Source organism: Erythrolamprus reginae, chromosome 1 (assembly GCF_031021105.1).
Source record: "Erythrolamprus reginae isolate rEryReg1 chromosome 1, rEryReg1.hap1, whole genome shotgun sequence".
NCBI lineage: Eukaryota > Metazoa > Chordata > Lepidosauria > Squamata > Dipsadidae > Erythrolamprus > Erythrolamprus reginae.
In genome coordinates this window covers 357,109,324-357,253,502 of record NC_091950.1, presented here as the reverse complement: position 1 = coordinate 357,253,502, position 144,179 = coordinate 357,109,324, and the positions used below count along the sequence as shown (strand labels likewise).

General features: G+C 41.0%; 1 protein-coding gene across 1 annotated transcript; it reads left to right on the top strand.

Moving 5' to 3' along the window:
- The first annotated feature begins 31,716 nt into the window (after positions 1–31,716).
- LOC139153650 (calpain-14-like) lies at positions 31,717–92,776 on the top strand. Its single transcript, XM_070727909.1, has 21 exons — positions 31,717–31,965; positions 41,657–41,723; positions 42,581–42,702; positions 43,210–43,346; positions 43,459–43,633; positions 45,255–45,320; positions 46,613–46,698; positions 48,820–48,894; positions 50,257–50,420; positions 57,018–57,181; positions 58,247–58,255; positions 64,648–64,850; positions 67,169–67,205; positions 70,197–70,253; positions 72,454–72,520; positions 78,019–78,083; positions 79,569–79,637; positions 82,966–83,044; positions 87,634–87,750; positions 89,842–89,897; positions 91,750–92,776. The coding sequence occupies exons 1-21, from the start codon at positions 31,717–31,719 to the stop codon at positions 91,774–91,776; spliced, it is 2,091 nt and encodes a 696-aa protein (XP_070584010.1). The 3' UTR covers positions 91,777–92,776.
- The last annotated feature ends 51,403 nt before the right edge of the window (positions 92,777–144,179 follow it).

Here is a 144,179-nt window from a genome sequence, read left to right as displayed (position 1 = left end):
CAGAATGCAGCTGGGCGAGCCATCATAGGTGTTCCTAAATACACCCATGTAACTCTTTCACTCCACGAGCGGCATTGGCTTCCGATTGGTCTCCGAATGCAATTCAAGGTGTTGGTTATTACTTCCAAGCCCTACATGGTTTAGGATCAGATTACTTACAGGACCGTCTTCTGCTTCACACATCCCAGCAACCAATCAGAGCCCACAGAGTTGGCCTTCTCCAGGTCCCATCAGCCAAACAATGTTGGCTGGTGGGGCCACGGGGAAGATCCTTCTCTGTGGAAGCCCCGGTCCTTCGGAACCAAACCCCTCCAGAAATTTGCACCGCCCTCCCCTTTATGGCGTTCCGAAAGGCCCTAAAAACACAGCTTTGCCTGGGGCTGTTGAGCATTATATTCTGCTCCAGCCAGTAGCACTAAATGAATTATGTATGAATGTTTTATTATTTTATTTTATTTTATTAGAGTTGAAAGGGACCTTGCAGGTCATCAAGTCCAACCCCCTGTGTAAGCAGGAAATCCTACAGTACCCCTACCAAATTACAGCCAATCTCCTCTTGAAAATGTCCAAAGTTGGGGAGTTCACAACTTCTGCTGGCAGGCCGTTCCATTGGTTGATCGCTCTGACCGTCAGGAAGTTATTCCTTATTTTTGGGTTGAATCTCTCCTTGGTCAGTTTCGAACCATTAAAAATTAGGGTTTTGAACTTGCAGAGCTGGGGTGGTGAGCAGGTAGAGTGCTGTACTGCAGGCCACTGAAGCTGACTGTAGATCTGTAGGTCAGTGGTTCAAATCTCATCACTGGCTCAAGGTTGACTCAGCCTTCCATCCTTCCCAGGTGGGTAAAATGAGGACCCGGATTGTGGGGGCAATATGCTGGCTCTGTTAAAAAAGTGCTATTGCTAACATGTTGTAAGCCGCCCTGAGTCTAAGGAGAAGGGCGGCATAAAAATCGAATAAATAAATAAATAATAAATAAATAAATAAATTTTTATTATTGTATTTTCTATTGCTGTAAACCGCCCTGAGTCCACTTAAAGAAGGGCGGCCTATAAATTTGAATGAATGAACGAACGAACGAATGAACAAATGAATAAACAAACAAACAAACAAGCAAATAAACTTAGGTAGCAGACCACCAAGGAATCTAAGGGCTATAGGCTAGATTGAAAAGTCAGAAAGCATCCCAGAAGGGAAAGATAATGGCAAATTGAAAGAGAATATTTGTAGCTCAGGATTGAACTGTGGGGTTCTTGGCTCACTTTCTTGCAGACCTTTCATTATCCAGCTAGATCATATCATCAGTCTGGAGAACACCAAGGACTCCGACTAAAAGCAAATTGGTTCTATAATATTGTTACGAAAACTGTATAGTTGTGTTCATGGGGTCACCAGAAACTGAAATTGATTTGGAGAATTCTTCACGTCTTACTAAGGAGGAATAATTTATAACAATTTCTTTATATATGGCAGATACGCGTATGTAAAGGAGAGCACAAGGTTGCTGTTGGAGAAAAGAAATTTATTAATTTATCAATTTATCAATTTATCAATTTATCAATTTGTCAATTTGTCAATTTGTCAATTTGTCAATTTGTCAATTTGTCAATTTGTCAATTTGTCAATTTGTCAATTTGTCAATTTGTCAATTTGTCAATTTGTCTATTTGTCTATTTATTGATTTATTGATTTATTGATTTATTGATTTATTGATTTATTGATTTATTGATTTATTAATTTATTAATTTATTAATTTATTAATTTATTAATTTATTAATTTATTAATTTATTAATTTATTAATTTATTTAATCAAGTACATATTGGTAGTATGCAAAGATATAACAATGTTTATATACATGATACTGTAAGAGAGAAACATTAGGAGAGGGGACGGTAGGCACGTTTACCTCTTAGGCATCGGGTGAATGCAAAGAGGGAGTCTATGTATTCTATCCCGAGCTCTTAAATGTGATGTGGGATAAAAATATAAGGCAAAAGCAGCTTAATTACTCCCACCACAACACTAATAAACCTAAAAAGGAAAGAGGTGAAAAGGAAATGAGTTAGACTGGTAAGTAAATAAGAAGTAGCTCAGCTATTGTTAGTTAGAGTGACTCAAGTGACTGTATATCTCACTCTGCCTCTCTGCCACTGAAAGGAGCCAGTTGCCTTCCACAGAAGGAGCTATTGTACTGGGGGGGAAAAGAATCAACTGTTGATAGACTCAGATTTTATGTATACTGCTCAAAAAAATAAAGGAAACACTCAAATAACACACCCTAGAACTGAATGAATGCAATATTCTCATTGAATACTTTGTTCTGTACAAAGTTGAATATGCACAACAGCATGTGAAATTGATTGTGAATCAGTTTCTGCATTCTGTTTCTGATTCTATAAACTGCTTAGAGAGGGCTGTAAAGCACTGTGAAACGGTATATAAATCTAAGTGCTATTGCTATTATTTTTTTTAATAAATAACTCAAGTCATTGAACATAATTCTTTCTCTTCCCATTTTCCCCACAACAGCCCTATGAGGTGGATTGATCTGAGACAGAAAGACTGATCATCCAGCCAGTTTTCACGACTAAGATAAGATTACAATGCACGGTCTCCTCGTTTGAAATCAAGTGCCTTAACCACTATATCAAACTAATTCTCAGTGTGTTGTATCAATCAATGTTGTCTTCTCTAGTATTTTTATTGCCTTCTCTAGTACTTTTATTGACATCCTGACTGAATTGACAAGGATTTCAGGATATGGTTTATACGAGATATCAGAGATATGAGAAGGGATATGGGAAGAAGTGGTCATTTGTTGCATTTTAAACAAACCTGATATGTTATAAATTTGTTTATACTTCTTGTGATGAAGGGAAAAAATACCTTCTTTAGATATTTCTTTTTTTTTACCCCTCTTTCCTATATTCTTATTTTTCTTTTCTTTCCTTATCTTTTTAAAAAGTTTGTGTTAAGTTTTATTGTTTAAATGTAATTTTTAATAAAATTACTATTTTTTAAAAAGAAAGTTTCAAACAACAGCCTGTTCAGCAAGTAGTTAAAGCAGCCCATGACTCACTTAACCAGACGGAATATTAAAAAAATGATCTGGTTCTGTCACTATTTTAAAAATGCAACAGCATATTGGTTTCCCAGCATATGACTCCTCCACCGGTAGTGACTACATATGCTTCACACAATGCTTTCTTCAAAAATATATTTCCTTATCTCTCTGTTTTTTCCACTCTCACAAGTTGATTTATTTTATTTCCCTAAGATTATATGCTAAACCTCTTCGGTTTTCCCCGAGAAGGTGAAGCGGTCCAGGCATTTGTAGCCATATTACCATTTCAGCAGATTAAGTTGTCAGTTTTCTTCTGTTTCCAAATAGTTCATAGAATACAGGATTTTCCCCAAGCTCTTATTCAGAGCCAAACTGGAAGAACATTTGTTGTCCTTGCCCCTGTATTTTTTTTAAAAAAAGAATTAGCCAATGCTGGGAAGTGAATAGCGTGATCTGACTATTATGGGTTCTTCTCAGGAGGGAGTCGTCATTCCCGCCGCTCCCAGTGTGCTGCACGCGCAGCTTCGTGTCTCTGGCGTGTGCACATGGGCATCTGACGGAGAGGGACGGCATACAAATCTAATAAATAATATTAATATTAATATTAATATTATTAATTCTTATTCTTATTCTTATTCTTATTATTTTTGCTTCTGCGCATGCGCAGGAAGCAAGATCTCATGAGGAATGCGCATGTCCGTGAGATTTCAGTGGTTTTTTTGCTTCTGCCCATGCGTAGAAATCTCACAAGAGGACACACAGGCGCACACAGGAGATGCGAAGCTGCACGCACCGCTCCAGTTTTACTACCGGTGCAGCGTCCTTATCCATACCAGTAGGAACCCAATACTGGTTCTTCCAGTTCCTGCTTCTATCCAATCTGCCCTGGAATAATTATGAGGCAACAACCATGTACTTCTGCTCAAGTTTATTTTATTTATTTATTTCGTCCAATACAAAATACATATTGAAGAGAATAGACATGTACTATTATACATAAAGAAAAGGAGAGAAGAAAAGATATAAAAATAGATGAGAAGATATATGAAAGGAAGAAAATATATATTATATATGAGATAAAGGAGAGACAATTGGGCAGGGGACGAAAGGCACACTAGTGCACTTATGTACGCCCCTTACTGACCTCTTAGGAACCTGGAGAGGTCAATCATGGATAGTCTAAGGGAGTAATCTTGGGGGTTAGGGGTTGACAATACTGAGTCCGGTAATGATTTCCATGCTTCGACAACTCAGTTGCTAAAGTCAAGTCTACGGAGAGGGGCGGCATACAAATCTAATAAACAAACAAACAAACAAATAAATATGTTTTTTACAGTCAAGTTTGGAGCGATTAATATTAAGTTTGAATCTGTTGCATGCTCTTGTGTTGTTGCCGTTGAAACTGAAGTAGTCATTGACAGGCAGGATGTTGGAGCCTATGATCTTGTGGCCAATACTTAAATCGTGTTTTAGGCGTCGTAGTTCTAAGCTTTCAAGATCCAGGATTGTTAGTCTATTTTCGTAGGGTATTCTGTTTCGAGAGGAGGAGTGAAGGGCTCTTCTGGATGGGGGAAGGTCTTGTTGCACGAGCAGTATCCTTATCAATATTTAACCCCACTCATGTTTTTCAACATCTAACAAAAGAAACTTCTACCGCATGAATCCCAGCGTCCGGTTAGGTCCGACAGAGTCGGCCTTCTCCAGGTCCCGTCAACTAGACAATGTCACTTGGCGGGATCTAGGGGAAGATCCTTCTCTGTGGGACCTCTGGAATCAGCTCCCTCCGGAGATTCGTGCTGCCCCAGCCCTCCTTGACTTTTGTAAAAACTTGAAAACTTACTTATATCACCAGGCTTGGAATCATTAGATTCTAGGCTCTGCCCACTGAATGCTTAGTATGGTTCGTAATTGAGTGAATTATTTTTGATATTTAATTAATTGGATCCAATTGTATTTTGTACACTGTTTTATTGTTGACATTTTGTGAGCCGCCCCGAGTCAACGGAGTGGGGCGGCATACAAATCCAATAAAAAAACAAACAAACAAACAAACAAACAAACAAACACATATGTACAATCCAGATCGAGCTTACACACACACACACACACACACACACACACAATGAGAAATAATTTACATTCAAATAAAAGTTAAAATGGCTAATGTAAAGATTGTGAGTCTTAAACATATGTTCATGCCCCTCCTTCAAGTCCTCCATAGAGATGTTTAAATTTTTAACTCAGTTTCAGGATGCGTACTTGGCTGTTCCCAGGTCAAAAACACATTGCCTAATATGTGTGCAGACAAGTATGAGCAAACATTGGCAGAAAGGATGGCTCATCCCTCAGCAAACTGGTGCTATTGTTTCAGCCAGCAGATAGAATATCTCTCTGCCACCCTTGAAATTACCTAACTTGCTAAACCAGGTTTCAAAAGAGGTTTCTGAATAGACCTTTTCCTTATTCTACGAACAATAATTGGAAGACCTCTACAGTTATATAAGACTTTCCATCTATAGAGGGATCATCTTGGCTTCATGGTGTTTTTACTCTGCTGTTTATAATTTGAAGCAGTAACTGCTGTTTACAGGAGTTTAGCCAGGTTTATATCCTACTATCTCAAGGACCGCCTTCTGCTGCACGAATCCCAGCGACCAGTTAGGTCCCACAGAGTGGGCCTTCTCCGGGTCCTGTCAACAAAACAAAACAATGTCGTTTGGCGGGGCCCAGGGGAAGAGCCTTCTCTGTGGCGGCCCCAGCCCTATGGAACCAACTCCCCCCGGAGATTAGAATTTTCCCCACCCTCCTCGCCTTCCGTAAGCTCCTTAAAACTCACCTCTGCCATCAGGCATGGGGGAACTGAGATATTCTTTCCCCCTAGGCCTTTACAATGGTATGTTTGTTTGTTTGTATGTATGTTTGGTTTTACAATAAGGGTTTTTTAGTTGTTTCAGTATTGGATTTACATGCTGTTTTTATTATTGTTGTTAGCCGCCCCGAGTCTATGGAGAGGGGCAGCATAAAAATCCAATAAATAAGTAAGTAAGTAAGTAAGTAAGTAAGTAAGTAAGTAAGTAAGTACCGTATTTTTCGCTCCATAAGACGCAGTTTTTTTCCTCCCAAAGTAGGATGAAAAATCAGCCACGTCTTATGGAGCGAAGATGCAGGCAGGGAGGGGGGGGGAGGCGCTGGAGCAGAGGGGGGGGGCGGCGATATACTCATCTGGAGACCGCCGCCTCTGTCGCCGCCTCTCCTCTTCCCAACCCCGAAGAGAGCCGCGCTTTTCAGCCTCCGGAAGTGCTGGGCTGGGGGACGCCTCCACCCCGCAGGTTTAGGAGGCGGAGCGGCACCGGAGGAGCGTTGGCGGTTCCGAGCCTTTGGGAAGGCTATGGGAATCGCTTCAAGAGGCGTGGAGGTCTCAGCCAGTCGCTCGCAGCCGGCCGCCGCCTGTGCGATTCCCGAGCCTTTGGGAAGGCTATGGGAATCGCTTCAGGAGGCGGGGAGGTCTCAGCCAGTCGCTCGCAGCCGGCCGCCGCCTGTGCAAAGTTTGGCTGCGAACTCGGCTGGCTAGCTGCTGCCTGGCCCCCTCCCTCCCCGAAGAGGGTCTCCCTTTGCACCACCAGCGGCGCTTCCCCCGCCAGCCAGCCAAGCCCCGCGCCCGCCGGAGCTGGCTCTTCGCTCTCCCCCCGCCGCCCGCCGCGTTTTCAGGAGGTGGGGAGGGTCGGGCGGCCGGCCAAGGCCAGGAGGGACGCCGCTGCCCCCCTTCCCTCTCTCCGCCCGCCGCTGCGCCTCCTGCTGAGCCCCCTCGGCCCCGCGCAGCGCCTGTCAGAGGAAGCTGCCCTGTCCCGGCCAGGATCCGGGGGCGAGGTCGTCGGGGTTTGAGGGGCCCTAAACCGCCCACAGCAGAAAAACAGAAAAAATAAGGGAGAAAGAAAGAGAGAGAAAGGAAGAGGAGAGAGAGAAAGGGGGAGAGAGAAAGAGGGAGAGATAGAGAAGGAGAGAGAGAAAGAGAGATACAAAGAGAGTGAGTGAGAGAAGGAGAGATAAGAGAGAGAAAGAAAGAGGGACAGAGAGAAAGAAAGAGAGGGACAGAGAGAAAGAAAGAGAGGGACAGAGAGAAAGAAAGAGGGACAGAGAGAAAGAAAGAGAGGGACAGAGAGAAAGAAAGAGAGGGACAGAGAGAAAGAAAGAGGGACAGAGAGAAAGAAAGAGAGGGACAGAGAGAAAGAAAGAGAGGGACAGAGAGAAAGAAAGAGAGGGACAGAGAGAAAGAAAGAGGGACAGAGAGAAAGAAAGAGAGGGACAGAGAAAGGGAGAGAGAGAAAGAGAAAGAAAGGTAGAGAGAAAGAGGGAGAGTTAGAAAGAAAGAGAGAGGGGGGCTTGTTTGTATATTTTCCCAATTCCCCTAGGGCAGTGTTATTGTAATAAATATTTTAGCCTACTTTTTGGCTCAAAATATTTTTTTCTTCTATTTTCCTCCTCTAAAAACTAGGTGCGTCTTATCAGCAGGTGCGTCTTATAGAGCGAAAAATACGGTAAGTAAGTAAGTAAGTAAGTAAGTAAGTAAGTAAGTAAATAAATAAATACTGCCGTGATGACAAACCTATGGTACGCATGCCATGGATAGCACATGGAACCATATTGGAGGGCACATAAGGCACTAGCCAGCTGATTTTCAGCCTTGGGGAAGGCCGTTTCACTCTCCGGAAGCTTCAGGGAAGCTTCCCTGAAGCCCCGGAGTCCCCAAAACTGCCCAATGGGTAAACTGGAAGTTTGGAAAAACTGACTTCTGGTTTCTTCGTTGTGCTGTTTTATACACTCCGGAGGCTTCAGGGTACCTTCCTGAAACCCCAGAGTGTGAAAAGCAGCCCAATGGATAAACCAGAATTTTGAAAAAGAGACTTTCCGTTTGCCTTATGTGCTATTTTTTTGCACTCTGTGTCTTCAAGAAGCTTCTCTGAAGGCTCCAGAGTGCAAAAAACAGCTCAACGTGCAAACTGGAAGTCTATTTTTCTGAACTTCTGGTTTGCCCATTTGGCCGCTTTTTCACCATCCCAGACTTTAGTGATGCCTGTGTGCATGTGCGGGGATAGAAGGGGCTTGGGTACATGTGCAGGGGCAGTGTGGGAGGTTCGCACACATGGGATGTGAGAATGGGTGTGGGCTAGCTGAATTAAATTCCAGATGAAAGAGAAATATTACGTAAGATTTTAGATTGTGCTGAAATGAATAGGCTTACTTTAAAACTTAAAGATAAAGAGGAGTGTGATTACTATAAGATTTGGGGAAAGTTTTATGAATGGTTGGAAACTAAAAATAATTGAGAAGTATTTTTTTTAAAATTACCTTTGAAGAAATACATGATGATTTAATTTTAATCTATTAAAGACCCAGATGATGAAATAAGGATTGGTGGCAGCATTGGATAACAAGTTAACACAGAGATGAAAGGATTAAATTAGATATTGAGTTAAGATGTTAAGATGTTTATGTTTTATTATAAATAGAAAAAGGGAATATAAGGAACTAGATTTCATAATATTGTTATCTGTAGATGAAATATATCTCATGTGTAGTTAATTTTAATTAACTTAGCAAAGAAGAGGATAAAAAATACATATTGAAAATATTATTAGTGTTTTTTTCTTTCTGAATGTTTAACGTATGAAAGAAATATCATTAATTATTATTTTAAGCATTGATTCTGTGTTTTTTATTGCTCATGTTGTTTTATTGTATTTTGGAAGAAAAATAAAGAAGAAATTTATAAACCCCCCAAAAAAGAGAATGGGTGTGGACACATGGGCACATGCCAGCGTACACCCCCCCTCTTGGCACACAAACCAAAAAGTTTTGCCATTACTGTTCTACTGTCTTTATGCCTTTATATATGCATAGAAGTAATACCAGAATCAATTGCTCCTTAGTCCTATTGGTAATACAGCCAAAGGAGACTTAACTTGGATTGTGGAAAAGTTAAGTTTTACATCTAGTGGGAACACATTGCATAACATAATATGGAATGGGAGAAGAGGTATACAGTGTTCCCTCGATTTTCGCGGGGGATGCGTTCCGCCCGCGAAAGTCGAATTTCCGCGAAGTAGAGATGCGGAAGTAAATACACTATTTTTGGCTATGAACAGTATCCCAAGCCTTCCCTTAACACTTTAGACCCCTAAATTGCAATTTCCCATTCCCTTAGCAACCATTTAGATTATTACTCACCATGTTTATTTATTAAAGTTTATTTTAAAAAATGTTTTTTAAAGGCAGACGAAAGTTTGGCAATGACATATGACGTCACCGGGTGGGAAAAACCATGGTATAGGGGAAAAAACCGTGAAGTATTTTTTTAATTAATATTTTTGAAAAACCGTGGTATAGATGTTCCGCGAAGTTCGAACCCGCGAAAATTGAGGGAACACTGTATATCTAAAATAGACTGCAAAAATGAATAAATGAATTCTCATGCACCAGGCAAGCATATTTCATCCTTGCTCAACTGACTTCTTTTCAATTTCAAAATATTTAGGAATATTGAAATGTCAGTTTCTGATCCATGTTTTCTATAATTTAATCTGTACTGTAGAAGTTCAGTAATGTTTGATTTTGAGATAGCGAACATTTCTTACTTACTCATATCATCGTATTCTATATTTCTCAAGCTTAAACTGTAAGTTATCAACTTTTCAGTCTATCAGGTATTCATTCACATTTTTCTTACTTCTCTCCTATCAGGTCTCACGTGTGCCTAATCATAACCCAAGTAGTGCCTTGCCAGCATTTATTTTCTTTCTTATTGTGAGTGACACAAGTCAAAGTCATCTTTACAATGCTGGCGTTAAAGTAATTTTCTCTACCTTATTTCTGACATCATCAAAGAGCAGACTCTAGACGAGTGTTTCTCAATCTTGGCTGGGGAATTCTAGGGACTGAAGAGCACATTTTAATGGTGCTATGGTCAAGAAACAGTGCTCTAGATGAACTCTATCAAGCTTTGTCATTTGTTACTTTGGAAGGAAGTCAGGTGATTGGCAATGACCAGGAACAAAACTGGGGAAAGCAAATTTCATGCCAGTATAATTTTCTGCCAATTCAAAGATATGTGGACACCAATAACACTTTGTAGTGGGGAAATGCCTTCAATCAATATGTCCAGAGTTGTAAATAAGAAATATGGTTGAATACTCTAGTGACTTTCAATTGTTTTTTTCCCAGCACATCTGCAGGGAGGCAGAACCGACTAGGTGGTTCCGCCTGAGACGCCTAATGGATCCAGAGGGCTTTCAGAGGGTGCTTGGAGTTTTACCGGATTCACTCATACACAGTTCAGCAGAGTCCCTTGCTGTGGCTTGGAATACGGCTGTGATGGATGCTATAGACCAGATTGCGCCACTGCGACCTCTCTGTGGCAGCAGACCTCGGAGAGCTCCGTGGTTTACTGAGGAACTTTGGGTGTTGAAGTGCCAGAAGAGACGTTTAGAGAAGTGCTGGAGAAAAAGTAAATCTGAATCTGATCGGACACTTTTAAGGAAGAAAGGCACCATTATAAAGTTGGCATATAGATAATAATAATAATAATAATAATAATAATAATAATAATAATAATAATATGAAGAAGAAGAATAGGAATAGGAATAGGAATAAGAATAATTTATTAGATTTGTATGCCGCCCCTTTCCGAGCACTCGGAGCGGCTCATAACAACAATACAACATGTACAAATCTAATGTTAAAAGCAATTTAAAATCCTTATTATAAAAAAGAAAAACAATCACACAACCTAACAGACCATACATAAAACCATAGTAGCTAGGGGTATATTAATTTCCCCATGCCTGGTGACATAGGTGGGTCTTCAGGAGCTTTCAAAAGGCAAGGAGGGTGGGGGCAGTTCTAATCTCTGGGGGGGTGTTGATTCATCCTCAGGTAATAGCTACAGATTAGAACAGGAACTGCACCACTAAATACTCCACCACAATACTACAATCTCTGAGGGGTGTTGATTCATCCTCACATAATAGCCACAAATTAGAACAGGAACTCCACCACTAAATACTACAGTTGTTAAATGAACCATACATGATTGCCGCTTACAATTCTACTTCTTCATTCTCCATTAACTCTATTTGTTGCAAGCTATTTGGGAATGGCATTCTTGCGACCATGGAATACTGTGACAGTTATAAATATGAAGATTAGTCGAAAACTGATTAAAAAATAATCTTACTATATCTTGTACCGAACAGGTATAGTACCAAACCCTATTTCTACTAGTATTTCTATTTCTACTAGTTTTTCCTCATCATTCCTATCATCCTTTTCTTCCCACTTAGGACTGTATGACTGTAACTTGTTTCTTGTATCCTAAGATTTTTATTATATTGATTGTTTCTTCATTGCTTATTTGACCTGTATGACAATCATTAAGTGTTGTACCACATGATTCTTGACAAATGTATCTTTTTCTTTTATGTACGCTGAGAGCATCTGCACCAAGACAAATTCCTTGTGTGTCCAATCACGCTTGGCCAATAAAAATTCTATTCTATGCTATTCTATTCTATTCTATTCTATTCTATTCTATTCTATTATTCTGATGGGTCTCTAAACAATACAGTCTATATGAGAGAATTACCTGTACTTGTTGCCAAATATATAGGGATGTGATTTGAGGCATGGTCTGGGTTATGGGCTGCTATGGGTACTACAAGCCATACAGTCTTTGGCCCACGGATTGTCTATCCCTGTTCCTGTGTCATCTGGATGCAGCCAGCACACTGGAGCCAAACTGGAAATGGACAACCATCTCTTTTCTCAGGCCTTCCAGGGTCCTAATAATGAGTTAAAAGTAGGTGAAAAGATTCATGACTGAGTGATGCTGTGAATGTTGTAAATGTTGACTACAAAGTTATTTTTTTCAGCACCCTTCTAACTTTGAATGGTTGCAAAGCAGGTCCACTTATATGCTCAAAATGAGATAAGCAAAGAAATAGTACCTATATCCTGAGATGGAAGGGAAAGCATAGGAATATTTTAGCTATAACACTAAATCAGTGATGGTGAACCTATGGCACGGGTGCCACAGGTGGCACACAGAGCCTTATCTGCTGGCACGCAAGCAGCTCCAACATGCATGTGTGTGCCAGCCAGCTGATTTTTGGTTCACACAGAAGCTCTAGGAAGGCATTTTTGGCTTTCAGAGAGTCTCCAGGGGGCATAGGGGGAATGCGTTTTTACCTTCCCCTAGCTTCAGGGAAGCCTTTGGAGCTTGAGAAGGGCGAAACACAAGCCTACTGGGACCACCAGGCAATTTCCGACCTCCAGAGGGCCTCCGGGGGGGGGGGGCAGAGGAAGCTGTTTTTGCCCTCCCCAGGCATTGAATTATGTGTGTGGGCACTCACAAAGGCACAATAGCATACACACACACTTTTTCATCACCTGAGGAAAAAAAGGTTCACCATCACTGCACTAAATGAAATCCAATTGGCCAATTCAAGAGCCATATAATTGGAGATAACAATTTATTTCATGCAACATAAAAGTTATCACAACTTTCTTGGAAGTATTACTGTACTCATACTTAGGGCTGGGTCTATTTGAGGCCCAGGTCATTCTTTCTGTAAAAGCCCTGGATTATTTAATTTAAAGCTACTTGCATGGTTCGCTGGTTGAGCAGTGACTCACTAGTCAGATAATATTTGCACATAATGGATCAGCTCCTTTTTTGGAATCAATGAAGGAAACACATGATCAGTTAGGTTTCCTCTGTAATTCCAGAAAAACACGCAATTGCACTGAGAAAAAAAAATGTAATAGTATGGATTTAACAGTAAATGAAATATAGAACATGCCTCAAAAGAATGTTTTGCTTATCAATTATTGTTTGCTTATATAATACCCATCAAATTAATGATCTACTTGTTCTCCAGCTGGATAATTCTGCATTGCCATAATTTATTTCCAACTAAGGGCAAGAAATATCATCTAACATTCTGAAATATATTCAATATGCATTAAAAAGCCAGAAAATATTTGAAAAATTAAACTACATAAGATGTATAATCAAATTTTTATAAGCGTCCATTGCCTTTAGCCTGATAAAGGATGCTTTTTAAAGCATAAGTTTTGTTTTATTAATAAATTGGAAAAATAAAATAGAAATTATCTATGCTAGTTAGAACCACACATGCTTAAATAAAGACGAATCCTTTTCAGTATATGTTATATAACTACTGTATTTTGATATGCATAATTGAGAATCATTATGCTGAACAAAAGCAAATGAATGCACTTAGTTAAGAAATTCATCTTGATTAGTAGAGTGTGCAAACTGACTCAAAAGTAAACCATTTATTTATTTTACTCAAAATAACTCCTAGAATAACTTGAACATTAGAAGAAAACAATGCCCTCCTTAAAGTTTACAATCCAAAAAGCACAACACAAAAGAAAAAGGAGTTGGACAGGAGGACAAACAGATAGATAACAAAATCACGGAACTTTGTTTTGTGGATAATAACTGCGGCGAGATTGTTTGTATGGATAAAAATGAAAAGATTCCGTGCTACCACAATTGAGGAATGGTTGTTCAAGATGATAGAGCTCAGGGGGGTTACATTGATTTTATTGATAGCAGAAAACATAATATCGGTATTTTTATTTGTAGCTGAGTGGTAACCCCTTATAGACTTTTTGTGCGAAACAGAAAAATGTGAGATTAAATTTAATGATTTTAATGACTGGAATACTTACCCTGGATTTTATAAGGCAGAGGCCCCAGGTTCAAATCCCAGTAAAAGGGTGTGACTACCTGATGAAGGTAAATAAGCCCGAAATAGATCTAGAGTAGTTTCCCTTCCTTTTCATTATCAGCAAAAATATGATATATAGATATACAGTGGTACCTCTACTTACAAACTTAATTCGTTCCGTGACCAGGTTCTTAAGTAGAAAAGTTTGTAAGAAGAAGCAATTTTTCCCTTAGGAATCATTGTAAAGCAAATAATGCTGTGGTTGGGGAAACTACAGGGAAGGTGGAGGCCCTGTTTCCATCCAGGAGATTCCTAGAGAGGCCTCATGGAGGCTTCTCCCTGCCTTTTCCGGCCCTGTTTCCTCCCAGGAGATTCCTAGAGAGGCCTCACAGAGGCTTATTCCTGCCTTTTCTGCTTACAGTTTTGGAGGTTCAGGTCTGTAAATGGAAAATGGTTCTTGAGCAAAAAATCTCTCTCCTTTCTCCCCCCCCCTTTTTTTCATTCCCACATCTGTTCCTGAATCTGAACACTGGGAACTTTCAGCACAGATTCGAATAATGCAGAGTAAGAGGGAAGATTTTCTTAGTTGAAGTCTATTGATATATGCATGGACTTATATACATATACATGTATGTATGTATGTATACGTATATAAGTCCATGCATATATCAATAGACTTCAACTAAGAGGATCTGCCCTCTTACTCTGCATTGATCAAATCTGTGCTGAAAATTCCCAGTGTTCAGATTTGGGAACAGATGTGGGAATGGGGAAAAAAAGGGGGGAGAAAGGAGAGAGACATGGTGTAGGCTGGGCTGTAAGAAGGAAGAATCATCCATTCATGAGTGGAGTTTATTCTTATGACAGGTGGCCTTGAGTGATTACAAGCTTCATGAAAATGAGATGCATATGCGACTTTTAGAAAGGACACATACTGAATTATTGACTTGTCTTCTTTAATATATGAAATTCCTTGAAAGGCAATAACTGTGATGCTATTTATATTTAGGAAAAAAAACAACTGAGTGAAGTCTTGCATAACTGCAATCCATTTTGAATAGGTATACGTAATACAGAAATCAACACATTTGAAAGCTAATTAAAGCCAGAAAAAGCAATCGGAAATATTAAGCTAAATAAATACTTGTCCTTCACATTTTGTCATCCCATTTCAAAGATGAGAGATGACAGGCTGTTTAGGAATGGCAGAAGAAATACTCAGTGGTTGGCCAAATCGTAATGATGTCAGGTGTCCATTTGCATATTTGATCAAAGTAACCAAAATGGCTTTTCAAAACTGGGGATCAAGTTAAATTATATTTCTCCAGCGAGCATAACTTTTAAAACTATTTCTCAGAAATTTGGATAATTAGTTTCATTGCTATTTTCCAATTCCCCCCCCCTATACCACTAAAATACCTGGTAGATGGTTCTTCATTTTAAATTGGCATTTTAGATTTAGATTTGCATCTTGCCCAAACCAATGAGGATTTTAAACATTGTGGAAAATTTTGATTGTCCCAAGCTATCTGAATAATTTGGGGAGTTTAAATCCATCTTGTGGTATATGCTGTCTGGAGAATTCTGGGAGTTGAAGTCCACAAGTCTTATAGTTGCCAAGTGTGAAGACCTCTGATCTAGAGGGTCTGCAGATTGTGAAAATTTGACAACTTTCCAGAGCAGTTTCTGTAGAATCTAAGTCTGTCTATATTTTTTTGTCTGGTATTATTATTATGGTTCGTCCTGCAGTCAATCAGATGTTCAGACTGGATTTGTCATTTTATTCTATCTGGTCTTTCCCATGAATCTAGGATAGACAGATGTGTTTGATGGTGTTTGGAAGTATTGTTATAGCATGTAAGCTCATCCAAATAAACTTGTCTTTTGCAATTATTATGATGGTGAATTATTACAGTGGCCTTTCATGCAATATTAGCCCCCAATATTAGATTAAGAAAGAGCCTCTGTTAACCCTAACACTTCCAGATCAATTCAACATCCATATTGCCAGAATTACTTCTTGTTTTTTTTTAAAAAAATCCAGAAGCTCAGATACAGTATCTAGAAACAAATACAAGCTTACATCTTCCTCTCTTCACTTTTAAACAAATGTCTCTGCTCATTCATTTTACATATGTATATATTCTCAACTCATAGTCTAGTTGTCCAAGCTATCTACAGTATTTGTTCCAAAGCTTCAACATGGGATACCTATGTTTAATATTTGTTGTGTGTTAGTGTTTCCAAGGACTACAGATTCCATACCTTTCCATATCTTCCAACATAGCTTGGCCATTTCATCAAAGCTTGACCAATGCAACCTTGGCATACTGCCTGGTACGTTCCCCTCTAGAATGGTTTAAAAAAAAGAATCTTAGAACAATATGAGGGGCACAATGGCTTAGAAGTTAAAAGAGGATGAGTTTGTCAGTTGGAAAGTTGACAACCTGGGTTTGAGACCCAGGGCCACCATCAGGAATTTTGGGGCCCCATACAGCCTAAGTGTCTGCCCCCCCCGCCATTTTAAAACTATTTTAAGTCGCCAAGCCACTCCATCCCCCAGGGATCATTTCCCGCTTCACGCCAAGCGAGGCGGTCCCATAGGCCAGTGTTTCCCAACCTTGGCAACTTGAAGATATCTGGACTTTAACTCCCAGAATTCCCCAGCCAGCGAGGAGCTGGAAAGGACGAGGGGAGAGAAAAAACAGGGTACCAGCAGTCGGGCGGGTGTCTTGAGGGGGCACTCCCATCTGGAAGCAACGGAAGAAATGCGAGGGCGAGCTATGAAGGAAGGAGGGAGGGTGGAAGGAAGGAAGGAAGGAAGGAAGGGTAAAAGGGGCGATCAAGAGAGGAATGGGTGAATGAATGGACGGACGGTGGGAAGGAAGGAAGGAAAGAGGGAAGGGACAGGAACAGAGGAAGGGTGCAAAGGAAGCAAGGAAAGGTGTGAAAGGGGAGAGTAAGAGAGGAAGGAGTGAAAGAAGGGAGTGAGGGAGGAAAGAACGGAGGAAGGAGAAGGAAAGCAAGAAATGGAGGGAGAGAAAGAAAGAAAGAAAGAAAGAAAGAAAGGGGGAAGGGACAGAACAGAGGAAGGAAGCAAGGAAACTTATGAAAGGGGAGAGTAAGAGAGGAAGGACTGAAGGAAGGGAGGGAGAGAAGAAGATAGGAAGGAGAAAGAAAAGAAGAAATAGAGGAAGGGAAGGTAAAAGAGAGAAAGAAAAAGAGCAAGAAAGAAAGAAAAAAAGAGAAAGAAAGAGAATGAAAGAGAAATAAAAATAGAGAGGGGGAATGAAAGAAATGGAAGGAGGGAAGGAAGGAGAGAAAGCAAGCGAAAGAAAGAAAGAAAGAAAAAGAAAAAAGAATGAAAGAGCAAGAGAGAAAGAGAGAAAGCAGAAATGAGAAGCTGAGAGCTGGCAGGCCAGGAGCCTCGCATGTGCTGTTGGAAGGGGGCTTGGTGGTCCTGGGAGATGGTGAACATTGTTCCTTCTTCCCTCCCAGCACAGAGGGGTGGCTTCCTCCTGCAAGGAGAGCTCTGCTCACCAATCTCTCCCAACTTCTTCCACAAATAGGTTTCAGATGAGAAGCCTCACCTGGGTTCCCGGAGCTCCTTAGAAACAGAACTTCCCAGCAGCGGGGGGGGGGAGGCAGCGTCAAGAAGGGCTCCACATGGCACTGGAAGGGCTCACCTTGCGCCACACCACCGCGGTTCCCCGCTGCACCTCCCCAGTGCAAAGCGCAGGACTGCCGCCTGCCCCTCGCCCCAGGATCTCGCGCTTGCAGCTTTGGGCAGGGGGCTTGTGGGGGGGGGGCGGCAAACGGTTGCTTGGAAGCGGAACCTCGGAGCAACTCAACTGCCTTGCTTCCACCGGAGAAACAACAAAGCGAGAGCTGGCAAGCGGGGGGGGGGAACGGGGACTGCCTTCCGCGGGAGTTGGGGGGGGGGGTTGGGGTGCGCAGGGGCCGGCAGGGAGGGAGGGAGGCGCCAGCATTGGACGGGTTGGACGGAGGTGTTGGACGGGCAGCGCTTTTGCCTTGGCATTGCGCTGCGCGGGAAGGGCAGCGCCTTCCCTAACCGCGCCTCCGCCCGGGTTGGCAGCTGGGCCGTCGAGAGGGGCGTCCGGAGCGCTCCAGCAAAGGCTCTGAGCCGCTAACGCTCCTCCGGCGCTGCTCCGCCTCCTAAACCTGCGCGGTGGAGGCGTCCCCCAGCCCAGCACTTCCGGAGGCCAAAAGGCGCGGCTCTCTTCGGGGTTGGGGAGTTTTGGGCGGGCGCCGGGGCCTGGGCCCCCCCAATTTTCCAATTTGCCCGGGCCCGGGACAGCAGTCCCAGTAATACCCGTCTATCGGCGGCCCTGTTGAGACCTGAGCATTTATAATAAGGTAGGTTCAGTGAAGGGCTGCAAAATGTTTTACTACCCCACTGCAGGCATGGCTTATTTTGTGGGTGTGACTTGCCAGCCATGTGACCAGGTGGGAGTGGTTTGACAATCATGTAACTGGGGTGGCTTAAAAGTCATGTGACTGGCTTAAAGGTGGCCAACTTGATGTCACTCACATCAAGGGTTTGGGTTAGGGTTTGGGTGCCTGGCCTCTCCTCGCCTCAAAGAGATACAATTTCCCTATTTACTATTATTGAATATCCAAAATATACTATTTAATTCTATGTATATATGCCATATGTGTACATACATATTATACACAGGCACACAAAAATATACATTATAATTATCTACTATATAAACTGTATGGGTATGTACACACTCACACACACACACACACAGCTCTTCTAAAATTATACACATTCAACCTCATTTACTGCAATAGGCAAGACATACCCAGAGCCCAGGAGGGAAAAAAAGAAAAGAAAAAAAAATCAAAATTTTTCTACCAGTTTTGTGTATCTGACCAAAATTCTTCTACCGGTTCTGCGTACCTGACTGTACCCGTCGGAGCCCATCACTGGCTAAACTCCTTTACTTGGCCCAGTTTCTGCCAACCTAGCAGTTTGAATAAATAGATACCACTTTGATGGGAAGGTAATAGCATTTCATGCTCTTTGGCATATAGTCACACTGGCCACATGACTTTGGAACTGACTTTGGACAATGGGGGACACACTGTTTTCCAGGGCACCAGAGGGCCGGACGAGGAACAACAGTTGGAAACTGACCAAGGAAAGATTCAACCTGGAGATAAGAAAGAATTTCCTGACAGTGAGAGCGATCAACCAGTGGAACGGCCTGCCAGCGGAGGTTGTGCACTCCCCAACTTTGGACACTTTCAAGAGGAGATTGGACTGCCATTTGGCTGGGGTGATGTAGGATTTCCTGCTCAGGCAGGGGGTTGAACTCGATGACCTGTAAGGTCCCTTACAACTCTAATAATAATAATAATAATAATAATAATAATAATAATAATAATAATAATAATAATGCTTGTTCCCTCAGCTAAGAATCTGACAGGATCCTAGGCTTGGATAGATTGGATAAGGGAAACTTTTACCTTCGTTTAGGGCATGGAGTAATTTTAGGGCACTCCACCTACAGTTGTGGATAACAGAAAAATGGGCAATCAATAAAGAGTGCTTCAAAATTACAGCACTAGTTTAGATGCACCTCACACAATTAGTAGATAGCAGTTGTCAGATTGCTCACAGATTTTGCCCCCTGTTCTTAGTATATTTCCTTCAGTTGATTAATTTCTGGGCATCTGAGATATCTCTGAGTGTTCATATTTGTGCATGCGATTGTCCTCATGTTTGTATAGAATACTTTTTTTTTAGTATATTGGAAAGAAGTGGCGAGACTCTGCCTCCCCTCCCCCTGTCCACACCCGAAAAATCAAAATTTATAGTGCGTGCTGGATATCTATTAAAAATACAGACACATTCCAGTGGCATGAATGTGACCCGTGCAGCGTCATCTGTTTATGCTTCACGATTTGGAAGGGAAAAACAAAGCTATAAACAGAGGAGGAAGTAAAAAGAGAAGAATCATGATGTCATTATACCTGCTATGAAGATTCTCAGAAGCCACTTTGGATCTGTATTTCCTTTTTAATTTTTTCTCTTTTACTTCTTTGCCTTATTCACATTTTAGCTTTCTTTTTTTCTCCTCTACTTTATATTAGGTTGCATTAGTTGTTTATCTTCCTTTTAAAAAGTTTTAATAAAAGTTATGTGTACAGTATATTTATTTATGTATATATTTATATATATATATATATAAAACAGAGGAGGAAGTGCCTTTTTTGCATGTGCGCAAAGTGTGTGTCATTTTCTGGATGATCTGACAGGTCTTTTCAGGTAAGTCATGTGGCCATCAAAACTTCAAAAACCTCTACTATTGCAACACCTGCTGCACTTAGAATCCAGCTTTTGAACAGGCATCTCCACTGAAATTAGTGAGTAGGTCTTATGTTCTTATGTTCTAGGTCTTAATCTTACATACCGGTACATAGGAGAATATGGTATATGAATATCATAATTGTTTAAATAAAATATTATTATAGCATCACTAAATTGACCACAAAATTGACCAAGCTTCTCGTCTGGGATTTATTACTTTATTTTGGACAAGGAAAAGTATTTGGACAAGGTAAGTCTTCTACAGTATAGACAAAAGTCAGCCTGTTAAAACGTTAGAGCTTCATTGTTTTTGCCAGCTAGGGTTTTAATATAAAAGGCATTGTGAATTAAATGAAGTGATTTTTAAATTTACAATAAATCTTCCTTAATTTTAAAATTTAATTATACTACAGTTAAATTCTACTTTAACTATAGGAATTGAAGTCTCTGGGAAGTGTTTTTTTAAGGAGAGAAGTGTTTTTAATAGGAAAGTGAACACAAGAACAAGGGGGCACAATCTGAGGTTACTTGGGGGAAAGATCAGAAGCAACGTGAGAAAATATTATTTTACTGAAAGAGTAGTAGATACTTGGAACAAACTTCCAGTAGACGTGGTTGGTAAAGCCATAGTAACTGAATTTAAACATGCCGGGGATAAACATATATCCATCCTAAGATAAAATACAGGAAATAGTATAAAGGTAGACTTGATGGACCGTGAGGTCTTTTTCTGCTGTCAATCTTCTATGTTTTTATGTTTCTATGTTGTGCTATGCTGAGGATGTAAAATATATATATATATATTTTCCTGTGGCAGGATTGGCTTCATTACTTGTCAAGCCTGGTGACTGGCTCCTTGTCTCATTTTTTGTTTTTATAAAATGGTGGAAATTCTTGACTAAATCTTTTATCTCTTTAAATAAAAAAAATAGATTTATAGGCTGCATGAAATCACTTTTTCTAAAATGGGAAAATAAGTTTAGAAGGGAAAGTCACTTTTCAGTAGAAAATATAGCAGGAATTCTGATATCTGGTAATGGATAATGGGTTTCATTCTTTCTTCATTAAACCAATAATTTAGTACATTACTAGGAATCCAGAGTTTTGAAACACCGAGGACTAGTAAGGAAAATTATATTATTTTTCATATTTTTCTGATCTGTTTTTAGCTGATTTTATTCCCCAAATAACTTCTAAGAATGTATGCCCATATAACCTATACTTTCCAAAATACTACATGCTCTTTTGAATGGTCCTATTAATAGATGTACAGTGATCCCTCATTTTTTCATGGAGGATGCGTTCCAAGACAACCCGCAAAAAACAATTTCCCGCAAAGTAGGGGAAATATATTTTTTATGTATTCAACAAGTATTTGGACTTTTAAAACCCTCCCTGTATTGTTAACAATCCACTGCTGCTGACCCCTGAGAGAGACCGGCTTCTCTCAGCAGTCAGCAGTGATTGCAGCGGCTTTCCTGTAGTCGGGCAGCCGCAGACAATCTTCAGAGAGTTGAGAAACATCCACGAACAAGACAAGCTGAGCCTTCCCCCATAACACGCAGGCTGAAGGAAGCTGCTGCTGCAGTTGCCACACACACACAAACCATCCCTGCCCCAGCGTTCTAAGCCATCAGCCCCCTTTGAAAAAAACAGTGAAGTAGCGAATCTGCGAAAGATGAATCGCGAAGTAGCGAGGGATTACTGTGTAGATGTTTTTGTTACTGTTTATTTTTAATGTTTGAAAGAAATTTGATCATTTTTACAAGTGACATGATCTGATTTCAACTACAAAATGTAATGTAAAACCAAACCAACTATTTGATTTGTATGCTTTCTCTTTATTAATTCTGATTTAATTACTAATTCCTGACAATTAAGACACAATCCAGTGTTCTTTTCTCCATTCTGTTCCACCATTTTTCTAATATCCCGTTGTAGACAATGAGTTTTATAATTTCTAAAAGAAACTGACGACTGTATCCAAAGCAAGTTTTTAGCTACATGTTTATGAGGGATTTTTACATTGTTTTGGATTTATAGCAAAAGGCCCATGTGATCCTTTTCTCTTGTGTGGCCAGCCAGTACTTGTTCAAGAGGAATTTTGTGAGTTCACTGCATTTTGTAGACAGTGGTATCTTAATACAGTTAACAATAATTTTCCACTGACAAAGAAATATTTTCCATATTAATATTATAAGCTGACATTGGATATCATTCTATTATGTATTTTGTTATCATTTTTCTGTCTCTCTTTTTTTTAATTACACAGTAATTTGAGTCAAATTTTCCATTGATTCAGCAGAGTTAGAAAGTTCTAGCTTAGGCAGGGTGGCACTGTAACATCATACTACTTTAGGAAATACTGTTCCACACTTTCCTGAGTATATCATTTGGGGCAGTGGCACTAGGGAAGGAACAATTGAGCTGCTTGCTATTCCTGTAGTTAGTGTTCTAGGACTTGGTATCTCTCCTCTGCTTTAACATCTATATTAAATTTCTGTGAGTTTAATCTATATCCAGATCGTACCAAATTGAGTATTTCCACCAAAAGGCTAAGCTGATGATACTGTGTCATTCTTACTTATGCCTACAGGCTTTATGAGACTGAGAGAAGAGAAGCTTAGAATTAGTTTGGACAAAATGGAGGTCAACACCTGTCATGCCTCCGTTGGATTCTGAATCGGAGATGGAAGACAAACAGCTGACAGTGAACGGGAGAGTGGCTCAGTTGTGAGTCATCTAGAATCATTGGAATAGGGAAGCAAATAAATATTGAAGTAAAGAAAGTCCTAGGCTGCGTTAACAGTGGGGTAGAATCAAGATCACATGAAGTGTTAATACCACTTTATGATGCCTTCGTAAGGCCACACTTGGAATACTGCATCCAGTTTTAGGTGCCGCAATGTAAAAAAATGTTGATACTCTAGAAAGAGTACAGAAAATAGCCACAAAATGATTAGGGGACTGGGGGCTAAAACATATTTCAGTTTTAGGAACTGGGTATGTCTAATTTAATGAAAACAAGGACTAGGGATGACATGAAAGCAGTGTTCCAATGTCTCAGGGGCTGTCACAAAGAAGAGGGAGTCAAGCTATTCTTCAAAACTCATTAAGGTAGGACAGGAAACTCATCAAAGGAGAAATTTATTGAGAGTTAGAACAATTAATTAGTGGAACAACTTATATCCAGAAATTGTGGATACTCCACAGTGATGGGCTGCCCAAATTTTTACTACCACACTTTGGGCGTGGCTTATTATTATTATTATTATTATTATTATTATTATTATTATTATTATTATTATTATTAGATTTGTATGCCGCCCCTCTCCGTAGACTCGGGGCTTATGCATTTTGCTTCAACATCTTTCAGTGCAAATTGGGCGCTCCAAATTTTGCTACCGGAACTGTGTTCCTGACCGTTCCCGTAGGAGCCCATCACTGATGCTCCAGTAGTGGAAGTTTTAAAGAAGAGATTGAACAACCATTTGTCTGAAATGGTACAGGGCTGTAATGTGAGAGGTGGCAAGCAGAGCTCATGTGCCAGAGGTGGCAAGCAGAGCTCTCTGTGGGCAAACAGTTGCTTCAGGTCAGCCAGCTGGTCATCGGGTTTCGGAGGTGTGCATGTGTGTCGTCCAGTCAGCAGTGAAGGGATGGCCATCTTCAGCACTACTGGTGCACTCTCCAAGGCCGTCACGAGCATACACACATCTGTTGTGTGTGCACAAACACATTGGCATGAGATTTGGCTTCTGTACATGCGCAGCAAGTGAATTCATGTGCAAGGATGCACGCACGACAGATTTTGGTGATTTTTGCTGATATTTTTGCTTCTGTGCATGCGTAGAAGCAAAAAATCAGCAAAAATTGGCAAAATCTCACTCACGTGAGCATCCTCACATGAGATCTCGCTTGCTGCATGCGCAGAAGCCAAATTTCACGTGGGGGGATGGGGATGGGGGAGCAGAGAGGTGAAAGCACGGGGGCACAGGGGCACACATGCATGCTTCAGGGGCATGCAGCTACGCATGCATCCCGGAATTTCCTATTCGACTGGAGCACCTGACCACCCCGGCTGCTACCCATCACTGGTCCACAGGGGAGGGTCTTCTCAGTGGCTGCCCTGGCTCTCTGGATCCAGCTACCTCCTGAGATCTGGACTTCCTCTACCCTATCAGCCTTCCGGGAAGCTGTAAAGACCTGGCTTTTCCGAAAGGTTTTTCCAACATTGATCTTATGGGGGGAAACCAGTGAAGTGCGACCATGGGTTTAACTGTTTTAACTGTAAATTATTTTTGAACGGTTTTAAGAGGTTTTATATTGCTATTGTTGCTTTATATTCTTCTTGTGAGCCGCCTAGAGCCCACTTGGGTGGAATAGAAATTGAATGAATGAATGAAAGAAACTGTTTCTTGACAAGTACTATAAAAATCCATTCTTTCCCCACTTTTTCTAAATAATTGGCATAGTTTCTTACATCATTGTATTTTTATATTTTCAATGCAAAGTTATATAACAATTTGTCAAGGATACATATCTTGTATGGCATTTTTATAGTTTAAAAAATTTGAACTCTTCTTCAGTGTTGAACACCATAAATCCTCTTAGAGATAAAGTAGTCATACCTCTGGTCTCTTCCCTTAAATGATGTCACCTTGTTTGATCAGGGAGCACAGGTTTTTCTGTAGAAGTGCTTGGATCACCTTTCCTCTTGCAATCTGGCAGGCACTTTCCCTTTTCATGGTCTCTGGGTCTCTTGGCTCTTTGCCCTCTAGCCTCACTTTCCCCAAACATGAGAATGTGGGATGAGGCTTGAACCCAGTCAATCAAATGGGGATGTATCGGGGTGGGGGAGATGCTTACTTTGGGGGAACTGGCAGAGTTTTAAATATTATTTATTTATTTTGCATAATGTTTTTATTCTTGCTTTGTGACCTGCCCAGGATCATAACATATAAAGGAGAATATTTGTAGCTCAGAATTGAAATGAGGGGTCCTTGTGGCTGCCTGAACCTGATTATTTTCTCGCAGATGTTTCATTGTCCAAATTAGGTATCATCATCAACACAGTTTTGGGGAATGAAATGTCTGCAAAAAGACAACTGAGTTCAGAGAGGCCAAGGACCCTCCAGAGCTGGGTTTCTACCGATTCAGCCCAATTCTATAGAACCGGTAGTAATGTGGTAGCTTGGGTTGCTAGAACCAGCAGTGAATCAGGCCTGCCACCAGTGAAAGGCTACCAAATTATTATTATTGTTGTTGTTGTTATTATTATTATTATTATTATTATTATTATTATTATTTTATTAGATTTGTATACCGCCCCTCTCCAAAGATGCCACTGTGGGCGTGGCTTATGCAGGACGCCTGCATTTTCTTTCAACATCTTTCAGTGCAAATTGGGTGCTCTGAGGTGGAGCTCCATTTTCAATACCCCACTGCCCACCCCTGCCCGCCACGCTCCCCAGCCACTTACCAAATTTTTTGGAGTATAAGGTGCACCTTTTTACTCCCCAAAAGAGGGTCAAAAACTGGGTACATCTTATACACCGAATTCTGCATCGGTCATACCCTGGGGAGATGTGAGGGAGTTGGCGTGAAAGCGTTAATAGCTGCAATTGGTGGCAATAGACAGCTGACTGGCGGTATTCCGGGAGATTAATGCAACCACCAATCAGAAAGGAAGATCAAAGGGGGAGATAGCAAAGTTACAGTACTTCTCTCGCCTATTGGAACCAGCAGAACGCAAAGCATTTTCAGGCGCCAGATTCCCTCTCTCCGATTACAAAAAATGGTGCCTGAAAGGCGAGGATTATAAAGCGTATCCAGTTGAAGGATTTCCCCTCCCCTAAAATGGAGGGGAATCCTTCAGCTGGAATGCTTTCCTCTACAATCCTCGTGTTTCAGGCACCCTTTTTGCAAGAGCCGGGGTGGCGCAGCAGGTAGAGTGCTGTACTGCAGGCCACTAAAGCTGACTGCTAGATCTGAAGGTCAGCGGTTCAAATCTCATCACCGGCTCAATCTCATCACCGGTCAGCCTTCCATCCTTTCGAGGTGGGTAAAGTGAGGACCCAGATTGTGGGGGCAATATGCTGGCTCTGTTAAAAAGTGCTATTGCTAACATGTTGTAAGCCGCCCTGAGTCTAAGGAGAAGGGCGTCATAAAAATTGAATGAATGAATAAATAAATAAATAAATCGGAAAGGGGGGGGGTCTGCCACCTGATAATGCTTTCATTTAAAAGATTCTCAATGCAGTTCCCTGGGCTGCTTCGGGATTTAGGCTCTGACTGAGGCAGCAAAGGCACAGGGGTTGCTGTAGCATGTGTATGAAATGGCAGGCCCAGAAGCACTGATGTGCTGCCTCTGTATTGGGCCTTGCTGTGAGAAAGCCTGGCTTTCAATGCCTATGGCTATAGGTAAGAAGATTGGGACATTTTGGGAGTGGAGCCAAGTGTCTTCTGCCCCACCCATTCTGTTAAATCACGACTCCGGAGGTTCTTCCTTTCGTCTTCTGCGTCGTGCAGGTTGCTCGCTTTGAGGAAAAGTCTGAATTTGGACATATATGAAGTCCACGATTCTGACTCGGAATTGAAGAGAGGCGGTGGTGGGGCCATGGCCGAGTTTATGGCTGCGTTTGCGGGAGTTCGACCTCCTCGTCGCCACTGTTAAATCACGACTCCGGAGGTTGGTCAAACAGTGGTATTTTATTGTAACAGCAAAACAGGAAACAATCACCAAACGAGTATCTTCCGAATGAGGGCAACAGCTAATCCGTTGCCCTATTTATACTCTTTAAAACGGCGGGCTTTTCTCAACAAACAGTTATTTAACTTTCGCGGCTATTTTCCAAATAGCCGCGTCTTAACCAATCACTGAATTTCTTGCATTATTTTTTAAAAAACACAACACATTCCAGTTAAATTCCATCCCAATTTCTGCAGAAACAAATGTCAACAGATGCATAAAACAGAAAGTCTGATTAAAGAATGAAAGAATATGTGCTTTAAAGAAATCTCATTGTTCTTCTAAGTTTTCCTGGTATTACCTGAGGAGGCTTTTCTTGGGGAATTTAGTTAGTCACCTTATACAAGTAAACTGACCACTTCCATAGCAGGAATCTGAGATTTACCTTATGCAACAGAAATGGCTTCTGAAAAATCAAGGAATATCTGCTATTAATATATTTTATTAATTATACAAAAAGAAAATTATACAACCATGTATGACTCCTTGTAATTTCATATTCACTTCATATTTCTGTAATCTTAGAAAGCAAAATTTATTTTTATTGTTAGAACAGATAAAAAGATCTGTGCTGCTTGTTATCAAAATCTCAGCGGAAGTGAGGTTCACACTAATCCTGATGCTGGTAGGCAGAGGCAGAATTCTTTTTTTCTTTTTTTCCTCCCCGAAAATTAAGGTGTGTCTTATATTCCGGTGCGTCTTATACTCTGAAAAATACAGCATCTTGGAGGCATCTATGGTGCCGCCATCTTGTTTTTTTACCTCTGTGCATTCGTAAAAGCCTTTTTTAAGTATTGTGCATGGATACCCATGTGAAGTGCCCACATGGTGCACAACACACTTGCGCCCGCATAGCACATCCCTAAGCGAACCGACAGCAGAAGATTTCAGAACCCACCTCTGGACCCCTTGTTTATAACATAAAATGAGCGGCTGTACAAGCAGACAAACAAATGTCTGAACTGTGTCTAAGAACAGTTTATCTGTGATGGTGAACGGATTCTCCATGCATATGGAGCTGGGATGGTGCAGCAGGTAGAGTGCTGTACTGCAAGCCACTGAAAACTGACAGCAGATCTGTAAGTCAGCGGTCCAAATCTCATCACCGGCTCAAGGTTGACTCAGCCTTCCATCCTTCCGAGATGGGTAAAATGAGGACCTGGATTGGAGGGCAATATGCTGGCTCTGTTAAAAAGTGCTATTGCTAACATGTTGTAAGACACCCTGAGTCTAAGGAGAAGGGCAGCATAAAAATCAAACAAACAAACAAACAAACAAACAAACAAATAAATAAATAAATAAATAAAATATGACCTCTCCACATCATGCCAAGCATGCAGCCAGCCAAGAACAGGATTGGCAAATGTGTGGTCGACTAGGGAAATCTAACACCCTGGCATACAAACTCACTCCTCTTGTTCTTTACAGAGTCCTCGGAGAGGGGCGACATACAAATCTAATAAATTATTGTTACTATTATTAATAATTATTAAATTATTATTAAAATATAGACAATCATGCAAATCGCTGATGGGAAAATCTAGTGAATTACATAGAAACATAGAAGGTTGACAGCAGAAAAAGACCTCATGGTCCATCTAGTCTGCCTTTATACTATTTCTTGTATTTTATCTTAGGATGGATATATGTTTATCCCAGGCATGTTTAAATTCAGTTACTGTGGATTTACCAACCACGTTTGCTGGAAGTTCGTTCCAAGGATCTATTACTCTTTCAGTAAAATAATATTTTCTCACGTTGCTTCTGATCTTTCCCCCAACTAACCTCAGATTGTGTCCCCTTGTTCTTGTGTTCACTTTCCTATTAAAAACACTTCCCTCCTGAACCTTATTTAACCCTTTAGCATATTTAAATGTTTTGATCATGTCCCCCCTTTTCCTTCTGTCCTCCAGACTATACAGATTGAGTTCATTAAGTCTTTCCTGATAGGTTTTATGCTTAAGACCTTCCACCATTTTTGTAGCCTGTCTTTGGACCCATTCAATTTTATCAATATCTTTTTGTAGGTGAGGTCTCTTCCATTACTGGATGAATGGAAATTTTATGTGACTTTCCTTAGTCCCAAACCAACAATTTTTCTCCCTTTCTGCCAGGCTTAGGTAGGATTCATAATAGTATATGGAATGGTAATATCTGTCTAATTCTTGATATATTTTTGTTGCTTTTAAATCAATTTTAAGACATTAACTGCCTGGACTTGTCTCGAGGGTTTTCTTGATAAAGCTTTCATAAATCTTCTTCCTAAAGCAGAGAGAGAATTACTGGCCGAAAGTCACCCAGCTTCAACCCTAAGGCAGTAGTAGAACTCAACACCTAACAATTTTATCTAACAATCTTCTAAGTGGTCTAAGAACATTTAGTGAGGATATGCCTGTCAAGCCTAGAATCACTTTCCCTTCCCCCACCATTTCAAACACCCCAAGTGAAAAAGTCAGGTACATGGACGGAGGAGCTCACTGACAATTTTCAAAGTAATAATTAAGATATCTATTAGAAAGATAAAGTGGAATTTTTGATTGACCATATGATAATATATTTTATGATTCTGAAGAATGCTCTGAAGACTTTTCTTAAAACCATCAAATGACTCTTATTTTCTGTGCAAAATATTCTGAGAATGCAATTTCTGGATGTGGAGGATATTTGGTTTTAAAGCAGTTAGGATTAATATAGTCAGGAATCAGACTGAACTTCAAAACTGTTGTGGTTAGCTCTGGCCCAGGTCCTGCCCTAAGGACTGTGGGTGTGGGGGAGACATCCACATGCTGCAGGCCTGTTTGGCCCCCGGTGGAATGTGCTGATGAAGGCTCCTCTGACCAAGAAGACATGAGTGACAGGGAGGAGGAGAGTGTGGCAGACAGCTCAGAAGGAGATCAATTATCTAGTTCCTCCTTGGATTCAGAACAAGAGTTAATGATACAGCCACGCATGTGGAGAGCGATGCATAGGCAACAACAACTGAGAGATTATTATTAAAGAAAATGAGGCCACCTGTGGTTGGGTGGGGCTGTGGTAATTAGTGAGGCTGCTATAAATAGCAGCCTGTGGGTTTGGCCATTGTGGAGGATTATCTGATCGTTGTGTTTCATGACAGCTTTACTGACTTTGACCTTTTGTGTGCTGATTTTCCCCCGCTTTGAAACTAAACCAGAGCAAAGTGTGTTTCACTTTGTGAAAGAAGAAGGACTGTGAATTGCCTCACAGCTGCAAGCTAAGTATCACAGAACTGATAAGGGACTTGTACAAATTACCAGTTTGTTTGGAGACCAGTGCTCTTTGCTATACCAAAAGAGGGCTTAGTTTAAGTGAATTTTCATTATAAAGAACATTGTTTTGAATTTTCAAATGTGTGTGTGTCTGAAATTTGTACCTGTGAATTTTTGGGAGGAGTGTACCAGAGAGCCCAACAGAACACAAAACTATAGCTGCAAAGTACAAAGCTGCTAAAACTATTTTTTGCTTTCAATTTTAAAGAACAATAAAATATATTTTTTGTTTAATAGACTTGTAATTTCTGTGGCTTATTATATGCTCAACTTGTTTCCTTCCTTTTATTCAGTAAAAGCTGATTCGAAAATCCATGTGACCTAAATGGACACATACCAGCTTAGATCATTTTACTGATTTCAGTATAATTCTGGTCTGATTTCAAAGAAGAGTTAATAATAATACATGCCATTTTTCAAAATGTGAACTCATCTACATCAGTCAGGCATTCTTTAGAAATCCAGATTGAAATGACTGTTCCTACAGCACAGACCTGTTCTGTCTGGGTGCCCCCAGACAACTGAAAAAAGCAGCCAGACACGCTGGTAAAAACAAAGGTACTTTATAGTTGGGAAAACAAACACAGAGACAAAACTGTTCTTACAAACAGGGTTGTTAGGAGGCTTCACAGCAGAGTCATGATGGCCAGACAATACTTCTTGCTGGCACACACACCTCTGTAGAGAATAAGACCCACGCCTCCCCCCAAGGTTTCAGCTTTCAAGGCCACAAGCCAGAATCAGAGACGCCAAAGAGCACAGCCAGATCGCAGGACTCCCAAAGATAATACTCCACAATTACAGGAAGGGTGGGCCTGCCTTTTCAGCCTTTCTGGGGAGAACCACACCCAAACCCAGCTGTTGCCTATTTAGTGCTGGAAATACCTGGCTAATTGTCCCCTTCGCTGGGCTGCACTTCTCTGCCTTAGATCAATTATGGCTTGTGCATCCTCAGCTAAGGACTCCAGGCTGCTTGCTGAGGAGAGCTCCATCCCGGGGGACTCAGGCTGTTCTCCCTCTCCCTCGGCCTGATATTCCTCCTCCCCGTCTGCCTGGGCCTCCTCCTCCTCCTCCTGTTCCTCATCCTCCCCCTCTGAGCATGGAGCCGGCAGAGGTTCAGCCGTTCCCTGAGGAGCCTCAGACGGAATCACAACAAGACCAAAGTTCTTTATTTGTTTTTAATGTGCTTTGCGTGCTATCTCTTTTCTCTTTTGAATTTCACTTTCCCTCCCAGAAACTTAGGGTGTTGTATGTGATTCTTTGTTTGCTTTATAAAATATGACATTGAAAAATTAACCCACTTTGTTCCTTAATATGATGCATCCCACAATGTTTTAATTGCCCCGGAAGAAGCACAGAACAAGGGAATGAGTGAACCTGCTTGCTTATTTACTTACTTACCTGTTGACTTTTTATGGTATCTCTCCAAACAGGATTAATTTGGATTGAAGAACATCTAGCATTGGATAAGGGAGTTAGAACTACTACACAGATCCAGAGCAACACTGTGTGACACAGTTATGCCTTTTCGGCAGCTACTTTGTATGCGCCAACAGAAGAGGAAGCGACAGCAATGGTGGCCCTCAAAGAAGAAAGGTTTTACAGAGCTCAACAAGCTTAGCCAACAGAACTATCACAGTTTGCTGGCAGAGTGCTTGAAGAAAAGGTGTTTGTTTGAAGACCGGTCTTTCCCAGCAGATGTGAGATCCATAGGCAAAGGACCCTTGCTCCAGAAACTGCCCCAAAAGATACAGTGGAAGAGGCCACATGTAAGTGATGCAATAATATGACTTCAGTAACCGAGTTGTCGAAGCGTGGAACTCGTTACCGGACTCCATAGTGTCATCCCCAAACCCCCAACACTTTACCCTTAGATTATCTACGGTTGACCTATGTAGATTCCTAAGAGGTCAGTAAGGGGCGAGTACAAGTGCACTAGAGTGCCTCCCGTCCCCTGTCCTATTGCTCTCCTATATCTTCTATACCTTTCTTCTATTCCTATATCTCTTCTATTCTTTCATTGATATGTTCTATTCTATATCTTCTTTTCTATTCTTTCATAGATATATTTTACTATGAGTATCTCCTCTATAACCTTCATCATGTATTTTACTATGTGTATATATGTGTGTGTGTGTGTGTGTGTGTGTGTGTGTGTGTGTATATATATATATATATATATATATATATATATATATATATATATATGTAGATTGTTCTGAGTTCGGGTTTTGCCCTGTGTAATATTTTGCATGTTTATGTGACGTTTCGGCGAAATCACATTCACCATCATCAGGCTAAAGTTCCAATCTTTGTGTTGTTGTAAAATGGAATGTTAGCAACTGTCATTTCTTCCTAGTATATAGTGTGGGGGTGGAGATTTGTTTTGAATGTAGCAAATAGATTGGGTGATTATGTTTCAGTGATCTGATTGGTTGGTGTAATCATAATTATTAGAAGGAATGACATGGAGATTTTTATGAAGTGTTTTGTTTAAGGCTGATTTCCAAATATCAAATTTCTAAAATCATAATTATTAGAAGGATTGACATGCTGATTATTATGAAGTGTTTTTTTTGTTTAAGGCTGGTTTCCAAATTTCTGGTAGTCGGGACGTGTCATCTCTTTTATTTATGCAAAGGGGTCTCCTTTCAATCTCTATAGCTTCTAGAGCAATTCTTCTGTATAAATTCTCTGTTTTGTGGAGTAATTTGGTTTTTTCAAAGTCAATTTCGTGTCCTGTTTTTTTAATGTGCTGGACAAGGGAGGAGGTCTTTTCTTCTTTTTTGACTGCATTCACATGTTCTGCTATGCGTTGGCTCACTCTTCAGTTAGTTTGTCCAATGTATGTGGCTGCACATGTTTTGCAAGGGATTTCATAGATTCCTTGGTATTCCAATTGGATTTTATCTTTGGGGCTCCTTAGGATATTAGATATTTTTTGGTTGGTGCAAAATGAAGTTTTGATGTTATGTTTGTGCAGAATTTTACTAATTTTATCCGTGGTGCCTTTGATGTAAGGAAGGATGGTGGTGCCATTGTCCTGTTCTTGATCTTGTTTTTTGGGGGGTGTCTCTTTTTTGATTAGGTTTGTTATTGTTTTCTCTTTGAATCCATTAGAAATTAATACATCTTTGAGTTTGTTCAATTCAGTTTTTAAGTGCTCATGGTCAGCTAAGCGTTTGGTTCTGGTGATGAGAGTTTTGGCCACTGAGGTGATTTGTGCGGGGTGGTGGTGTGAGTGTGCATTTAGATAACGGTTGGTATGGGTTTTCTTTTGGTAGATAGTATGTCCTAGGCTGCCATTGGGTTTTTTATAGACCAGTACATCTAGAAAGGGAAGTTGATCATTGATTTCTGTTTCCATAGTAAACTGTATTTTGGGGTGTAGGCTGTTGAGATGTGTGAGGAAATTGTCTAGTTTTTTTTTACCATGTGGCCAAATTACAAAGGTATCATCAACATATCTCAGCCAAAGTTTAGGTTTGTATTTGGATTGCTCTAATGCATTATTTTCGAAATATTCCATATAGAGGTTGGCGATGACAGGTGAGAGAGGTGATCCCATGGGGGCTCCCTCTATCTGTTTATATCTTTGTTCATTATAGATGAAGTATGTATTGGTCAGGCAGTGGTTGGTAAGGTCTAGGATATATTTGGGGGGTTTGTGTTTGTCCTGGATAGCTGTCAAGGCTTCTTTAATAGGTATTTGTGTGAACAGGGACACGACATCAAAACTTACAAGTAGGTCATCGGGTTGTAGGTTTTGTTTTTTAATTATTTGTATAAAGTGGAATGAATTTTGAACATATGAGGTAATAGTTTCTGTATATGGTTGAAGGTATTTGGCTAAAAATTTGGCAAGGTTTTGTAGAGGGGAGCCTATAGAACTGACTATTGGCCTGAGAGGTATTCCTTCCTTGTGTATTTTTGGAAGGCCATAGAGTTTTGGACATATGGAAGATTTTTCTCTGGGGATGATTTTTTGCTGGATTTCTTCGCTGATGGGAGAGGCCTTGATTTTGGATTTGGTGGTTTTTTTCTAGGTAGGTGGTAGGATCTGTGCTTAGGAGTTTGTAGGCCGGGTTTTGTAGTAGAGTTGTCATTTTTTCTTTGTAGTCTGATGTATTCATCAGTATTGTGGAGTTTCCTTTATCGGCTGGGAGGATTATTATTTCCTGGTTTTTCTTCAGATTGATAAGTGCATCTCTTTCTTCCTGTTGTATGTTGCTTTTAGGAGGTTTACTAGAGCAGAGAATATTAGTGACTTTAAGTCTGATTTTGTTAGCAGTATCTGGGTTGATTTTATTTAAAGTTGTTTCAATTCCACATATGATGTTTTCAGTTGGTATGCGTTTTGGAGTTATTGCAAAATTAAATCCTTTTGAAAGAATATTGGTTTCTGTAGTGGTGAGTATCCTATCTGATATGTTATGTACTATTTTGGTCATAAGTTGTTGTGGAGGGCTGGGTTTCTGCTGTACCTCTAGTATTTGGAGTTTCTTATTATGTGTGTCTGTCTTGTATTGGGTTTCTGTTTCTGCTCTCCAGATTGATATTTGTTTGAATTTATCCCAGAGTATAGGGTGTATTTGGTTGCTGATTTTAAGGTGAAGAGAGAGTAGACTTTTGTTGATTTCATCAAGTATGAATCTTTTTTTGTGGAGTTCATTTCTGATTAGGGCTAATTCAGTTCTTTTTAGTTGTATTTAGGTGTATTTGTATTTAGGTGTATTTAGTTGTATTTAGGTGTATTTGGTTGCTGATTTTAAGGTGAAGAGAGAGTAGACTTTTGTTGATTTCATCAAGTATGAATCTTTTTTTGTGGAGTTCATTTCTGATTAGGGCTAATTCAGTTCTTTTTAGGATCCTCTCAATGGTTGGGGTTTTTGGGTGGAATTTTAGTTGGAAGCATTTGGGAATTATTTTTTTGTCCCTGCAGTTGCGTAGGAATGTGAGATCACATAAGATGGAGGCTTTTCTGACTTATGTGATCTCACATTCCTACGCAACTTATGACCAAAACAGTACATAACATATCAGACAGGATACTCACCACTACAGAAACCAATATTCTTTCAAAAGGATTTAATTTTGCAATAACTCCAAAACGCATACCAACTGAAAACATCATATGTGGAATTGAAACAACTTTAAATAAAATCAACCCAGATACTGCTAACAAAATCAGACTTAAAGTCACTAATATTCTCTGCTCTAGTAAACCTCCTAAAAGCAACATACAACAGGAAGTTGGCCTTCCAAAAATACACAAGGAAGGAATACCTCTCAGGCCAATAGTCAGTTCTATAGGCTCCCCTCTACAAAACCTTGCCAAATTTTTAGCCAAATACCTTCAACCATATACAGAAACTATTACCTCATATGTTCAAAATTCATTCCACTTTATACAAATAATTAAAAAACAAAACCTACAACCCGATGACCTACTTGTAAGTTTTGATGTCGTGTCCCTGTTCACACAAATACCTATTAAAGAAGCCTTGACAGCTATCCAGGACAAACACAAACCCCCCAAATATATCCTAGACCTTACCAACCACTGCCTGACCAATACATACTTCATCTATAATGAACAAAGATATAAACAGATAGAGGGAGCCCCCATGGGATCACCTCTCTCACCTGTCATCGCCAACCTCTATATGGAATATTTCGAAAATAATGCATTAGAGCAATCCAAATACAAACCTAAACTTTGGCTGAGATATGTTGATGATACCTTTGTAATTTGGCCACATGGTAAAGAAAAACTAGACAATTTCCTCACACATCTCAACAGCCTACACCCCAAAATACAGTTTACTATGGAAACAGAAATCAATGATCAACTTCCCTTTCTAGATGTACTGGTCTATAAAAAACCCAATGGCAGCCTAGGACATACTATCTACCAAAAGAAAACCCATACCAACCGTTATCTAAATGCACACTCACCCCCCCCCCCCCGCACAAATCACCTCAGTGGCCAAAACTCTCATCACCAGAACCAAACGCTTAGCTGACCATGAGCACTTAAAAACTGAATTGAACAAACTCAAAGATGTATTAATTTCTAATGGATTCAAAGAGAAAACAATAACAAACCTAATCAAAAAAGGGACACCCCCCAAAAAACAAGATCAAGAACAGGACAATGGCACCACCATCCTTCCTTACATCAAAGGCACCACGGATAAAATTAGTAAAATTCTGCACAAACATAACATCAAAACTTCATTTTGCACCAACCAAAAAATATCTAATATCCTAAGGAGCCCCAAAGATAAAATCCAATTGGAATACCAAGGAATCTATGAAATCCCTTGCAAAACATGTGCAGCCACATACATTGGACAAACTAACCGAAGAGTGAGCCAACGCATAGCAGAACATGTGAATGCAGTCAAAAAAGAAGAAAAGACCTCCTCCCTTGTCCAGCACATTAAAAAAACAGGACACGAAATTGACTTTGAAAAAACCAAATTACTCCACAAAACAGAGAATTTATACAGAAGAATTGCTCTAGAAGCTATAGAGATTGAAAGGAGACCCCTTTGCATAAATAAAAGAGATGACACGTCCCGACTACCAGAAATTTGGAAACCAGCCTTAAACAAAAAAAACACTTCATAATAATCAGCATGTCAATCCTTCTAATAATTATGATTTTAGAAATTTGATATTTGGAAATCAGCCTTAAACAAAACACTTCATAAAAATCTCCATGTCATTCCTTCTAATAATTATGATTACACCAACCAATCAGATCACTGAAACATAATCACCCAATCTATTTGCTACATTCAAAACAAATCTCCACCCCCACACTATATACTAGGAAGAAATGACAGTTGCTAACATTCCATTTTACAACAACACAAAGATTGGAACTTTAGCCTGATGATGGTGAATGTGATTTCGCCGAAACGTCACATAAACATGCAAAATATTACACAGGGCAAAACCCGAACTCAGAACAATCTACATACATATACCCGTGAAAATTTACGAAAACATATATATATATATATATTTTTGTAAATTTTCACGGGTATATGTATGTAGATTGTTCTGAGTTCGGGTTTTGCCCTGTGTAATATTTTGCATGTCTATGCAACGTTTCGGTGAAATCACATTCACCATTATCAGGCTGGAACTTCAGCCTGATGATGGTGAATGTGATTTCACCAAAACGTCGGATAGACATGCAAAATATTACACAGGGCAAAACCTGAACTCAGAACAATCTACATATATATGTATGTATGTATGTATGTATGTATGTATGTATGTATGTATGTATGTATATATATATATATATATATATATATATATATATATATATATATGTTGGTTTTTTAATGTTTTTTTTTACATTTGACACACACACACACACACACATATATATATATACCCACTAAAACTCTCATTGTGTATTGGACAAAATAAATAAAATAAATTAAATAAATAAATAAATATATATTACAGAAACATTTTATTAAAAAGAAAGAAAAGAAAATGGTTTATCTGAAGTCTTAGAAGATAGGGAGGACTTACTTTACAAAGATAGTCTTTGCTTAAGTCCTTTAGTGACCATTTAAAAGTATGATGGACTTCCCAAAAGACAGTGATGACCGGGATTTGAAATTGGATGACCCACCCCTGTCACATGGTCACATTTTGGATGCTCGGCAACCAATCTGCATTTATGGCTGTATGATCATGTGACCATGATTTTTTTTTTTGCCAGAAACCAGTGTTTATTTTTAGTTTTCAGTAAAAACCATCCATTCCGAGCAATGGGTTTGTTTAACAACCACTGCCACAAATAAAGTTGTATAATTGTGTTTGTCGTGTGACCTACTTAAATACTGGCACAACATACTTTACTCTGCTCAGTTACGGTCCTAAGTTGAAGACTACCTCTGGAGGTATAAGAAAGCTTTGCAGCTCACAGATTTCAAGTTTAAATGTTTTAGCTTAAAAAAAAACGCACACACCAGTAAATGGAAATTTCAGAGAAATTTCAGAGAAATGTAGATTTCAGAGAACCACGGTCAGGGTAGATCTGTACTTTCTACTCAATTCAATTTAATTCAATTTATAAAATGGACTCTGGGTGCCATACAACAATAAAAGCAGTATACAATGAATAAATCCCCAAAATTAAAAACATTCATCCATCAATCATTCATCACTATGGTCCGGAGCTGTATGTTGTTGCTCAATGGCCCCAGGCCTGGCAGCAAAGCCATGTTTTCAGGCCTTTCCGAAGGCCAGGAGGGTGGTGCAAATCTCCAGGGGAAGTTGGTTCCAGAGAGTCAGAGCCCCCACAGAGAAGGACCTCCCCCACGGCCCTGCCAGCTGACACTGTTTGGCTGACGGGACCTGGAGAAGGCCAACAGTGTGGGATCTGCTCAGTCGCTGGGAAGTGTGAGGCAGAAGACGATCCCGTAAGTAATCTGGTCCTAAATCATGTAGAGCTTATAACCAACACCTTAAATTGCATTCGGAGACTGACTGGAAGCCAATGCAGCTCACTGAGTGTTGTACTTATGTGAGTGGCCTAGAAAGCTTAGAACTAAGACGCTTTAAACATGATCTAAGTATTGCCCACAAGATTATATGCTGCAATGTCCTGCCTGTCAACGACTACTTCAGCTTCAACCACCACAACACAAGAGCACGTAACAGATTCAAGCTCAATATTAACCGCTCCAAACTTGACTGTAAAAAAAACGATTTTAGTAATCGAGTTGTTGAAGCGTGGAACTCATTACCGGACTCCGTAGTATCATCCCCTAACCCCCAACATTTTACCCTTAGACTGTCCACGGTTGACCTCTCCAGATTCCTAAGAAGTCAGTAAGGGCGTGCATAAGTGCACTAGAGTGCCTTCCGACCCCTGTCCTATTTTCTCTCCTATATCCCATATATCTTCTCTTCTATCCCTATATCTTTCTTCTATTCTCTCATTGATTATTTTATCCTATACTCTCTCTTCTATTCTTTCTCTAATTCTATTTCCTCGAAGGTGTCCTCTATTACCTTCATTGTGTATTATTGTGTATTGGACAAAATAAATAAATAAATAAATAAATAAATAAATAAATAAATAAATAAATGAGTGTTGTACTTATGTGAGAAGAGACTGTCTATCCAAATAGGGCTGTAACTGGTGCACCAGGTGGACCTGTGCAAAGATCCTCCCAGCCACAGCTGAGAGGTGTTGTTCTAATCTAAACTGTGGATCTAGGAGGAACCCCATATTACGGACCCACTCTGAAGGGGTTAAAATTTCCCCTCCCAGAGTTATGGATGGATAAGTGGAACAGTCCTTGGGAGGCCACAGCCACTCAGTTTGATCAGAGTTGAGTTTGAGTCTGTTGACTCCCATCCAGATTCTCACAACCTCCAGGCACCAGCACCACTTCACCGAACTCCTTGCCTGAACCAGAGACTCAGTTCTCTGAATGCAGGAATGGAGATTATATCGTTCCTACTATTCCCAACCCATTGCGAATGTATCCTGCTCTTGTGTTTTCCAGCATCAATTCAAAAGTTATTATTTTTTTAATGTGAGACTTCTTAAATCATTCAGAGAAGATGATTTCTGGCACTTACTCCTGTTCTTAAGGTGGCTGTAATTGACTGCTCTAACTGAACCTCTCTTCTCCAGTGACTGACTGCTCTGCTGGCTAGAAATGCCCTTTTTTCCATTAAAAACCTCCCTCCCCCCAAAACTTGCAGGTGATTCATCAAGGGTCTGTTAACTGGATGAACTATCCTCAAGTTCATGCCCCATTTAGCCCTTACATCTTCCAGTAGCTATTCTTTTTTTTTTTAAAAAAAATTCTGCTTAGGCTAGGGTAGTGATGGCAAACCTTTTTTGGCCAAAAGGATGTGTGTGCACATGCCCACACTCGTTCCCTCCCTCCACGCATGCGCCCACTCCCTGCGCTGCTCCCTATGCATGTGCAGAAAAACCCCTTACCCCTGCGCATAAGCACAGGTCTCATTGAAGTCTGGGATGGTGAAAACAATGGCCCAATGGACAAACAGGCAATGTCGTCTGGCGAGACCCAGGGGAAGAGCCTTCTCTGTGGTGGCCCTGACCCTCTGGAATCAACTCCCCCTGAAATTTCTTCATAGGAGGGATTCCCCAGCTCCTTCAAAGGGAGGTCTTCACGTAAAAATAAACATTGTTATTTTTACGAAAAAGGACGCCGCAGCGGCGCTGCAAGCAAAGGACGGTCCTTTCACGTAAAAATAAACATTTTTATTTTTACGTGAAGACCTCTCTTTGAAGGAGCTGGGGAATCCCTCCCAAGAAGAGATTCCGGGGGCGGAGCTTTGACGTCACCGGCAGGTTGCTAAGGACGCCAAGGTGATAACTTCCTGGATTCCATGGAATCCAGGAAGTGATCACCTTGGCGTCCTTAGCAACCTGCCTGTGACGTCAAAGCTCCACCCCCGGAATCTCTTCGTGGGAGAGATTCCCCGTTTGGGTTCGAGTTTGGGTTCGGTTCGGGTTTGGCCGAATTTTGCGTAAAGTTCGTCAGAACTTGCCGAACCAGAACACTGTTGGGTTCACCCATCAACTAGTTGTAGTGGTTGGTGAGGATGTTTTTTTCCTCTCTTTTGTTTCCTTCCTAGCTTTTTTATTATCTATTTTGAATGATGTATAAGTGTGGCTTATTTCTACAATATCTATTGATGGCTGATTTGTCTGAATGCCAAGCTTCCAGGAATTGCCTGATATTTTTGGTTTAATTTGACTTTGGATTTTGGCTTGATATTTCCTTGTTGGTAGAAATATTATTCTTGGGCGTATAAATGCGGTTTTGAGTGGATCACCATTTTTTCTCACAAGAATAATACTAGTTTCAGTATTTCCAGGAAAACTAAGAATGCAATTATCTGATAATGAAAGCTAGGGGGATAAACACTGTATCAACAGAAGATGTATTATGTTAAAATATGACTACTTTATCCCTGAAAGAATGAACAGGCTGCAAATTTATATTTACATGACAAATACATTCTCTTAATATTGATTCATAAGAAAAGTTTGACTCATCATGTTTCTAAGTCTTTTTTTTGATTCTCATTTAAATATTCATCACTACCAAATGCCATTGTATTTATATTTCGACTTATTCAATTCAGAAATGAAAACAGTCAATTGGTCAGGACTATTCTGATTTCTTATGACTAGTGTCAAATCATATATTATAATGTTGGCAGGAAGCATTTATTTGTTTTTAGTCTGATCCTTGTTTATATGTTAGATTGTAAACTCCTTATGTTACACTTTCTTCTTGAGTTCCAACATGTTTCATATCATAGCAAAACAAAGATGCTTATAATATTATAAATGTATTTATACAATAAGGAATTGTGTAAACATAGTCTTTTGTGGGTTTAAAGTGGCTTATATATTCTTATATATTGCAGGAGTTGCACAAGAATCCAATCTTTTATACCAACAAAAAAAGGCTTGCTCTATGTCAAGGACTGATAGGTAAGAAATATTTCAGGAGAGAATGTCATTTGTGTGAATATTTAGAATGTGTTAAGGTTGGCTTAGTCTATTAGATCCATTGGAAAATGGATCTACTAGACCCATTGGAAAATGGATCTACTAGATCCAATGGAAAATGGATCTACTAGATCCAATGGAAAAGGCCATTCTAATCTGGAATTGTCTGGCAAAAAATGGGGTGCTCCAAATTGAATTATGCAGCCTATATTTGGAATGATCAGAATTCTGCCTCTACCTATTTGGTATATGTGCATATATTTGTTATATGAGCTTAAATGGCTATATGTTTTTAGATGAAATTTTCAGGAAAGTTAACCTATGAAAAAGAATAAATTTTCATGGAAGGCTCTGACTTGAAATAAGGCAGATTAAAACCAACAGCTCGATTTAAATAAAAGACATTTTGCTAACCATTTGGGATTTCTCCAGCAATAACAACATACAAAAATCAAAATAAATACATAACCATAGATATAGGCGAATGGAGCAAAAATGCCATTTCTAAAGAAAATCTTTGTAACTTAATTGTGTGAGCTACCCAGAGTCACAAATATGAAATGGGCAGCTATACAAATTGAATAAACAAATAAAACTTCACTGCAAGTATAAAAGATCTGCTTTCTAACCTAAGTTTCAGTTACAAATTTATTACTGAAGATGAAATGAATTCTACATAATAGGGCACAAAGTTACATCTGGCCTCTATTAGTCAATTCCTGGTTAATTATAAAAGTAATACTTACCTGAATATGTACTGCCTTCTATTTAGTGTCTGAAATAAGGTGAACAAGCATTTTTTAGGTTAATTTCTATTTTTCTTAACTATTTTGGCACAGACAACTGCTGGTTTTTGGCTGCGGTGGAAGCTTTAACATTTAATGAAGACATTTTGTTTAATGTGGTACCTCAAAACCAGAGCTTTGAGAGAAAGAAATATGCTGGAATATTTCATTTCAAGGTGAGTATAATCCCTAGTACAGCTACCTGATGAAACATTCTAACCATTAAAAAATAAAAATAAAATAAACACACACACACACATATCAAAGGTGGATTCCTCTTGGTTTGAACTGGTTCGCCCGAACTGCTGACAATGTCACAATGATTTCATGGTACCAGTTCAGCAGAGCCGGTCTGTGGTCACTGCTACCTTTTTTAAAAAAAAATATTTTCAACATTTTTAATCAGATTTTTTTCTGTTCTTTTTTCTTGCACGTGTGCAGAAGCCACGTTTACAGCACTGCGCATGTAATGCCATCTTATTTTCAGCTCTATTTTTACATTTTTAAAAAAAAAATTCCATTGCATTATTGTTTTGGTTATTATCATATTACTGTTGCAAAAAGTTCACTTATACTTTCCCATGGGTTTGATCACCGATGAGCAGGATTAGATAATACCCTTTCTCAATCAATCTTTGAAATAGGAGCATGATCATTGTGTGTTCCCTTCCTTTTTTTTCCAGTTCTGGCATTTTGGAGAATGGGTTGACATCGTAGTAGATGATCGACTACCAGTAAATGAAAACGGTCAGCTTGTGTTTCTCTCTTCTGTTTATAAAAACCTATTCTGGGGAGCTCTTCTGGAAAAAGCTTATGCCAAGTATGTGACTTCCCTAGCAGTCTATCATAGACATTTTACAGTCTCCTTAAAATCTAATAATAGTCTAACATCTATTTTTTTAAAAAAATATCTGGCAAAACTCTCTTGGCAGGCTGTGTGGTTCTTATGAAGATCTACAGATTGGGCAAGTGTCGGAAGCTCTGGTAGATTTCACAGGAGGAGTTAATATGACGATAAAGTTGGCTGATGCACCCCCTGATCTTTGGGACATCTTGACTAGAGCAACCTACAGTAGCTCACTCATGGGGTGCCAGACTCAAGCAGGGGTAAGAGATTTCTTTCCTTTCTCTCACATTATTATTTAAACAAATTGTCCCCTTAGCTCCCTGTATGTTATTTATTGAAGTTTAGAATAGAATAGAATTCTTTATTGTCCAAGTGTGATTGCACACACAAGGAATTTGTCTTTGGTGCATATGCTCTCAGTGTACATAAAAGAAAATATACATTTGTCAAGAATTGTGAGGTATAGCACTTAATGATATCATAGAGTTCAAATAAGCAATCAGGATTATGTATATAAGTCATAAAAATACAAGAAAAAATTATATTCATACCGTCATAAGTGGGAGGAAATGGGTGATAGGAAGTCTGAGAAAAAACTAGTAGAAATAGTAGTGGCAATACTTAGTAAATAGTTTGACAGTGTTGAGGGAATTATTTGTTTAGCAGAGTGATGGTGTTCTTGTGTCTAGTTTTCTTGGTGTGCAGTGCTCTGTAGTGACGTTTTGAAACAGTTTATGTCCAGGATGCAAGGGGTCAGTAAATATTTTCACTGCCCTCTTTTTGACTCGTGCAAATGCCTTTAGTGCAAATACCCCTTTAAAAATAGTATATAAAAAAGAATAAAGTTAATGTGAATCACTTTGTGTGAACTTAATGTGATATAACTTAATGTGAATATTTTTTTTAAGCCTAAAACACTCACATCAATGAAAGACGTAAATTATTTGTCATTTAAGAGTATCTTTTTTATAGCCCCATCTGTCTGCATAGTACCCTCTAAGCTGAGTGGTGAGCAATCGCTCACTTAAAAATGATCATTAACTCAGAGTTTTTCAAACCTGCCCAAAAGCCGAGAGGGAAAGAGTGAGAGGGAAGGAGAGAGAGAGGAAGAGAGGAAGAGAGAGAAACAGATAGAAAAAAGAGAGGAAGGAAAAGAGAAAGAAAAAGAATGGTAGTAAGGAAGAGAGAAAGAAAATCAAAATCTAGTTTGAAACTAGCTCAACTATTTAAGTGGCATTTTGATATTGATAGAGTTGCCCTATTATGAGCTCACTGTTATAGACACACAGTACAGTATTTTATTTTGAAATTCTCTGAGGCAAAACAGGGTGGGTTTTTTGTTTGTTTGTTTGTTTGTTTATTTATTTAATATTTCTGTGCCGCCCAGTCCCGAAGGGACTGCCGCTCAGACACTATACTTTTCCGCCCCCCCCCCCAAAAAAAAAAAAATTAGAGGGAACACTGTCTGTCTGAGAAACATTCTGGAAGGAGTTACTGGTATATAAATTGTATTATATTCTATACAAATACGTAATTTATTTAAAAATGAAACCTGCTAATCAGATTTTGATGATTTCATGCATGGAGAGAAAATATATTGCTGCTATTCTCCTTTTAAAGATCAATTTATGCCACACCTCAGCATTTTTTTTATTTTTCTAAACTGAACATTTTTTTTTATCCAGCAGCTGAATCGTCCCCATAATTTCACAACAGTGTGCAGAAAATTCAGTGAGGAGTTTAGCTCAAACTGTTTACAAGCATTCATAATGAACCAACTACCAGTTGCTTTTTCTTAAAAGCAAACTCTATTGGTTCCATTAGGCATGAAGAAAATAGTTCATAGTACAGTGAAATATATTTATTTCATTTTTCCTATAGCCAACAAGGGTCCTAGCGAATGGCTTAGTGGCTGGCCATGCCTATGCTGTGACTGGCATTCGAAAGGTAAGTGCACACTTGCTTTGATAATTCCAAACATGGTTTATTTAATGGGTTGATATCAGGGTGAAATACTCCTGGTTCAAGTATGCCTGCTGGTTGTCAGAGAGTTGGTAGCAATTGCAGTGTGAGGCTTGGCAATTTAAAGAAAATTACTGTTTTGAACAATATGCAGGTTGTATTACATGAATGGTTATTTTATATGTGAAATTATCACTGAAATATTTCTGCACCTATATTGGTTCTCACTGACAGAAAGTTTCTCCTTAGTTTTAGGTTGCTTCTCTCTTTGTTTAGTTTCCACCCATTTCTTTTTGTTTTGCCTTCTGGTGCTTTGGAAGATACATTGCCCCCCTTCTTTCTGGCAGCCCCTTAAAGGCTTGTTGCCTATCACACTCTTGGGCAAACCATGTGAGCCATTTCCTCCTTTCAGTGGTCTGTGAAAATACATCTATATTATGTAGAAAATAAAGTTGAAAAAAGGTGAACAACATTTTTACAGAACTATAGATATGTTGAGACTGAGTGTGACAAGGAATAGCTGGGAGGGAAAGGGCCAGGCGAGGGACTTGTTGATGTGAGTGACATTGAGTTGGTCATGCCCACCCAGTCACGTGACCACAAAGCGACTCCCACCATCACACAATCATCACCCACAAAATAAGCCACGCCCACAAAACCGTCAGTAAACATTTTTAGAACCCATCCCTGGTTTACAGTCTATAATTCCAGTGTTGAATATTGAGGGGCAACTTCAGATCCTTCATCTCCCTCTCTCTCTATGGTTCGTTATCTTTGTATTTTAGACAGGGCACCCCTTCTAATATAGATTATCCTCTTTAAAGTCAGAATCATTGTCTTCTTCCCAGTTCTCTGGTACTTGTACATTCTTGGCTTCTTTTGGTAAATGGCAAACTGTTTACTGATGGATCAAAACCTGACAAATATATTATTGGGCTTATGGAACCTGGATGTTCTTACAAATATTTAGGCATCAACACGAGTGGGCTACTGCCCGGACAAGGGGAACGCAGTGGGGTAGTAAAAATGGAGCTCCACCCCAGAGCACCCAATTTGCACTGAAAGATGTTGAAAGAAAATGCAGGGCATCCCGCACAAGCCATGCCCACAGTGTGGTAGTAAAAATTTTAGTAGCCCTTCACTGGGCATCAAGTTATTCCATATTTATTAAGCCCATACTGGTATCTTGTATCTTGCTTAGAAAGTTATAGTTACCCAAAGCAATGGAAAGTTGAAGAATAATTCTTACTGTAGCAATCTGTTATTGTTTCCCAAAGGTGACATGCAAACATGGACCTGAAAATTTAGTAAGGCTAAGAAATCCCTGGGGAAAAGTTGAGTGGAAAGGAGATTGGAGTGACAGGTGAGTCCTTACAGCAAGACCAAGTGACACTTCAGATGGATGCAATCTCAATGCCATCTTGCATGCAGAGATTAACACAGACAAGGCCATCAGTTAGAACACCCCACTGAGCTGTTTTGAAAGATCAGACAACACTGGTGGAACTAAACTTGGGTGAACTTTAAACACAATACACCAAAGAGCATAAAAAACAAAAACATGGTGGTGCAGGTGTATGAAAAAGAAACTTTATAATGTTCCCTGGTTTTACCCAAGACAGATTAAAATTTCAGCACTGCAATTTCTTTACTAGGAATTCCAATAGCCCAAATTAATTGGAGACTTTTAAACATGTCTTGATCAAAAGTGACAATATCAGCAATTTCTATAAGCAGTTATGATGAGGCTGAGAAAATCTATAGGAAGTGGATCTTTTTCTGCTAAAGTTTTGATAAAGCTTTCCTTGATAGCACTAATTTTTAGTTGTGCTACTATTTACTTGTTGGTTTAAAGATAATCAATAATAGCAAAGCAATAAATTTATCTGTAGTTTAACAGAATGTGAATGCACGAATTATATTAAAATGAACTTGTATATTAAAAATAATATAAGTGAAGAATCCATAGAAAGTAAATTTATATAGTAAATCAGCTGACTTCTCCTTAAAACATTATTTAAGGCTTCTTTATATGCAAAAACATTTTGAGGATTAACTAGGATAAACAAAAGAGGGGAAACATTGAATTTAATAAGTATTTATGCATTTTTCACTTTAAAATTTAAATTTAGATTGCATTTTTAAATTTAAATTTAAATTGCACTGTTTAACATCCACTCATTCAACAACTGTATGAAGCACTGAATGTGTGATCATAGTTGTGGCTGTTGTGCAATCATATGATTGAGATTCAGGTGATCAATGATTGGCTCACAAATATGACATCACAGTGTCCCATAGTCATATGATCAATATTGGTGACCTTCTCTGCTGGCTTCTAACAAGCAAAGTCAATGAAGAAATTGGCAGGAGATCGCAAATGGCAATGACATTACCATGGGATATTGTAACCATGAAATATTTGCCTAACAAGAGCAACTGGGGCTGACAGAATTGATGTTGTAAATTGACATGGTTGTTTGACCTCATGCCTTATAACCACATTATTTAGTAATACAGTTGCTGGTCCCAATTACCATTGGTAAATAGGGACTTGTTAGAATGCTAAGTAATATTTGTAATATTCCTAAAGCAAACTTATACAGAGTAGATGTGGTAGTGGTAGTGGCAGATATCCAGTCAATAACCCAGACCAATACTATTTGAGTATAAACATTATTTACATGTATTCAATAGAGTAGTCAGTAAACAGTCCAAGTCATACACCAATCACATACAAACAGAGATTAGAACACACAGTTATCTACCCCAGTGTTTCCCAACCTTGGCAACTTGAAGATATTTGGACTTCAACTCCCAGAGTTCCCCAGCCAGCGGATGCTGGCTGGGGAATTCTGGGAGTTGAAGTCCAAATATCTTCAAGTTGCCAAGGTTGGGAAACACTGCTCTACATACAGCAATTCTATAATAATTCTTCCCCATGCATATATAATACCGTAAATATTACTTACATAAACAATATATAGACCAACATTTAGCATAAAGCAAGTCAATAGTATAGTATAGTCACACAGACAAACTAGCAGAGAGTCAGATCATGAAGGAGAGAGACACATCTGGCTCCCTCCATTGCAGCACTAGCCCTTAAAGCAACATTGTGCTACTTTGTCTAAACATACATTGCTGGGTAGTTCATATATTGACAAACCGGTTAAGTACATAACACTGACATGACTCCCAGTAACAAATCAACCAAATTTCAGGTATTATATGAAAATTCAATTTCTTCTGAATTTTGTAATGCAATTTTCCAAGTAAACATTATATATCAAGTTAATAAAAATGCCCTGTTAATTTAGGGTTGGAGAAATGAGAATAGGTAAATTTGGGGTGTCCAGAGAAAGCTGTAATTCATCAGAAGCTCTTTCTGAACTGAAAGAGTTGCCTGACCTTCACTGAACCTATAATTCTTAATGCATCAAAGCTGAGTGACAATCATCTTTTTTTTCCCATTTTACTTTAGCTCTGGAAAATGGGAACTACTCAGCCCCAAAGAGAAGATTTTGCTTCGGAGAAATTCTGATGATGGAGAATTCTGGTACTTTCATAAAATAATAAATGGTTGTGTCACAATCTATTCTTTTCCCAAGTTCATGCCCCTGAATAGAAGTGGTGGGGCTGAAGCATGGAAAGGTGAAAACGGAATGGGTATCAGACTGCAGGCCTGTTGTCGCGTCTCCCATGGGGTGCATATCACACACTTTCTTCAGTGGTGTGCTTCACTTGAATCACTTTCCAGTTGAACTGCTTCATCAAAGCTTTGCACCAGCCACAATAGGTTTATTCAACCCAGGGCACCCCTATGTTCTAGCAATCAGGAATAGTAAAATAAGTTATGTGCCAGGATGTGATTGAGTAGACTGACTGTTTTTTACATAATGGGATTTTAGCTTACTGTTCTAACTATTAGATTTCTATACATATTGTTTGTATTGCATGTTGTGAGCCGTTCCGGGTCCTCGGAGAGGGGCGACATACAAGTCTAATAAATAAAATAAAATAAAATAAAATAAAATAAAATAAAATAAAATAAAATAAAATAAAATAAAATAAAATAAAATAAAATAAAAATAATAAAATAATAAAATAATAAAATAAAATAATAAAATAAAATAAAGATATCAAATTTTAATATTCAATAGACAGCTGTAGAACTAGTGTGTAATTATCACATTAAAATATCAATCAGGTAACAAATTTTTTAAAAATCAGATATTTCGTGTATCAAATTTTGAGTATTCAGAATAAATACAGATTTGAATCTAAAGCCTATTATAAAATCAGACACATCTTATTCCAACCAAACCAATGATATTCTTCCAGGTAGTTTATGTTTGGTTTAAAAAAGGTTTGTCACGCTTTTCCATATACATTCATAGTAGTCATCTCATACACAATTACATGCATGCATTTAGCACAAGCATTTTATATGCATAATGGCTTCACAGATATGTGCAAATGCACACACACAAACACACACACACACACACACACACACGCGCACACACTCCATAACTACAGAGCCAGAATGTTTATTTATTCCACGTTTTCATATTATAGCATTTTTAAACCACTAGGTGGCAATATCAACACAGATTTTAATGTTATACTTTTTGCCAAATAACATTCCCCAGGTAATTTTTCTTTGTTCTTGCCGTTCCACTCTTACACTCATATTCACATTTTAGCACTAATAATATGTCAGGAACTTTACACAAATCTACATTTTCTTTTATCTTCTCCTTTGGTGATACCTATCTTCTTTATCAATGCTAACTAGACAAGGTGACAGGGTGATTTTTTAAAAAGTAGGTTGTTGGCCATGCCAGCATAATCAAAGCCCTGGTTTATCTATCTGGTCATAAAACAAGATGCTTTAAAAAAAATTCTTTAATCGCAGGATGTCAGTGGAAGACTTGAAAATCCATTTTGTGGATCTGATGATCTGTAAATTGACTCCTGATCTCATGACTCTGGAAGATGGGAAGAAGTGGATGTGCTCCATGCAGTTTGGCAAATGGATCAAAGGAAGTACAGCAGGTGGCAGATTGAAGAGCTTCAGAGGTGAGACTCCCTGGAGAGATGAGGTTTGAAGAATTCCCTTATAATAATGTATTTATTTTATTTATTTATTTTGTCCAATACACAATAGATATTGAAGAGGATAGACATGAAGTATTATATATAAAGAAAAGATATAAAAGTAGAGGAGAAGATATATGAAAGGAAGAAAAGATATATGATATATGAGATAAGGAGAGACAATTGGACAGGGGACGAAAGGCACACCAGTGCACTTATGTACACCCCTTACTGGCCTCTTAGGAACCTGGAGAGGTCAATCGTGGAGAGTCTGAGGGAGAAGTGTTGGGGGTTAGGGGTTGACACAATTGAGTCTGGTAATGAGTTCCACGCTTCGACAACTCGATTGCTAAAGTCATATTTTTTACAGTCAAGCTTGGAGCGATTAATATTAAGTTTGAATTTGTTGCGTGCTCTTGTGTTGTTGCGGTTGAAGCTGAAGTACTCATTGACAGGCAGGACGTTGCAGCATACGATTTTGTGGGCAATACTTAGATCATGTTTTAGGCATCGTAGTTCTAAGCTTTCTAGACCTAGGATTGTATTGTATTGATGTATGTGGAGCAACTTGAAGACAATCATATAGTATTGAATGATATGATAGAAACATAGAAACATAGAAACATAGAAGACTGACGGCAGAAAAAGACCTCTTGGTCCATCTAGTCTGCCCTTTTACTATTTCCTGTATTTTATCTTAGGATGGATATATGTTTATCCCAGGCATGTTTAAATTCAGTTACTGTGGATTTACCAACCACGTCTGCTGGAAGTTTGTTCCAAGGATCTACTACTCTTTCAGTAAAATAATATTTTCTCATGTTGCCTTTGATCTTTCCCCCAACTAACTTCAGATTGTGTCCCCTTGTTCTTGTGTTCACTTTCCTGTTAAAAACACTTCCCTCCTGAACCCTATTTAACCCTTTAACATATTTAAATGTTTCGATCATGTCCCCCCTTTTCCTTCTGTCTTCCAGACTATACAGATTGAGTTCATTCAGTCTTTCCTGATACGTTTTATACTTAAGACCTTCCACCATTCTTGTAGCCCGTCTTTGGACCCGTTCAATTTTGTCAATATCTTTTTGTAGGTGAGGTCTCCAGAACTGAACACAGTACTCCAAATGTGGTCTCACCAGCGCTCTATATAAGGGGATCACGATCTCCCTCTTCCTGCTTGTTATACCCCTAGCTATGCAGCCAAGCATCCTACTTGCCTTTCCTACCGCCCGACCACACTGTTCACCCATTTTGAGACTGTCAGAAATCACTACCCCTAAATCCTTCTCTTCTGAAGTTTTTGCTAACACAGAACTGCCAATGAAATACTCAGATTTAGGATTCCTTTTCCCCAAGTGCATTATTTTACATTTGGAAACATTAAACTGCAGTTTCCATTGCTTTGACCATTTATCTAGTAACGCTAAATCATTTACCATATTACAGACCCCTCCAGGAATATCAACCCTATTGCACACTTTAGAGTCATCGGCAAATAGGCAAACCTTCCCTACCAAACCTTCCCCTATGTCACTCACAAACATATTAAAAAGAATAGGACCCAGAACAGATCCTTGTGGCACACCGCTTGTAACCTGACTCTGCTCAGAATACTCGCCATTAACAATAACTCTCTGATGTCTATGCTTCAGCCAGCTTGAAATCCACTGAACTATCCAGGGATTAAGTCCAATCTTCACTAATTTATCTATCAGCTCTTTATGTGGAACCGTATCAAAGGCTTTGCTGAAGTCCAGATAGGCAATATCCACGGCACCACCTTGATCCAACACCTTTGTGACATAGTCAAAGAACTCAATGAGATTAGTCTGACACGATTTGCCTTCAGTAAAGCCATGCTGATTTGGGTCCAATAAGTTATTGTTTTTTAGATGCTGATTTATCCTCTTTTTGAGTAGAGTCTCCATCATTTTAACTACAACTGATGTCAAGCTAACTGGCCTGTAGTTACCAGCTTCATCTCTACTGCCCTTCTTGTGGATAGGCACAACACTGGCCATTCTCCAATCCTCAGGAACATCTCCTGTTAACAGGGATTTGTTAAACAAATCAGTCAGGGGGGTAGCAATGACAGATCTGAGTTCTTTAAGAACTCTGGGGTGGATGCCATCTGGACCCATTGCCTTATTTATCTTTAATCTTTCAAGTTCTTCTAAGACATCGGCTTCTAAGATCACTGGAGCTGAATCCGTACAGCTGGAAGCAATGCTATATCCCTCTATAGTATTATTATTATTTTGTAAGGTGTCTTTTGAGAAAACTGAACAGAAGTAGCTATTGAAATGGTCAGCGATCTCCTTATTCCCATCAATGTATGTATTATTCCCGGTACTAAGCTTTGTGATGCTGCAGTTTTTCTTCTTCCTATCACTAATATATCTGAAGAAGGTTTTATCCCCCTTCTTTACAGATTTTGCTATTTCTTCCTCTTTTGAGGCTTTAGCAGCATATATTATCTGTTTCGCCTCCTTCTGTCTCATTTTATACACCTCTCTATCAGCTATACTTCCAGACTCTTTATACCTCCTATAGGCAGCCTTTTTTTCATTGACTATAGCCCTTACATCATTGCTAAACCATAGCGGTTTCTTCTTCCTTTTACCTTTAGTTACTTGCTTTACATAAAGTCTTGTGGCTTTTAAGATGGCCTTTTTTAATACAGTCCACTGGGTGCTTGCTCCTGCCATTTTATCCCTCCCCTTTAATTCATTATTTAAATATTCCCCCATTGCATTAAAATTTGTTTTTCTGAAATCCAATACTTTGGTTGCAGTATAGGATTGCTCACCATCAGTTTTTACATCAAACCACAAACATAGATGGTCACTGCAACCTAAATTTTCTCCCACCTTGACCTCTGAAACCCGATTCCCATTGGTAAAAACTAAATCTAGAATATTCTCCCCTCTAGTTGGTGTCTTAACTAGCTGTGCCATAGCTGCTCCTGTAAAGGCCTCTACTATATTCTTACTTTTGCATGTAAGGGCACTAGGGATATTCCAGTCAACATCAGGCATGTTGAAATCACCCATAACCACAATATCTCCCTTTACTGCCATTAGGGTAATCTCATCCACCATCTTGTTGTCATGTTCCTCAGATTGCCCTGGAGGCCTATAGATCACCCCAATTCTAATGACAGAACCGTCTTTATTTTGCATGCAAATCCAGAGGGTCTCCAGATCTTTACATGTATTTTGAATTAGTATTGTTTTTAGACTTTCTTTAACATAAATGGCTACTCCACCTCCCCTTCTCTCTATTCTATCCTTCCTATACAGTGTATATCCTGGTATGGATATTTCCCATGATACCAAAATTGCTCAGTTAATTCCAGCTGAAGAATTCTTCTTAAACTGTTTCTGTTGAATAATGATGTGTTTCAGCATGCACATCAGATTATGTGTGAAATTGGGGGGGGGAGTTATTTCCCCCACCCACTTTGCAGAGTTGGTGGGTAGTTTCCCCACAAGCAGGAACTGATAAGAATATAAGTTGCCTTCAGTTTTCAGCAGATGTATTGCAGGTGGTCCATGCTTAACAATGGTAATAGGGACCTGAATGCCCATTGCTAAGTGATGCAGTCATAAAGAATGGTATTGTGTGACTGCATTTGCTCAGCAATGACAATCCTGCAGTGATTGTTAAACGAGGATTGTAGGATTTCGCTAAGCAAGTGACCTTTTGACTTCCTGCCAGCTTCCCTATTTTACTTTGCTTGTGGGAAGCAGGCAGAGAAGTTCATACGTGGCCATCACATGACCTCAGGGACACTGCAACTTTGAGGATGAGATTTAAGTCCTTCTCATTCAGAGTCTTCAATTCAGTAATGGGATGTTGCCCCCAGGAGGGGACACACAGTGGGGGTAGTAAGTTTATGCACTATTTATTTATTGAATACTTAATAGTTTTTTTTTATTGTCCTTCTTTCTCTAGTACCTTAGTATGATCTTCATTACTTTTAAAATAGGAAATAATAATTAAATAATTAAATAGCATGTTTTTATCCATAAATGCTTTAATCATTTTAATCATTATCTAGAACTGAACTTTTATAGCAATTAAAGCAAATTGAGCTACTTGCCTAATCTGTTATCATACTGAACCTTGGGGGTTCAGTACAAAACCTTAAAATATTATTGTGCTCCTCAACAAATAATGCCGTCTATCATTTGTCCTTTTTGTGGTTATTCAAATAATGTAACTTATTCAACTGAAAAAGAGTCCAAGCAACTTGCAGCTTCTTTTATTCATGATTTGGCCACGTTCATTAGGGCTATTAGAACCACCCGTGAGTTATCAAGGACATGCACAAAGGAAACATGGGATTCCAGCAGATATCCAGGAGATATGAATAATTATTCAATCATACAAAAACAGATACATTAAAATTCAATTATATACATACATATATACATCAAGCTATCATTGAATAACACAGAGCTTGCTACATCAGTCACAGAATCAGCAGAAAGAACAGAGAGAGCACAGAGAGAGAGAATCATGCTTTCTGGCTCCCTCTTGTGGCACTTTGCAACACTACCTCCCTGCTGTTCTGTTTCGGGTCTATGTGACCCGAAGCCAAGTTTGAGTCCCTGTAAAAAATTTTCCCTGCATATCTGAAACTTGAAATTTCATGACTGTTCATCATTTCAGGGGTTCTCTCTATGAGAATTTTTTTTGGGGGGTGGGGGGCTTAGTTTTTGCTGGGCAAAAAAAGTTACAAATCTTCTGTTCCCGGGTCACCCTGACCCGGACCGAAAACTCTTCATGTTTGGTCTTTTTGAAAGCTTTTTTCACTTGGAAAGTAGTCTGAACATTTCTGCACACAATGATATGAAAATTGAAATGAAAAAAGTAAATCTTATTGGTTTATTTTGTGGATATAATGCATGCCCCCCCGTTTTTGTGAATTTTTTTCAATTTATGGATAGTTTTGCTTGCAAAATCCATTCTATTTTACTAAAGTTGGTGTGGGATTGGTAGCTTGAACATTTCTGAATATAAGAAAAATATAAAGGAACTGAGAAAAATGATTCTTATCGGTTTTTTAAAATCAGAAATAAGCCCCCCCCCCTCGGCTGATTGCAACCATTTTCACTTTTTATTTTTTTATGCTCCAAATCCGAAATATTCTTTAAAATCTTAGGCATTCATTTACTCAATTGAATGCCTAAAAAGCCCCTCCCCCCATCCTTTCTGAATTTCGTGTCAATTTCTATTTTTTAAGGCTACAAATCCCCAAGGAATTTCCCCCCAAAAGGTTTGATATACTAAATTGAACATTTATGAATATAAGAAAAATATAAATGAACTGGGAAAAATGGTTCTTATTGGTTTATTTTTGCCACAAAAGGGCCACCCCCCCTCGGCCTTGCTGTGTGCCATTATTGTCACTTTTTATACATATTTGGCTAGAAATATTTGGAATATCCTTTTGAAAATCAACCACATTGTAGCCAGAGAACTAATTTTATGAAAGAAATCCATTTTACTAAAAAAAAGTATGTAAGTTTTAAATTAACAGCATAATTTTTATATAAATTGAAATAATTGAACACGGGGGGAGGCATACTTTTATGTGCAAAATAAACCAATATGCATCAATTTTTCCAGTTCAATTTCCATATCATTATGTTCAGAAATGTTCAAACTACAAATCCCACACCAACTTTAGCAAAATAGAATGCATTCTGCTAGCAAAACTATCCATAAAGTGAAGACTATTTCACAGAAATGGGGGGGATGCATTATATCAGCAAAATAAACCAATAAGATTTACTTTTCTCATTTCAATTTTCATATCATTGTGTGCAGAAATGTTCAAGCTACCAATCCTACACCAACTTTAGTAAAATAGAATGGATTTTGCAAGCAAAACTATCCATAAATTGAAAAAACTTTCACAAAAATGGGGGGGGGGAGGCACATTTATGTGCAAAATAAACCAATAAGGATTAATTTTTTCAGTTCAATTTTCATTGCATTGTGTGCAGAAATGTTCAAACTTGTTTCCAGGTGAAGAAAGCTTTAAAAAAGACCAAATATAAGTACCTAAAATGATCAGTTTGCAGTCCGGGTCAAATAGACCCGGGAACATAAGATTAGGGAGTTTTTTCGAACAGAACAGCAGGGTTAAAGCTATAGTACTTCAATGCAAACAAACATTCATTGTTAGCTTGTTTATATATTGCTAACCTACCTGTTTCGACATAGTACTAATAAAGGCGAAGGCGAGTTGCTGTCCAAAATATTTTGGGAGAACCAGATGGATAACATTTTCTATTATGGAAGTACAGTATATAACTGCTAAGGAAGACATTTAGTTCTTTTAATGTATACAGTCTTTACCTTGGAAAATATTTTTCTTGCTTACTTATTTTAAACCAGGGCAGCTAGATCAATAAAACAATTTATAGTCTATGTGACATTTTTCTTAACGTTAGCTCTATTCCATTTTTTGTGGATCTTTGTTGTGGGGGTTAGTAGTCTCTTCATATAAATTTCACAATGACATTCTGGGGACTGAGGCCTGTATTTTTGCTTTTCCTCCCTCAGGCTCTTTTTGGATGAATCCCCAATACTTGTTGACAGTTTTGCAAAGTAATGGAAGCAGAAGATATTCATATTCCTGCAGGGTATTGGTGTCTCTGATCCAAAGACGTAGCGGCAAACACCGGAATCGGGTCCCTCATTTTCACATAGGCTTTTTACTCTATAAGGTAAAGAGAATTGCGCTTAAATGGGGGTTTGAATTGCTCAAGGTGAAGAGAAAGAAGTTCCTAGGCCTTGCCAAGCAAATACTATAAACATCAGCTTCTTTCATTTTTTTAAAAAAATCTTTATTAATTATTTACATGAAGAAAAATACACAGATACCATAAAACAAAGACAAACAAAGATATAAACAGAAACAAAACACAACTTATACAGACATATAGATATCATCATTCATAATTAGTTATATATCACTCAACAATTTACACATTTGCCAACTTACATGTTGACATTATTGCTACAGCTTTTTTATTTCATCAACCTACTAGTTTTACATTGCTGTTATATCTTGTTACCTAAATCTTAATCTTTATTAATTTCAATCATATTACCTAAATCATAAATTGTCCAGAGTTAATTGCTAGACAACAATTTTATTTTGTACATCTAAATGAAAGGAATAACAAGATTGCTTACATTTTTTTCCTTGTATAGTTTTAAATTGTGAGAGATTTGGTTGTGTTATAGATATTTAAGCTTTTAATTTTTATTTATTTATTAATCCAATCGTACCACCTGCACCAGGTTTGGTAGAAATCAGCATTGTCTCTTTCTTGTATTTCCAATGTCAACTTCTTTTCCAATATAGCATTGGGACAGTGATTTTAACCAACAGTTCTGGTTCCATCAAATAGGAACTGAATATTTAGCCATTTTTTCCCCTTTCGTTGAACTTTTTACTCTTTTCCTCTCTAGTTTGTATTTAGGTTGTGGTTAGAACTTGTAATAACATATTAAAATATATTAAAAATATTTAGCCACATAGAGATTGTTATTAAATTAAGATAGAGAGATTATAATCTACATGCAGAAAAAAGAAGAAGGTCCATGATTACAAGAATATCATGTCAAGGAAATGTAGATAAGATCCGACACCCAAGGTTTGCATAGCAATCAAAACCTTTCCTGATTTGATAATTCCCTAGGAAACACACCAACATTTTCTACTATATTTAGCACAATTTCTTGTACACTTCCCCAGCCTGGCGACATAGGTGGGTTTTTAGGAGCTTGCGAAAGTCAAGGAGGGTGAGGGCAGTTCTAATCTCCGTGGGGAGTTGATTCCAGAGGGCCGGAGTTGCCACAGAGAAGGCTCTTCCCCTTGGTCCCGCCAGACGGCATTGCTTAGTCGACGGGACCCACTTGTGAATGTAGGCCTAAACAACCCTCCCTGCAAAATATTAATCAACAATGGTGGTGGATCTGATTGATGAGTTTAGTGCTTTCATGTTCTGATTAGGTCTACCACTTAACAATTCTCACTTTTAAAAGTCTTGGTCTTTACTTGCTGACACATGTCCTTTTTCTTCCTTCTAGGTGGACCAGGAGGTATGTAGAACCTTTCCATATTTTGTGTGTGTGTATGTGTGGGGGGGTACACTTTGGTACCACAGTTCTTAGACATCATCTTCCCTTACTTTCCTACCAAATTAAGGTTAAGCAAAAAATGTACAACTAACCTCAATGAGTGCAGCAAAACTGACTTTCTGCTGTATTAATTTGCTCTCTGAATATGATTTTCATTTATCCAGAGTCTGAATGCTGGAGACCTGATGTTGAAGGTAGACAGTCTGAAGTGCAATAGACTTAAATTAGCAATGAAGGACATGTCTCAATGATTGCAATGGATTTATTTTAAGTATCATACGTCATAAAATGCACACTTCTTTATGTGAAAATGTTGGAATATATTGTTTCAAGAGGTGAAATATTCAGACTGATAATTTTTGCTAGAAATTATTATTGAAATTGTTCACATTTCTTTTTGCTTTCCCAGATCTGAACACTGTCCAATGTGACTGTTTAGATATGGCATTCAAGTTTATAGTATTCAGTATTCCTTGTTCTTATTTTAGATAAGCTTCTTAAGGAAATTAGAAAAAAAAAAGACTGTTAATGCCAAAGTGATTAAATATATTTCAAGATAATGCACTTTTATGGCTTAATTAAGGATTAATGGTTCCTGGGATATGCCCGGAAGCAGTAGACCAGGTTGAGTGAGAAATGGTTTTATTACATTTTCCCCTTCCCCCTCCTTTCTTTTCTAGCTCTAATAATTATGCAGTCCTGGCAGATGTATTTTGGGATGAGAAAGAGCTGTATTCATGAGATTAGATGCCATTGTTCAACTAGAACAGCTTTTCTAAACATGATCATTCTCTAACATTTGATTTCTACCCCTCTGGATTCTTAGTGAAGTCGCTGTAGTTTGGTGACTTCTGGGATAGTAGAAATCATTTATGTGAGATGATGTAGGATTGACTATCAACAGTAAGGGAATCGGTAATAATGAAAAATGATGCAAATCAGCACTTAGTAGGACAGCAATGAAGCCATGGAAAACATACAATGACAAGTTCACTTACTATAAAGAACCAAATTGTCCAGAGGATAGTTTCTCTATGGTACTTTCTGGATTTAAGGAAAATTGGATTTTGAAGACGCAAATGGAAGGAACAATGACACTTTCAAAGTTTTGCGTTAGAGGAGACTCTTGGGAATACTACGGGTAACAATAAAAATCAACCAATGGGTTCTAGAGCAAGACAGAGTCCTTACTCAAGACATTAATGACAAGGCTCAAACAATCAAACTTGACTGTAAAAAATATGACTTTAACAATCGAGTTGTCGAAGCGTGGAACTCATTACCAGACTCAATAGTGTCAACCCCTAACCCCCAACATTTCTCCCTTAGACTATCCACAATTGACCTCTCCAGGTTCCTAAGAGGTCAGTAAGGGGCGTACATAAGTGCACCAGTGTGCCTTTCATCCCTTGTCCAATTGTCTTTCCTTTATCTCAAATATCATATATATTTTCTTCCTCCCATATATCTTCTCCTCTATTTTATATTTTTCTTTATATATATTACCTCATGTCTATTCTCTTCTATGTATTGTGTATTGGACAAAATAAATAAATAAAATAAAATATTGGGCATACATTGTGCCCAGATTTTCAGCTTCCTAAAAGCCATAATGGTAGGAAAATTGAAAGATAAGAGAACAACTTGCAGTATGTTGGACAGACTTTTAAAATAAAATCCAGTTTAGCACATGCAGCATCCCTTAAACGAGCTTGCATTTAATGAACGACAAAACTCAAATCCCAAAGAAATTGTGCAACTTGTCAAAAGCACTCAACTTTTATTCAGATTTGAGAGCAGTACACAAATTCAAATTCTGGCAACCCTCCAAATGTTCTGAAATTTTACTTCAGATTTAATGAGAATATTCTGTTCCTGAGTGAACCCATCAGGCTTTTGTGCTTTAAAAGCTAAACTCTATGTGTTGCTTTGCTGTGAAACCTGTCAGGCTGTCATTGCTTCCCATAGGGAGCTCTTAAGGCTATAGGGGATGGCTAGCTATATTATCCGGCTAGAGCAGGGAACCAAATCTATTTGTCTTTCATGTGGTGCTTCGGACCAATTGGGAGACAGCACTTTGCCATTTAAGCTCATTGAAGCTTGGAGCTGTGAGACCGCTAAGAGGTAATTTCAGACATGTATTGAACATCAAGATTAATATAGTGAAGTACAAAACCAAGAGCAGTTTTAAAATTGGAAATACAATGAATCACAGCATTGACCAAAGCATAAATGCTTTGCATTTAATATATGATGCATTCTAAGGGACAACCCCACCCTCTTAGCGGATGATAAACGGCTCCATTAGCAAGAGAGAAATACAGCGAGAGTGTGGGAGAGGGCAAGAGTTGCTCTGCAAATGCTCTTGTGGTAACAAAGTCCATCGGAGAGTAAAATGTCAGAGCCATTGTGAGGTATGGCTGGCTCCACGAGGCCCCATTTTTCTTAGCCAATGTAATTATTGATGGCCTTTCTTTGCTGAGTATTCTCTTTAGTTGTTGGTGATAGAAATGCCTAATCAAAGGGCAAGTTTTTCTTCATTGTTATACGCAGTGCTCAAACTATATCTACAGTTGTAATTCTAATCGAGCGCTGGTGAGACCACATTTGGAATACTGTGTTCAGTTCTGGAGACCTCACCTACAAAAAGATATTGACAAAATTGAACGGGTCAAAAGACGGGCTACAAGAATGGTGGAAGGTCTTAAGCATAAAACGTATCAGGAAAGACTTAATGAACTCAATCTGTATAGTCTGGAGGACAGAAGGAAAAGGGGAGACATGATCGAAACATTTAAATATGTTAAAGGGTTAAATAAGGTCCAGGAGGGAAGTTTTTTTAATAGGAAAGTGAACACAAGAACAAGGGGACACAATCTGAAGTTAGTTGGGGGAAAGATCAAAAGCAACGTGAGAAAATATTATTTTACTGAAAGAGTAGTAGATCCTTGGAACAAACTTCCAGCAGACGTAGTTGGTAAATCCACAGTAACTGAATTTAAACATGCCTGGGATAAACATATATCCGTTGTAAGATAAAATACAGGAAATATTATAAGGGCAGTCTAGATGGACCATGAGGTCTTTTTCTGCCGTCAGTCTTCTATGTTTCTATGTTTCTATGTAATCGTGCTTACACAGAAGTAAGTCTGGTTTTAAATTTAAGGGAGCTTTTATGGAACAAGAACGCTGTGAAGAATATAGACTTGATATTTTTGGGTTTCATACAAAAATGGATCTAAACACAAATTGAAAATATTTGGATTGGCCTATTGTTGCACGCTTTTAGTCCTTGTGTTAACTTGCGCCTGGTTCTCGTAGAGCGCCATGAACAAGTCCTTGCTGTTTTGTTGGCAGGACTAGAACTCACAGTCTCTGTTTCTAGTTTGATGCCTTAATCACTACACCAAACTGTCTCTTGCATGATCCTGACCATAATGGACATACTGGTAGTATTGAATAATTGACATATTTTTTTCTGGTGCTCCAATTGCAGTCAGGCATGGTGCATGATGTGCGATCAAGCAGAATATGCAAACTAGATGTGATACATAAATACAGCAACTTCAGCAATGATGCAGTTAGGTTCACTTTGTGAACAACTTACTCATACTATGCATTGGCTGCCATTTGGCTTCTAGATGCAATTCAGTATTCCAGTTGTCCCCTTTAAAGACCTATAAAACTCCAGACCTGATCTGATCTGGTCTTCTCTTGTATTTATCTGCCTGTCCAGCCAGTTCAAATAGATTCAACTTTTTCCAAGTCCTGCCCCTACAAGGTCTTGAAGAGTCTCTTGGACACTGTTCTGTGCTGATTATTCAGAGGGCTTAAAACTGTACCCAAAGAAAGCATAGGGCAAGAGGGAAGGAAGTGAAATTCAGGAAAGACTAAGAAGTAAAATGACTTACGTATATTTAGGAGTATAAGATGCACCTTTTCCCCCTTAAAAAGAGTGAAATTTTGGGTGCGTCTTATACACCGAAGGTAGCCCCCCCCCCCCCCCGAGTCTCTCAAATTGAAGTTTCAGAGGCTGAAAACAGCCTGTGAATCCTCCATTTCAGAGGCTGTTTCTCTGCCTCTGAAACTTCCATTTGAGACACTGGGCGGGGCTACAATGGAGGTTTCACAGGCTGGAAAAAGACCTCTGAAGTGGAGACTTCACAGGCTGAAAAAGCAAGGCACAGAGCTCACAACCAACAAACCTGTTGCTAAAGTTCACCTCTGGGAACAGCTAGTTCAGGGTATTCAGGAGGTATCCACCTCCCAACTAGCTTTTTTCTTATTTTCCTCCCCCCAAAAAGTAAGATGAGTCTTATACTCTGGTGCATCTTATAGTCCAAAAATATGGTAAATATTTGGCCATGAAGGTTTAATTTCTATTATAACGTACCATATGCATTTAATTAATTTATTTATTGGACTTATATGCCGCCCCTCTCCGTTGGGCATAATATTTTAGAATATTATTGATGTGGAGGCTAGATTGACTAAGATTCTAGTCATAGGAAATAAAAAGTGTCAGGAGAAGGAAGGAACCCTGCCCATTCCCAGTAAAAATCTGCCACCCCTGCAATTAATATTAATGTTTTAAACATTCCAGAATGGTTTATAGTGTTGCATTTCATCTAGAAATATCCAGAAACAATCTCCAGCATCTGTTTTTAATACAGGAACAGGATGGTATGAATATTATTGTTAGCAAAAACTTCAGAAGAGAAGGATTTAGGGGTAGTGATTTCTGATAGTCTCAAAATGGGTGAGCAGTGTGGTCGGGCAGTAGGAAAAGCAAGAAGGATGCTTGGCTGCATAGCTAGAGGTATAACAAGCAGGAAGAGGGAGATTGTGATCCCCTTATATAGAGCGCTGGTGAGACCACATTTGGAGTACTGTGTTCAGTTCTGGGGACCTCACCTACAAAGAGATATTGACAAAATTGAACGGGTCCAAAGACGGGCTACAAGAATGGTGGAAGGTCTTAAGTATAAATCGTATCAGGAAAGACTTAATGAACTCAATCTGTATAGTCTGGAGGACAGAAGGAAAAGGGGGGACATGATCGAAACATTTAAATATGTTAAAGGGTTAATTAAGGTTCAGGAGGGAAGTGTTTTTAATAGGAAAGTGAACACAAGAACAAGGGGACACAATCTGAAGTTAGTTGGGGGAATGATCAAAGGCAACATGAGAAAATATTATTTTACTGAAAGAGTAGTAGATCCTTGGAACAAACTTCCAGCAGACGTGGTTGGTAAATCCACAGTAACTGAATTTAAACATGCCTGGGATAAACATAGATCCATTGTAAGATAAAATACAGAAAATAGTATAAGGGCAGACTAGATGGACCATGAGGTCTTTTTCTGCCGTCAGTCTTCTATGTTTCTATGTTTCTAATATTTGTTCCCAGTGTGAGCCAATATTGTGAGCAGCATGAACATGTAAACATCATATATGAATACTTTATTATCATTGTCAATACAATGGAATTGTCATTGATAGTGAAAGTCACATGATGCCGAGAGACCAGTCCCCAAAAAATGCCCTACTCACCACAAATTCCCCACCCTTAACCAGCTAAACATCTACACTACAGACCAAGTAATACTGTCCCACAGCTCGCTGATGGTGACCCTTTAGTTCATTGTTCAGTGCGATTATAGCTCTGGGATAAAAACTATTCGGGAAATGTGTGGTCCGAGTTTTTGTTGTTCAGAAGGCAACAGTTCAAAAAGGTTGTAGCAGGTTGAGAAGACTCTCTGAGAATGTTATGCACCTCCCTAGAACAGCGACATTTGAAGATATCATCCAGGGCTGGCAGCTGGAGCCCAATGATATTCTGGACAGTTTTAATAATTCTCTGCAGAGCTTTTTTATCTGCAAGAATGGTATGTCAGAACACTCTCAATGGTTCTGCGATAGTAGGACAGCAGTAGAGTAGCTGAGAAGGGAGATCATCTCCCTTCTATTACTTTTTTTTTTAAAAAAATTCTCAGTCTTCATGAGAAATGCCCTTTATTCATTATCTTCTTTTATTTTTCAGTTTTGCGATAATAATAAAAAGCTGCCACCTTCTTTCTTCATCTGGAATACACCTTTGGGTCAGTCGCTCTTTGTGAATGATCGGGAAGTCACCCAGCATTTCCACGTCCCTCCTGGGAGTTATTTGGTGGTTCCCTCTACCTTTGAACCTCACCAGGAGTCAGAGTTCATCTTGCGAATCTTCTCCAGAAAGCACAGCTTGCGGTAAGAACTCCTCTCTTAGTTTGCAAAGACCATCCGAACACTCAGACGTCTTGTTTTGAATTCCTCCTGTGTGTTTCTAGCAAAGCCTCTGTGCCTCCCTCTAAAGTTCTGCTTCCATTTATCTCCTTTTTTTTCACCACATTCAAACATCCTAGCATGCTGTGAAGCGCCAGACCCACTGAGGTTGGTAATTAGGTAACTGGTAGACCTTTGGGTGCAGACTTCAGGCCTGTGTGAAATATTCTGTATTTTATAGAACCCAGAGATTTGCCATCTGGGTGTGGATACCGAAGAAGTAAAATAGTTCTGAGAGGAGAAATTGGTTTAAAATAACAATGGAGCTCACAATCCTTTGAGACACAATCCACTGGGATTATCCAAAGCTTTCTTAATTTTACTAGGACAATTTAGAGGAGGGTGTCAGAAAGAGTTGCTGATCTACCACAATCAGGCTTCTCTGTTACTGCATGAGCAACCTAAAAGTCCTCCGTCATTTGTGAGTCTCAAAAATCACTCATGCAGCCTGTTATGTGAGCTTAAGTTGCTGATACAGCGCCTTGATTTTCCTCCTGTACTGCACCCTCCATCTCTTACTTATGCCATTGCTATGATTGTCCAAGGAAAGACAGTAGAGAAGCCACAAATTAATTTCCTTGTGTGCTCTTGCCTTCAGTACTGTCTTCATCAAGATAGCAATAGCAATAGCATTTAGACTTATATACTGCTTCATAGTGCTTTAAAGCCCTCTCTAAGTGGTTTACAGAATCAGCATATTGCCCCCAACAATCTGGCTCCTCATTTTACCCACCTCGGAAGGATGGAAGGCTGAATCAACCTTGAGCCGGTGGTGAGATCTGAACTGCTGAACTACAGCTAGCAGTTAGCTGAAGTAGCCTGCAGTGCTGCACTCTAACCACTGCACCAGCTCTTAAGATGGCTGACGAAGCAGTGGCGCTTCTTAAGAATCTTCATCAAGATCTTCTCTTGGTGAAGTGGAGCGTCAACATTAAAATCTCTTTCTACTAAAGAGAATAAATGGCAATATGCATGTGTTGTCTACATGTACTTTGAAAAAGGACTGTAGTGAATTCTGCTATAAAAAGTACAGGGTATATGAAAGTTTCTCTCTGATAGTAATTTCTTGGGAGGTCTTCCATTTCCAGTCAGAAATGGATGCGTGATATTGGTTGTATTCAGTAATGGACAGCCAAAATTTTTACTGCCACACTGTGGGTGTTGCTTATTTTGTGGGTGTGGCTTAATGGTCATGTGACTTGGTAGGAGTGATTGCCAGCCATGCGATCTGGTAGGAGTGACTTGAACGATCATCATCGTTCAAATGAACTGTTAAATCCTCGACTTACAACCTTACCAGTGTCACTCACTGGGTTGACAATTTGCTTCAGGTTTCCCGCGCTCTCCTTCCTGGGTTGCCCCCCCGCCTCAGGCTGGGTAGCTAGGTGAACGGGTACTGCCAGAAGCATAAGTGCTGCCAGCACCGCTTCCACCCACGCGTGGCCTCATGAGGCAGGAGGGAAGCCGGGAAGGAGAGAGGGAAGCTCGTCTGAGGCCAGGAAGGAGGAAAGAGGAAAAAAGCAAGGAGCGCAGCAGCAGCAGCAGGGAAAAAAAGGAGAGCTGAGCCGAGACCAGTAATGCAAGAAGTGACAGCTGCTGATCAGCTGGAGCTGCGCATGCATCTTCATTTCCGCCAGTGGAACTGCGTTCCACCCTGTCCTGCCTGCTGCCCACCCCTGGTTGTATTGTTTTCAAGCAAGGACAAATCACAGAGAAGTCAAACTTTAGAACCGTGATGGCAAACATATGGCACACGTGCCAACCTATGAGATATGTGCATGGGTGTGTGTGAATACACATGTGAGGGGGATGCAGGGGGCATGCTTGCATTCATGGTAGGGGGATATATGTGCAGGGGTCACACGTGCATTACATTTGAGGGTTTGTGCATGCGTGCACACATTTTTGTTCATGCAAATGCACACATGCTTTCATGTACAAACACACATGCTTTCACACTTTCGCATACGCACATGCTTTGGGCACTCGGTCCAGAAAAGATGAGCCATCATTGCATTAGAATATCATGTCCTCCAGATTTGTGGGCTTTATGAAACAGGGGTTTTTTAAATAATATTTTTCATTAAAGTTTGAAAATCTGAAATATACATTGAAGCAAGATAAAATAACAGATCTCAAGATCAAAGTAGAATAACAGATCTCAGTCTGGATCAATTGTGATACTCACTTCATCATTCTAACATTCATGGTGGTTTCTTTCTTCTTTTCTTTTTCTTTTAAAGTGAATTGGGTGGAGACTCGAGCCGTGTCCTTTCAAAGGTGAGTTATGATTAGGAACCATGCCATATAGCTGCTACTTTGCTTCCGTCCCTTGTTCTTTTCTGCTTAACTGCTCTCAGAGGCACTACCTGAATGGGGATGAGGCCATCAGTGAGCTAAATTTACAAATGGATTCTGATTGTCAGTCGTGACACCTGAATGTCAGAATAAAAATGAGAGAAAAAGTAGGAGTGATTGAGCCGTCCTTGCGGTGTGCTTTTAAAGGGTAGCAGAAAGCAAAGGAAATATAACTCATAGCACTTCATAATGTGGAAATTGCGATGGAAGATCTCTCCTTCATCACTCGTGTGCAGTGAATATTTCTTTTGACTTAAGCCATAATAGCTGATCAAGAAGGAAATTTTTGAGAACTCACTAGCTAAATGCCACAGGGACCCAAAACAGACGCACTGTCTCTTATGAAGCTGTGGCTATGGTAGAATAGATAAATAGTTTGCTATTGAGAATAGCATCATTGAATCTCAGCTTTAACAGAACAATGAAGGGCTCCAGCATGCTTTTCATCCAAACGTCAAGAATTTGTTTAAACCTCCTAGTGATGTTGACCTTGAGGTTTAAGTCAGTGTCTCAACCTCTGTTCATCTCAGTGATGAGTTGCTGCTGGTTTGGATCAATTTGCCCATACTGTTGGTGAAAATTTGCCGCCACCCACCGAGCCGGGAGAAATGGCCAGCTGGCCAAGGCCCAAAATTGGTCCTCCTGTCACCGTTCCTTCAAAGCGGATGGCAAAGAACCCTCTGTGCATGCGCAGAGGCTTCTGTGCATGTACAGAGGGTCATTTCAGCATTGTTACATGATGCAAACCGGTAGGGAAGGTAAGTAGAACCCACCCTTGGTTCATCTGTTTCGACAATAAAACCTTTGTATACATTGTTGGGAGCCAAAGGTCATATGCTTTTATACCAAGAGTGGGAAACCTTTTGAACTAAGAGCCTCGCCTAAAGAAGAAAATCCCCTGTATTTGTTCCCAAAGTTCAATAAAATGGGATTTTCAAGAGGCTGAAGATATTGTATGGATCAATAAGGCAATTGCTATCCATGAATTGAAGAATATGGCAAATAAAGTGATTCAGGAGATGCTAAAGTTTCTTCTAATAACCTCTGTGCTGTGATGACACAGCTTAACAGTTTAGTTGGGAGGCACAAATGTGATGATGTTGAAGACTTAAGATGGATATCTCATGAGCTTAAATGTATTTACGGAGAATCAATAATGTATCTAACGCTGGATAGTTTTTGATTCTTCCAGATTCTGAGGCTTTACAGTGTATACGTACATAATTAGAACTGGGGACTCAGTGTCATATAGTGATTAAGGTTTTGGAGTAGGGCCATGGAGACTCATGTTCAAATCCATCTTTAGCCATAGAAACTGACTAGTTAACCTGGACCAACTACTAGCCCAAATTAACACATTGCAGTTGTAGGGAAAAATGGAAGAGAGAGTACTGTATATACTGCCTTGAGCTCCTAATCAAAGAATGGCTATACATCTAATAAATAAACTTGATCAGATACAGGTTACTGACGCTAATTTTTAGGGAAAGTCTATTCTCAAACAAAGGTGAATATGCAGATTCCAAGATAATGTTACCGGATCCAATCTCACGTCAGTCACTGGGAGCAGATGTTTAGTCTTCCAAGATTTCAGACATGTATTTGGAGCTCATCCTCAGGAAACTTTCTCTTTCTCTCTCTCCCTCCCCCCCTCTCCTCCCTCCCTCTCTCTTTCTCTCCCCCCTCTCTCCCTCTCTCTCCTTTTCGCTCCCTCCCTCCCTCTTGCTTTTGGGCTATTCTCTCTGTGTTGTTTATATGGTGCGTGGTTGTATTTGGCTTTATAGTTGCTGATTGGGGTGTTGATATTAAGTCATTGGCTGTTGTTTCTTTTTGCTGTCAAATCTTACCTCCTAAGTACTTGATAAGCTGATAGTCAATCAGCACTCCTGTTAATTGATAAGGGGCCTGTTTCCCAGGCTTCAATGACTTCCCTCGCTGTTTTTGTACCTGCTTGTCCAACAATTTCCTCCTCTGAGAGGGGCGGCATACAAATCAGATAGATAGATAGATAGATAGATAGATAGATAGATAGATAGATAGATAGATAGATATAGACAGACAGATAAATTTTAGTAACTTATAAAATTGAATGTATGTCCTTGTTCATTGCAATGAGTCTACCAATGATTTGGGGTCTCTTTGTCTGACCACTTACTTGTCTTCTTATAATCTGGTGGTTAGCTTCCTCCCCACCTGTCCTACCTAGTCACAGGGGCAATCCATGCATGAGACCCAGTAGATTACATTGGAAGTGTCTCCTTCCTCCAAGCATTACAATGTATAATTTATCCTCATATACTAGCCCCTAGGCAGAGTGTGATGCTTACTTGCAGATATTGGAAGGTGTGTTCTACTGCTTCCAAAATGTTTTTGATGTATGGCATGGTGTGTCATGTATTTGGTCTTGTACCTTGTTTCTTCCTTTCTCTAGCAATTGTGCTGCATAGACATCTTGTAACAAATGCTTCTGGGTATCCATTCAGCCTGAATTGTTCACATAGTTGTTCAGCTTGCTAGGCACTACAATGGGTTCTATTCTGGGTAGAGAATTTGGGGAGTTGAAGTCCATACATCTCAAAGTTACCAAATTGAGAAACAATGTGGTAGAGACTAATTTGGATATTCCTGCCATGGTGATAGTTCACCCAACAATATTTCCATATGCAATATCAATGTCAAATGCCACTTGAAATGTCAGTGTCATAGGCAGGTGTTTTATCTTTGGTGGATAGGAGCAACTTTTCTGCACTTGGTTTTCTTAAAAGTATATCTGTAGATATCAAAGCTCCACAATGCTTCTGGTTCAGCTTATTGAATATATTGCATATTCTATAAATCTCATATTGGTCCATCCTGAAAAATTGGATAGATTTTCCCCTTCCTCCTTTTTAATTTTTGTTCTATTCTTTATAGGAAATAGTTGATAAACAAGAAAATCATGAAGAATTCTTCTCTAAGTACTTTGATCAAGTGAGTATCCTCTCTGGTATGTCTGAGGACTTTTTCTGAGCATGCCTGACCAAAAACAGTTTCTTGGAAAAATTATGGGTTTTCCACTTGGCATTTGTCTATTGTATCTATTAAGTTAAAAAAAAACCATTGGGTTCACATAGCAGACCAAACCAAACCATAAAGTGGTTTGTGTGGAATTTTCCTTCTGTGTGAACTCAGCCCTTATGTTTTAAAAACCATGGATTTAGTGTGTTACATGAACCCAATTTTATTCATTCATTCATTCATTCATTCATTCATTCATTCATTTATTAAATTTGTATGCCGCCCCTCTCCGCAGACTCGGGGCGGCTCACAGCAGCAACAGAAAACAATATGTAATACAAATTCAATAATTAGAAAGCTAAAAACCCATATTTTTTTAAAAAAAAACATGCACACAACATACCATACATAAACAGTATAGGCCTGGGGAAGATATTTCAGTTCCCCCATGCCTGACGGCAGAGGTGGGTTTTAAGGAGTTTGCGGAAGGCAAGGAGGGTGGGGGCAGTTCTAATCTCAGGGGGGAGCTGGTTCCAGAGGGTCGGGGCCACCACAGAGAAGGCTCTTCCCCTGGGACCCGCCAAACGACATCGTTTAGTCGATGGGACCTGGAGAAGGCCAACTCTGTGGGACCTAATCGGTCGCTGGGATTCATGCGGCAGAAGGCAGTCCCGGAGATATTCTGGTCCAATGCCATAAAGGATTTTATAGGTCAAGACCTATTTTGGTGAATTTAACCATGATTAATAAACTACAGCTTAGTCTGAAATGTAAACCATCTCTTTGGTCATAAATAAATTCTTGAATATTCAATCATCAGTGTCTAGTAAGGAAAAAAAATAACTCCTTCTCCAGTGTCAAATGTCAGTATCCCTTAATTGCATGATGTAACTACGGGACCCAGAATGTCATAAATCAGAAGTGTCAAACTCAATTTCATTGAGGGCTGCATCAGGGTTGTGTTTGACCTTGGTGGGCTGCAGTGGGCATGGCCAGTATGGGTGCGGCCACCTTGACATCAGTCATGCCGGGGGTGCCTGTGGTGGCCTGAGTGCTCTGCCAGTGAAAAGGGGCTCCCAAGCTCCGTTTTCGCCTACCGCAGCTTCCTGCAACTCTCTGCCAGTGAAAGCAGAGCTCGAGCTCCATTTTGACGCTCCTATCATAAATGGACCATCCCATCTGGCAGTACACATTGGGATATTATTATTATTATTATTATTATTATTATTATATTATTATTATTATTATTTATTAGATTTGTATGCCGCCCCTTTCCGAAGACTTGGGGTGGCTCACAACAGCAATAAAAAACAGTATAATAATGAAACAAATCTAATAATAAAATTACTTTTAAAACCCCCAACAATTAAAAAACCATGCAACACATACATACCAAACATAAAATATAAGAAAGCCTGGGGGAGATGTCTTAGTTCCCCATTCCTGGCAATATAGGTGGGTCTTGAGTAACTTGTGAAAGACAAGGAGGGTGGGGGACGTTCTAATCTCCGGGGGAAGTTGATTCCAGAGGGCCGGGGCCGCCACAGAGAAGGCTCTTTCCCTGGGGCCCGCCAAACAACATTGTTTGGTCGACGGGACCCGGAGAAGGCCAACTCTGTGGGACCTTATCGGCCGCTGGGATTCGTGCGGTAGAAGGCGGTTCCGGAGATGTTAGGTCCAAGTTAGGTACTGTGTGATGGACCTAAAATCCAGGCAGGCATAGCTATTTCTTGCTGAAAGTACAGCAACAGAGAGATCAATGCTCTTGCTTGGTATAAATGGCCAAAAAAATCTATACGACCAATAGAGGACAGTAACAGTATAGAAAATGTGAATGTTTGGTTTTCATTTGGATCCATTGGATTTCTGCAGTCCAGACATAGTATGGATTGTAAGACAGATTGTATATGCTTGAACAGAATAATATTTTTAATATATCATTGTCTAATAGATGGAGGGAAGATGATACAAAATTAAATTTAATTAAATTGAGAATCATAAACCTTTATCTTTTATTGCTTCGACATAATTCAAAAACATATTTTTTTAAAAAAAAACTCAAGTTTCCATATTAAAAAAAAGGATACTCCCTATCTTCTCTTCCCCATTAGTAATTTTAAATGTAAAGATATTACTCACTGGATTTTCTATAATTTTGCCTTTCTTGCTATAGTATCCCGAAATAAATGCAATGCAGCTGAAAAGGATGCTAAACAGCCTGGCATGGACAAGTATGTCTGGTAGGGGATTCTAAAACTCAGTATGTATTTTATACACATTTTCACACGTGCCTACATGAAATCTATGAGTGATGCAAGCAGCACATTTTCCATTTATCCATATTTTAAGTATTTTAACTGCCTTAAGTGCTTTTTAAGTACGAAAGTAGGCGAAATATTTTAAACCGATAAATATATCGGTTAATCTCGTAGGCTTTTAAAAGAGAATGGAATTTAATTTCCCCTTTATTCTTTATAACACGGGGGCTCATGCTACAGATGTCTAAACTGCAACATTTACATGTTCTTAATAAGAGCATTTTTAATGCAAGGGAACTCATATTCATGTTTTCTTCATGGGAGAAGGGCTGCAAATTAATGATATTTCCTGTGTGTAAGTGCAAATGCATTCACAGTGTCAGGAAAAACTACTTCTATCCCATCTCATAAATTACAACTCTTCATATGGGTAGTTCTTGACTTATGGCCACAGTTGGGACCAGAATTAGTAAGCAAAATTTAAGTGTGCCAATTTTGCAAATTTTTTTGTCATGGTAGTTAAGCAAATCTTATGATTTTTAAGTGAGTCTGATTTCCCCCATTGACTTTGTTTGTTGGAAGCCAATGGACTCAAATGCATTTTGTGTTCATGGTAATTCATTTAAGTTTATATCTCAGTCTTTCTCAAGGAGTTTGGGACAGCACACCAAATATTCCCTTCTGTTTTTTACTCAAGCAACAAATCTGTGAAATAAATTAGGCAGAATGACTCGGACAAGCCAGTGAATACATTATTTCTGGTGGGTCTGAAGGTAGACTTTGGATTTCATGGCCCTAGTTTAAAGCCTTAATTATTATCTGTCTGTCTCTTCTCTTTTCTTACCCTGTTACATGTTTATCTTGGTTCCTTTTAAATTTATGACAGCAAAAACCCTTACATTGATTTCCCCAACTTTCATGACTTGCCCCGGAAGCGGAGTAAAGACGCTGAGACATATTGTGGATTAAATAAGGGTCATTTTATTAAATCAACATAAATTTAAATAACGTAACTTTAAATACGTAAATTTAAATATTTAAATTCAACATAACTAAGGACCTGCAGAGGCCAAAACTAACGGGGCGGAAATTCCTACCATAAACTTCCTTGGCAACATTGGGCAAAAACTCCTTGCTGAACCAGGTGAAGTTATCCACCTTCACCTGGATCCAAGCCACACCCCTTAGCCGTGTGGGAGGAGCTCACCCTCCAATCCCCATGGGAAATTGGATTCGGTGATTCCCATGAACATCCTCTCTCCAATCCCCGACGTTGTTCCAACCTCTAGTTCCTGGAGAGAGGCGGTCCATCACCCCTTTAAAAGGATGCCCAAAGGAGCATGCGCAGTCGCTTCTAATTGCCCATTTCCACCCCTAACCTGCCAAACCCCAGTGACCAAAGGGAGGCCTATACTGACATCTAAGTGCGCCGCACCCCCTAACCAATCCAGTCCGTACCGTCATTGTGGAATAGGCGAAAAACGGCCGCCTCTAAAGGGGAGGCCGCAAAAAATTCCTATTCGGCCCCAAAGCGACCTCATGAGGACACACTGTTAATAGCGGAGGGCGGGCGGGTATTCGCTTCAGGGCAGCAGAAATCTAGGAGGAGGTCCAGTTCGGATCGCCCTTAAATAGGGCGATCTAGGACCTCCCCTTGCACCTGTAAGGCAGCGCGCCCTCCTGGCATGCTGCCCAAAGCTGAACTTCCGGTTTCGCTTCGTTGAGCCGCCAGCAGCGTCCCCCTGCTCTGGGGGCAATTTCGGCCGGCAGTTTAAGCCGCCGGCCGGGCATTTCTAGGTGTGTGGTCTTCAGTATCCAAAATTTCCTACCCAAGCATGGCCATTGCTGAGGATTCTAAGAGCTGAAGTCTATACATTTGAAAGTTGGCAAGGGTACAAAAATCCAGTGACATTTGAGTTTCCACTGGAGTTTTTAATAAGATTGCTTCTTTTCATTTTATTGCAAACATTTGTGCATTTCATATGCTAGTATTTCATTTTTATTATACAAAAAAATTAGCCACCCTCAAGTCAAACCAGCTTCTATAAACTATAACAAAAAGATGTCCAACATTCAACAGTATATTTGATTAAACAAAAGAAATAATGGTATATAATTCTAAAGAATAGGTCTCTTCAGCAAACAAATGCAAACTCACCTTATTTTCTTTGTTGTTGACAACAGTAAAAAAGAATCTATAAAGTAACTGCCAATGAATAATCTAACCTTTCTGCATCTAACACAAACAACATTTAGAGTTCACGCCACCAAACAGGCAACAATTAATAAGATAGTGGTCCATAGGTCAATTTGAATGTGTAGAAATTTTGGCCTAAGCTACTTTCCAGAATACTTTAGAAAAGTGACATCATCCATTATAATGGAAAATATCTGATGAACACATAAGTTAGTAATGAACCCATTTGTTTTGGAAGATTGTCCAAATGTAGTACGGTACTTTATTATGAACCTCTTTAAAACAGGACAGGAATTAAGAATGCAACACTTCTGGGCATCAGGTTATCTACTGGCCTACAAGATTTTCGTAGTGTGGCATGAAACTGCATGAAGTTTCACATATGATTATGAAATATTTGTAAAATTCCACTTTAAAATCCCCAAACCTTTCAGTCATATTATCTTCTCTCTTAAGTCCTCTCCAAGATCACATGGTGACACCCAGAGCTAAATCTTAAAATAAAGATACATTTTGCAATTTTTGATGTTTGACTAATTTTAATGGTTTAGAATGACTTCCAAGAAATTAACTCCTGAAGGATATTTTACTCCTATATTGCAATTTATATGATTCCTTCATGACACCAATTTTTAAAAACCTCTGATAAATTGAGCCTGATTGAATACAATTACACTGATTGAATACAATTAAATAGGCTCTCTTCTGAGATCGTTTTGTTGAACTTTAATAAGCAACAATAAATCATTGCGGTAATAGAAGGGTAGTACATAACAGAACATTGGGAGTCCTAAGGAAAACAAACATTAGTTTAGAATTTCTCTATGTCTTGTCCAAAACTCTTTAAAGATTCCAGAGGACCATCTTTTCTCCAGCAACAAACTCAATTGCTAGTTTTCTATTAACCAGTTGACATTTTAAGTTCTAATTTTATTTGGAAAACTTGTAGGTTTTCTCTCTATCTCCTGTTTTATTTTTTACTGAAACATGAAGTTTACAAAAACGCAGCATTTGGTGAATATAACAGATAAATAGGATGGAAAAATCTTGACTGGATAAAAAACGGAAACCATTGAGGAAGTTAATGAGTTAAAAGCTTTTGTAGCATTAGTTCAGAGCAAAAGTAGGGATGGGAAAGCAAAACCTTCATCTCCTCAGGACATGCCAGTCTTTTTAGCTTCCCCATGAGTGAGAGTAGACAGCTATTTCATCGTTCTTGAACATCTTTCCAAAGTATCTCATCAGGCATGGGGAAATCTATAACGGAGCTAACCAGGCTGTGCAGCTCATCTTTTATTCTTCATAGGCAATCAATTTTAAAGCTTTCATTTCCAAACCTTACAGTGCATGATTCATATTTAATAAACAGGGCAATAATGAGATTAAAACATCATTGGTTTCTGTTGAGAAGGGACCAGTGAGTTATGAGCCTGGCGCCTGCTTGGTAAAAGTCTGCAGGCAATCTATAATCATGATTTGCAACAAGATTAGATGCTCTTTCTGTTTCATTTCTTGTCATTCGTGTATCACTAGGACTGCTTGGGTCTAGCTTTTAACTTGCCTATTTAGTCCGTCTGAGAGGGGCAGAGAGAAAGAGGGCAGGAGGAAGGAAAAATGCAGAACTGTCAAGATTTATTCATGTTCCTGTTCTATTTCAGCTGGTATAGTTAGACAAGGGACAAATGAAGCAGGAAAAAAAAAAGAAACTAGTGACTTCTTCCAAGGTCATTCAGATATTCCGCTAAGCAGACTTCTTTGGAACTAGAAATGAACAGCAGCAACATTTTACCAAGATGCCCAGATAAAAAAGCCTAAGATTCATCCCATTATCATTATTATTGTTTTGGCAATTGATCTAATACCGTATCCAAGCTGGAACCCTAAGGATAAATTGAACGAATTAGAGAGAATTAGACACACCAATGAAGGCTTGTTCACTCAGTAGATAATTATATTTAGGATAGCTTTATGGGTTACAAGTAGCCTTCTGTTGACAAATAACTGCTGCTGGAACAAGAGCATGAGAAAGTTATTGCCTCTTTGGTGGAAAGATTTGGTATGACCCACAGTGGAGGAATGATTGGTGATGATGGAACTTAGATGGCTAAATTAACTTCTTTGATTAGACAAAAGACAATTTACCTACATTTTTTGCTGACTGGGAATCCCTTAAGGACAGGAACAAAATAAGCTTAAGCTTTTTTCCTTAGAGGAAAAAAATAAGCTTATGATTTGTGATTTTGATTATTAGGCAGGAGAGATTATAGAAAGAAGGGAGTTATGTGAAAGCATAAAGTAATGGTAAATCCATAAATGTACTTATAACTGATATAAAGACCAGAAGCTACTTTTTTGTGTCTTTTTTCTTTCTCTTCTACTTTTCCCTTATTTTGCCCCTTTTCTTGGATTTTAAGATTTGATTTCTTTCTTTTTCGTTTTCTTTGCCTTCTCTTTTTTACTTAATGTTCATTTTTCTTAAATTATTTAAGATTATTTTAAAATATACAGTGGTACCTCTACTTACGAACTTAATTCTTTCTGGGACCAGGTTCTTAAGCAGAAAAGTTTGTAAGAAGAAGCATTTTTTCCCATAAGAATCAATGTAAAAGCAAATAATGTGTGTGATTGGGAAACCACAAGGAGGATGGAGGCTCTGTTTACTCCCAAGAGATTCCTAGAGAGGCCCCATGGAAGCTACTCCCTGCCTTTTCTGGCCTTGTTTCCTCCCAAGAGATTCCTAGAGAGGCCCCACAGAGGTTTCTCCCCGCCTTTTCTGGTCCTGTTTCCTCCCAGGAAATTCTTAGAGAGGCCCCACAGAGGCTTCTCCCTGCCTTTTCCGGTTACAGTTTTGGAGGCTCGGGTTTGTAAGTGGAAAATGGTTCTTGAGAAGAAGCAAAAAAATCTTGAACACCCGGTTCTTATCTAGAAAAGTTCGTAGGTAGAGGCGTTTGTAGGTAGAGGTACCACTGCACGATTGTAACTTTGTACATGTGTGTGAGTGAATCTCTGTGTTCCTTTTTTTATTTGAGGGACCTGTCAGAAGTAACTGCTGAACTAGTGTGAAGAACAGGATAGTTTGTCATTTAGTATTTTGTGTGAACTTGGGAGGTGATGGTTTATTCACAAATCAGGGTTAAATAACCTGGATTAGCATTTTGCAGCAGCTCATTCAATTTTTTAAATGTTCACATTGAAGATAAATGCTCAGGTCCCTACTCTTCTATGGAAAATATGGTTGTCTTATGATTATACCTTTTCATGTCTTTCTTTTTTCCTCCTCTAGATCATCAATATTATGGGACGAGATTTAGCCTGGATGCCTGCCGTAGTATCTTAGCCCTCTTAGATGTATCCTGCTTTTGGTTCTTAGTTGTATACCTATTTTGCTAGCTTGACTGATTGAAGAGTACAATTCTTGCCTTTTTCTGTAATCATTATTTAATATCTACTCACATGTTTATAGTTTATTTGTATTTGTATTTGTCAAACGATTATAGGATGGTAATTTCTACAAATAAAACATTATATAAGTAATGATAAAAAGTAATGATAGAAGACAATAGAACAGTAGGACAGGGACGGTAGGTTTATAGTTCTTCTGAACTCAAAGGGGGAAAAGGATAGCAAAGGAGAGAGGAACATATGCTTTTATATATTATGAGTATGCATGCTGTCCCTGACTCTCATCACTATTTTGCGCTATTCCCACTTATCTCTCTGTTTCATATTTACATTTCCTTCCCTTAAGTACAGTATTACCCTAAAGATTGAGGACGTCGCAAACAGCCTTGCCATGAGGGCTGCATAATAATATCAGGACAGGGAGACAGAATGAAAGGAAGAAGCATCTTCCAGTGGGTATGAATCTCTTTGCATGTAAAACAGGCCAGAGTACTCGGCTTAAGCCTTAGGAAGGACTGCAGGATTTAGAGGCATCTGTCTCAACTGTCCAGCCTTATAAATAATTCATCCGAGCTAACAGGTTTTTTTTATTTTTTTACTCCTGTGTCTGCTTGGGCCTGACGTCTAGGTTTGCAATCTTGGAAATTAATGGTGAAGAGAGTCTTCTAGCAATTGGTACAATGTTCCCTAGGGCAGTATTTCCCAACGTTGGCCACTTGAAGATATTTGGACTTCAACTCCCAGAATTCCCCAGCCAGCAAATGCTGGCTGGGGAATTCTGGGAGTTGAAGTCCAGATATCTTCAAGTGGCGAAGGTTGGGAAACACTGCCCTAGGGCATAATTCAAAGACCTTCAAAACCAAGAGCTAGTTTTGACTTAGAGTATGCTAGACACAGGGCATGCTTTACTGAAATAAATTCCAATCCTACTTTTTTGCCAAGCTAACTTGGTTTCCAGCTTTGCTATCTCTTCTTAGACCCAACTTTGTATGACATATTGCAGCAATGGCGAACCTATGGCATAGGTGCCACAGGTGGCACACAGAGCCATATCTGCCAGTACGTAAGCTGTTGCTAGTACGTAAGCTGGCCATCTGATTTTTGGCTTGCACTGAGGCTCTGGGAGGGCATGTTTGGCTTCCGGATGGCCTACAGAGGGATGGGGGAGGGCGTTTTTGCCCTCCCCAGGCTCCAAGGAAGCCTCTGGAGGCCGGGGAGGGTGAAAAACGGACCTACCGGGCCCACCAGAAGGCTGTTTCTGGCCTCCAGAGGGCCTCCATGGGAAAGGAGAGACAATATTTGCCCTCCCCAGGCATTGAACTATGGGTGTCGGCATTCGCACAGGTGTGATAGTGTATGTGCACATGCTTTTGGAACCCAAGGGAAAAAAGGTTCACCTGTCATATTATATACCTTAATAGCATAATTCAGCTTAACAGTACTGGAACCTTGAGCATTCAAGAATTCAGATTTCTCTGGAGGAAGCTGCTCCTTTACCAGGTAAGCAACAATGTGGTGTGTGTGTGTGTGTGTGTGAATCCTTAATAAAATAATAAGCAGGGCCTCAGCAAACCAAACCAGTAAAAACAGCAGATTGGTTTGAAACCCATTCAGAGGAGCTGACGCCAGCCATTGAGGAAAAAAAGAGAGTGATAATTGCATATAAAGCCTGCTCCAGTGCGCACAATCTACAGGCTTTGTGAGCTGCTCATAGCAAAGTCCAACGGGTTGCCAGGAGATGTGAAAATGACTATTGGTGGCAGCTTTGCTCTCGGATCCAGACAGCAGCTGACACAGGTAACACCAAGGGGATGCACAAAGGCATCAAGCAGGCCTTAGGACCAACACAGAAGAGGTCTTGCCCCTTTGAAGTCTGCTACAGGGGAGGCTATCCAGGATCGAATGCAGCCGGTGGCACGCTTGGTGTAGCATTACTCTGAGTTATATTCCAGAGAAAATGTGATAACTGATGAGGCTTTGAATGGCGTTGACTCCCTGCATGTCTTGGAGGAGCTTGGCAGTGAGCCAACCTTAGAGGAACTAAACAAGGCACCTGGGAAAGATAACACTCCTGCCAAAGTTTTGAAGAGCTGCAAAGAGATCATCCCCATGGAACTGCATCCCCTTGGGGGGAAGGCAGAGTACCTCAGGACATGAAGGATGCAAATACCACCACACTGTATAAGAACAAAGGTGATGGGGTGACTGTAACAACTACCATGGCATCTACCATAGCATCTCTCTTATTAGTGTGTTAGGGAAGCTGCTTGCCTGTGTCGTATTGAAGAGGCTCCAGTGTTTGCAGAGAGAGTCTAACCAAAGCCACAGTGTGGATTCTGAGCCAACCGGTCCACTACTGATATGGTATTTTCTCGTAAACAGATGCAGGAGAAATACAGGGAACAAAGACAACCACTTTCTGTAGTGTTCATAGATCTTACAAAAGCTTTTGACTTGGTTATTAGAGACAGCCTTTATAAAATCCTCCCCAAGATTGGCTGTCCACCCCAGCTCCTCAACATCATCAGGTCCTTTCATGAAGAAATGAAGGGCACATGGCTTAACATCAGATTTCTTTGACATTCAAAGTGCAGTGAAACAGTTGTGCCAACTCAATTCTTTTTTGCTGTCATGCTGAAACATGGTTTTGGAACTGTAATAGAGAGTCTATCTCCGCACCAGATCAAACAGAAAACTCTTTAGCCTGTCTAGTTTGAGAGCAAAGTCTAAGTCCAATGAAATGCTTAAAGGAATTCCTCTTCATTGACGATGTTGCCATTACTGCTCATTCTGCCAATGACCTTCAATGATTCATTGACTGTTTTTAGCAAGGCCTGCCAAGATTAATAATCAATTAATAATCAGCCTGAAACAAATGCAAGTCATGGATCAGGATGTGGATTCACCTCCCCATATTACAGTCTTTGCACAAGAATTGGGGATCATCCATGACTTTGTGTATCTTGGCTCAACCATCGCCGGCATTCTCTCTCTAGATACTAAGCCACATAAAAGTATTGGTAAAGCGGCCACCACATTCTTTACACTCACAAAGAGAGTGTGGCTTAATAAGAAGCTGAGAGAACATACAAAGATCCCAATTTTTGGAGCCTATGTCCTGAGCACAGTCTTGGATTGCAATGAATCTTTTATCCTTTACACATGACAGGAGAGAATATTGAATACCTTCCATATGTATTGTCTCCTTGGCATCCTTGGTATCCTTGGCATCACCTGGCATGACAAAGTTCCAAATAGCATAGTCTTGGAATGTGCTGGATATACTAGCATGTATATATTACTAGCTAGAATTACTAGCATGTACAGTAGTACCTCTAGATACGAGCTGCTCCACATGCGAGTATTCCAAGTTACGAACCACAACACGAGCAAAATTTCAGTTTGACACCTGAGCTCAAATTCGGGATATGAGCTGAGCTTCCGCTAGGTGGCGCAAGAATCCTTGCTTCTGGTTATCTCGGCGTGAAAAACAAAGTCTAAAGGCATTCGTTCGAGATGTGAGTTGATCTACTTACGAGCTCGGGTCTGGAACGAATTAAACTCATATGTCGAGGTACTACTGTATACACTTTTGAAATATTGACATGATCTCTGACTTGGGCATGTTGTGAAAATGGATGAAGGTCAGATTCCAAAAGATCTCCTGTATGGTGAATTAGTGCAGGGAAATTACGCCAGAGGGAGACCACAGCTGTGATATAAGGGTATCTGTAAGAGGATTTGGGAATGGACATTAATAGCTGGGAAACCTTGACCTCTGATCATTCAGCTTGGAGGCTAAAGATGCAGCATGGCCTTCTCCATTTCGAGGAGACCCTTGTTCAGTAGGCTGATGCAAAGAGGAAGTCCCAGATTCAGTGAAATCTGGGGGCTGAGCCAGGAACAGAATGGATCTACCCTCAGTGTGGAAGGGATTGCCATGCTCTGATTAGACTTTTTTAGCCACACTAGATGCTGTTCTAGGAACTTACAATTTATACATGGTATGTTTTTATACATGCTGTTTTTATTACTGTTGTTAGCCGCCCCGAGTCTATGGAGAGGGGCGGCATACAAATCCAACAAATAAATAAAAAATAAACAAACAGACAGACAGACAGACAGACAAACAAACAAACAAACAAACAAACTCTTTCCAGAGCGTGATACTATAGTCTTTCAGGAATGAGGGTTGTCAATGTAATGCCAAAATACCAGCAACATCGTTAATTTGCAACAAGTGAAGACAAAAATCTGGCAATTTCCCCTACGGTTAAGGCAATTCAAATTCTCTGACAAGAAAAAGCTACCATATGTATCCAGTACAAATTGTACATGCAGGTGTGCATTATGTTGTGCCTAACTTCGCTAACGATCGCCCATCTGCTTAGTTTAAGGAAAATGGGGAAAATAATAGGTTAAAAAACCTTCCTTAATTATTGCCAGTTATAGAGATTTAGCACAGTTACGTTCCAATCTCTACTCCCTTGTGAAGTGTGCCTTTTTAGGAACGTCTGAAAGCTTCCCTCCATTGAGCAAACATAACCATGTTTTGCACAAAACTGGGTGTTTTAGAAAGTACGGACACCCTTAGCTGTAAAAGCATTTTAATTTTTCTAAAATTTTCCATGCAATAAAATATTCCTGTCTTACATTTTGTAAGCAACCTCTCCAAGAGTTCTGCTATTTCTCCGCCTCTCTTTAGCTAAAGCTGGATCTCTTGGGTCAATGAAGAAAAAGAGGACATTAATGGAAGGCTGTGATACTGGCTGCTTAGCATGATTCCATGTTATTAATTTCTTTCTTTCTCTTGAACCTCTCATGGCAGGAAGTTTTCCAGAGAAAAGATACCCATCAATTAGGAACCTTGGATCAGTTAGAATTGTGTGTTGCTATGCAAGAAACAGGTAAAAAAATATGAAAGTATCAATAGGATGGTTTTGTATCTAGATGTCATGATTTTTTTTTGACTGCCTGGTCAGATATAAAATAGCAAACTCTTGAGCCCTTCAGTTTTTTCACAAAAATATCCTATAGCTGCCAAACCTTTTAAATGATTGAATAGCATAAATGTTACTGACTGTAACTCAGATTTCCATGTGCCGCCTCTATGTTGGTTGAGGCAGGCAGGATTCCCTTGGGTACCATTTGTTGGGGGTCAAGGGAAAGGGAGGGATTTGCCTTCTTTTTCTACTCAAGATCCCCATGGACAATTGGTGGGCCACTGTGTGACACAGAATGCTGGACTCGATGGGCTTTGGCCTGATTCAGCATGGCCCTTCTTATGTTCTTACGTTCACATAAGCTTTGAAAGCAAAAACCATGGTCTTAAGTCTTGGAATTAGCATTTTAAAAGCTTTCAGGTGACAGAGATGAGGGACAATGCCCTCAGAAAGAACTCTGTCCTTTACATCCACCCCATCTCTACAAAACGAACCAAATTTCCATTCCTCATCCACCAGAAAAATTGGAAGCAATGTGGTTTTTTTTGCTTTAGGTGTCTATGAAGCTTAAGGTACTCTTTTCTTTTCTTTTTTTTAAAATTCAAACTTTATTAATTTTCAATAAAAAGACATACAAACTTACAAACATTTAAACACATAGTAGGGGTTACAATTACCCCTCTTTTCTTGAAGTCAATTTTTAATACAGAAAAAAGGATAAAATCTTAAATCTTTAAGTCAAACTAATATTCTAAATGAAAAGAAGAATTTTGTTTACAAATTTTAATAAACATAAGGTTAAATTGATAAAAAAGAAAAACCAACAACAATAGCAACAACAAAAAAATATCAATAACATTTGATTATATTCATACGGTTTTTATTACCTTATTTTCAACTTTATTCTTATCTATCCATGTATAAACTTTATCCCAAATGCTATAAAAGTCAGATTCTTCTTGATCATTCAGCCTTCTTGTCATCATATCCATAGGTACTCTTTTCTATTTAACCTTCTCAACCATCCCTTTTCAAGAATGCCTTTGTGTGCTTTGGGATGTATGTCTTTCTTTGCTGCTCCTTGTATCATACCTGGCACCCACAATTAACCTCTCATCGGCAGATGCTTTGTCTAGCCTCCATCTAAAGCAGGTTTTTTGCCAGGGTTTGTCAGGTTTTTTTTTTTACTGATTTACAACATAGTCAGACACACACACACACACACCCTTTTTAAAATCCTGTAATCTACACACACACACACATATATGCGTATAAACACTTCGATACTTTCCTATATAGTGTACTGTATACTTAACACCTCATTTCTGTTTTTGATCTATTCTCAGTATGTTTTATGTGATCAATGTTAGTTTTCTTTTCTGTTTGGTCTAAGGCCAAATAGATAGATACAATTCCTACAAAGCAGACTGAAACTTCTCTTGTCATGTCATCAGCCCTAGCCCCCTCCAGCATTGGAAGGCCAAAGCAATACATTAATACAGTAAGACTCCTAGCTCTTAAAAAAAATGACCTGCCTTGGCCTACGTAGTGGTACCCTATGTATGACTATAATGACATTGGGTCCACTTATATCCTGTCCCTTGTCCAGAATACTGTGTGTGATGCAGTATTTATTATCATTGAAGTAAAACTGAAACATTCTATATTGGAGGTTCCATCCAGACCTGACCCTCAATGGATGATTTTGGGTCAATCACTGTCTTTCATCCCAATCTGATTAGTTTAGACAGTTTTAAGGATTATCTCTGTGGAGAAATCCTGAACCATCTCAAGATTCTAAGCTTGACTGTTATTCAACTTCATCTGTTTCTGGACAAGTGCAACACGTATCTAGAATTCTGTTTTAGTATCTGGGCTGTGGATATTCCTAGCCTTCACTTTGAAGGCAGGATCTATCTCAATCAGAGTGTTGCTTCTAAATCTAAACCCTCAGATCATAGTAATATCAAAACAAACCTGCCTATTTATACCATTTTGAGTTTTTAAACAGGGGAAGATCAAATGCATGAAACAAAATAATTCTTGCCTGGCCACAAATTTGCATTTTTATACATTTTACATTAAAACCAGATCAACTGGTAGTAATGTATTCACGTAATAGGCAATAGCCATTTAAAAACTTCATTAATCTCATTTATATAGAGTTGAATTATCTTGCTGACTTTTATTGTTGCACCGAAATGAACCAAAAATTAATTTTACCTTGTAAAATGTTTTTTAAATGATTTTGATTAAAATAGTTGCAAGGTAAATGATTGTAAGGTGACAATATGGAATACTGCTAAATGAGATTAGTACAGTATTTAATGAATCTGAAATTTTATTTTAATTATCTTTATTTAGTTTGGCATTAACAAATATAAAGTATGGAAGTTACAGTAAAGATTATGTACAAACCAAAATAAAATTAAAGTTCATCACATTTCACTTGCAGTCACATATGGCAGCAATGAACCAATCATAAATGAAAGCATAATGCAATTAAAATACCAGATACAACGTATCGAATTAATGCACTTTGACTGATTAAATTAAACAACTCATTATTAACGGGCAGCAGATTCCAATGCTTCTCCTGTAAAAGATGTTTACATTTTTAGGACTCTCAGTCCTGTGTTTTTATAGTTTCATAAATGACAGAAGAAATTATGGCTATAATTTCATAATTGATGAGATACATAGTTTTGTGTGATATTAAAGGAGGTTAAAGATTATTTCCATAGTATGGAGTTGGGATTAATCATTCTAATTGCAGTTGCTATTCATGATAAGGCCAGTGTGATGTAGCAGGAAATTCCAGGTTTCTATTGTTGGAGAATTATGGCTGTACTAAAATCAGTGCAATTCACAAACATATCAATACTTCTCAGCTTGTCTAAACTGGAATAGATAATCAGCTGAGCTCTAGGATGCCCGAAAATAGTCTTTCTCAGATGAGTTTTTTTTCAGGCAAGGTTGGGAAATTGGGCTCTGTGTGGTTTTATAGTGTTTTTTTAATCTTTGTACCTGAATATTCTGTGATTTCTTTGTATCTGTAAGCTGTTGAGAGTCTTTTTGTTTGGGCAGCATGGAAATATATTTAATGAATAAATAAGTAATAAAGAAATATATTGGAAAATACTAGGTTGGAAAAAGCCTTTACTTCACTCAATGTGAGTTACCTACTCACTAGGGATCAGCCACTTTACTCCAGAAACCACTTACTTTGTCATCTGGAGGGAAGTCACCACTGAACTGAGATGGAAAACCAACCATGCAGTTTGGATTTTGGCTATTGCCATGGCAACATAAGTTGAAACCACTGGAGTTTTGAAACTGGACTCTTGCGTTCCAAAAGGAACTCCTTTTGGGCACAGTCATATATTTCCCTTTCACAGAGAGATATTACTGTGTGATGTGAGGTTAAAATGCTGCACAATACTTGCAAATGACTGATGAATTTCTAAAATGTCTTGCATGTTGTGTCCAGAGGACAGTTAGGCATTGTACCCGCCCCATATTCCTTGGGCGGGAAAATACTACAAGGTGATTGGTTGGCTCAGCCTGGCAGCCTGGCATATATATAGCTGCCAGGCACGGCCATGTTTGTCTTTGTTTAGTTCTGTAAACCGTTACTCCTCATTAATAAAGAACCGTTACTTACCACAAGAGTGCAGTCCTTCATTCCAGCAAGGATTCAACATTGCAGACAATGCATCTTTTTTTCATCTTGTATATGTTAACCACTATAATCCATTATACCAGTGATGGCAAACCTATGGCATGCATGCCACAGTGGCATACGGAGCCATATCTGTGTGTGCTGGCCAACTGATTTTCAGCCTTCTTTTCTGCTGATTTCACTCTCCTCAGATTTCAGGAAAGCCTCCTGAACCCTGGGGTTGGTGAAAAACAGCCCAACGGGCCTACTGGAAGTTCGGAGGCTTCAGTGAGGCCTTTGTGCAGGTTGTGGGGTGAGCGTGGGACAGTTGTGCGCATACGCAGGGGGGAAGTGTGGGTTATGCATATGTGTGTGGGAGGACACTGCATTAGGGGTGTGGCCCTGCGTGTGCGTGCTATGGTGAGTGCACACACCCTTTTGGCATCCGAGCCAAAAAAAGTTCACCACCATTGCATTATACTCTAGATCAGTGTTTCTCAACCTTGGCAGTTTGAAGATGTGTGGACTTCAACTCCCAGAATTCCCCAGTCCACACATCTTCAAACTGCCAAGGTTGAGAAACACTGCTCTAGATTCGATGATGTGTAATGGATTAAGTATTGATTTGATTTACTGTCAGTTATTACCATAATCTCTCATGTCACGATAACATATTACCTCTCCAACAAACTAATCCCTATTGGGGACCTTACTGAATTTTTTTTTAAAAAAGTACCTGAATGCATGAATCTATAAAGATCTGTGCTAAACTAAATTCTACTTTCCTAAATGGGATTTATTATAAATAAATAAATAATAAATAAATAAATAAATAAATAAGATTGATTGATTGCAGTCTAAACATATTTGTGGGTACTGTTATGTTTCAAAGGAATCTCACTTAGCAATGAACTTTGTAAACTGTTCGCAATCCGGTATGGAAATCCTGGTCGACAAATCACATTTGTGGACTTTGCCTGCTTCATGCTACGTGTGGAATTCATGATGGGTAAGTAGACTTTTCACCAAATTTCTTCCATGGGATTACACGGGAATTTATTTTACAGATCACCCCACGCAGAATACAAATGAATGTTTCAGTTAGCTCACTTTACATCCCTGCAAGAAACATGTGAGGATTTTTTAATAAAATATTTGCAGATATCATTAGAACAGTGGTGGGTTGCTACCGTTCACACCTGTTTGGGTGAACTGGTAGTAGCAGTGGTGGGAGGTTCCACCCACCCACCCAGACGTAATCAAAAACATGCTCCTGTTCCCCAACTGGTAGCAAAGGTAAGTGAAACCCATTGCTGCATTAGAAGAATGAATTGAATTTTTTATTTTTTAATTATTTTTTAATTATTTTTTAATTATTTTTCAATTATTTTTCAATTATTTTTCAATTATTTTTCAATTATTTTTCAATTATTTTTCAATTATTTTTCAATTATTTTTCAATTATTTTTCAATTATTTTTCAATTATTTAATTATTTAATTATTTAATTATTTAATTATTTAATTATTTAATTATTTAATTATTTAATTATTTAATTATTTAATTATTTAATTATTTAATTATTTAATTATTTAATTATTTAATTATTTTATTTATTTATTTATTTATTTAGTTAGTTAGTTAGTTAGTTAGTTAGTTAGTTAGTTAGTTAGTTAGTTAGTTAGTTAGTTAATTAGTTAGTCCAATACACAATGAGGGTTTTAGTGGGTATATATATACACATAGTAAAATATATGATGAAGGCTATAGAGGAGATACTCATAGTAAAATATATCTAAGAAATAATAGAAAAGAAAATATAGTAATAGAACATATCAATGAAAGAATAGAAGAAGAGAGATAGGAATAGAAGAAAGGTGTAGGAAACTGGATAGGTCAACCGTAGATAATCTAAGGGTAAAGTGTTGGGGGTTTGGGGATGACACTATGGAGTCTGATAATGAGTTCCACGCTTCGACAGCTTGGTTACTGAAGTCATATTTTTTACAGTCAAGTTACAGCAAGCGGTTAATATTAAGTTTAAATCTGCTGTGTGCTCTTGTGTTGTTGTGGTTGAAGCTGAAGTAGTCGCCAACAGGCAGGACGTTGCAGCATATGATCTTGTGGGCAATACTTAGATCTTGTTTAAGGCGTCTTAGTTCTAAACTTTCTAGGCCCAGGATTGAAAATCTAGTCTCATAGGGTATTCTATTTCGAGTGGAGGAGTGAATTTTTTAAAAAATTCTATATCCCATTAAAAATAAAACCACTCGAAAACTTATTTTTGGATAACCATAATCAGGCAGCTTACAATGAAACAAAAAGAAAACTCATCAGATAGTGCAAGTTTAAAAAGTATTAAAACTGACTGTAAGTAATACAAGCAAATAACCGAACAGCTACAAGCAAAACAACTGAAATAACAATGTGATAGAAAAGCAAATGAATTGGGAGACAATGTCTCAGAAAGGAGATAGCTTGTTTTATTGATTTATTTACGCAATTTATATGGCCATCTACCTCATGTCACATGATACATGGTGCAAAAGGAAATTACCTTACTTCCCCAGGCTTAGCCTGCCAGGCTTTAGGGCTTGTGCTACAGTACCTCTGAGGTTTCTTCTATGTACTATCTGCTATACTTCGACCAAGGGACAAGTAAAGGTTTCCCTCTAGTGATTAAAGGATATAAACTGGTTCAGATTCTTTATTAAGAATGTGGGAATGGGGAGAGGCTGATGATACAATGCTCAAAAGCAAAGGACTTTGCTTTATAAATGGTTCTTATAAAATGACTTCGCCATTTGGAAATGCATCAGTCTGGCTTTAAAGGTGTAAATTTAGTAGGGTCATACAGTTGTTGCCTTGTTTAACAATAAGGTTCCAGGCACAACTGAAGGTTTCAGTTTTCACCCTTGAAATCCTACGTGGCTTGATAGATTAGAGTTTGTCAGGCATTTAAAAAGTCGATGCTGCCTCTGCCAATTGATCGTTCCTTCATTGCTACAGTGATCTGGTTTCTAAGGTGGAAAGATATGAAACAATTGCCTTTTTTTCCTCTGAATATCCCGTTATTTCTCCTAATTTCCTTTCTTTTACAGAAGCCTTTAATAATATGACTAAAGATGGCAAAGGTATATACCTTCTAGAATCTGAGGTAAGGATGATATTTCTATGATCTTTGGGGAAGGAAATCCAAAATATTTGAAGATATTTGGACTTCAACGTTCGCTGGCTGGGGAATTCTGGGAGTTGAAGTCTAGATATCTTCAAGTTGCCAAGGTTGGGAAACACTGCTTTAAAGGATGTAATGGCTAATGTCAGCACTTCCTATACTATTCCATGTACCCAATGTAAGTTCCTCTTGTGTTATTCCCAATAAACTGTGTGTGTGTGCTTGTGTGTGTGTGTGTCTGTGTGTGTGTGTAGGGGATATTATCTCAAAACTCTTGTTTGAGGCAACTGTACTGCAGCTGGATCAAGAATTCTGCCAAAGGACCTTCATGTTCTGAGTTACAATTCATAAATGCATTCCAGTAATTCTTAAAGCACTCAAATAGTATTAGTGTAATTCCATGATGCCGAACCTATGGCATGTGTCCACACGTGCCCATATCAAAGGGCACGCAAGGCATTGCCCTATGTCAGCTTCAGCATGCATGTGTGCACGAACCAGCTGATTTTTGGCCTTGGGGAAGGCCATTTTGCCCTCTGGAGGCTTCAAGGAAGCTTCCCTGAAGCCCAAGAGTGCAAAAAAACCCGCCCCACACCCAGCAGCAAACCAGAACTTCAGAAAGACTTCTGGTTTGCCCATTGTGATGTTTTTTGCAGTCCGGGGCTTCAGGAAGCTTCCCTGAAACCTCTGGGATACAAAAAACAGCACATTAGGCAAATCAGAAGTCTGTTTTTCCAAACTTCTGGTTTGCCCATTTGGCTGTTTTTTCACTGTCCCAGTCTTCAGTGATGCTGTGTGAATGCGCAGGGACAGGAGGGGATTGTGTGCATGTGTAGTAGCATCGCAGGGTGTGTGCGCATGGGTGGGAAGGAGGGAATGGTTGTGGGCATATGCGTGCTTGCTAGCACATGCACACACACCCTTTTGGCACAAGAACCAAAGAAGGTTTGCTATCACTGCTAGAGCTGGTATCTAGTACATTTGGCTGTGGGTTTACTGAAAATCTCCCTAATTTAGCCTTGGCAAGGGAAGAAAGTGAGAGACCTCTCCTGCCACCTCATCTGAAAGCATTTACAGAGCCCGATTCATATAATCATGCTTACATACAGTGATGGGCTTCCAAAAGTTTTACTACCATACTGTGGCCGTGGCTTATGCATTTTGTTTCAACATCTTTCAGTACAAATTGGGTGCTCTGGGGTGGAGCTCCAATTTTGCTACCGGAACTGCGTTCCTGACCATTCTTGTAGGAGCCCATCACTGGTTGCATACCTGTGTAATACATATACATGTACATGATAGCTGTATACAGGTACTTAAGGGGTTGCCATGGAGAGGAGGGGGACACAATGTTTTCCAGGGCACCAGAGGACCAGACGAGGAACAACGGTTGGAAACTGACCAAGGAAAGATTCAACCTGGAGATAAGAAAGAATTTCCTGACAGTGAGAGCGATCAACCAGTGGAACGGCCTTCCAGCGGAGGTTGTGGACTCCCCAACTTTGGACATTTTCAAGGGGAGATTTGACTGCCATTTGGCTGGGGTGCTGTAGGATTTCCTGCTCAGGCAGGGGGTTGAACTTGATGACCTGTAAGGTCCTTTTCAACTCTAATAATAAATAAATATACCATACACACACTCTTTTCTTTAGATAACTTATTGATAGTTGTGGGATTGTTAGGGATAACCTCCTCATGTTGTTGACAGAAAGAGCTGGACAAAGAGCAACCCAAGATTTATTCTCTCATTGGGACCAGTGATAATGTTTAGATGAAGTATTGTCAGTGAATATGAAATAAATTATTCAGTTTATTTGTTCATATTGTTTTGCAGTGGATGATGATGACAATGTTCTCATGAAACAGTAAAAGAGAAGAACTCAGTCGAGCTGCATTGGCTCTTCAGACCAGGAAGCCAAAAGCATGAATGCTAATGCGACTTTTATTATAAGATTACTCTAACAGAATCTTGCAAGTCCGAATGGGCAAGTCTTTCTCTCCTGCTCTTACGTTCCAGAGAACTAAAGAGAGTCAATTTTGAGGTGCTTACATAAATTACATTCCTGTTTTGGACCCAGATTTTATTGATCAGACCATTGTCTAGGCTGCCGCTCTTCCTCCTGTCTCTCAAACATCTTCTCACAGCCCATTTCAAAAGTGACGGCAACTTCTTATTAAATGTTTGTGCTTGACATTTTGAGCCAGGCTTATCTTTCTTGTGAAATTCAAAAGTGTTTCATGCATCATGAGTAGTTCCACTCTTCTGTTAAGGATTGCTTGTGGGTTTAGAATACTTTGTGTTACATGATTTTGTTCATGGGGGTTTATTTTTAAAAGTAAATCCGAGTTACAGAGCAACTACCTGGTCAGCAGACTGGATTGACTATCAGGTTAAGCCATAAGCACTTTATAAACTTTTCTTCAAATCTGCAGTTGGATCCCAATAGCTACACTTACCGCATTTTTCAGAGTATAAGGCGCACCTTTTTACCCACCAAAAGAGGGTGAAAACTTGGGTGCGTCTTATACAGAGAATGTAGTCCCACCCAATCACCCCCCCACTCTTGAGTCTCAATTTACCTCCTTGCAGCAAACGGCAGCACAACCTGATTCGCACAAGCCACTGATTATCTGCCTCTCGACATTCAGCTGATTGATTGATGTTGCCGGCAAGACATGTGCTAAAATGAAACTGAAACTAAAGCTGCACAGAGGCAAATTGCTGGAGGAAGAGGCAAAGACTGAAATTAGTGTTTGTTTTTTGCTGCAAGGCGGTAAGTCAATAACTACAAATACCTATAAAATGTTCAAATTATTAGACTTATTTTTTAAAGACTGCTTGATTATTGTTCTAGACCAGTGTTTCCCAACCTTGGCAACTTGAAGATATTTGGACTTCAACTCCCAGAAGTCCCCAGCCAGAATTCTGGGAGTTGAAGTCCAATAACTTCAAGTAGCCAAGTTTGGGAAACACTGTTCTAGACAACTTAACAAAATAAAGGAGCTTTTTAAAATAAATGCTTGATCTGAAGAGGTTTGATCTAAATAGAATTAGGATCCTTCCTTTCCCAACCTGTGATTTAATTTCTAAAGTAGCTTTTTCCATATAGCAAAAATGCAAACTATCTTGCTCTTCAAACCATTGCAGCTTTTCTTAATTTAAGTATTATTTTCATTTCAAATTCACTTTTATATATAATTGTATTTATAATTTCATCATATTTATATTTTGATAGTATTTAATACTTTTGTATTTTGTATTTGTTATTTCTAACAAGAAAAACAAGAAAAATAATAGTAAAAATGAGATATTTAACTGTGATTACTAACACGGACTGCAAAGTTTAGATAACTGAATCACTGTGAAATTTTACAGAATGCCATATCTTGTTCTTGCTTTCATTTGTAGCTTTGAGTGTTAAGGACCCATTTTGAGGCTAGAGTTAAGTAGCTGGACTACATGTTGTACATTTTTTAAAATTTATGGCTTTGATAAATTTACAGTTAATTTATACTTATCTATCTAAAGTTTTATGACTCTGTGTGATATATAACAGAAATGTAAAAGAATCTATACAATTTTCAGATTGACGGTAGAGCAGAAAATATGCAGCATTGTTATCCTACAAAAAAGCTCTGTAAATCCATAAATTTCTGACGAAATCAGGGATAAATTTTATTCAGGTGTAACTGTCAGTACTTGTTGCATTTCCGACAGGATCAGGGACTAATTTTAACTGCAAAGAAAACCTTTTTAGCCTATGTAGCATGTATGCAACTAGATAATGAGAAACCCTTTATAATGATTAAACAAATAATGTTACAAGAAATGTTTGCAATTTTGTTTTATAGTGCAAGACAAAATTTGAAGCATGTTGTTTATGTTTTAAATGAACACACATTTGAAAATGGCTGCAATAAATGTAATACAGAATATTGTTCCAGGATTTTTTAATATGTGTTATATAAACTATCCTTTTATACACAGTCTCTTTAATTGTAATTGTGACAATATCATGCATACATTGACATCTTTCAGTCTCAAAAGACTATGGTACCATGTTCTGGACTCTCCAAAGCACAAGACCTGGGTAGGTTAGTATTGGAGGATGTTCTGCCGGGCTCTCTGGTAGGAGCCTCCCGAAAATTGAAGGGTACAAATTTCAGACACACACACCTTTGAAAATTCAAAACAATGTTCTTTATCACAAAATTCAAAATAAACTAAGCACGTTTTTTTGTATTGCAAAAAGCACTCGTCCCAAAACAACCGGGTAGTCTGTACAATTTCTCTTAAGCAGTCATTAAGTACTTAGCTAGCAGCTGTGAAGAAACTTCACACCCCTTCTTCTTCCAACGAAGTGAGACACACACACACACGTTGCTCTGCTTTGGTTTCAAAGGCGTGAAAAATCAACAAAGTCCAGAAAACAGCAACACACGATTCCTGAAGAACTGCGATCAGATACTCTTTCACAACGGCCAAAACCACATGCTGCTATTTATAGCAGCAGCCCTAATTACTGGAGCCCCACCCAAACACAGGTGGCCTCATTTTCTCTTTTATTAATCCTTCAGTTGTTGTCTCCTATGCATCACTCTACGCATGCGTGGATGTGCCGCCCCGAGTCTTCGGAGAGGGGCGGCATACAAATCTAAGTAATAAATAATAAATAAATAAATAAATAAATTCTTGTTCAGAATCCAAGGATGATACAGATGATTGATCTCCTCCTGGGCTGTCTGCCAAACTTCCCTCTTCCCTGTCACTCATGCTTCCTTGGTCAGAAAAGGCTTCATTTAGATTCCAGATTCCATCGGGAGAAAAACAGGCCTGCGGCATGTGGATGTCTCCCCCACATCCACCTGCACATTCCTTGGGGCAGGAGCTGGGCCAGAGCTAACCACAACAGAGGATAGACTGTTACCCAAGCAGCAGATTCTCCCCTCTCCATGTCTCTGAAATAATCCAATGGAATGGCACAGCAAATATGATTGTTCCAGCTACGTCACAGGAGTCACTAGAATGTGGCTGTACACACTCACGAACTGCTTCTGGGACTTCGGCTCTGGATTTTGCCTCAAGGTTTAATCCTGAAGCCTTTTCCAATGATGAATATAGCCACAAGGCAGTGGAGGTTTGCAGTCAGTATTTCCCTTCTCCTAGAACCATGATGGCAAACCTATGGCACGGGTGCCACAGATAACATGCAGAGCCATATCTGCTGGCAGGCAAACCATTGCCCTAGTTCAGTTCCAGCACATACCAGCTGATATGTAGCTCGCATGGAGGCATATAGAGGCTCTGGGAGGGCATTTTCAGCCACCGGAGGGCCTACAGGAGGGCAGGGAGCTTGGGGAGGGCGAAAAATGGGCTACTGGGCCCACCAGAAGCCAGGAAGTGGGGAAGTGTGTGTGTGTGTGTGTAGGGGGTATTGAATATGGATGTGGGCATGCACACACATGTGATAGTGAATACGTGCACTATTTTGGCACCCGAGGGGAAAAAGGTTCACCATCACTGTCTTATGGTTTTGCCGTTTTATCTACTGTTGGGATATAGATCCCTCTTCTGTCTTCAAAACTGTTGACCATCTTCTTCTGTAACCCTGGAAAGGGGGACATCTGGGGGGGGGATGTTACGACTTGCACGTGAATTAGATTAAAGTGAGGAAGGGTGTGCAGAGTCACCCTCACTCTCTCTTCCCAGATTCCATCTTGGTCCAAATAGAGGACAAGAGTCAAGACAGTTGGAGATGGGCTGGTTGCAGTGGTTGACCAGGGCGTTTTTCATGTCTTGCCATGCTCTTAGCATAGCACCTTGCTTGCAGAGACCACCTTTATGATTGTTTTCCTATTCTAGTAGATTTAATCCGCTCAGTCCACTGGAATATGTCTTCACATGCTTGGGATAGATAACTCCCTATATCACTGAAGTTCAATGACCCATTGGCTACTCTCAACCTGGTTTGGCCAGCCTGTCAAAGCTGTTGCCCAGAGTGTGGTCGCTGCGCATGCTACAGCTGCTAGGAGCCACAGTTGAGAGCTGATTGACAAGTGGGGACCAAGGGTGAACGAACTCCCCTAAAAGCTGGCCTAAAATGAGCTGTGGTAAAAAGGACATGACATGCCCCTGCACCAGAGGTGCTACCCTTCCCTGAGCACCCCATAGACCCTGACAATATCATAAAACAATTGATTATGAATTTGCTACACATCATGTATTTTGTCTGTATGCCAATAAAGTGGTGTTTTTTTTTACAAACTCCAAACAGCCTTGAGCTGTATTTTCAAACTGTGAAGAGGCACTTAGTTGGAACTGTTATATCAGATCTGTAGATAAAACAGTCTGTTTTGTGTAGATCACAATAAAAGTTTTTAGCAAGGTTATTGGCTTGGATGCCTTGTAGATTATATAACTGATATACAGTACTTACTATCAGGCTTTCATGCCTAACAAAAGAAGCATTGCTGAAAATCTGACCAGACTCACTTTCATTATGTGTAGTTAAAATAATATAATATATTTCTGAGTGATGCATTCAGCTGCATCTATAACATTCATACAAAGACATTTCTCTTTTACTGGGGACCATTGCAACAACAAGCAAGCAGAATAAACTAGCGAATATTAACCACAGAGCTTATAAAGTCATGAGAAAACTTTGAAATAAAAAGGATATTGATGTGGACAAGCCTCCTCGTACCACGATCCAATTTTCCCAAGGTGATATTGCTTTTCTCTAACATTAATTTATGAAGCAGAAAATGGTTAATATGGAAGTAGACAAATGGCAGATGATTCAACTACCAGCAACATCTTGGAACAAGATTCTGTATTTCACTCACAGTCCTTTACATTTCCACCTAATTCTAAATCAGTAGTATACGACTACACCTCAAGGGTATTATTGTATGTCTTACTGCTGTAATTCTCAGGGTGTTTCTTCAACAAAGGCACAGGTTTCCATCTGTATAAAAATGGTTTCATCCACTTCAGTAGCCATGTGTATTTGGAAAACATTAAACTGCAGTTTAATGTTTCCAAATGTAAAATAATGCACTTGGGAAAAGGAATCCTCAATCTGAGTATTGTATTGGCAGTTCTGTGTTAGAAAAAACTTCAGAAGAGAAGGATTTAGGAATAGTGATTTCTGACAGTCTCAAAATGGGTGAGCAGTGTGGTCGGGCGGTAGGAAAAGCAAGTAGGATGCTTGGCTGCATAGCTAGAGGTATAACAAGCAGGAAGAGGGAGATTGTGATTCTGCTATATAGAGTGCTGGTGAGACCACATTTGGAATACTGTGTTCAGTTCTGGAGACCTCACCTACAAAAAGATATTGACAAAATTGAATGGGTCCAAAGACGGGCTACAAGAATGGTGGAAGGTCTTAAGCATAAAATGTATCAGGAAAGACTTAACGAACTCAATCTGTATAGTCTGGAGGACAGAAGGAAAAGGGGGGACATGATCAAAACATTTAAATACAGTATGTCAAAGAGTTAAATAAGGTTCAGGAGGGAAGTGTTTTTAATAGGAAAGTGAACACAAGAACAAGGGGGCACAATCTATGTTTCTATGTTTCATCTGAAAGTGAGTGGGAAAGAAAAGCGGGACTAGAAATATTTTTACAGAACCCTAGTTTTCAAAACAGTTATCGTTATTCTGGAACAGAAGGAAAACAATATTAAAATCCATTCAAACTAGAAAAGCTAGACCATATCTTTATTAGCCCCAAACCAATCAGTAGAAAAGGGAATGGTGGGTTAAATTTCAAATTTTTCCAGAATAATACTTCCCTTAGTATTATTTTAACTCTTTAAGCAAACAAATTATGGCCACCTTACCCATTCAAAATACGGGGACAGGTAGTGAGACCCTGAGTTTCCAATAACTATGCAATGAATCAATGTCCTGTTTTGGATTTATGACTTATTTTGGTATGAAGTCATTTACAGGAAGGAAGGAAGGAAGGAAGAAGGAAAGAAGGAAGGAAGGAAAGAAGGAAGGAAGAAGGAAGGAAAGAAGGAAGGAAAGAAGGAAGGAAGAAGAAAAGAAGGAAGGAAAGAAGGAAAGAAGGCAGAAGGAAGGAAGGAAGGAAAGAAGGAAGGAAGGAAGGAAGAAGGAAGGAAGGAAGGAAGGAAGAAGGAAGGAAAGAAGGAAGGAAGGAGGAAGGAAGGAAGGAAGGAAAGAAGGAAGGAAAGAAGGAAGGAGGAAGGAAGGAGGAAGGAAGGAAGGAAAGAAGGAAGGAAGGAAGGAGGGAAGGAAGGAAGGAAAGAAGGAAGGAAGGAAAGAAGGAAGGAAGGAAGGAAAGAAGGAAGGAAGGAGGAAGGAAGGAAGGAAAGAAGGAAGGAAGGAGGAAGGAAGGAAGGAAGGAAGGAAGGAGGAAGGAAGGAAAGAAGGAAGGAAGGAAGGAAGGATAGAAGGAAGGAAGGAAAGAAGGAAGGAAGGAAGGAAGGAAGGAAGAAGGAAGGAAGGAAGGAAAGAAGGAAGGAAGGAAAGAAGGAAGGAAAGAAGGAAGGAAGGAAAGAAGGAAGGAAGGAGGAAGGAAGGAAGGAAAGAAGGAAGGAAGGAAGGAGGAAGGAAGGAAGGAGGAAGGAAGGAAGGAAGGAAGAAGGAAGGAAGGAAGGAAGGAAAGAAGGAAGGAAGAAGAAAAGAAGGAAGGAAAGAAGGAAAGAAGGCAGAAGGAAGGAAGGAAGGAAAGAAGGAAGGAAGAAGGAAGGAAGGAAGGAAGAAGGAAGGAAGGAAAGAAGGAAGGAAGGAGGAAGGAAGGAAGGAAGGAAGGAAGGAAAGAAGGAAGGAAGGAAGGAGGGAAGGAAGGAAGGAAAGAAGGAAGGAAGGAAGGAAAGAAGGAAGGAAGGAAGGAAGGAAGGAAAGAAGGAAGGAAGGAGGAAGGAAGGAAGGAAGGAAAGAAGGAAGGAAGGAGGAAGGAAGGAAGGAAGGAAGGAAGGATAGAAGGAAGGAAGGAAAGAAGAAAGGAAGGAAGAAGGAAGGAAGGAAGGAAAGAAGGAAGGAAGGAAAGAAGGAAGGAAAGAAGTAAGGAGGGAGGAAGGAAGGAAGGAGGAAGGAAGGAAGGAAGGATGAAGGAAGGAAGGAAGGAAAGAAGGAAGGAAGGAAAGAAGGAAGGAAGGAGGAAGGAAAGAAGGAAGGAAGGAAGGAGGAAGGAAGGAGGAAGGAAGGAAGGAAGGAAGGAAGGAAGGAAGGAAGGAAGGAAGGTGTAAGTGCGATTTTTTAAAAGCAAGTTCTTGTTGACAAGATTCATGAAATGACAAGCTGGTGTACCTAGCATTTGCCATGTGTTTCTTGCATCCCCACCCCATCCCCCGAAAATATTTTAAACATATGGCATACTGTCGCTGATTTCCCTATTGAGTAAGTTTTTGCAAAATGAAATACTGAGGTGCAAAAAACCCCTCAAATGGCTCCCTTCACTTTGCCTTCCTGCTATGTCTCACACTGTATTGCACCTGAAAAGGAGCCTTGCAAAGCTTGAAGTTCAATTTATCAGCACAGTCAAGATTGATTTGTTACACCATCTATGCTGGGGAAATGAATATCTCCATTCTGTTCCCATCCAGTCCCAGCAGATCTTTGTTTTCCTCAGGTCACCTGTATAATGAAAGGAGCTGACATTTCTGAGGAAAGAAAGAAAGAATGAAAAAAAAGAGGGGAGGAGTAGACATCATCTGTGGAATATAAATTAACAATATCCAACAAAGAAACTGCCAAGAATTAACATGTTTTGGAATATAAAGCAAAGTCTTGGCGTTAAAAGGGTTAGGTAGAAATTGCTGTGAAAGATAATAGCTGAAGAAAGCCCATGTAAATATTTAATTTAGTATTTTTTGCACTGATGGGTTTTTAACTGCACCAGCAGTGGATTCTAAAACCCGTTGCTACCGGTTTGTGCTCGTGCACATGAACAGAAGCATCACAGGTGAGCGGGGGCAGCCTCGCGCCGCCATTGCAGAACCAGGCCGAACCAGGATAAATACCCTGCTGAACTATGCCATGTGACTTATACCTAGAGAAGGGCTACCAAAAATTTTACTACCACGCTGTGGGCGTGGCTTATGCAGGATGTCCTGCGTTTTCTTTCAACATCTTTCAGTGCAAATTGGGTGCTTAGGAGGGAGCTCCATTTTTGCTACCCCACTGCATCCCCCCATCTGGGTAGTAGCCCACCCCTGATTATACCCAGGACTGGGTATCAGGCAGGACGGGGTGGAATGCAGTTTCACCAGCAGAAATGAAGATGAGTGTGCAGCTCCAGCTGATTGGTGACTGTCACTTCCAGGATCACTGGTCTCGGCTCAGCTCTCCTTTTTTTACCCTGCTGCAGCTGTTGCGTCTGCGCTTCTTGCTTTTTTCCCTCTTTCCTCCTTCCTGGCCTTGGACGAGCTTCCCTTTCTCCTGCTCGGTTCCCCTCCAACCTCACACGGCCACCTCCCACCTGAGGTGCAGCGTTTATGCTTCTGGCAGCATCTGTTCACCTAGCTACCCAGCCTGAGGTGTGTGTGTGTGTGGGGGGGGGGTGACCCAGGAAGGAGAGCACAGAAAACACGAAGCAAATTGTTATCCCAGCGAGCAACACTGGTAAGGTTGTAAGTCGAGGATTTAACAGTTCACTTGAATGATGATGATTGTTCAAGCCACTTCCACCTGGTCACATGACCTGCAAGCCACTCCTACCCAGTCACATGACCATTAAGCCACACCCACAAAATAAGCCACACCCACAGTGTGGCAATAAAATTTTTGGCTGCCCATTATTGCTTATGCCCATTACAAGTGTAGTTTCTTCATCAGTGGAGTTTATGTTTTCTTTCGTGTTTTCTTAATGTGTTAATGTTGACAGCTGCTTTGTCATCTGCTTGGTGGAAAAGTGTGATACCCGTTCAATAAAGAGAGCTATAAACAATAAAAGAATATCTCACAAGTCAAATTATAAACTTTATAAATTATAAACGGAAGATATCTGTGGGGTAATTTCCAGTGTATCTGTGCATTGCCAAGACAACACAGTTCTCTCGCACAACTGTCATTCTCATCATCAAAGCAAAACTAAAAAGAATAAAAGCAACAGCATTCTGACAATTCCTTTACATAAGAATGTATTTTGCTTTACCTCACAATATAAATTTGAGAACAAGAAAGCAGCCAAACTACTAAAAGCTGCAAATTTAGAAGGGAGCCAATAAGAAAAGATGGAGATGTGATCCTGTTCAGATACCCTCATTTTTAAATGATAGAAACTCATCTTACAATTCAACAAGCAACCTCATTCATTGATTTCTTGGAGTAGAGGTAGCCCAGCTTTATTGCATACTTAGTACTTGGATTCCTTGTAAACAAGTACTTCAGCATTAATCTCCTGAAGCCTGGAGATGCCAGTTAGTTAGCATGAACATTATTCCTTTATTTTTAAAGATTTAAACTGTCTTTTTCTCAAAGACATGTCAGAATGAAACATGAGGTTTAAAAAAGATAACAGAACAAAACACTGACATCAACTAGGCTAAAGATTAAAGTCTCCACATCATATAATTGCAGTTCCAATCAAACTTGACTGTAAATATACGACTTCAGTAACAGAGTTGTCGAAGCGTGGCACTCATTACTGGACTCCATAGTGTCATCCCCTAACCCCCAACACTTTACCCTTTGATTATCCACGGTTGACCTATCCAGATTCCTAAGAGGTCAGTAAGGGGCGAATACAAGTGCACTAAAGTGCCTTCCGTCCCCTGCCCTATTGCTCTCCTATATCTCCTATACCTTTCTTCTATTCCTATATTTCTTCTATTCTTTCATTGATATATTTTATTCCTGTTTCTTCTCTTCTATTCTTTCTTAGATATATTTTTCTATGGATATATCCTCTATAACCTTCATTATGTATTTACTATATGTATACCCAATATAACCCTCATTGTGTAATGGACAAAATCAATAAAAACTAACTGTAATGTAAATATTCTACCTGGAAAATTTCATAGAGTATGCTAACAGAATAAGAAAGTTGGAAGGGACCTTGGCGGTCTCGTAGTCCAACCTCCTGCTTAGGCAGAAAACCCTACATCGCTTCAAACAAATGGTTGTCCAGCCTCTTCTTAAAAACGTGCGGCGATATTAGATTTCTTATTATATTAATGTTGTATGTCGCCCTGAGTCCCCTAGAGAAGGGTGGCATAGAAATCAAATAAATGGGTGGATGGATGGATGGATGGATGAAACATAGAAACATAGAAGACTGACGGCAGAAAAAGACCTCATGATCCATCTAGTCTGCCCTTATACTATTTTCTGTATTTTATCTTAGGATGGATATATGTTTATCCCAGGCATGTTTAAATTCAATTACTGTGGTTTTATCAACCACGTCTGCTAGAAGTTTGTTCCAAGGATCTACTACTCTTTCAGTAAAATAATATTTTCTCATGTTGCTTTTGATCTTTCCCCCAACTAACTTCAAATTGTGTCCCCTTGTTCTTGTGTTCACTTTCCTATTAAAAACACTTCCCTCCTGGACCTTATTTAACCCTTTAACATATTTAAATGTTTTGATCATGTCCCCTCTTTTCCTCCTGTCCTCCAGACTATACAGATTGATTTCATTAAGTCTTTTCTGATAAGTTTTATGCTTAAGACCTTCCACCATTTTTGTAGCCCGTCTTTGGACCCGTTCAATTTTATCAATATCTTTTTGTAGGTGAGGTCTCCAGAATTGAACACAGTATTCCAAATGTGGTCTCACTAGTGCTCTATACAGCGGGATCACAGTCTCGCTCTTCCTGCTTGTTATACCTCTAGCTATGCAGCCAAGCATTCCACTTGCTTTCCCTACTGCCTGACCGCACTGTTCACCCATTTTGAGACTGTCAGAAATTACTACCCCAAAAGTCATTACCCCTAGTGTAGTTTTCTCTGATTCTTGTTAATTGATCTATTGTAAATATGCTGAAATTTAGTGACTCTAACAGAACACTCTAATGACAGCTACAGAATAATCAACTATTTAATAAATAACAATAAGGCATATTATTTCCCAAAGAAGTGACTGTACTAAGAATAACATCCCTCTGGAATAATTTGGTTTTACTGCTTTCTGATGGAAGTAATCTAGTGTCGAGGTAGGTTGTTATCACAGTGTTGGCGCTATAATGTAAAAAAATAATTTCCTACACTGAGTTCTGTTTATCTCATAAAAATGTTGGATTACTGAATTCTTATCAAAAGAAGTATGTACTGCATGTATAGTTCTGGTTAGAGAAGATACCTTGGGTCAGACCATATAGAGCTGTGTAGGAAAATTGTTTTTGGAAGCACATCAGTAACTATAAGTATGCATTCCTACTTTTAGTACCTACTTCAGCCAGGTTACCCTATTCTGTTAAAGGTGTAATTTATTTTTCTTTTTTGCCTTCAAAGGTAACTCAGTGTAGAGGCTTTCACATTAGTCTCATATATATGGTAATACAAACTTGTTTTCCTAAAGTTAGAAATGAGGTAAAGATTACCATGCTTAAAGGCTAATATCACCTTTAGTTAAAAAGCTAAAGTTTGGAACAAACTTCCAGCAGATGTGGTTGGTAAATCCACAGTAACTGAATTTAAACATGCCTGGGATAAACATATATCCATTGTAAGATAAAATACAGGAAATAGTATAAGGGCAGACTAGATGGACCATGAGGTCTTTTTCTGCCGTCGGTCTTCTGTGTTTCTATGTTTCTAAGCTAATAACAAAGTGTAAAATACCAGGTTACATTTAATTTATAGATCTTCTTTACTTTCAACATGCATATTTGAAACTGGATGCATAAGTTTGGTTACATAGCAGGAGTCAATATGTAAGCAACTTTGGTGGGTCATCTGACAAAAGCTAAATAACATTAGTCTCACTGTAGTACGTAGATGATAAATGATAAAAAATGCTAGTTGTTAGGCTAGAAGGAAATAATGGAAGAAGGCTGTTACAGATTACCTCCTTATTTCTCCTATTATTCTACTCAGCCCTAATTTCTCCTATTATTCTACTCATATTTTGGAATGGACATTATTAAAGAGTTTCTGAATTCACAACCTCCAAAAGTTACAAAACTATTGGAGAGGCAAGGGAGAAGAGGACACTTGTGTATGTCCAATTCAACTGTAGGCAGATAATGATGATGATAAGCATAGGATTTTGATTGTTTTCATATTTCCAAGACAAATTCTATTTAGAGCGTCTGAGAAATAAATTACACCATGCTTAATATGACTCATTACTAGATGAGCATAAAAAGAATTGCTGCATCAATCAAGATTAAGGATCTGAAACTTATATTATGTAACCAATCGACTGATTAGGGCCCACAAGGTCAGCCTCCTCCAGGTCCCGTCAGCCAGACAATGCCAGCTGGGGGGCCCTAGGGGAAGGGCCTTCTCTGTGGTTGCCCCTGCCCTCTGGAATCAACGCCCCCCCCCCCGGAGATCCATACTGTTCCCACTTGCCCAGCCTTCTAGAAGAACTTAAAAACACAACTATGCCTGCAGGCATGGGGCTGCTGAACTTGGTTACTTTGTGCCAGCCCCTAATATTGACTGTTGGAGATATGACAGAGTTGTATGAGATGGGCTGCCTGTGATATTTTTTTCTTAAGGGTTTTTTATAGTGATGTTTTATAGTGTTGTTTATTCAATTTTGATTTCTTCCCTTGTTATGTAATTTTATGTTGTAAGCCGCCCTGACTCTCAAGAGAAGGGCAGCCTAAAAATTGAACGAATAAACAAACAAATAAATAAATAAATATTAAAAATATATATTTTTATCTAAGAACTTGCAATACAGCCAAACAATTGCATAAAGCCATGGAGTTGCTTTGAGAAATGTTGCCAGGGCTGATAAAATAACAAAATGTATTTTTTCAATACAATACTCAGAATTAATCATGATTAATGACTTGAGGTCCAATGAAATCAACTCTGCTATTGGAATTAATACTTTCAGTTAGTTTTAAAAATGTTTTTATTGTGCACTGGTATGAAAATTAATTACAAATGGCTTCATGTCAGACACAGCTCTTGAAAAATCAGGATTAAAATATTGTAAAATACACAAATAAAACATGGTGCAAAATATAAAACAAATTAAAACATCTACAGAATTAAACTAAAGCAGAACCAAATGCCAAAGACAGCATTAGCACATTTTTAACACTGAAAGCCAAAAATAACAATAACATCAGGGAAGCATTTATAGTAGTCTTAACAGGGGCATCAGTCTGGTTTGTGTGTCTGTGTGTCTGTGTGTGTTAGAGAGAGAGAGAGAGAGAGAGAGAGACGATGGCAGCAGGAATGGCAGCCTTTTATGCAAATTGGGTGACCATGTACATTCTGAAGAAATATATTTCCGATTAACCAATATTTCTACAGATAAATATACATAATATTTAGCTTGACTTTATAGCCCTTGCCACTGAAAATCTCTGACAAGATTACCCAACTCCAGATACAGATTAACAATAGTTGTAAGGGATCTTGTAGGCAGTAGTGGGTTCCTGCCGGCAGGGCTAAATGCGTGTAGCTCTGCGGCTCTGGTGCTCGAGTGTGGATTCAAGCACAGTTTTGCTTCCTTCACCTGTGGAGCAGTGAAGGGCTGAAAATTTTTTTACTATCACACTGTGGCTTATTTTGTGGCTTGTCGGCCATTTGACCAGTGGGAGTGGCTTGACGATCATGTGACGGGGTGGCTTAAAGGTCATGTGACTGGCTTAAAGGTGGCCAACTTGACGTTACTCACATCAATGGTTTGTGTTAGGGTTAGGGTGCCTGGCCTCTTCTTGCCTCAAAGAGATACAATTTCCCTATCTATTTACTATTACTGAATGTTCTGTCTGGGTCATTCCGGAAGCTATGACCAACCCAAAAAGAGAAGCCAGACACACCGGTAGAATCCAAACACAGTTTTATAATGGTAAAGGGAAAAGAAGCCAACAGAAAATGTCCTTACAAGTCAGGAAAACACTGGAACTCCAAATAGGTACACGACAGCAATTGTTCATACAAAAACACAGGATCCTTGATGACAAACGAGGCTGTTGCTAACAGGCACAAACCTCCCACGGGTCTTCAAGACTGCTGGGCCATGAGCCAGGAACAAAACGCTGAGAGAAAAGGCAGATAACAACAACTCCACTGTGATAACACTCCACGCTGCCGAAAGAGTTTGCCTGCCTTATAAACCCTTCCCTGCTAATGAGGACCACACCCAACCCCCTGGTGTTACTCATTCAACGCTGATAATATCTCTTCAGTTGCTGCCTCCTTTGATCTATGCGTCTCTGTCGCATACTAATGATAGCTTGTGTTTCGTCATCCAATGACTCCAAGGACTCCAAAGAATCCAAGCTACTTGCTTGCGAGAGCCCTTCCCCAGGGCTCCCAGGCCTTTCTTCCTCATCACATTCCTGACTGTAATCTCCCCTGTCTGGCTGCCAAGAACTCTCCTCTTCGCTCTCAGCCTCCCCCGTGCATGGAGCCAGCAGAGACGCAGCTGGTCTTTGCTCTGACTCAGGCTGAACCACAACACTGAATATCCAAAATATACTATTTAATTCTCTGTATATATGCCATATGTGTACATACATATTACACATAGGCATATTAAAATATACATTATCTACTATACTGTATGTGTATGTACAGAGAGAGAGAGAGAGAGAGAGAGAGAGAGAGAGAGAGAGAGAGAGAGAGAGAGAGAGAGCGCTCTTCTAAAATTATACACATTCAACCTCATTTACTGTGATAGGAAAAACATACCCAGAGCCCAGAAGGGAAAAAAAGAAAAAAATTCAAAATTTTTCTACCGGTTCTGCATACCTGACCAAAGTTTTTCTACCGGTTCTGCATACCTGACCGTGCCCGTAGGAGCCCATTACTGGTGCCGCCATCTTGTTTTTTACCTCTGCACACACAGAAGCTGTTTTTTTGCTTCTGAGCATGTGCAGAAGCTGGGTTTTCAGCACTGAGCATGTGTGTTTAACGCACGGCGCAGCCACATGGTGCAGGAAGAAGCAAACTGGCAGTGAGGTAAGTTAGAACCCACCCCTGCATCATATATATTGATTTCTAAGAAAAAACAAGTTTTAAAACAAAGCATTAAATCAGGGTACATATGTTGAACAACTTGTGACTGGACTACTCATCTTGATTACTGCACTAGACTTGACTGTATTACAAAGCTATCAGAAAGGTTATGTGAAAGCAGTTTTCCGGAGTAACCTCAAGAGATTCTAATTTTAGAGTAATGAAATACTTGGGGTTTTTTTTTTGCTTCTAGGCAAATTATAAAATCTAGGTCATTAGATTTAAACGCCATAATGGCTTGGAGCTATATCATCTCAGAAAGCACATTATTTTGTGCAAGATATACCTCTCGCTAAGATCTAACTGCATTTGTCACTCAGCAAAAAGGCAGCAAATAAGATTCAAACATTTACTATGGATATATAGTAACTTTGGAATAAACTTCCTAATATAGAGACCAGTGGTGGCGAACCTATGGCATGGGTGCCACTGGTGTGGCACACAGAGCCATATCTGCTGGTACGCAAGCTATTGCCCCAGCTCATCTCCAACGTGCGTGTGTGTGCCATCCAGCTGATTTTTGGCTTCCATAAAGGCTCTGGGAGGGCATTTTTGGCTTCCAGAGAGCCTCCAGGGGGATGGGAGAGGGCAGTTTTACCCTCCTCCAGCTCCACAGAAGCATTTGGAGCCTGGGGAGGGTGAAACACGAGCCTACTGGGCCCACCAGTTGGGAAACAGGCCTTTTTTGGCCTCCAGAGGGCTGTTTTCGTCCTCCCCAAGCAATGAATTATGGATGTGGGCACTCACGCATGCATGGTAGTGCACGCACACGCTCTTTTGGCACTCGAGGAAAAAAAGCTTCACCATCGCTGATATAGACTAAATTTGGCGTACTTAAAAATAATGAAACACCAAGTTCAGACCAATTCACCTGAACTGGTAGTTACCTGCTGGTGATGTCACAATGACATCACCAACCCGGTTCAATAGGTGTTGGTCTGTCAGTGCTGCCATATTGTTTATATTTTTATTTTATTTATTTTATTTTCTTCTGAGCATGCCCGTAAGCCGAGATTCTGGCACTGTGTATGCTGTCACCATCTTGTTTTCAGCTTAAATTTTTTCATTATTTTTGGTACTACGCATGTGCGGGCATGTGAAATACTCACACCTATGTGGTGTGCCCATGCAGCACGTCCACACGGTGAGCCCATACAGCATGCCCACGCAGCACAGGAGGAAACAAACCAGCAGCAAGGTAAGTTAGAACCAGTGATGGACTCTTACGGGTACAGTCAGGTATGCAGTACCGCTAGCAAAATTTTGTACAGGTACACAAGTAGCAAAATTTTGGACAGGTACACAGGTAGCAAAATTTTGATTTTTTTTCTTTTTTCCCCTTCTGGGCTCTGGGTATGCTTTTCCTATTGCAGTAAATGAGTTTGAATGTGTAATTTTAGAAGAGCTGTGCGTGCGTGTGTGTGTGTGTGTAAATACACTTTATATAGTAGATAATCGGGTGGGCTACTGCCTGGATGGGGGAGAACTCCCCCTGAATGGGGGAGGTGTTTTTAATGGAGCTCCAGAGCACCCAATTTGTTGAAACAAAATGCATGTTTTGTGGTAGTAAAAATTTTGGTAGACCATCACTGGTTAGAACCCACCTCTGATAAAACCATTTTAAAAAATCTGTGGCTAGATTTTTTTAGTATATGTTACTTTTTCTTGCTACTTTTGTAGGTTCACTTTTAATTTGTTTTAAAGTATTTAACACTTCAATTGTCTGTTTAGCACATTTGATTTTCTTTGTAAATCACCTTGTGGGATAAAGACTAGGAGTTCAAACACAACAAATATATAAATATTGATTTAATTTAAATTAAATTAACAAAGAAAAGAGGAGGTGATTGAAGTATTAATACTCCATCACTTACTGTATTTCATAGAACAGAACAGCTTTCATTAAAACAGGACAATTGCAGATAACTTTTTCAGGCTTTTCTTTTAGAAAGTGACCTTAAATTTTGTTCCTGAAACAAATGGGGGAACCACATAGTAAATTAGAAATAATGGTATGTAGTAGTTTTTTTCTTTTTTGGTCTCTGGGATTCTATTAGTTTAGAAGGAGATCTCCAAGTTCATTTATATTAACGGTAGAGATTACCATAGATGTCTTCCATAAAATAAAGTTATCTTCCTTGAAATTCATCCATACTTTCTATTTTATAAAACTGGGATTGAGCAAATGTGGATTTTTTTTTTAAAAAAAAACCCCTGTTCTTACAAGATGCTGTGCAGAATTATTTATTTAATCAAGTAGCAGGTGATAAAGGGATCTCTGTGGATATAGTGATCAAAGCAGATTATTATTTGGTGACCTGAAGATGGAGTCATAAGAAATAAGGTTGAAGAAATCAGATATGATTATGTGGAAAAAGGCAAGAATAATGTTGGTCCGAATTGCTGTTTTAATTGGTGTAAATTTCTATTTTTGTTTACTGCCTAGGGATTATTGGATAAATCCATGACTTTATAAATTGGATCAATCAACTGTAACTACAGTCTTTGAAAGATTCCTTTGTCATGTTAAAAAAAGAGATTTCTTTCTTGCCTTTTTTTGCAGGAAGAGAAAGAATTGTGCAACATGATTTTTATATTGTCACCTAGTTATTCCTAACAACAGTAAAAATGGCGTACAACCAGTGATGAGATACCAAAATTTTTACTACCACACTGTGGGCGTGGCTTATGCATTTTGTTTCAACATCTTTCAGTGCAAATTGGGTGCTCTAGAGTTGAGCTCCAAAGTTTGCTACTGGAACTGTGTTCCTGACCGTTCCTATAGGAGCCCATCATTGTGTACAACACACAAGCTACCCAAATGTTGAGTTGTTTCCATCTCCAGGTAGTGGGCATGCTTCTTGAGTCTTGCTGTTCAGTAAATGCTGGGCTACAAAGAGCAGCAGTCTGATCTAGAATGAAATGGGATCATGCAGTATTTCCCAACTTGGCAACGTTAAGATGTGTGGACTTCAACTTCTAGAATTCCCAAGCCTGCATGTTGGCTGTAGAATTCTGGGAGTTGAAGTCCATATATATGTTAAACATGTTAACATTGAAAAACACTATGCTAGTAGGTGTTCTGTCTGGGTTCCCCCAGACCTCAACACCAACTGGAAAAAACAGCCAGACACGCTGGTAAAAGCAAAAGTACTTTATAGCTTGAAAAATAAACACAGAGAAAAACCTGTTCTTCCCAACAGGCAGGCTAGGAGACTTTACAGCAGAGTCCTGATGTCCAGACAATACAGCAAACTTCTTGCTGGCACACCCACCACTGTAGAGCCTAAGACCCCCACCTTTCCCCCCCAAGGTTTCAGTATTCAAAGTCACAAACCAGAATTCCAAGACGCCAAAGATCACAGCCAGGTCCCAAGACTCCCAAAGATAATACTCCACAAGCCAGGAAGGGTGGGTCTGCCTTTTAGCCTTTCCAGAGAGTACAACACCCAAACCCAGCTGTTGCCTCTTTAGTGCTGAAAGTACCTATCTAATTGCTCCCTTCTTTGTGTTGCTCTTCTCTGTCGCAGATCGATTATTGCTTGTGCATTTTCCTCTAAGGAATCCAGGCTGCTTGCTGGGGAGAGCTCCCTCTCGGGGGCCTGTGGCTGTTCCCCCTCTTCCTCAGCCTGGGATTCCTCCTCCTCGTCTGCCTGAACCTCCTGTTCCTCATCCTCCCCCTCTGAGCAGGAAACCGACAGAAGATCAGCCGTTCCCTGAGGGGCCTCGGACGGAATCACAACAGTAGGTAGTGATAAAGTTCCAAACAAGCACACAAGTGTAATGTCAGTGAAAAAAAGAGAAAAGGCCAAAGTAAGAACAACAAATTCTGGAAATCCAAATTAGGAGGAAACAAACCCCTTCCAGTGCAGAATTACACATGGGTGTATATTTATTTATATGAAAAAGTGTTTATGTGAGTGTAAAAAAGAGAACAATTCCTAAGTTTATCCACATTTTATCAATTGACAAGGTATCCACTGTAGTGTTCTTTTTTAGCAATAGCATTTATAGCATTTATTTGTTTATTTAGTTGGATTTGTATGCCGCCCCTCTCCGAGGACTCGGGGTGGCTCACAGCATATATAAAAACAGAACAATAATATAATCCAATTAGTACTACAATATTAAAAACAATTAAAAAGAGAAGATTAACCTAAAAATTTTTAGACTTTTATACTGCTTCACAGTGCTTTATAGCCCTCTCTAAGCAGTTTACAGAGTGTAAGCATATTGGCCTCAGCAATCTGGGTCCTCAGATTTTTAAAAAAATGTATAGAATAAAAATAATAATATAATGTAATATAATGGGATATGATATGATAATGTAGTGATGGGATATGATGATAACATAACAAATATAGCATAGCATAGCATAGCATAGCATAGCATAACTTACTTATGGGACCATCTTCTGCCTCATACATCCCAGCGGTTGCACAGAGTTGGCCTTCTCCAAGTCCTGTCAACCAGACAATGTAGCCTGGCGGGGCTTAGAGAAAGAGCCTTCTCTGTGGTTGCCCCAGCCCCTTGGAATGAGCTCCCCACAGAGATTCGTACTGTCCCCACTCTCCCTGCCTTCCACAAAGCTCTAAAAATCCACCTTAGCTGGCAGGCTTGTGGCCATTGAAACTTTGATATCTTGCCCCACCCAATGAATGAATGTAGGATGTATGACATATGAATCTGGTGTTTAGATTTTAACTGTGGGTTTTTTAGAATGCAATTTTATGCAGATTGTTGGTTATGACCTATAAAGGTCATGGCATCAGACCAGACTACCTCCAGGACCACCTTCTGCCGCACGAATCCCAGTGACTGATTAGGTCCCACAGAGTTGACCTTCTCTGGGTCCCATCGACTAAGCAACGCCGTATGGTGGGGCCCAGGGGAAGAGCCTTCTCTGTGGCGGCCCTGACCCTCTGGAATCAACTCCCCTTGAGATTAGGACTTCCCCTACCCTCTTTGCCTTTCATAAGTTCCTGAAAACCCACCTATGTCACCGGGCATGAGGAAATTGATATACCCCTCAGCTATTATGATTTATTTATGGTCTATTTGGGTTGTATGATTGTTTTTTACTATCAGGGTTTTAAATACTGTTTTCAATATTGGATTTGTACTCTGTATATTGTCTGTTGTGAGCCACTCTGAGTCTGAGTCTCTGAGGGGCGGCATACAAATCTAATAAATAATAATAATAATAATAATAATAATAATAATAATAATAATAATAATAATAATAATGTTGTAAGCCGCCCTGAGTTTCAGGAGAAGGGCAGTATAGAAATTGAATAAGTAAGTAAGTAAGTAAGTAAGTAAGTAAGTAAGTAAGTAAGTAACGTAACGTAAAGTAACGTAACGTAATGTAACGTAACAATATTTATTTATTTGTTTGTTTGTTTGTTTGTTTGTTTGTTTATTTATTTATTTATTTATTTAATTGGATTTGTATGCTGCCCGTCTTCGAGGACTCCTTCAATATATCCAGATATGTCTCTGCATATATGTGTATGTGGACAGGAATTTTGGGGCCCCATACAGCCTAAGTGTCTGCCCCCCCCCCGCCATTTTAAAACTACTTTTTTAAAGTTTTTAAGAAGATGTTAGATAATCATCTGAAAATAGCTGTAAATAAAACCCGATGTTCCCAGAATTAACTTTATTCATAAGATTATGATAGCAACAACTTGACCTTAGTTTTACTGGAACTATAGAATAATCATATAATAACCGCTGATGTTACAGGCCGTATAACTATATAAAGAAGGAACTGTGAGGATAACAGTTCAAAAGGGACGGGGGTGGTGTTTGTTGTGTTGTTTTGTTGCTTGTCTTATAAAATGCAAATACAAAATTTAAACAAACAAATAAGTATATTGTAAAATGATAGATTATGTACTATCTTATTTTTTTAATGTTTACATAATAACTACTTTTTAAAAAAAAAATCATCTGTCTGAAGTAGTGTAGGATTCCTGTCTAAGCAGGGGGTTGGACTAGAAGACCTCCAAGGTGCCTTCCCACTGTTATTCTATTCTAATTATCCAGGGGGTTGTGTAGTTATCAGTGGTATTAAAATAGGAACTGTTAAAAAAAAACCAAATACAATTTCATATTGCTTCACATCTCAATATCCTTTTCGATCTAGTTTTTACGCCCATCGGTGAACGCAGGTCTGAACGAGCCCGTGGTATCCAAGTTAATTTCAAAGTACACTGCTCAAAAAAAAGTGAAGGGAACACTTAAACAACACAATATAAACTCCAAGTTGTCAATCAGCGTTGCTTCCTAAGTGGACAGTTTGATTTCACAGAAGTTTGATTTACTTGGAGTTATATTATATTATATTGTTTAAGTGTTTCCTTTATTTTTTTGAACAGTGTAGATCAGGGGTCCCCAAACTTTTTACACAGGGGGCCAGTTCACTGTCCCTCAGACTGTTGGAGGGCCGGACTATTAAAAAACCGTGTGAACAAATCCCTATGCACACTGCACATACCTTATTTAAAGTAAAAAACAAAATGGGAACAAATACAATATTTAATATTTATTCTTCCTCTTTCTCTCTCTCTCTCTTTCTCTCTGTCCTCTCTTTCTCTCTCTTCTTTCTCTCACTCACTCTCTTTCTATCTCTCCCTCTTTCTCTCTCCCTCTCTCTGTCTCCTCCTTTCTCTCTCTCTCCCTTTCTATCTCTTCTTCCTTTCTCTCTCCCTTTCTATCTTTCCCTCTTTCTCTCCCCCCTCTCTCTTTCTTTCTCTCTCTCTTCTCTTTCTCTCACTCACTCTCTTTCTATCTCTCCCTCTTTCTCTCTACCTTTCTTTCTCTTTCTCTCCCTTTCTCTGTCCCTCTCTTTCTTTCTCTCTGTTCTTCTCTTTCTTTCTCTCTGTCCCTCTTTCTTTCTCTCTGTCCCTCTCTTTCTTTCTCTCTGTCCCTCTTTCTTTCTCTCTGTCCCTCTCTTTCTTTCTCTCTGTCCCTCTCTTTCTTTCTCTCTGTCCCTCTTTCTTTCTCTCTCTTATCTCTCCTTCTCTCACTCACTCTCTTTGTATCTCTCTCTTTCTCTCTCTCCTTCTCTATCTCTCCCTCTTTCTCTCTCCCCCTTTCTATCTCTCCTCTTCCTTTCTCTCTCTCTTTCTTTCTCTCTCCCTTATTTTTTCTGTTTTTCTGCTGTGGGCGGAGAGTGTGCGGCCCAGACCCTGAGCAGAAAGGGGCCTCCGTGGCTCCCGAGTGGCGTCCGAGACCTGCTGGGCAATCTGCCAGGTGCTTTAGGGACCCTCAAACCCCGACGACCTCGCCCCCAGTGCCCTCCGCCGCCCCCGGATCCTGGCCAGGACAGGGCAGCTTCCTCTGACAGGTGCCGCGCGGGGCCGAGGGGGCTTCAAAACCGGCCAGGGGGGCTCAGGCCGACCGAAGTGTCCTGCCGAGGGCTTCGAAGGGCAAGAAAGGGGGGCCTCGCTTCTGTCCCACTTTAAGGGCCTCTTTTCGAACTGTTCCCCACTCTCTCCGTGCAGGCGAGCAAAGTGAATTTCTGTTTGGGCAGCAAAATGTAGAGTTTCGCCTGACCAGGTCATGGAAACCTGGGGGGAGGGCATGGGCTGCGGGGGGGGGGGGGGGCTTCCAGCCCAAAGGCCTCAGCCGTGTCTGTAGGAACCCCACGCCCTGCCCAAGGGTCCCGGGGATGAAAGAGACTCTCTAGTTTTCAGGCCCAAAACATCTAGGTGGGGTGACCTTCATGTCCCCCCCCCAGTGCCCACGGTCAGACCCCCGCCCAGCCCCTACTTTCCGCTCCCTCTTGCCTGCTCAGGTTGCTGCACCGAGGCGCCCCCGCCCCAGCCCACTCCTCAGTTAGCCTGACTTCTCCGCGGTCTTCCACGGCGGCTTTTCGGGCGGAGGGGGCCTGGCTCTGTGGCGGGTCCGAGCCCTCCCGGCCTCCCCCGCCCGGGGCATTTCCTCTCGGCGTCAAGGAGGTGCAGCGGCGGGCGGAGAGAGGGAAGGGGGGGCAGCGGCGTCCCTCCTGGCCTTGGTGGGCCGCCCGACCCTCCCCACCTCCTGCAAACGCGGCAGGTGGCGGGGAGAGCGAGGAGCCGGCTCCGGCGGGCGCGGGGCTTGGCTGGCTAGCTGGCAGGGGGAGCGCCGCTGGTGGTGCGGAGGGAGACCCTCCTCTGGGAGGGAGGGGGCCAGGCAGCAGCTAGCCAGCCAGCCGGCGGGATGGCGCTTCCGAGTTCGCAGCCAAACTTTGCACAGGCGGTGGCCGGCCGAAAGGAACGCTAGAGCGGGCGTGCCTCCAGCCGCAGCAGCTGGGCTCAGCAGAAGCGCCGGGGCCCCCCCATTATTCAATTTCCCCGGGGCCCGGTACACCCCTCCCAGTAATACCCGTCTATCGGCGGCCCTGTATGTGGATATGTGTGTGTGTTTGTGTGTGTGTTTGTGTATAAAACATTAAAAATCTATATTTAAAAAGGCACAGCGTATAATAGTACAGGGAATCTGTTTTTCGTTTGGAATTGAATTAAGACTCTTATTTCTAAAAATACAGTAGAAAGCATATTACAGCTAAAGCAATATTTTTGTTTATAGATAAGGCAAAAATGATAATGAGATTGGAGAACTGTATCTAACCCAGGAAAGACAGTGATTTCAAATTTTCCAAATCAGCAAGATGCAAATTGGAAAGACAATATGGCTCTTTCTCTTTTTAGCTTAATTAGAGGAAGAAATGCAGAGCACGCGGAAGATATGAGGCGCTGCATTTTTCTTTCTTTTTTCTTTTTTTACATATGGTGGAATTCTAGGTCCTTAGACAATCTGTTTTTATAAACAAATAACACATCCATTTACATAACTAGTCCACATCTCTAATGCAAATCATCTGGCTTAGTGTTGCTCTGTAGAGAATAATATTCCATATTAATTACCACGCATATTTACTAAATAAATTCATTCACAGTATCTAGCAGTCCACAAAAAATGCTTTGCTAAATGGGCCAACTAACAGACTCAAGCTGGGTTTTTTGTAATTGGAGCAGTTTCTCTCCGCTATGTTTCCTACCCAGCCAAAAGTCATGCATCAAAAGTGACATACCATGCTGCAATCTTCCCCCCTACCCTTTTTTGGGATGCACAACAATGACAAGGGTATTTTTGTTCTTTTTAAATGTGAAAACTAATTGATATAGAAAGTAATGTATAAATTCTGACATTAATACCCTCAAAAATGTCCAGAGATACTTCACCAGAATAGCTCTTCATTCCTCTACCCGTAACAGAACACCGTACAAAACTAGACTTACAATCCTGGGTCTAGAAAGCTTAGAACTAAGACGCCTCAAACATGATCTAAGTATTGCCCACAAGATCATATGCTGCAATGTCCTGCCTGTCAAAGACTACTTCAGCATCAACCACAACAACATAAGAGCCCACAACAGATACAAGCTTAATATTAACCGCTCCAAACTTGACTGTAACAAAGATGACTTTAGTAATCGAGTTGTCAAAGCATGGAATTCACTACCGGACTCTGTAGTATCATCCCCTAACCCCCAACACTTTACCCTTAGACTATCCACAGTTGACTTCACCAAGTTCCTAAGAGGTCAGTAAGGGGTGTACATAAGTGCACCAGAGTGCCTACCATCCCCTGTCCTATTGTCTCTCCTATATCTCCTATAGCTTCTCTTCTATACCTATATCTTTTCCTGCTATTCTCTCATAGTTATATTTCACTCCTTTATTTTTTCCTCTATTCCCCCTTTAATACATTCTATCTGATTATATCCTCTATAACCCTCATTGTGTATTATTGTGTATTGGACCAACTAACTAACTAACTAACTAACTAACTAACTAACTAACTAACTAACTAACTAACTAACTAAATAAATAAATAAATAAATAAATAAATATAAGCAAACCTAAATAAAGGAGACTCAGGAGACATTCTTTGGGTTGTCTGTTTAGCACTGTGACCTCTACTGAAAATCTGTGCTGATAGATTTATTCTTGTTTATTCTTTTTTCTGGTGATATTTCCATACCGTTGTCCATTTCTATAGGCATCTTTTCCCCATTCCAAATGAAGTAATCACTTAGGAGCTGCGCTGCTTTGAATGGAATCACAGTACATTGGAAAGTTGGCAAATGATAAAACATTTGCGCAAATTTGGGACAATCATCCAGATTATGTCCTTCAAAATAGCACAGGCCTATAGAGGAATGCACAATTACAAAACAGTTTCCTCGGAGTTAACAGTGTACATATTGAAATTGATTAATACAAGATACTAAAAAAATGGCTTATGAACATATTCATCATAGAATAACGCCGGCTGACTCACCGGCCCCACGGCGATGTTGCTGAAGGGCCGGGCAGACTCGGACCCTTCAGATGGCGGCCGCCATCTTGTTTTCGGCCGAAATCTCGCGAGACGAGATTTCGGCCGGGAATGCCCTGCCCACGTGGCTGGGCATGACGTCGGGTCCGGGCGGGGCCTGCTGGCCCTATTTAAGGGGCAGCAGGCCGGGAAACAGCCTTTTCGCCCGGACCTGGTTGCCTGAGCAGACACTTGTTTGGTGCTGCTCGGCCGCCATTTTGGGTCTCCCTCGTGTTGCGGCCGCCATTTTGTGGCCTACCGAGGGGGCGAAGAGTACTGTATTTTGCCAACGAGGTTTCTTCGAGGCGCGATTGTGCTACTTTACACTTTGCCTGCTGCAAGACTACGTGGCCTGACTCCTCGCGCTTGGGAGCTGCTTCAGCGATCCCCCTCGGGCCCGAGGGGGACTGGTAACCTCCTCCCGGCTGGGAGGAGGGCGCGGTGGGGGGTGTTCAGGGGGGCCCCCGGTCTTGGGAGGTTGCTGTTTGGGAGGCCGGATTCCAGGCCTTTCAGGCCTGCCTGCAAGGGAGGCTTGCCATTAGCAATACAATACCATTAAATACTAATAAATACTGTGTAAATATAATTTTACTGTTGATATTATAATTCAGTAAGGGGTTGAGGGGGTAGCAGGGGCTTCCCCCCCTTTTTTTCTGTTTTCTGGACCCAGACCCTAGGTAGGGCCCTGCGTTGGGGGATTTGTGCCTGCCACTCGTTCCAGGGGTTCGGTCCTAGGTTGTTTTGGTTTTCCAGGAAACCCTGTGATGGCTCCTAAGAAGAGGCCTGCCACTGCTCCTATGGCTCCACCTGCGGCGCGCCCCAGGAGGGCCCTTAGGCCTTCTGCCCGGGCCCGGGCCAGCAGGGAGGGGAATGCGGGGGTGGTCCCTGACCAGGGGGGTGTGGTATCGTTGCCTCCTGCCCCTCAACCTGTTCTTTCTCCTGCTATGTCTTGGGCCAGGGTGTTGGAGCGGCTGGACGAGCTTGAGCAGTGGAGGAGCGGTGCAGTCCCCGGAGCGTCCAGCGATCAAGTGCCCGCGGCGTTGGGGAGAGATCCGGCGGCGGCCCAGGCTGGGCAGCCGGCTCCGTTTGGACGGCAGGCCCCTGCAGGGCCGATGGCGGCTTTCCCTGGCCCCGCACCATTGGGCCCCCCGTGGATGTCTTCAACCCCGTACGGGGCAGGTGAGGCTGCACCACACAACACATCACTGTCCTTTCTTCCTCCCCCCGCCCCGGGTTTTCCCCCGGCGGGGGTCGGGAGTGGGTCTAGCTTTTTTGGGGCCTCCGCGGGCACCTGCGGGCAGGTATGGGCCCCGCCGCTTCCTCCTTCAGGGCCGCAGGCGGCGGGTGCTGCCCCGCTGCCCGGGACGGGCCCTGCGGGGACACCAGCGGTGGCAGGTACAGGGGGGTGGGTTCCCCCGGCCCCTCCTGTCATGCCCCCGCTCCCGGTTCTCCCTTATCCTCACGGGGCGGGAGTTTTTGGTGTGGCGGCCAACTCGATATGGGACCCGTTCGCGTGTATCAAAGCGGGGGCCATACCGTGCGGGTTGCCGTCCACCCCTCTAGGTTGCCACCTTCACCCGTCGGTCAAGGAGGCTATTTGGCGGGGCGAGTACGTGGATCTCTTTTCGCTTTTGAACCGTGAGGTTCCCAAGCAGGAGAAAGAGATTGTCCCGGGGGAGAAAACGAAGAAGACCAAGGTAACGAAATGCTTCAGCTCCTGGCTGTATGCCTTTCTTACCTATGGGTCGGTGGTGATCCAACGGCAGCCGGCTATGGCCTCTGCCATGTTTAAGTATATAGACTTAATTGCCAGGGCCCACTTTGAATATAAGGGCACCATCTGGCGCCATTATGATAAGGGTTTCCGCATGAGGATGGCTGTGGAGCCCAACTTGCCGTGGGATATGGTGGTCCCGGACCTGTGGTTCCGGGCCACGCATATGTCCGGGAAGGAAGGGTGTGAGCGCACGGATAGTGGGCACTTTATGGAGGAGGAGCCCGGCGCGGCTTCGCCGGCCAAGGCGACTCCGGGTGTGGCTGGCAAGGGGGCCTCGCCCGCTTGTCATGAGTTTGCTGCAAAAGGGGCGTGTTTTCGTCCCTTTTGTAAGTACAAGCATGCCTGCGGGAATTGTGGTGGGTCCCATGCGGCTTCAGTCTGTCCCCGCCCCAAGAAAGGGGTGGAGAAGAAGGGCGGGGGTCCAGGAAAACCTCCCCCACCAGCTGGGGGAAAAGGGGCCCAGCCCAATTAATGTTTCTGTGCTTGAGGGTTGGTTGATCGACTACCACCCTCGCCCGAGAGCCGAGTTGCTCTTGAGGGGCTTCTCCGAGGGATTTAGGATCCCTTATGTGGGTATTAGGAGGGCCTTCATGTCCGACAACCTCAGGTCGGTTGTCGGACATGAAGACATTGTACGGGCTAAGATTCGAAGGGAGATGGCTGAGGGCAGGGTCCTTGGGCCCTTCCCGGAGCCGCCCTTTCCGAATCTTCGTGTGTCCCCCTTAGGTGTGGTCCCCAAAAAGGCGAGTGGTGAATTTAGGTTGATTCACCATTTGTCTTTTCCGAAAGGGGAGTCAGTGAATGACTTCATTCCTGACGAGCTTTGTTCTGTCCGGTACGCATCCTTTGATGCGGCCGTGGCTATGGTTAGGGAGTGTGGGGTGGGAGCCCTTATGGGTAAATGCGACATTAAGTCGGCATTTCGGCTCCTCCCCATTCACCCAGGCGACTTCGAGCTGCTGGGCTTCCATTTCGAAGGTGGGTTTTACGTGGATAGGGCATTGCCGATGGGCTGCTCTATTTCCTGCTCCCTTTTTGAGAGCTTTAGTACCTTCCTCGAGTGGGTGCTCAGGAGGCGGAGTGGCCTGGGGTCCGTCGTTCATTACCTTGATGATTTCTTGATGGCCGGGCCTGCGCAATCGGAGCAATGCTTTGCTTTGATGCGGGACTTCGAGGCCCTTTGTGCTCAATTGGGGGTGCCTTTAGCCTCCGAGAAGACCGAAGGCCCTGCCACCAGGATTACCTTCCTTGGTATTGAATTGGATTCAGTGGAGCAATCTTCCAGATTGCCCCTGGATAAGTTGATTAAAATCAGGTCCAAGCTTGAGGCGGTCCTGGGCTGCAGGAAGGTTACTCTTCGGCAGCTCCAGGAGTTGGCTGGGATTCTTAATTTTGCCTGTCGGGTAGTGGTGCCTGGTAGGGCTTTTTCTCGCCGGTTGTATGATGCGATGAAGGGGCTAAGTTTGCCCCACCATCGTACCCGCTTATGTGCAGGGGTCAGGGCTGACCTCTGCGTGTGGCGGGAGTTTTTGGAACGTTTTAACGGGTTGTCGTTTTGGCGGCAGGAGCTTCTTTTGGAAGCGGAGCTGCAGCTGTGTTCCGACGCCGCAGGGACTTGCGGTTTTGGGGTAGTGTTAGGTGACCAGTGGTGCTGGTCGGCGTGGCCTCCGGAATGGAGTGCCTCTTCATTGGTTAAGGACTTAACTTTTTTGGAGCTTTTCCCCTTAATAGTGGCCTTAGAGCTCTGGGGGGAGCAGTTCAGGGATAAGACTGTGCATTTTTGGTGTGACAATCTAGCGGTTGTCCATGTTGTGAACGCCCTGTCCTCTAAGAGTGATAGGGTGATGCGGCTTGTCCGCCATTTTGTGCACAGGTCCTTGTCTTTGAACGCCTTGTTTTTGGCTAGGCACGTCCCTGGTTTAGATAACGGGGTGGCTGACGCCTTGTCCCGTGGTCAGTTGTCCAGGTTTCGGACCCTGGCCCCGTGGGCCCGAGAGTCGCCGGAGGTGTTTCCAGCCCACCTGTGGAGCCTGGGCGGGCTCTCGAGAGCTGGAGAGACGAGGCCTCCAGGGCGATCGCCTTATCGGTAGCTCCTAGTACCCTGCGAGCTTATCAGCGTGCAGGTAAGGAGTTTGGGGATTTCAGGCTGGGTAAGGGTTACCCCCATTGCTGGCCTGCCCCGGTTGAGCACCTAGCTGAATTCTGTGTCCTGCTGAAGGGGCGTGGCCTTTCAGTGAGGACTATCAGGGCTAGGTTAGCCGGCCTCGCCTTTCTGTCCAAGGCGGGGGGGTTTGGTGATTTTACGGGTGATTTTTGCATCCGGAGGATGCTGGAAGGTTGGGTGAGGGAGCGACAGGGGTTTCCCTCTGACACTCGTCGGGCCCTGACGGTTCAGCAGCTGTCTCTGATTAATCAGACATTTGGCAGTCTGTGTGCCTCTCCTTACGAGGCTCGGCTGTTCAGGGCAGCGACTTGCGTTATGTTTTTCGGGGCCCTCAGGGTCAGCGAGGCAATGGCCTCCTCGCAGTCTGACTTGTCGCTCCGCGCCTTCCAGCTCGCTGATCTGACCTTTAGACAGGGGGGTGTCTCTCTTTTGGTGAGACACTCCAAGACAGATCAGTTGCACAGAGGGGTTAGACTTGAACTTAGCGCAGCCACCGATAAGTCTGTTTGCCCGGTGGCTGCTTTGCAGCAATTTTGTGTCTTGCGTGGGTCAGGGCGTGGGTACCTTTTTATACACCAGGATGGTTCCCCCCTGACCCGGTATCAATTCTGGGCGATAGTGTCTAAGGCTATGTCTCAGGTAGGCATGGATCCCGCCGGCTATGGGACGCATTCGTTCCGTATCGGCGCCGCCACTAGCGCGGCACTTTCTGGTCTCCCGGCCCAACGGATTCAGGAGATCGGCCGCTGGTGGTCAGCGGCATATTTGGGTTATGTTAGGCCCGCTGAGGATCCGGGGCAGGGTTTAGGCTAGGTAACCTCTCTGTGTGTGTCCTCTTCCAGGTTCCCAGTCCAGGCAGAAACCGACGGCGCTGCTGTGTGGCCACAGCATGGTCTTCTGGGCCGGCCGCTCGGCAGCCAGAAGTGCCATCGGGACCCAGCTGTCGTTGGGACGGTGGGTCAATGTTGTTTGGATGGGCCGGAGGGGTATGCGGTGGGAGGGCCTCCTACCGACGCTGCTGGGTACGCAGCATCTCAGGGCGGTACCCGGCGCTGCTGGGCGGGCGGCTACCCAGGGTCGCGCCCAGATGGGACTGGGTGGTCGGCAGCCCATAGCCGCACCCAGATGGCTGGTCTTGCACCTCGGTGGCAATGACCTATGCCTGCTTGGCGGTCTACCGTTGATCGTCCAGGCGCGCGAAGACCTGCGGCGGCTTCGCACGTTATGGCCCACCACGCAAGTGGTGTGGTCAGAGATCCTCCCACGGATCGTTTGGAGGGACGCCATTTCCCTTAGGGCCATCCACCGGGTTAGACGCAGGGTGAATAAGGCCGTGGGAAAAACTGTCAAAGAATTAGGGGGGATTGTAGTTGCCCATCCCCTCATCACTGTAGATCGGCCGTGGCTTTACCGGGCCGATGGCGTTCACCTGTCAGAACAGGGGAACGCCATTTTCTTACAGGACCTGCAGAGGTCTCTGCGTGAGCTGGCGCAGATAGAGGGGGGAGTCGGGGGGCCAAGATAGAGATCTGACCCCCGCTCCGTGGCAGGTTAGGGGCGGAAATCTGGGTGGTTTCAGCAACTGCGCGTTCTCCCTTGGGCATCTTTGGGGATGATTGACAGGTTCTCTCCAAGACCATGGTGGGTGCTACCTGCGCACTTGGGGGGAACCTGTCTTTGGGTCCTGCTATTGAAGTCCCAGGGTAGGGGTGAGCCGGCGGGACCCCCCTCATGCGAGTGTATGGCAGGGTCTCAGGTGAGGGAGAGGTCCCTCACCTGGACCAGCATCGATTACGCCCATAGTTGCCCAGGAATGTTGACCTTTTACGTCATTTCCGCCCCGGAAATGTTTGTTTGACCCTGCAGGTCCATTTGGTTCCGGGTCATAGTTAAGTATGTTGATTATGCAAATTTATGCTAATTCATGCTAATTTAATTAATAAATTATGCAAATTTATTATAATAAAAATGACCCAAGTTTAAATCCAGCTCTTGTGTCCGAGTCGTTACTCCGTCTCTTCTGCAATAACGCCGGCTGACTCACCGGCCCCACGGCGATGTTGCTGAAGGGCCGGGCAGACTCGGACCCTTCAGATGGCGGCCGCCATCTTGTTTTCGGCCGAAATCTCGCGAGACGAGATTTCGGCCGGGAATGCCCTGCCCACGTGGCTGGGCATGACGTCGGGTCCGGGCGGGGCCTGCTGGCCCTATTTAAGGGGCAGCAGGCCGGGAAACAGCCTTTTCGCCCGGACCTGGTTGCCTGAGATGACACCCACCCGCCCTTCCCTATTTTGCAGTGTGCCTAGGGGTCGCCTGCGGGGGCCGAATGGGAATTTTTTGCAGCCTCGCCCATTAGGCCAGGCTGTTTTTTCGCCCATTCCACACTGGGGAGATGGATGTGCGGTTAGGGGGTGTTTGCATTTAATTAGGTTAATTGGCTTACCTCTGGTCATTGGGTAGGCAGGTTAGGGGCGGAAATCTGGGTGGTTTCAGCAACTGCGCGTTCTCCCTTGGGCATCTTTGGGGATGATTGACAGGTTCTCTCCAAGACCATGGTGGGTGCTACCTGCGCACTTGGGGGGAACCTGTCTTTGGGTCCCGCTATTGAAGTCCCAGGGTAGGGGTGAGCCGGCGGGACCCCCCTCATGCGAGTGTATGGCAGGGTCTCAGGTGAGGGAGAGGTCCCTCACCTGGACCAGCATCGATTACGCCCATAGTTGCCCAGGAATGTTGACCTTTTACGTCATTTCCGCCCCGGAAGTGTTTGTTTGACCCTGCAGGTCCATTTGGTTCCGGGTCATAGTTAAGTATGTTGATTATGCAAATTTATGCTAATTCATGCTAATTTAATTAATAAATTATGCAAATTTATTATAATAAAAATGACCCAAGTTTAAATCCAGCTCTTGTGTCCGAGTCGTTACTCCGTCTCTTCTGCAATTGACAATTATCTCAAAGTCCATCTACTTGATCTCTGTCAGTGCAAAGTTCTTCTGTAATATATTCATGCTGAATAGGTCTTCAGTTTCCATCTGTAATTTCATGAAATTCTTCCTGGTCATCAGTTAAAATTTGAATATGTTCATCCAGCTTTTATTACTTGGAGAAACTTAACACGAAGTGTTCGAATGACATATGTTAGACATCAAAAAGGTGCAACACCAAGGCTCCATGTGGTGGGCCAGCGTCTCTTCTATGGCCCTCAAAACCATTTCTAACTGTTGTTAACAATTTTAGCTGTTTTTTTTAAAAAAGTATGGAAACAGTTAAGGGGAAAATTAATTATCTTAAAGCACTTTTTATCAATTCCTCAAAATGGCCCTTGGCCCCTTTTAAAGTATGTCCTTAAATATATCATGTAAAATCTATTACATTTCTCAAATAGATGGCAAATCTCTACTTCTATACCACACATCATTAGCCTTTAAAAAAAAATGAAGATGGCTTTAATTTCACAATTAATTCTTCTCCAGTTGAAGCATCCCAATATTTTTTGCAATATCCTATGATTTGATCTTTAGTTCAGGCTGCTAATACTAATGAAATAAAAAGAAAATCTTCCTTCATAAACACAAATGAAAGTTTGATATCTACATCTTGCAACATATATCCCCTACAATCAGAACTACCCATTTACTGTGAGTTAGGGATTGGGTTTGCGGGCATACTTATTTCAATATATATATATACACTTCTTGCAAAGCAATGTTTCTGTTATAAAACGCCTTTTGTATGCATTTTCTTAATATATTCATTTTAACTTTTTTTTTTTAGTTACAAGCTGTGCTGCAAAAATCTAAGAATTGCTGATGTCAGCATGCATTTACATTTTTGGCTGAATTTATATTCAGGAAGTCTGAAATTGGTATATTTACATTAAATTTGGACAGTACAAATATATTCTCCAATTTATGCTCACTTCGGCAATACTGCATACGTGTCTCACTCTTTATAGTGGGTGATATATACATAGAGTAAAGAATATTCTCTCAATTGTTTGTATGTCTAAAAGTGTGCTGAAATCTGTCTTTTACTCCTTTCTTATTGAATTCCCTTTAGAATCTCCTTTCTGTGTTGTTTTCTTTTGGTGGTGGCAGAAAATATAGTTGCTCTTGTTCGTTTCTTTGTTATTCTTTCTATAATTTTCCTTGCAGTTACATTTCCAATGTGAAAAAACCCTCGGAAGATTATTCCTTCGGGATTTCAGTGAGGCCACAGATTTCTAAACAGGGATTGTGTGTGTGTGTGTCTATATATATATATATATAAAAAAAAAACAGGATGCTTACAACATTCTTTGACCAATATGTAGCCACCACATTGAATGAAAATCCAAGTAGCATTTTTCCTTTGAATTCTTTACTGTTAAATATGTAGAATGAGGATGCTTTAAAAGATACTTAATATTAAACTTAACATTAACCGCTCCAAACTTGACTTTAAAAAATATGACTTCAGTAACCGAGTTGTCGAAGCATGGAACTCATTACCGGACTCCATAGTGTCATCCCCAAACCCCTAACACTTTACCCTTAGATTATCTATGGTTGACCTCTCCAGATTCCTAAGAGGTCAGTAAGGGGCAAGTACAAGTGCACTAGAGTGCCTTCCGTCCCCTGTCCTATTGCTCTCTTATATCTCCTATACCTTTCTTCTATTCCTATATCTCCTCTTCTATTCTTTCATTGATATGTTCTATTACTATACCTTCTTTTTTACTATTTCTTAGATATATTTTACTATGAGTATCTCCTCTATAACCTTCATCATGTATTTTACTATGTGTATATAGATATATACCCACTAAAACCCTCATTGTGTATTGGACAAAATAAATAAATAAATAAATAAATAAATAAATAAATAGATAGATAAATAGATAAATAGATAAATAGATAAATAGATAAATAGATAAATAGATAAATAGATAAATAGATAAATAGATAAATAGATAAATAGATAAATAGATAAATAGATAAATAGATAAATAGATAAATAGATAAATAGATAAATAGATAAATAGATAAATAGATAAATAGATAAATAGATAAATAGATAAATAGATAAATAGATAAACAAACAAACAAACAAATACATACATACATACAAAAAAACCCACCCCAAAACAAAATAACAAAACAAAACAGCCGTCTTCTGATTTGTCATTCTACAGGTCAGTCTGCCTATTACTAGGAGGCAGAAAAGAAAAAAAAACCCTAAGAGATGGGCAAATGGTGTTCCAAAAATTGCACATTTATCCCCATGCCTCTTTTTATGACCTTTGGGACTCTTTCTGACCATTATTACTCCAAAGTGGAATTCCTCATGGTAACGGAAGAGAAGTGGAAGGCCCTAAAATGACCTTAGTCTAGTTCAAGGGTTTCAAACTTGTGGCCTGCGGGCTGGGTCCGTCACACGCTGCCCTCCCAAAGCAAAGGGGGAAAAGTCACAATATGTCACATGATGACAAAATGACACTGAGTTTAACACTGGTATAGTGTTGTTGTTTTGCTGGAGAGACGGAGTAACGACACGGACACAAGAGCTGGATTTAAACTGGGTCATTTTTATTAACATAAATTTGCATAATTTATTCATTAAATTTGCATAAATTAGCATAATCAACTATGACCCGGAAATGGACCTGCAGGGTCAAACAAATACTTCCGGGGCGGAAATGACGTTATGACAAAAAACTTCCTGGGCAACTCATGGACGTATCTCGATGCAAGTCCAGGTGAGGGACCAGTCCATCACCTGCGACCCTGCCATGCTTTGCATGAGGGGGGTCCCACCAGCTACCCCGAATCCGGGAATTAAAGGTGCAGGACCCAAAGACAGGTTCCCCCCAGCTGCTCAGGCAGGCACTCCCTCCATGAGCTTGCGGAGAACCTGTCAATCATCCCCAAAGATGCCCAGTTTTCCGCCCCTAACCTGCCATGGAGCGGGGGTCAGATCTCTATCTTGGCCCCCCGACTCCCCCCTCTAGCTGCACCAGCCCACGCAGAGACCGCTGCAGGTCCTGTAAGAAAATGGCGTTCCCCTGTTCTGACAGGTGAACGCCGTCGGCCCGGTAAAGCCATGGCCGGTCTATTGTGATAAGGGGATGGGCCACTACAACCCCACCTAGTTCCCTAACTGTTTTACCCAGAGCCCTATTCACCCTACGTCTCGCCCGGTGAATGGCCCTAAGGGAAGAGGCATCCCTCCACACGATCCTAGGTAGGATCTCTGACCACACCACTTGCGTGGTGGGCCACACCTCACGAAGCCTTTGCAGGTCTTCGCGTGCCTGGATGATCAGCGCCAGGCCTCCCAGCATGCACAGGTCATTGCCTCCTAAGTGCAATACCAGCCACCTGGGTGCGGCCACGGGGCGCTGCCCACCCAAACCCACCTGGGCACGAAGCCTTTGCAGATCTTCGCGTGCCTGGATGATCAGCGCCAGGCCTCCCAGCATGCACAGGTCATTGCCTCCTAAGTGCAATACCAGCCACCTGGGTGCGGCCACAGGACGCTGCCCACCCAAACCCACCTGGGCACGACCCCGAGGAGCTGCCCCAGCCATACTGCCGGGCGCAGCCACAGAAAGCTGACCGCCCAGCAACGCCGGTAGGAGACCCTCCCACCGCATACCTCTCCGGCCCATCCAGGCAACCTTGACCCACTGCCCCAGGGACGGCTGGGTCCCGATGGCGCTCCTGGCTGCTGAGCGGCCGGCCCAAAATATCATGCTGTGGCCACACAGCAGCGCCGTCGGTTTCATGTTAGCCTGGGGACCTGCAAGAGGACACACACAGAGAGGTTACCCAGCCTAAGCCCTGCCTAGGATCCTCAGTGGGCCTAACATAACCCAAATATGCCGCTGACCGCCAGCGGCCGATCTCCCGAATCTGATGGGCCGGGAAACCAGAAAGTGCCACGCTAGTGGCGGCGCCGATGCGGAACGAATGCGTTCCATAACCGGCGGGATCCATGCCTACCCGGGCCATTGCCCTGGACACTAGCACCCAAAATTGGTAACGGGTCAGAGGGGTACCGTCCCAATGCCTAAACAGGTACCCTTGCCCTGACCCCCGCAGACCACAATAAAGCTGTAGGGCAGCCACCGGACACACCGACTGGTCGGCGGCCGCACTAAGCTGGATAACCCCTCTGTGTAGCTGATCCGTCTTAGACTGCCTTACTACAAGGGATACCCCCCCTTGTCTAAAGGCCAGATCAGCGTACTGGAAGGCCCGGAGCAGAATGTCAGCCTGAGACGACGCATGGCCTCGCTGACCCTGAGGGCCCCAAAAAACATGACACAAGTCGCTGCCCTAAAAAGACGGGCCTCGTACAATGAGGCACACAGACTGTCAAAAACCCCGTTAATTAAAGACAGCTGCTCCACCGTCAGAGCCCAACGAGTGTCACCAGGGCCCCCCGCTTGCTCCCTCAGCCAGCCTTCCAGCATCTTCCGGATGCGAAAGTCACCCGAAAAATCTGCAAACCCCCCCGCCTTGGACAGAAAGGCGAGGCCGGCTAACCCGGACCGGATCATCCTAACTGACAGGCCACGCTGCCTAAGCTGGACGCAAAACTCGGCCAGGTGCTCTACAGGGACAGGCCAACTAAGTTGGTAACCCCTGCCCTGCCTGAAATCCCCAAACTCCTACCTGCACGCTGGTATGCCCTGAGGGTGCCGGGCGCTACAGACAAGGAGATTGCCCTGGATGCCTCGTCTCTCCACCACTCTGGATCCCCCCCAGACTCCAGAGGTGGCCGGGGAACGCTTCTGGCAACTCTCGGGCCCACGGGGCCAGGGTCCGAAACCTGGACAACTGACCACGGGACAAGGCATCAGCGACCCTGTTATCCAACCCGGGGACATGCCTAGCCAAAAACAATGCGTTTAGGGACAAGGACCTGTGCACAAAATGGCGGACAAGCCGCATGACCCTGTCGCTCTTAGAGGACAGGGCATTCACCACATGGACAACCGCTAGGTTGTCACACCAAAAGTGCACGGTCTTGTCCCTAAACTGCTTTCCCCAAAGCTCTAAGGCCACTATTAAGGGGAAGAGCTCCAAGAACGTCAGGTCCTTAACCAACGAAGAGGCACTCCATTCCGGAGGCCGTGCCGACCAGCACCACTGGTCACCTAACACTACCCCGAAACCACAAGTCCCCGCGGCATCAGAGCAGAGCTGCAACTCAGCTTCCAAAAGAAGCCCGTGCCTCCAGAAAGACAAACCATTAAACCTGACCAAGAAATCCCGCCACACGCCGAGGTCAGCCCTGACCCCAGCGCAGAGGCGGGTACGATGATGGGGCAAACGGAGCCCCTTCATCGCGTCGTATAACCTCCTGGAAAAAGCCCTACCAGGAACAACTACCCGACAGGCAAATTAAGAATGCCCGCCAATTCCTGAAGCTGTCGTAGGGTAACCTTCCGGCAGTCCAGCACCTCATCAAGCTTCCTTCGGATTTTGAGCAACTTCTCCAGGGGCAATCTGGAAGATTGCTCCTCTGAGTCCAATTCAATACCCAGAAAAGTAATCCTGGTGGCGGGGCCTTTGGTCTTCTCAGAGGCTAAAGGCACCCCTAAGTGAGCACAAAGGGCTTCGAAGTCCCGCATTAGAGCAAAGCATTGCTCCGAATGCGCAGGCCCCGCCAACAAGAAATCACCAAGGTAGTGAACGACAGTACCCAGACCACTTTGCCTCCTGAGCGCCCATTCCAAAAAGGTGCTAAAACCCTCGAACAGAGAGCACGAGACAGAGCAACCCATAGGTAAAGCCCTGTCCACGTAATAACCACCCTCGAAATGGAAGCCCAACAGCTCAAAGTCGTCGGGGTGTATGGGGAGGAGCCGAAATGCCGACTTAATGTCACATTTACCCATAAGGGCTCCTGTCCCACACTTCCTAACCATAGTCACGGCCGCATCAAAGGATGCATACCGGACCGAACAAAGCTCGTCAGGAATGAAGTCATTCACTGACTCCCCTTTTGGAAAAGACAAATGGTGAATCAACCTAAATTCACCACTCGCCTTTTTGGGGACCACACCTAAGGGAGACACACGAAGATTCGGGAACGGCGGTTCCGGGAGGGGCCCGAGGACCCTGCCCTCGGCCACCTCCTTCCGAATCTTCTCCCTAACAATGTCTTCATGACCAACAACCGACCTAAGGTTGTCAGACATGAAGGCCCTCCTAACACCCATGTAAGGGATCCTAAATCCCTCCGAAAATCCTAGCAAGAGAGCGGCCGCTCTCGAGCGAGGGTGGTAGTCGCCCAACCAACCCTCAAGCACTTGCAAATTGATTGGACTGGGCCCCTTTACCCCCAACAGGTGGGGGAGGCTTTGGGGGACCCCCGCCCTTCCTTTCCGCCCCCTTCTTGGGGCGGGGACACACGGCTGCGGAATGGTTCCCCCCACAAGTCCCGCATGCGTGACGAAACCTGCAAAAGGGACGAAAACACGCCCCTTTTGCGGCGAACTCGTGGCACACCAGAGAGGCCCCTTTTCCCACTCCACCCGCCGCGGCCTTGGCCGGTGCGGGCGTCACGGGCTCCTCTTCCATAAAGTGACCGCTGTCGGTCCTATCACATCCTTCCTTCCCAGACATATGCGTGGCCTGGAACCAAAGGTCCGGGACCACCATATCCCAGGGCAAGTAGGGGTCATGGGCGATACGCATCCTAAACCCCTTATCGTAGTGCCTCCAGATCGTACCTGTGTACTCAAAGTGGGCTCTCGCTATTAGGTCTATGTATTTCAGCAGTGCCGCGGCCCTACCCGGCTGCCTCTGAATTACTACCGAAGCGAAGGTCAAAAAAGCGTACAGCCAAGAGCTGAAACACTTTGTGACCTTCGTTTTTTTAACCTTCTCCCCAGGCACCACCTCCTTGTCCTGCTTGGGGACCTCCCTATTTAAAAGGGAGAAAAGGTCGACATATTCCCCCCGCCAGATTGCTTCCTTCACAGACGGGTGGAGATGATAGCCCAATGGTGTCGCGGGCAACCCACAAGAGATGGCCTCAGGCTTGATGCTGGCGAACGGGTCCCACACCGTGGTGGCCCCCATCCCCAGCACACCAAGCCCCGGTGGATACACCAAAGGGGGCGGTGGCATAATGGCCGACGGAGGAGGGATCCAACCCCCCACCCCTGCCCCAGGTGGGAAAGATACCCCTGGCGCCCCTACCGGCGGAGCCGGTGGGGACCAAACCTGCCCACATGTGCCCGCAGTGGCCCCCAGGAAGCTATTGCCACTCCCCAATGCAGGCGGGATAAAACCAGGACCCTGCACGGGAAGGAGCGGTGTAGTGCCTGCGTGTGGTGCAACCTCACCTGCCCCGTAAGGGGTGGAAGCCATCCACGGGGGGGCCCATCCTCGCTGGGCCCTGGAACGATGACCACTGCCCCGACTGGGCCGTCTGCCCGGTCTGGGCCGTCTGCCCGGTATGGGCCAGCTGCGCGGTGTGGGCCATCTGTCCCTCCTGGGCTGGTTCCTCTTCGGGGTCGTTACCCCATGCTGCGGAGGCAGTCATGGGAAGCCCCTCCGGGCCTGCCCCAGACCGCCACCGCTCCAGCTCATCGAGCCTCTCCAGGACCCTGGCCCAAGAGAGAGAAGGAGAAACCTCGGTTTGAGGGACCGTGGGCATGAATCCCACCCCCCCTGCCGCCGGGACCACCCCCGGGGGCCCTTCCGCACTGGCCCGAGCCCGAGCAGAAGGCCTCGCCGCCCTCCTAGGCCGAACCACGGTTTGGGCCGGAAGGGCCTGGGCTTGCCTCTTTTTAGGGGCCATGGGCCTGCCTCAAACTATTTTTATGTTAAACAGAATAAAGAAGGGGGTGGGAGAGAACTACCCCCAAGGAGGCTGCACGCACGAGGCAAGGCCTGCTTATGCTGCAGGCCTCCCAATGCACCCCCTGGAGGGGAAAACCTCCACCCTCCCCAGCGGTTGCAGCAAGGCCTCGCTGCACCGCTTTATAGGGGCCTTTATTCCAAAGGCCTCACCCCCCCCAGGGACCCTGTACACCCCAGGAGGCCACCGGAGGAGAGCACCCCCACACCCCAAACCCAGGAAACTGTGGGGCAAACCAGGGCGGAGCACAGCTGCTGCTGGCTCCGCAATGAATCCTCTTCGCCTGAAGGCAAAAGGAGGCCTTCTCGCCCACCACAGGCTGCACAAAATGGTGGCTGCTGCATGAGGCTCCTCCAAAATGGCTGCTGCGAGCAGAACTGACAAGTGTCTGCTCGTGGCTTGCTGTCCGGGCGAAAAGGAAGAGCCCCGGGCCTGCTCGCCCTTATATAGGGCAAGCAGGCCCCGCCCGGACCAATCAGCAGCCGGGCCAGACAGGCCCGAACTCCCGAGCGAAGTCTCATCTCACGAGACTTCGCTCGGGATTCAAGATGGCTGCTGCCATGAGGGTCCGGTGTCTCCCGGTCCCTCCAGCAAAGCCTGCTGCCGGGTAAGTCCGGTGCTGCAATTTTTAAATGATATGTATTTTCTCAAACCCAAGGGAATCTTCTCAAAAGATTTTTCTACTCCAATCCAGCGGTAAAATGCTTCCGGTTCGCTTGTGCCTGTCAGTTGTCAGAGAGCCAGTCGCGAAGGGAGTGGAGGGGTCCACCTACCTGCCTGGATGCCACCCTTTGGGTTCTTTTATCCTTTGTGAATGCGCAAGCGTCTGGATAGGTGGGTGGAGCCTCGCGCTGCCTTCGTGACTGGCTCTCTGACAACTGACAGGCATGAGTGAACCGGGAGCATTTCATCCATTTACATGAGACATTTGTTTCACTGGCCCCAAAGTTTACTCAGTGTTAAACTAACTTTATCTTTTTTTTTTTTAAATAAAATTTATTTATTTTTTCAAATATAACAAAAAAGACATACACAAAACATATACATACAATATTTGGGAAACGAAGGTTTCCCCACTTTTTTTAAAAATGTTCGATCAGAGAATTTTGCTTCTTTCACATAGCATTAATTCTTTTATTTGACATGTTGCTTTGCTTGAATTTTTATTATTTCTTTGCTGTTCTTTCCTTTAACCAGTTGTAAAATTTCCCCCATATTTTATAATAATCTGAATCTTCCTTTGCCTCTAATTTTTTGGACAACCTGTCCATCTCTGCACAGTCCAATTTTTTTTTAATTACTATATTTTCTTCTGGTGCTTTATCTATTTTCCATTGTTTAACATTGTTTAAACTAACTTAATCTAAAGATATTCCTACATCAGTTTTATGTTGGAGGACAACGCCAGGTTTTTTTTCTTCTTCTTTGAACAACTTGTATATCTGTGCTTCTCTTGTTGTAAATAACAACCCCTTCATTAAAAAAAAAGGTAGTTAAACCATTTGTAATTTGAAAATTGCTATGGGAGGTGGAGATCCTCCTAAGATTTTAACCATTTCTAATTATGCTCTCATGCATATGCATTGCCCACCTGCATCCTCAATCATTGCAGAGAGAGAGAGAGAGAGAAGGAGCAGAAGGCAGCTCTACCAAGTAGCTTGTGCTATCTTATAGGGAAAACATCCAGGTGAAATCCACCACCTCCTTCCTCTTATACGGGATAATCTTCTTGGGCTAGAATGGATTTTGCAGCTTTCCCCCAATGCAATTAAGGCAAATTCACCTGCTTTCAGCTTCTATCCTGTCTGGCTTATTGCTTATCAAAGGATTATTGCTTATTCAGTGGAAATTATTGCAGCTTCCTAATGTGTGCTGTTAAGAATTCTGATTGCCACCTTTTACCTATTTTACATCTGCAGATTTTTCCAGTCTAATGGCATCAACAGCAGCCAATATACACTATTCTGCACATATGACTTGAGGTTCAAAGGGGGGTGTTCTTACTAGATTTTAATGCATGCTACTTTTTTTTTTTTCCTCTGCAATGAGCCTATGGACAAAATGCCTGCTTAGGGAGATTGGCTTCTTCACAAATGGCCATTTCTCAGAAGGCAAACTGGTCACTCAGGTTATTGTTTACAATCCAAGTGGGGTTGTAAAGGGTATAAAGTCCCAAGCATTCCTAAAAATAAATGCAATGATAGTGTCTGGTGTTTTGCTTTGCAGTACCCTAGTAACTCCCTTCCCGGTGTTTTTTTAAAATAGTTAACACTTTAAAAAGTTGGATACAATGAAGGGTCTAGTGCAGTGTTTTTCAACCAGACATGGTCAGGTGTGCCGCGAAGCTCAGAGAAAGAAAACAAGAGAGAAAGAAAGAAAGAAAGAAAGAGAAAGAGAGAGAGAAAGCAAGCAAGAGAGAGAGAAAGAAAACGAGAGAAAGAAAGACAGAGAAAGAAAGCAAGAGAGAGAAAGATAATAAGAGAGAAAGAAAGCAAGAGAGAGAGAAAGATAATAAGAGAGAAAGAAAGCAAGAGAGAGCTAGAGAGAAAGAGAGGGAGGGAAGGTGGGAGAGAGAAAGACATAGAGGGAGGTAGGGAGGGAGAGAGAAATAGAGTAAAAAAGAGGAAAGAAGGAAGAGAGAAAGAAAGAGGGATGGAGAGAGAGAGAGGAAAAAAAGAGGGAGGGAGAGAAAGAAAGAGGGAGGGAGAAATAGAGCGAAAGGAAGAGATAATTTTTTATCAAAACTTTTTTTAAACACCCCCCCCCTCAATGTGCCCCATGGTTTTGTAAATGTAAAAAATGTGCCGCGGCTCAAAAAAGGTTGAAAATCACTGGTCTAGTGGACTTCAAAGGTGTCTGAGGTAAGTGCATTATATCAGTTATTCTTATTGAATAAATCCTTAATTTTGACAGTATAATTTTATCAATACAGAACTGGTGGTATATATTAATGTCTCCCTAAAACTGGTATCCATCAGGTATACAGGAAGTTCTTGACTAACCGCTGCCCTGTTTAGCAACTGTTCAAACTTACAACACTGGTGCTAAAAAGTAGATTTACGACAAGTTGTTAAATTTACAATGGTTGCATTGTCTCCATATCATGTGATTGCAATCCAGTTCCATTGGAAACCAGCACACATTTACAATGCTCATAGCATTCCACAGTTGATGACCATTTGAGAAATGTTTCCAACCCCAGAAACTTGAAAGGAGATGAATCCCTCCATCCATCCCACAACCCATCCAAGCTAGTGTTCCAGGTATATGGCTAATTGAGCAAACACTAATTTTTGGGAACACGGCAATATCTCTAGGCAGCCAAACCCCAACTCAACCCTACAAAAGTTTATGTAGAAGAAAAGAATAAGAAGACAGCAAGAAAACAAGGAAGCAATGTCTGGAACTGTATAACTCTTCTACAGAGGCAAAAGGGTTCTCAGTCAACTGTCAGGATCATGAACTAGGGTAAACAACCTATTGTGGTGTGATTCCAGCCTGGAGCATGGCTTTTAGCTTGGCTTAAAACTTGGCAAAAGGGGGCAAACACATTGAGGCAGCACTTTATTCCAACAATTGCAGGTATTTCTGGAGGGAATCCTAAATGTATGCCATTTTCCAAACTTTAAGATTTTTATTTGTTATACGTATTAACCTTCAAAGATTTAATTATGTGGTTACACCAACTTGCAAGGCCTAGATATCAGCGTTCCAACTAACATTTAAGTTTAAATCAGAGTCCAAGGTAAATACTTTCTCAAAGTTCCTTTTGTATCTTTTTCTTTTATGTATGCTGGGAGCATATGCACCAAGACAAATTCCTTATGTGCCCAATCACACTTGGCCAATAAAATTCTATCCATCCATCCATCCATCCATCCCTCCATCCATCCATCCATCCATCCATCCATCTGTCTGTCTTTATTCTTACAGCCATTTTGGCACATCTCTGGGGACACCTGGATCTGATTTCCCCAGGATTTCTACTTCCAGGTAACAGTTCATTCTCCTGTCCCACCCCCACAGGTTCGTCACATGGACCATTAATCTTTTGCCACCAAGTCCGTACACATCCATCTTCTTCCGGCCTGGTGCTGACAAAAGATGACTTTGAAATTCTAAAAGGGATTTATTTTGTCTACCTCTAACTCCTCATGCAACCGCCTCTCCCCTCTTCCCACAGCAAGAAAAATTCCAAAAGAACACAGCATAATGTGGCAGGCCAAGACCTCCAAGCATTCTGGCTTCGGCCTGACACCAGGAGGGTGGTGTGAACCTAGGCAACATCTATAACTAGGAAAGGTATGTGGTGCAATAAAGTATTTTGTACAGTTATTTTCTACCCTCTGGTATGTCCAGTCCTTGGAAAGCAAACAACCTATCTCATATTTAATGACAGCAAGTGATTTGATTAACAACTGCAGTGGCACTCACACAATCAGTCACAATCACATGATGTTTCATTTAGCAACTGCACTGTTTAGCAATGAAATATTATTTTACTGAAAGAGTAGTAGATCCTTGGAACAAACTTCCAGCAGACATGGTAGATAAATCCACAGTAACTGAATTTAAACATGCCTGGGATAAACATCCATCCATCCTAAGATAAAATACAGAAAATAGTATAAGGGCAGACTAGATGGACCATGAGGTCTTTTTCTGCCGTCAGACTTCTATGTTTCTGTGTTTCTAAATTGCCAGTCACAAATGCAGTCATTAAGTGAGTATTATTTATATTAGAAATATAAACCTCAGAGCTTCCGTCCAGTTGTAGTTCTAATATAACTGTAAGACATCTAGTTAAGAAAAGCTACAACCACTTAAAGGTTCGATTCTTACCGATTTAACCTAGAGGCTGCAATTTTTATAAAATGGTGCTAAATGTGAGCAGTACATGTGCCTTTATTTCTAAAAAAACCCCCAAACAAATGTATCGTCTAGCAAATTGTGGTCGTTTCTTAAACATGAGGAGAAAGTGGTTGAGAATTACTCCTCTAAATATTAAATATGTTTATGTCTAGCATATAAATATGGCACATATTCTGGCAATATCCTTTTGAGCAGCCTGAAGGGGAATAAAATAAAATTACATTTTGTCACTCATTACATTATCAAACTCTATTTATACTCTATTGGAAGGGTGTCAAACTCATGATGACATGTTGTCATGTGGCACATTGCAACTTACCCCCTTCTCAAAAGTGGGTGGGTGGTGTGTGACGCATTTGCCCCATGGGCTGTGAGTTTGACACCCTGCTCTATTGCTTCACATAGAGGCAAAAGAAGGACACGAGTGGGCAATGGATGCAGCAAACGTTATGCTGGTATAATTTTCAGCTAACTCAGTGATAGCCTATTTGATGGATACAAAAAAGAGAATGATCAAAAACAAATTCACTCTCTCTCTCTCTAAAGAGGAGAGCAAGTGCACTATGTAAAAAGGGAAAGGGACAGATAAGGCTACACTGAGACTAGCTTTCAGAAGTGGCTTCTTTTAGTCCTTTATCTTGTGAAATGCCTGCAGTTGTCATTGGAAGTAGCTTCTGTAATATAATTTGAATTATTTTTCATGCTCTTTTGGAATCTTCAGTGAACTGGAATAGTAAAATCTCCACATCAGCAAAGGCAAAGCTTGAATACCAGATGGGATCCGTGTTGTATTCAGATGAATTAATACATATAACTCAGTCTCCCGAATGCCCTTTCCTTTGTTTGACCAAGAAAAGAATGGAAAATGTGTTGCTTCTTTAAAATTCCATCATCCTAGGCACAATACTGTAGTGACTGACACTGGACTAGGAGAATACCTTATAGGATTGCCTAAGGCAATTGTCTAAGGCCTAAGAACTCATGTTTGATCACCTCTGGTCAGAATCAGCAAACTTCTAAATACCATGTCCTGGGAAATAACATAAGAAGAAATGTATTGACCTGCTTGTACACCATGTAAGAAGAGGAAGCAGTTGCCCATTGTAGGAAATAAGATGCTAGACATTGGTCTGATATGGCAATGCTTGATTACACTCTTAACTATATACTTAATATTATACACATAAAATTGAGAATGAACAAATGGTCTATTGCATCCTTCCTGGCATATGAACTTCCTAGCAGCATATGAGAAATACAGTGAAATACGAGGTAGACTTATGGCTGGATTTCAGGGCTATTTTTATATAGTTTACAGATGTTTGGAGACTTCCAGGGTTGTCTTGAGAGTGAGATGACTTGATGTTGCTCAGTTGTAAAATGTCAGTAATAAGTCAGATACCACTAAAGTTCAATAAAAGAAAATCCCTTATTACACGAAGGCAATACAAAATAAAGGCAGAAATGTATTCTTAAATTACCATATTTTGTTTGTCTGTCTGTCTGTCTGTCTGTCTGTCTGTCTGTCTGTCTGTCTGTCTGTCTATCTATCTATCTATCTATCTATCTATCTATCTATCTATCTATCTATCTATCTATTGACAATATTTTTAACCCACCCTAGTCCCAGAGGATGGCATGCACCACAAAAACAAAATAGACAATGAACATAATAAAAAAATCAGCTGGGAATAAAACCCAGTTGAAATAAGTTTACTTAAAGGCATTGGCCAGGAGGCAGGGGTGGGCTGCTGCCCAGACAGGGGGGAATGTAGTGGGGTAGCGAAAATGGAGCTCCACCCAAGAGCACCAAATTTGCACTGAAAGATGTTGAAAGAAAGTGCAGGGCATCCTGCATAAGCCACACCCACAGTGTGGTGGTAAACATTTTGGTAGCCCTTCACTGCCAGGAGGTTAAGTGAGCTGGGTGAAGTGGTGTATTTACTATGCATACATGAATTGCTTTGGATGTAATGTTTTAATTGAACTTTTTTGTTCTTTTGTGATGTTTTTTGTTGGTTGTTAACTAACCAGATTTTTCATGGGGGATGAGTGACTGTATAAATTGGTTGCTTGGCTGAATGAACGAACAAACAAACAAACTACTCCTTAAGTTGTTGAGGGGATCCAGTAATTCCTGAAAGAAGGTGGTCTATTCATTGTGGAAGCCCAAGATTTCTCTGGTTTGACGTTTCACTAGGTAGTACTAGGATCATGGCAACGATTGGCTATTAATGATGCCCTGGGTTTTGGTGAGTTAGGTAATTAGGTATAATCCAAATAAATAAACAAATACATCCTATCTTCAAATCTTTAAGAAGCTGGATAGAAAGAGTATTAATGCTTTTGAAATTTGGCTCAATATTTCTCTTCTAAGAATATCTTGGATAACGGAGGAGTGGAAATAATCAAATAAATCAACCCAGAGTTTCTATTTCACCTGAGATATAAATGACCAGGTTCAAATTTATTTATTTATTGATTGATTAGATTTTTTTTTAAAAAATCTGTTTCTATAAATAACCCAAGGTATAAATTTACATAATACTCTTTCCTCCTCCCATTTTTCCCCACAAGGACCTTATAAAGTGGGTTGAGCTGAGAGAAAGTGACTGACTCAAGGTCATCCAAGTTTTCATGCCTATGTCTTTTTGCAGTCTTTTACTTGCTAGGCTGGTAACTTAACAACCACATCAAACTGGCTCTAATTATTTCATGATCTCATTATCATACTTCAGACATATTATGTGATGTTTTAGCTCTCTGGAGAAAGCTGTAATGCTAGAAAAAAGGAAACAGAAAGAGAAGCTAACCAACAGAAAGAAAGTTGGGCTCAATTGCAGAATAGCAATCAGTGCACAACGGGAAAACTTGAAGGATCAAGTTCGGGAAAGAATTGTTGGCATATAAACAGCATCTTCCGATCACACTGTATCTATTCTAGATTGAGGGCTACTTTTAACAATTATCATTGAATGCTATGATCAATTCTGGTAAGCCCATGTTGGCTATGGAAATCATGAACTCATGAACTGCATGAGATACCTTCCACAGGATATGATAGTTGAAATCAAGAAAAATCAAAAGCTTTAGGAATTCCAACCTCAACTTCAAGGATAGGATTGCCTTTAACATTACCTAAGTCCTAAACCAAGAGCATAATTAAATCATGTGCTGTTGGAGAAATTCTCAGAGGAACAATTATCTAAGAGGTCATTGTGATTACCTTCAGGATATTAGGGTTTTTAATCATTAAATATTTGGGCAACAGCCTAGGCCTATTAAATAACATATCCTCTTTTTTCATTTTTTTAATGAATTATATTTCCTCAGAATTTAAGTTGTTAATTAGCTAGAGAGGTCAACAAAGAAAAGTTTGCTGAATTAAAAAGTAGAACAATATTTTAATTATGAGAAAAAAACACAATAACAAGCAACTATAATGAGGAACCTTTCCCAATAGCTATGGTGAAAATAAGGAAACATATGAATGATCAGGAAATATTGAAATTTTAATGTTTATTCTTTGAAAAATAAGACTGACAGTGGATATAAAAGATATTTTGATAAGTACCTGAATAAAATGTTACCTAGCAGAAAGCAGCCCAAACTTGTCTCTACAATCCTAGAAGGCACGATTTGGAATATCAGTGTTTAAGTTTATTTTATTTATTTATTTATTTATTTATTTTGTCCAATACACAATGAGGGTTTTAGTGGGTATATATCTATATACACATAGTAAAATACATGATGAAGGTTTTAGAGGAGATACTCATAGTAAAATATATCTAAGAAATAATAGAAAAGAAGGTAGAGTAATAGAACATATCAATGAAAGAATAGAAGAAGAAATATAGGAATAGAAGAAAGGTATAGGAGATATAGGAGAGCAATAGGACAGGGGACGGAAGGCACTCTAGTGCACTTGTACTTGCCCCTTACTGACCTCTTAAGAATCTGGATAGGTCAACCGTAGATAATCTAAGGGTAAAGTGTTGGGGGTTTGGGGATGACACTATGGAGTCCGGTAATGAGTTCCATGCTTCAACAATTCGGTTACTGAAGTCATATTTTTTACAGTCAAGTTTGAAGCGGTTAATATTAAGTTTAAATCTGTTCTGTGCTCTTGTGTTGTTGTGGTTGAAGCTGAAGTAGTTGCCAATAGGCAGGACATTGCAGCATATGATCTTGTGGGCAATACTTAGATCTTGCTTAAGGATCCATCCAAAAGTTCCATTTGAATGTTAGCACAATGCTCCATTTCAACACTTGAGCCACTTATTCAGGATACTGGTTGGCTTGCTTTCGCAGGATTTGTTTGAGGAGTGGACAGCAATCTGTTACACGTGAACAGAATTCTCTGCAAGCGAGGGAATTAAACTTTCTTGGCTTAAATGGCCTCTTCCAACTGTATGATTCCATGAACGTTTCCATTTTCTGTTTTATGATTTCTAATGCCAGTGCCAGATGAGATCCCAGCAGCTCAAGCAGAAATGAAAGTGCTTCCAAATGCACAACATTTAAATCACTGATGCTGTCTTCTGTTTGGCGCTTTACATATAAAGTGAGCAAGCCAGCTAGTTAGCCTTACCAAAGAAGAAGAGACAAGAGATTTATATTAAAATATATATTTTAGAATGAACTGTTTTAGTAGGTAGGATGCCCATTAAAAAACCCTTAAAAATACCTAGGATATTTGGAGAAAATAAATAAAATATCTCCTTTCAGATCAGAAAAACTTTGCATTCTATTACACCAACAGCATGAAAATTGCCTCAGAAATAGATTGTATTATCACAGTATACCTGTTCTCCAGCTCCCTCCAGCAAATATAAGGAAATAATCAGAAGAAAGATGACATGTCTCTTGCTTGTCACCTTTGCTCTAGTGTTCAGCAGATAATTTTAAGAAAAGAGAAGCTCACATCCAATAACACCAGCAGAAGTATGATTCACCAGTGCAGTGTTTCCCAACCTTGGCAAATTGAAGATATTTGGACTTCAGCTCCCAAAAATAAAGTTGAAAATTAACTTGAAAAACTAAAGAAAAAAATATGCATTAAGGCAGTGTTTCCCAACCTTGGCAACTTGAAGATATCTGGACTTCAACTCCCAGAATTCCCCAGCCAGCATTTGCTGGCTGGGGAATTCTGGGAGTTGAAGTCCAGATATCTTCAAGTTGCCAAGGTTGGGAAACACTGAACTAGTGCTTAGGTGATGAGCCGCCAATCAAAACTTCCCAGAATTAATATATCAGCTAATTAAGGAAGCTGCCCATTCTTTTCGTAAATGGGCATTCCATCGCTATAATGGGGAGTCAACCCAGTCCAAACTGCCTTAAGTTCCTTCACTAGCTCCAAGACAGGAGCTGACTGGACAAGCTCATGGATATCTCATGAACAGATTTCCTAAATCAAAAGACCTACAAATAGAAAAAGATGCAACACATAAACATAGAAGACTGACGGCAGAAAAAGATCTCATGGTCCATCTAGTCTGCCCTTAAACTATTTCCTGTATTTTATCTTAGGATGGATATATGTTTATCCCAGGCATGTTTAAATTCAGTTACTGTGGATTTACCAACCATGTCTGCTGGAAGTTTGTTCCAAGGATCTACTACTCTTTCAGTAAAATAATATTTTCTCATGTTGCTTTTGATCTTTCCCCCAACTAACTTCAGATTATGTCCCCTTGTTCTTGTGTTCACTTTCTTATTAAAAACACTTCCCTCCTGGACCTTATTTAACCCTTTAACATATTTAAATGTTTCGATGAAATTATAGTTTCATTCAATGACATAGCACTTTTTACACACATAAATTCAGAACTAGAAAAAGGACCCAGAAATTCAGTACTACACAACATACTCAACCTTATCTAATACCCAGTATCATGAACCTGACCAAACTCTATTGTCTATTTTCAGTTTGATGGATAAAAATCAGAGGAAAGCATTTAGTTGTGATGGCGAACCTATGGTACATATGCAGGGGTGGGCAGCAGGCTGGACGGGGTGGAACCAGTTCCACCAGCGGAAATTTATTTATTTATTTATTGGATTTATATGCCACCCCTCTCCGAGGACTCGGGGTGGCTGACAACGTAAATGAAGCTGTGAGCCCAGCTCCAGCTGACCATCCCCCGTCCCAATGTATTGGTTGCTGATCAGTTTCCGGTCACAATTCAAAGTGTTGGTTATGACCTATAAAGCCCTTCATGGCATCGGACCAGAATATCTCTGGGACCGCCTTCTGCTGCACGAATCCCAGCAACTGGTTAGGTCCCACAGAGTTGGCCTTCTCTGGGTCTCATCGACGAAACAATGTCGTCTGGTGGGACCCAGGGGAAGACCCTTCTCTGTGGCGGCCTTGACCCTCTGGAATCAACTCCCCCCAGAGATTAGGACTGTCCCCACCCTCCTTGCCTTTTGCAAACTCCTCAAAAGCCACCTCTGCTGTCAGGGATGGGGAAACTGATTCCCCTGGGCCGTTTCCGCTTTATGTATGGTCTGCATGAGATGTATGATTGTTTTTATGTTAAGGGTTTTAAACTGTTTTTTAAATATTAGATTTGTACTGTTTTTTTTCTTGTTGTGAGTCGCTCCGAGTCCTCGGAGAGGGGCGGCATACAAATCTAATAAATAATAATAATAATAATAATAATAATAATAATCATCATCATCATCATCATCATCATCCTCTTCCTCCTCCTTGTAAAGCGGCAGGGAGACCAGCACCGGCAGGAGTTGCAGGGGGCCCATTTCCTCCCCATCTTTTCTCACCAGCTGATTGGCACCTGTTCACCTAGCTCCCTGAAGCAGAGAGTGACCCAGGAAGGAGAGTGCGGGAAACACAAAGTAACTTGTCACCCCAGAAAGTGACACTGGTGAGGTTGTAAGTCGAGGACTTAACCGTTCACTTGAACAATAATGATAGTTCAAGCCACTCCGACCTGGTCACATGGCCGGCAAGCCATTCCTACCCAGTCACATGACCATCAAGCCACACCCACAAAATAAGCCACAGCCACAAAATAAGCCACACCCACAGTGTGACAGTAAAAATTTTGGCTGCCCATTACTGT

Bases quoted from the DNA above. Each gene is read 5' to 3' on its own strand.
- LOC139153650 (XM_070727909.1), top strand. From the start codon at position 31,717: ATGCCTTTTCGGCAGCTACTTTGTATGCGCCAACAGAAGAGGAAGCGA. The intron at 42,703-43,209 runs GTGAGTATAATC...TTTTTTTTCCAG, and splicing joins CTGGAATATTTCATTTCAAG to TTCTGGCATTTTGGAGAATG. The intron at 48,895-50,256 runs GTACTTTCATAA...CTTTAATCGCAG, and splicing joins TCTGATGATGGAGAATTCTG to GATGTCAGTGGAAGACTTGA.